The 139,508-nt window shown below is 38.7% G+C and overlaps 15 protein-coding genes and 1 pseudogene across 18 annotated transcripts in view; 7 read left to right on the top strand and 9 right to left on the bottom strand.

The window, feature by feature from the left end:
* Positions 1-8,283: 8,283 nt before the first annotated feature.
* Positions 8,284-11,052, bottom strand: LOC122003032 (transcription termination factor MTEF18, mitochondrial-like). Its single transcript, XM_042558461.1, has one exon. The coding sequence runs from the start codon at positions 10,870-10,872 to the stop codon at positions 8,491-8,493; it is 2,382 nt and encodes a 793-aa protein (XP_042414395.1). The 5' UTR covers positions 10,873-11,052; the 3' UTR covers positions 8,284-8,490.
* A 3,630-nt stretch (positions 11,053-14,682) lies between these two features.
* On the bottom strand, positions 14,683-21,847 carry LOC122003033 (protein SIEL-like). Its single transcript, XM_042558462.1, has 8 exons — positions 20,857-21,847; positions 20,689-20,769; positions 19,485-19,712; positions 19,184-19,375; positions 18,775-18,915; positions 17,106-17,195; positions 16,503-16,960; positions 14,683-16,409 (listed from the first exon to the last, which is right to left on the bottom strand). The coding sequence occupies exons 1-8, from the start codon at positions 21,583-21,585 to the stop codon at positions 15,503-15,505; spliced, it is 2,826 nt and encodes a 941-aa protein (XP_042414396.1). The 5' UTR covers positions 21,586-21,847; the 3' UTR covers positions 14,683-15,502.
* LOC122003034 (elongation factor 1-alpha) lies at positions 14,888-23,729 on the top strand. Its single transcript, XM_042558463.1, is given in 3 exon segments — positions 14,888-14,908; positions 23,405-23,521; positions 23,523-23,729. Coding segments are annotated over 3 exon segments (345 nt in total).
* Positions 23,730-25,286: 1,557 nt separating this feature from the next.
* Positions 25,287-41,213, top strand: LOC122003035 (E3 SUMO-protein ligase SIZ1-like). 4 transcript variants are annotated; one of them, XM_042558465.1, is made up of 16 exons: positions 25,287-25,690; positions 27,771-27,851; positions 28,394-28,436; positions 29,116-29,188; positions 29,263-29,422; positions 31,058-31,188; positions 31,609-31,677; positions 32,842-32,929; positions 35,278-35,353; positions 36,545-36,618; positions 37,244-37,351; positions 37,821-37,982; positions 38,118-38,222; positions 38,300-38,380; positions 38,464-39,637; positions 40,272-40,609. In XM_042558465.1, exons 1-16 carry the CDS (start codon positions 25,658-25,660, stop codon positions 40,328-40,330), a joined length of 2,517 nt encoding a protein of 838 aa, XP_042414399.1. In that variant the 5' UTR covers positions 25,287-25,657; the 3' UTR covers positions 40,331-40,609. The 4 variants fall into 4 exon arrangements, with proteins under 4 accessions (XP_042414399.1, XP_042414400.1, XP_042414398.1 ...); XM_042558466.1 differs by lacking the exon at positions 40,272-40,609 and adding an exon at positions 40,628-41,213 and having other exon boundaries at positions 25,288-25,690; XM_042558464.1 differs by lacking the exon at positions 40,272-40,609 and adding an exon at positions 40,641-41,213 and having other exon boundaries at positions 25,288-25,690.
* A 259-nt stretch (positions 41,214-41,472) lies between these two features.
* Positions 41,473-58,148, top strand: LOC122003036 (CCR4-NOT transcription complex subunit 1-like). Its single transcript, XM_042558468.1, has 32 exons — positions 41,473-41,543; positions 43,308-43,355; positions 43,448-43,576; positions 43,679-43,915; positions 44,006-44,182; positions 44,611-44,696; positions 44,786-44,891; positions 44,973-45,068; positions 45,309-45,461; positions 46,150-46,332; positions 46,416-46,654; positions 46,735-46,855; positions 46,933-47,055; positions 48,819-48,863; positions 48,971-49,048; positions 49,120-49,236; positions 49,753-49,879; positions 50,861-50,964; positions 51,040-51,162; positions 51,278-51,364; positions 52,645-52,791; positions 52,866-52,967; positions 53,093-53,140; positions 53,233-53,376; positions 53,497-53,558; positions 54,298-54,451; positions 54,548-54,739; positions 54,824-54,928; positions 55,103-55,234; positions 56,118-56,357; positions 57,544-57,648; positions 57,761-58,148. Exons 2-32 carry the CDS (start codon positions 43,326-43,328, stop codon positions 57,893-57,895), a joined length of 3,927 nt encoding a protein of 1,308 aa, XP_042414402.1. The 5' UTR covers positions 41,473-41,543; positions 43,308-43,325; the 3' UTR covers positions 57,896-58,148.
* On the bottom strand, positions 58,113-59,290 carry LOC122003040 (acyl-acyl carrier protein thioesterase ATL4, chloroplastic-like). Its single transcript, XM_042558471.1, has 5 exons — positions 58,995-59,290; positions 58,806-58,906; positions 58,598-58,707; positions 58,413-58,508; positions 58,113-58,327 (listed from the first exon to the last, which is right to left on the bottom strand). Exons 1-5 carry the CDS (start codon positions 59,204-59,206, stop codon positions 58,217-58,219), a joined length of 630 nt encoding a protein of 209 aa, XP_042414405.1. The 5' UTR covers positions 59,207-59,290; the 3' UTR covers positions 58,113-58,216.
* A 1,804-nt stretch (positions 59,291-61,094) lies between these two features.
* On the bottom strand, positions 61,095-64,316 carry LOC122003039 (acyl-acyl carrier protein thioesterase ATL3, chloroplastic-like). Its single transcript, XM_042558470.1, has 5 exons — positions 63,899-64,316; positions 62,701-62,801; positions 61,723-61,832; positions 61,492-61,587; positions 61,095-61,407 (listed from the first exon to the last, which is right to left on the bottom strand). Exons 1-5 carry the CDS (start codon positions 64,132-64,134, stop codon positions 61,294-61,296), a joined length of 657 nt encoding a protein of 218 aa, XP_042414404.1. The 5' UTR covers positions 64,135-64,316; the 3' UTR covers positions 61,095-61,293.
* A 297-nt stretch (positions 64,317-64,613) lies between these two features.
* On the bottom strand, positions 64,614-82,747 carry LOC122003038 (carotene epsilon-monooxygenase, chloroplastic-like). Its single transcript, XM_042558469.1, has 10 exons — positions 82,122-82,747; positions 81,229-81,525; positions 79,332-79,529; positions 78,682-78,783; positions 77,658-77,798; positions 77,482-77,589; positions 65,729-65,811; positions 65,427-65,589; positions 65,192-65,250; positions 64,614-64,807 (listed from the first exon to the last, which is right to left on the bottom strand). The coding sequence occupies exons 1-10, from the start codon at positions 82,653-82,655 to the stop codon at positions 64,792-64,794; spliced, it is 1,701 nt and encodes a 566-aa protein (XP_042414403.1). The 5' UTR covers positions 82,656-82,747; the 3' UTR covers positions 64,614-64,791.
* Positions 82,748-84,612: 1,865 nt separating this feature from the next.
* Positions 84,613-91,357, bottom strand: LOC122003041 (arginine biosynthesis bifunctional protein ArgJ, chloroplastic-like). Its single transcript, XM_042558473.1, has 17 exons — positions 91,198-91,357; positions 91,005-91,121; positions 90,209-90,332; positions 89,990-90,063; positions 89,827-89,871; positions 89,664-89,714; positions 89,505-89,573; positions 89,313-89,371; positions 88,573-88,642; positions 88,372-88,452; positions 88,188-88,274; positions 87,907-88,029; positions 86,413-86,475; positions 86,113-86,190; positions 85,872-86,017; positions 85,343-85,413; positions 84,613-85,013 (listed from the first exon to the last, which is right to left on the bottom strand). The coding sequence occupies exons 1-17, from the start codon at positions 91,258-91,260 to the stop codon at positions 84,931-84,933; spliced, it is 1,404 nt and encodes a 467-aa protein (XP_042414407.1). The 5' UTR covers positions 91,261-91,357; the 3' UTR covers positions 84,613-84,930.
* Positions 91,358-91,537: 180 nt separating this feature from the next.
* LOC122003042 (organelle RRM domain-containing protein 2, mitochondrial-like) lies at positions 91,538-92,962 on the top strand. Its single transcript, XM_042558474.1, has 3 exons — positions 91,538-91,786; positions 92,406-92,474; positions 92,550-92,962. Exons 1-3 carry the CDS (start codon positions 91,567-91,569, stop codon positions 92,783-92,785), a joined length of 525 nt encoding a protein of 174 aa, XP_042414408.1. The 5' UTR covers positions 91,538-91,566; the 3' UTR covers positions 92,786-92,962.
* Positions 92,963-94,527: 1,565 nt separating this feature from the next.
* LOC122003043 (actin-depolymerizing factor 7-like) lies at positions 94,528-96,596 on the top strand. Its single transcript, XM_042558475.1, has 3 exons — positions 94,528-94,685; positions 95,862-96,127; positions 96,209-96,596. The coding sequence occupies exons 1-3, from the start codon at positions 94,683-94,685 to the stop codon at positions 96,357-96,359; spliced, it is 420 nt and encodes a 139-aa protein (XP_042414409.1). The 5' UTR covers positions 94,528-94,682; the 3' UTR covers positions 96,360-96,596.
* Positions 96,597-97,463: 867 nt separating this feature from the next.
* On the top strand, positions 97,464-100,274 carry LOC122003045 (THO complex subunit 4B-like). The gene is made up of 5 exons (XM_042558477.1): positions 97,464-97,706; positions 97,789-97,938; positions 98,738-98,806; positions 98,891-99,075; positions 99,902-100,274. Exons 1-5 carry the CDS (start codon positions 97,551-97,553, stop codon positions 100,059-100,061), a joined length of 720 nt encoding a protein of 239 aa, XP_042414411.1. The 5' UTR covers positions 97,464-97,550; the 3' UTR covers positions 100,062-100,274.
* Positions 100,275-101,934: 1,660 nt separating this feature from the next.
* LOC122003044 lies at positions 101,935-105,258 on the bottom strand (annotated as a pseudogene).
* Positions 105,259-119,302: 14,044 nt separating this feature from the next.
* LOC122003049 (uncharacterized protein At5g02240-like) lies at positions 119,303-124,052 on the bottom strand. The gene is made up of 7 exons (XM_042558480.1): positions 123,797-124,052; positions 121,576-121,847; positions 121,463-121,499; positions 121,152-121,249; positions 120,651-120,712; positions 119,725-119,848; positions 119,303-119,561 (listed from the first exon to the last, which is right to left on the bottom strand). Exons 1-7 carry the CDS (start codon positions 124,011-124,013, stop codon positions 119,442-119,444), a joined length of 930 nt encoding a protein of 309 aa, XP_042414414.1. The 5' UTR covers positions 124,014-124,052; the 3' UTR covers positions 119,303-119,441.
* A 4,216-nt stretch (positions 124,053-128,268) lies between these two features.
* LOC122003047 (aspartic proteinase PCS1-like) lies at positions 128,269-130,037 on the bottom strand. The gene has a single exon (XM_042558479.1). It carries the CDS (start codon positions 129,844-129,846, stop codon positions 128,527-128,529), a length of 1,320 nt encoding a protein of 439 aa, XP_042414413.1. The 5' UTR covers positions 129,847-130,037; the 3' UTR covers positions 128,269-128,526.
* Positions 130,038-138,027: 7,990 nt separating this feature from the next.
* LOC122003050 (tropinone reductase homolog At5g06060-like) overlaps positions 138,028-139,508 on the top strand; it is a 4,155-nt gene continuing 2,674 nt past the window's right edge. The window contains exons 1-4 of the mRNA XM_042558481.1: positions 138,028-138,153; positions 138,236-138,443; positions 139,140-139,356; positions 139,469-139,508. The exon at positions 139,469-139,508 is cut by the window's right edge and continues 67 nt beyond it. Of these exons, the coding sequence (XP_042414415.1) occupies positions 138,053-138,153; positions 138,236-138,443; positions 139,140-139,356; positions 139,469-139,508 (566 nt within the window). The 5' untranslated portion in view covers positions 138,028-138,052. The remainder of the gene's footprint in view (positions 138,154-138,235; positions 138,444-139,139; positions 139,357-139,468) is intronic.

Consider the following 139,508-nt stretch of genomic DNA (forward strand, 5'->3'; position numbering starts at 1 on the left):
ATATGCTACCTTGCCCACTCTCTTCGTGATAAGGTATGGTCCCACATATCGGGAGCTAGCTTGCCCTTCTTCCCAAACGCATGACTCCTTCATGGGAGCTACTCGAGGAAAACCGTATCCCCATCGAAAACTCTAGGGTCTCGGCTGCAAGATAGCTCTTCTCACGGCTCTGTGCTGTCTCTATCCTCTGTATAGCTGCTGTGGTATCCGCCACTAGATCTGTCTGAAGCTCTAGTTCCTTCTGTTCACCACTCTCATACCAGCAGATTGGTGATCTGCACCTCCGCCCATAGAGTGCCTCATAAGGAGCCATGCCGATAGTGGCTTGATAACTGTTGTTGTATGCAAATTCTGCTAGACTCAGATATTTGCACCAACTTCCCTTGAAATCTAGGGCACAAGCTCGGAGCATATCTTCGAGTACCTGATTCACTCGCTCCGTCTGACCATCTGTCTGAGGATGGAAGGCTGTGCTGAATTTTAGCTGGGTGCCCATAGCTGACTGCACACACTTCCAGAAGTGTGATGTAAATCTGCTGTCTCTGTCTGATATAATGGTTCGTGGGACTCCATGCAGCCTGACTATCTCCTTGAGATACAACTGAGCTAGTTGCTCCATGGAATAGGATATTCTGATAGCTAAGAAGTGGGCTGATTTAGTCAACCTGTCGACTATTACCCAGATGGCGTCAAAACCATTCGTGGTTCTGGGTAGTCCCACTATGAAATCCATGGAGATATCCTCCCACTTCCATTCTGGAATCTGTATAGGCTGCAGAACTCCTCCTGGTCGCTGATGTTCTGCCTTGACCCTCTGACAGGTGAGGCAGATGCTAACATATCTGGCGATGTCTCGCTTCATCCCGGGCCACCAAAAACGTTTCTTCAGGTCTTGATACATTTTGGTGGAGCCTGGATGCATCGCATAGGGAGTCCTGTGAGCCTCATCTAAAATCTGCCTCCGTAGCTCCTCCCGATCTGGAACACAGAGTCTGTCACCAAAATACAACACCCCTCTGTCGGACACTCTGAATTCTCCACTTTCTGGTTCTGCTAGCCCTTGCTTGATTTTCTGAATTTCAGGGTCCTGATCCTGAGCTGACTGAATATCACCAAGTAAGGTAGACTCTAAGGTCATAGTAGAGAGCTGTCCCACGATGAGCTCGAGACCGAAATCCACGATCTCCTTCTGTAGGGGCGGCGACATGGCGGTAAGAGACAATAAGGTAGCACTGGATTTCCTGCTAAGCGCATCTGCTACCTTATTGGCTTTCCCTGGATGGTAGAGGATGTCTATATCGTAGTCCTTGACCAGCTCAAGCCATCTGCGCTGTCGCATATTCAGATCCTTCGAGTGAAAAGTACTTCAGACTCTGATACACTCTGCACCGAGCTCCATATAAGTAATGTCTCCAAATTTTGAGAGAGAAGACGATCGCAAGCTCAAGGTCATGAGTAGGGTAATTCTTCTCATAATCCTTGAGTTGTTTGGAGGCATAGGCAATCACCTTGCCGTTTTGCAGGATCGCTCCTAGTCCCAACTTAGAGGCATCACTATAGATGTCAAAGTTCTTGGTGTCGTCTGTAGAGCCAAAATAGAGCACCGGTCTCCTTTTTAGCTCACTGTTCTCACCCTCCGTCCACCGGAATTTCTGTTCTTTCCGGTAAGAGCTGGAGGCTACCGGAGAAATCCTCTACAAACTTCCTGTAATATCCTCGCTAATCCCGTAAGCTCCCGATTTCACCGGCGTTCTTGTACCGCTTCAGCGATTTACCGCTTCTATCTTACCGATCCACCATAATGCCATCCTTTGAGATGATGTGCCCTAGAAAGGCTACCTGGTCCAGCCAAAATTCACATTTCGTGAATTTGGCGTACAGCTGGTTCTGTGAAGGATCTGAAACACTGTCTTCATGGTCCTCCTGAGTGCCCGAATAGATAAGAATGTCATCGATGAACACGATGACAAACTTGTCTAAGTATTCTCTGAATACTCTATTCATGAGGTCCATGAATGTAGTTGGGCATTTGTCACGCCGAAGGCATGACTACGAACTCATAATGTCCGTATCTAGTCCGAAAGGTCGTTTTAGGTATATCACCTTCCTTGACTTTAACCGGTGATATCCTGATCTGAGGTCGATTTTAGAGAACACTGTGGCTCCTTTTAGCTGGTCAAACAGTCATCTATCCCGGGAAGAGGGTACCTGTTTAATTGTGACCTGGTTCAAAGCACGGTAGTCTATGCATAGCGCATGCTTCCATCCTTCTTCTTCACGAACAACACAGGTGCTCCCCATGGTGAGTGACTAGGGCGTATGAAACCCTTGTCAAGAAGCTCCTGTAATTGTTCCTTCAGTTCTACTGGAGCCATGCGATACAGTGCCTTGGAAATTGGATTTGTGCGAATGAGCTCTATCTCAAATTCAATCTCCTTGGTGCTAAGCCCGGTAGCTCTTCGTGGAAGACTGGTAGTCGAAACGACTGGACCTCTCGCTAGTTGGTCCCTCGCCCGATCGGTGCCGACCACGTGTGCTAAGAATCCCGTGCATCCCGAATCAACCACTGTGCCTTCATAGCTGAGAGAAACCTCTTGGCCTTTCTCCTTGGCTCCCCGACGAATTCGAACAGTGCTTCGCTTCAGGTTGGAACGTGACTTTCTGTTTACGGCACTCGATAGGATCAGAAAGTCCATTCCGAAGATAACGTCATAGTCGGTCATTTCTAGCACTATCGGATCACCAAAAGCTCCTGTCTGCTATAATGACCCTCTGAGCCAGTGCGTAGATGCCATAATGTCTCCCGAGGGTAGCGTTGTCGAAACCGACTATTGAGTACTTCGAGGTGTTGCTAGTTTCTCGGAATGCCCTGGATACATAAGAGTGGGTTGCCCTATCGAATAAGACAGTTGCATTATGTCGAAAAATACTGATCGACCTGTGACAACTGCCGAGGCATTTGCTACGTCCTCTCGGTCGTGAGAAAATCCGGCATTTGTGGTAGCCGTGGGGCTTTAATGCACTCGATCGATCTGGACCATCTAAGACAAGATACATCCGTGTAGTCCGGCCGAGCTCCATATCGAGGCGGAGGAAGATCGTTTTGTTCGCACCGCTAGCCATGTGCCCTTCCCGCCCACATTCAAAACAACCTCGCATACCCTTGCGGCTCCTGGATGATGTTTCCCACAAGTAGCACACTTGGGATGTCTGGAATGTTTTCCAACCGGTCCTCCTTTTGGGTCACTACTTGCCTTGCGTTTCCCTTCCAGTTGGAGCTATGTCCCTGTTGTTTCTGTTGAGTACCGAGCTAGTTTGTCCCTTGGGCTCTGTGGAAACCTGCTTGGGTGATATTGTGCTGATAGTGCTCGGTGATCGAGCACTACTCACTAGCTCCTCCGTGGTTTGTGGCCTATGAACGCCACCGCCACATTCATTGCGATCTCCGTCCGAGCATCTTCAAGATCAAGCGTACTCGTTCTTTCTCTCGAGTGACTAGTTCGGACACAGACGGTTAACTGTTGAATTTCTTCACGGCCTCCTGAACGATAGGTTGCCCTGACGAAATTCGTAAACTCGTCATAGTGTCGGTTTGTGACTTGCATATGAAAGAATTCCTCAAGAATTCTTTCTCGAAGTTGCCCATGTCATCCGGTTTACTGGCCACTCGATTTAATCCGCTCCCACATGCATGCGTCTCCTGTTAAACTGAATGAGGCACACTTCACCTTTTCGTGCTCGCCGTCTAGAAGTTCCATCGTGCTTTCCAGTGTTTTAAACCATGCCCGAGCATCCCATGGTTCGCCGGTGCCCGAGAAGTTCTCGGGCTTAATTCTCTGCCACCGGATAAGGTAAGCTTCTCTCTTAGCCCCTGCTACTGGGGCCACTGGGACTGGTACTGCAGGCTGAGCCGGTACTACCTCTGTGATTACTGGAGTCGTGAGGTTCGGTACTGGAGTGATGGGGGAGTAGTCTGTTGGTTAGCCTTTAAGGAGGCTATCTCCTGCTGCTGTTCAGCTAACTGCTGCTGTAGCTGAGCTGAGGCTCAGCCGCTGAGGCTTTCTTAGCTGGACGTCCTCGTACCATTTTCTAAATAGCAGAGAACACATATATATAACTAAGCTATCATGTTATAGTTAACTACTGGTAACATGTTAAATACTATCACTGTAAACATAAATTAATTAACTACCAACATGAGAGCAAACATGGAAGCACACATAACTGATATGAAAGCTGAAAACAAACTGAGTGAGAGATGTTCTTACTTGGAAGCTGTAGGCACAATGCTGATGTGTGTGTAGGAAGTAAGGAACCCTGCTCTGATACCACTCTGTAACGACCCGACTCCTGGGTACCAGGCTGTGAGCCGGATCGCTACATTAACTACTGAAGCTACTGTACGGAAAACTGGGTAAAATAAAATTTCACTAACTGACTCGGTTAGTCTGACAACTGATACACCCATGCTGTTATAAGGAAGGATTCAAGACCCTTTCCTGTTGGTGTACACGTGCTAAGGAGAATACTTGATCTCCCATCTGAGCTAGGAACTCAGAATTTACTTCCCAGCTAGCTGCTGATCGATCCACGGATCGATCAAACTTACTACAATTCTGTGCCTTGCTGGATCGGTCTGCGGACCGAACCAACAAAGGCTGGATCGGTCGGTAGACCGATCCAGGTGTGTCTGGATCGGTCTGCAGACCGATCCAGGAACCTGGAAATCTCCTCCGAGGCTACTGTATCGAGCTGGATCGGTCGGCTGACCGATCCAGGAGGATACAGTAGCATACTGTATCTCGCTGGATCGGTCGGCTGACCGATCCAGTGGCACAGCTCAGACCCTGATCGGTCTGGGGACCGATCAGTGGCTGATTTCACTCGAGAGTTCTGATTTCAGCACTTTGGCGTGCCAAAACATCACACAACAGTTCTAAAACAATGGAAACACATATAAGCATATAGGTACTAATGTTCTAAACGTGATAAGCTAAACCAGACATAGTTACTAAGCTAGAACAATTAGTAACAAGACTAAATATGAAACTAGACATGTTAAGTGCTAAAACTGAAATAAAAGCGTATAGATCCCAAGGATCTTTATTCCAGACCCCTTGCACACACACATCATTGTAGCATCGCCTCCAGCCTCCGCTAGTCCACTTTTCTTTTACCTGTATCTGCAGTATAAGAAAAGTAGTACCTGTAAGCTTAAAGCTTAGTAAGAAACCATCTACCTTATTAAATCATGCATACGATGCAATTATGATTTTAAATCATGTTGTTTGAAAAAAACATACTGAACATGCAAGCATGGCATGGCATATCAAACAAAGCATAAACTGAATGAAACATGGCATAACATATAAACCGAGCATGAAACCGAACTAGTCATGCATATGTCTAAATCTGTACATGAACTCAAATCATGTAAATTGAACCTGAATCGAACTGAAAGCTAAATTAGTGTTTTCATCATCGGTTTCAAATTTGAAAACTATACATATAATAGATGAAAATACTAAACATCTTGGGGCCCCGCAACTGTTTATCGCAAGATCCCTACGAGACCCGGATTGCAAGTTCAATCCAGGTTACTAGGTTATCTCAACCTAGGGACGACTGTGGAGTCCAGCCCATGGATATCTGATCCAAGCACGATGCCAACTGAATAAAAGTAAAATCCTGAATACTGTTTATTGCTATTTCTAGGTTATCTGAACCTAGAGCTAGGTTATCTGAACCTAGAGGCTACTGTGGGAGCCCACCCAATGGATATCTGATCCATATAGCTGTAATAACTAATAATAAACTGAATAAAATGTTTCTATTACATTTTATATGCTGTTAGGACGCCTATTGGTACATCCTTCTGAACTGGGCATTCTACCGAATGCTTGGCGTGCACTAAAAGCATGCCCTAAAACTGAAAACTATAAAATTACTGAACTAACGCCAAAACTAACAAGCGAGAGCAATTATACTGCAGGTGAGGGTTTCTTACCTCAATCGTAAGGTTTTCTTACGATTCTATTCGCTAGAAATTCCGGTCCGCTCGACGAACCGCTTACGTCTTCGCGTTCCTCTCGCGGAGAAGAACCCCTTTCGTGTTGGAGTCGTCGCCGGAAGATGATCCTATGGACCCTTGTCTTGGTGTGCCGTGCGTGAGGAAGAGGAGAAGAAGGGAGAGGCGGCGGTGAGGTTTTGGAAGAGAAAGTGTCGTGAGGTGAAGAGGTGCCGAACCAAAATAAACCAAACCCCACTTAAGTTTATTATTTATATTAAGTGGTTTAATGAACCCAACTCTAATATAAATATATTTGGTTCTCCTTTCTTTCAGCACGGCCCTGCTGGGTTCAACTGGTTACTAACATTATCCCTTACACCATAGGTCTCGGGTTCGATTCCCGCCTAAGCTATTTTGCGACCTATTTGTTTTTGCTACTCCCGCTACTCGGAAAATTCCGGAAAAATATCTAATAATTCCAGAAAAATCATAGAATAATTCTAAAATAAATTTGGGAATTTTTCGGGCTTTACAAATAACTAACTTATTCATGTTATAGAAGCAAACAACTAGCTTTTAATATCATTTTAATTTTACTTATTTAATTGATAATCTGCTTAAAATAATATTTCAACTAGCCAAATAGACAATTGAGATTTCATGATACTTATTATATTTTAAATGAATATTATTTTATCATGATCGACTGTGTAAAAACTAGCATTTAGCTTCTACAACGTGCAAAATCTAGTTGCTAACTTCTATAACGTATAGAAGCTAGTTGCTAGCTTATAATGATAACTTTATATCATTTTGATTTTAACCTGATTAAAATAATATTTTAACAAGTAAATCAAAAGACGGTTCATTACATTTCAAATTAACATAATTTATCATTATCGAGCATGTAGCGATTAACATGTAACTTTTACAATATATAACAGCTACCTAATAGTTTCTGCACTCCATGTTATAGAAGCTAGTAAGTAGTTCCTATCTCCCTGGGCGTAGCGCAAATGGTAGATGTATGATATTTTTATCGTAATGATCATTGATTGATTCTTAGGAATTGACGACCTGGAGTTTATCCCACCATACGCCTATGGCCTATATATCTATATTTACTTCTCTCTATATTTATGGGGCTAGTTGATACTAACAAGCTGCTAAGATAACACTTTTTTAATAAGTATTTCTATAACCACGGATATATTGTGTATGATATTTATGACATAATGACTAGGGAAGTTTATTTATTTTTTTTTAAAAAGATATTAGTATAATGTGTCTGTTAATTCAGAACATCCTGTTTTTTTTATTTTCCATAGGATGACTTTTTTACCACGAGTAGTATATTTTTATGATTTATAAATATGGAATTTATGTGACATATCACATGGTAGAGGAAAAACCACCGCTGACGATTGAAGATGGTTTTAGAGTTCAGGTACTAAGAATATTCTTTATTTTTATTATTAAAATGATGTGGAAAAAGACTTCAAATTTAAATAAAACTGCTGATCAAAATTGCCACAGCACAAATCAAAGTTATTCCAGCCTCCAGTGTCGATTGAAACTGCCCCACTATTGTTATAACTGTTTCTTCCAAACTGTTTTAATACTACGTAATACTTTTGATTAACCCTGAGACTACTGTATAACAATTATACTCTCTCGATGATTAATCAGATATCTAAAATGCTCAACCATTAATTACATATCTAAAATGTTAATTATAGCCTCCCGACTGTAGCACAAACGGGTTGATACATGACATCTCTGATATAATAATCAAGGATCGATTCAAAAAATTCAAAAGTTAAATTATAATATTAAGCAAAAATCTCTTTTTAGGTAGACAAGTTAAAGTTTATTCAAGTGACCCCTAAATTGTCTAAGTTTAACATGATCGATCTTACCATGACAGAAGACTTCATCCTGGAAACCCAACCAGGAAACCCAACAATGCAACCAATCTACTGCCATCTTGCTATCTGCAAAACCTTGGATCACAAAAAATTACAAAAACAAAGAATCTCTTTTTGGGTTTTTTATATTCGAGTTTAAGTAACTTCAGTTGGAAATTGTTTATCCACTTTACTTATGGATGACACAATTCTCCAACTCAATCCACCAGAAATTCAGAATCCATAAAACTGAAGTTATATAACATGGAATGTTTTTTGTGGCCTCAGAGATGCTATATCATTATGAAAAACTTTCAGTTGCTACAAGTCAATGAGTTGTCATTGTGGCCCTGGAACACAAACCGATCAAAAAATGGTGCCTACTAATCCAAAAAACTAACTGAATGTGATACAAGGTTTAGGAAGATCTATAATTTAGAGAAGCTGCTACAAGCTCAGAAACCGGCCATTGCTTATGACTATACCACTTTGAAGAACATTGGTGCCAAACAAGCATCATTGAATGTTTGTGAGGATGGAAACTGGTGAAGGGTAGGCAATGTTGCTAAGCTTTTATTTTGATGAGAAGGAATTCTTCAACTTCTCCCATTCATTAGGCCCGTCGGGATGAAGATTGACAATAGATTTCACAAACCTTGTGTTCGAGCATGCAAGAATCGTACTCAAGGCTACATTTGAGTGGACAGTTTTCCTAGGAGTTGTTACCTTTCTTTCTTTGAGCCAAGCATACATAGTAAACCTCAGCTTCATCTTGTCTATATTGTAGCACAAGAATGCTGGAAAGTTAACAAGTGATTCAATCGAATAGCCCATGTGATTCAGAAGAAAGTCAATCTTTTTCTCAATTGTATCTATTGATTGATTAAGAATGGCAGGAACTGCCTTAATCATCTGAGAAACAGTGTTGCAATCTAATCCAGCATTCACTAGGACGTCAAGTGTCTCTTGCCGTTGGTCCCCTCTCCCTCGGAACTTGCCCAGTGCTTTAGCCATTTCATCAGAATTCTCTATAAACCCCAGCTTCAACTTCTCCCATTCATTAGGCCCGTCGGGATGAAGATTGACAACGTATTTCACAAACCTTGTGTCCGAGCATGCAAGAATCGTACTCAAGGCTACATTTGAGTGGACAGCTTTCCTAGGAGTTGTTACCTTTCTTTCTTTGAGCCAAGCATACATAGTAAACCTCAGCTTGATCTTGTCTATATTGTAGCACAAGAATGCTGGAAAGTCAACAAGTGATTCAATCGAATAGCCCATGTGATTCAGAAGAAAGTCAATCTTTTTCTCAATTGAATCTATTGATTGATTAAGAATGGCAGGAACTGCCTTAATCATCTGAGAAACAGTGTTGCAATCTAATCCAGCATTCACTAGGACGTCAAGTCGCTCTTGCAGTTGGTCCCCTCTCCCTCGGAACTTGCCCAGTGCTTTAGCCATTTCATCAGAATTCTCTATAAACCCCAGCTTCAACAAGAAATTGGTCTTTTCTTGAAGAAAATGTCCATCCATGTTACGGAAAATGAGAACATCAACCTTCTTTTTTGAAACTAATGTTCCAAACTGACTGGGATCTTCTTTTATAATCTCACATAATGTTATCTTGGATACATTTAGGTCTGTCAAAACAACATCAGGTTTCTTACAAGAACAAGAACCCAAAACTTGGGCATGGGAAGACAGAATGCTAGCAATATCATCGCTTGACATTCCAATCTCTGCTAAGAAATGCACAGACTGCAACAAGTTTTTCGTGAAGTTCCCAGCCAGGATTTGCGGGTACTGCACAAATAAAACTAATATGTTGGACTTTCTAAGACCCAGCTTTAACAGGATTGCAACTACAATGTATATTTTCTTTCCAGAATCATCAAAAACAAAATTTGGGTTGTTTCTAACCAGAGAAGACAATTCATTCTTATCACAACCAATTCCATCAAGAAAATTCAGCATACCAAGAATCCATTTCCAATTATAAAAACTCTTGTCTGACAAACATCCTCGGATCCAATCCAGCTCAAAACCTAGGCTCTTCAATTTCCCAAGAACCTTATGAAAGTTTGCATTTACACCACCAACTAAAAGTGAAGGACAGCATGTAACAAGATTGATCATGGTAGGTTTGCTGAGCCCAAGTGCTTCATAAGCACAAAGCTTTGAGTGCAAAACACCAAAATCATACCTGAAAATTTCAGTCTCTTCTTTGTACATCTTACCAATCTTTCTTCTGGGAACTCCATAGTTGCAAAGAATATTATAGTTCTCGAGCAAAACATCATCATCCTCGAGAAACATCAGATTTCGAGGAAGGAGGGGCTGAATTTCTGATGGGTTCAGACCCAAACTTTCAAAGAAGGGCTCAAATTCATTGATGGGGTGATAGCGAAGATATCTAGAGAGGGACCTCCCTACATCATCATCATTGTCAATCTTCGCAAGTATGCGCTGGAGGAACTCAGGAGAGTTCTTGCTAATGTGTTCAGCGTCCATGAAAGGCAGGCCTCTGGTAACATGAAGGTAGTCAACGAAAGCATTTTGAGCATCTGTTCGGTCAGAGCGAGTGATTCTCTGTCCAGAAGAAGCATCAGGAAGTGCTTCTGCACACACTGAAGCAGCCAGAGCAACTCGAGTGCTAGAAAAAAACCGATCTTGCTGCCGATTTAGATGGCTCTTGAGAACGAAGGCATTTATAGTGGAAAACAGTAAGGTTCTGTGACAAAGCCACGCACTTGCGTGATCAGCTGGTGAGGTGTTACGCTGATTGGAACCTCTACACGGGAATTTCGCTCTAGGGGACGAGGCAGGAAGAGAAGAACAAGAGGAAAAGTAACGTTTTGGAAAACCAACAGAAACACTAGGAGGAATCAGAGACGCACTCAGTCGGGAGAGAATTTTGGTAGAATGAATGCCCCGAATCAATAAGAGAAGTGTCATGATCGGTTCCTCAAAGCTCGAAGATCGCCGCTGGTTAACAGGAGATGATACTTTTGCAGTGGATGCCGCCGGAAAATTGCAATAGGATCTGCTGCGTACCTCAAATTGCAGGGTGTCAGGCTGTTCTGGCTTCTCCTGAGAAGGAAAGACGAGTTTTTTTGGGGGAAGTGGTGGTTTTTGCTAGAACCCTAGATTGGCTTGTTCTATCAAACGGCTGTGGTGACTCGGAGAGTTCAATCGCAACCGTTAAGTTTCTACGAACGCTCCTATCGAGCGATGCATGCGCTTTTTATCCATACGAACACCAAAATAACGGTCAACGGTCTAGACAAAAAAAATTAAAACAGCCGCTTTGATCGATAACATTAACGATAAAGAGACACTAACACTTAAAATTAATAAAATAATATCTCATTTATAATTTTATTTAAAATATTTTTGACAGAAATCAAGGTTTTTTCTTTTCAAATTCCAACAGATCTCCCACTTTAAAAAAATCATAAGACACCCACCACGAGCTCATCTTATAAAATAGCACAACAACCTTTCATTGCATAGCTCTAATTATTTTCTAAATTTTGAACCATTTGGATAAAACTTAAAAGGATTTTTTTTTCCAACTATTTAAAGAGGCACTTCATTTTGATTTTTATTTTTATTTTCTAAAAAGACACTCTCCATTATTTTCATTATTATCTTTCGTCTATATTTTCATATAAATCCTAAATCGGTCGCCTCGCATGAGTCTAATGGCTAACACATGAAGTATTGTCATCATGAGGTCTGGGGTTCGAATCTCGACAAAACCAAGGTAAATGTCTCCCTTATGTGCTATTCACTATTCCAAAGGCTAGTAACTGCCCCGTGATTTACCTCCTCCGTGTTGACCCTGGGACAGAGTCGCTGGTGACGAACGTATTCACTTTTTGCCACCATATAAATCCTAAACCGAAGATGCATTTAATAAGGTAGTGCATGCAAGATAGTACTGGCACCCAGTATCATCCACCTAGATATTAGTTTGTAAAAATCAATATCATCTTGATACTGATTTCCATGAACGAGTATCAACATACTGGTTTTTTGGAGCTAGTTTTAAAAAATCAACTCCAACGTTGGTGCTGTCAAGTGGTGTTAGTCATTAAACTCCAGCATCTTGGTCTTTTGAAGCTGGTCTTTAAAGATCAACTCCAACGATTGGTGTTGGTCTTTAATGACCAACACCAAGTAGTGTTAATTTGTAAAAACCAGTACTTGATTTGTAAACAAGCACTTAGGATATGTTTGGTTAGGTGTAATGCAATCTAATTTGTAATATAATCAAATTTATAATGTAATGTAATCTTAATTACATTACTATATTTGGTAATGTAATGTAAGTAAACTTTGATTATAAGGGTGATTACATACCTTAGGTGATTACATTCTTTGATTACAAATTCATTTTATAAGGTATGTAATTTGTATTATTATAAAATGACAAAAATATTCTGTGACTTTTATTGGTGGTCGCCGCACCTTTGTCGGAGTTTGCGGCAACCGCCGACCGCCGCTGACAATCACCAGCCATTGCCAATCGCTAGCCGCCGCCACCGTCGACCACCATCGTCGGCAATCGGCGGCCCACTGGCAACTAGAGGCCGGCGGTGAACTAGGGGTATATTCGATATTTAAATTTTGATGAAACGATGACCTCATAATATAATTAGATTACATAATATAAATCAGCATAGAGATGAATGGTGTGAGCACCACCTTAGTATTTAAAGTGGAGCTGATTTGTAAAAATCAATACCATCTTGGTGCTAATTTGTATAAACTAGCACTATCTTATATGTGATCAAAGAAAAAAAAAGAGTTGTTACATGTAGAGATTTAAAAATTAAATTTTAACGTCGGATGTCGTCCATCGCTGCTGTGTGCATATGCTCGACAACATGCGTGGGGTGACGCGCGTCGCCTAGGGGTATAATCGAGTGAACTCTTGAATATTTGAGTTTGACTTATTTATAATCGAACCGAGCTCGACCTTTATTTAACGAATATATTCATGACTCACGAGCTTTATCGAGCTTTTATCGAGTCTAAACGAGTTTAATAAATATAAATTATAAATTTAAATATTCATTAAAAACTAAATTATATATTTTTTAAAAAAATATAATATTCTGGTTAAAATTTATAATTTTATTCTAATAAATAAATTTAATATATTTATCTATACTTTTCATAAATAGAATGTAAATTCAATATCAAAACTATTATTTTTTTATTTAAAAATTAATTCATGAGTTTAATGAACATGTTCACGAGCTAACGAGACGAATATTGTGAAACTTGAGCTTAGTTTGTTTATCTTAACGAGCCTCATTAAACGAGCTCAAACGAGCTTTTATCGAATCGAGCTTCGAATAATTTACGAGAGGCTTAGCTCATTTACATCCCTAGCATCACCCAACATAGTTTTGAGTAAAAATATTATATATTACCTGAAAAGGATCATTCAAGAAAATTTTTAAAAATGAAACATCTTTTTTATATTTTAAAATAGAACGTCCTATTATGATGATTTTTGATGAAGCTTCGATGACAAGCATTTATATAGATTGAAGCAGATATTGGGCTTCGAAGATGACCATCAGCTCATGATGTAGGACTTCTGTTTTTTATATATGTTTAATAAAATAAATAAATAAAAAAATTTGAAGACTATAAATTTTCTTTTTAAAAAGTATAAAAATTTATAATATTAAATTATTTACAATATCTTTAAAATAAAAATAATATAAATTGAACTTAATAAAAAAATTTAATAAATAAATTTAAGCAATTTTTAGATGACTTTTTTTTTAGAGAAAATATAAAAGTTTTAAAAATCAACTAGGCTAGCTTTAGGTAGAGAAAAATATCCAATTACAATTTTAATTTTGCATGCAGTCCCTACTCTCTAATCACAATAAAACTTTGTTTCCATTTCCTCATACAAAGTTTTATTTCCTTAATTTCCTCATACAAATATTATTATCTAATTGACCCTTAGATTTGTTAGGTACAAAAAATCAAAAAATGAGTATTATTCTTTTTAAATCAGCACTTCAAATTAGAATCGAGTATATTTTCTATTAAATTGAGCACGATTTTTTTCTTGCTTTAATATATTCCTTCTAAATTCAGCACAATTTAAATAAAATCTAGTATATTTTTATTCAATTAAGTATCATTTAAAGAAAATCTAATATATTTTACATCTAATTGAGGTGGAAAAAGAATCGTCCTCAATTTGATAGAAAATATACTAAAATAAGTATAATTATTCTTAAAAATACTTTTACTAGAATTAAGTATATTTTCTATTAAAATTGTCTCTGGTACAAATAGTCTAAAAATAAGTATAATTTCTGTTAAATTCAACATTTTAAACTAGAATCGAGTATATTTTTTATTAAATTGAATACGACTTTTTTCCTACTTAATATAATTATCATCATTTAAAAAAAATCTAGTATATTTTCCATCCAATTGAGTACTATTTTAAAAAAATATAATATATTTTCTATTCAATTGAATGGAAAAAAAACCGTTCTTCTAATTTAATGTACTGAATTTAAGAGGAATTATACTTATTTTTAGATTTTTTATACTTAAAATATCAGGGACGATTAGGTAAATATGTTTGATTAGGGGATGAAAATAACTTTTTTTATATAATGGAGACTGCATGCAAAATTTTATTTGTCATTGAGGATTGCATACAAATTTTCCCAAATATAAAATCCAACACGTAACGATAACAATAATAAGAAAACAGCCTTCCTAAACCCATAACCACCTCTAATTAACATATCGTGCCGTATACATACTCTATTTTACAACCCGAAGTTGCAAAAAAAAAAAAAAAAAATCAACGTTTGAAAAAGTACCCTCCATAGGATACACCTGAGCCATTATGATACATTTGAGGATTTAATTGAATCTAAATGGTTAATTAACATAGTAAAGATTACAGCTTGAACCTATGAACCATCTCGGCTCTGGTGTTTCCTATGGAGGGCTCTTCTCTAAAATCTGAGTTCCTCTAAGCGGATGGTAGCTTTGCTGATGATATTCCTTCAACCATGATGAAATGGACCTCTAATAAAAAGCTGAAGCATTGTTGCACGCATGGACATATGAAGGATCTCATACCGAATTTTAGGACTTGCCTCACATCACTCTGCAAGTATATGAGTTGATGTAAATTATTGCAGATCTTGGATAGATGTACTGGTATCAGGTAAATAGAAGTCAGCATGATATTCCTTCAACCATGACGAAATGGGCATCCTCTAATACAAAGCTGAAGCATTGCTTGCACTCATGGACATATGAAAGAATCTCATACCGAGTTTTAGGACTTGCCTCACACCACTGCAAGAATTTGAGTTGATGTAAATTATTGCAGCTCTTGGATAAATGGGAATCCTAGGTTGCAAATGTAGGGAAGATAAACATCCCTTAAGTGGCGTTCTTTGAGTAAAAGAATAAATTCTGCATAATGCCATACCGGGTCGCTGATGGCTGATCACATTTTCTCATCACACTAAACATATGGAGAAATGGAGCAGCAAGTCCAAGCTTAGGCTCCAGTGTGTCATTTGTTACTGGCGTTAACAAAATAAACATTATTTTCGATAGATATTATAGCCAAATTGTTGATTGGCCCGCCCTGACCTCTCTTCTGGTTTGTGGGATCGTCAGGACACTCCATAGCTATATAAACTTTCAACAAAAAGGATGGTGCTTTTGGAGTTCCATAAAATGGAACATTGAGAGTCTGGTTTCTCTTTGCCTCAGATCCTTTGAATTGGCTTAGATCAAGGAAGACATAGTTAATTGACTTGCCCATTTCCATTAAGATCCAGAGCCTGTCATTGTTTAAAACCTCGTATATAGTTATGTGGAAGGGGATGCCAACTGGTAGTCCTGGAATAAAAATCAGAGGGTTTTCTGAATCATTTCCAATAACTCGAACTTCGGCTTTTTTCTGTTTGAATCTTCCAGAATATGTCACCTTTTGAGGATAGAAGAGTTCCACCATCTTTCGGAACACATGTGGATGGAAGTCTGTATCTGTTGTGCATCCATTGCAAACACGCCTGACTTCCTTGGCAAAAGCAGAAAGATTAGATGATCCTTCACAAAGGAACTCCAAGCGCAAAATTATAGATTTCAGCTCTGCGAATATAGGTTCAGGGTGTACCCCAATCTCGGTGAGTCTAAAAGCATAACTAAGTAAGGTCAACTCTAGAACATGACACTCTTCGTCACTCTGCAGATCACAGAAGGCATTCCTCAATCTTTTGAGATTTGAGTCTAACTTTTCCAGTTTGATATCCAGTGCCGGCATACCCATAAAGTGAGATCCAGTTGATAGACACCTCTCCCACACTTCAGCAATCAAATGGATTGCCTCAATGTACAATGATACAAAGTCTAAAAATCCACAAGCAGATTGGTCAACATCCAAAGCAATGGTTTCTAATTCTTCTTTGCAATCCCTATGTGAAATAGAAATCATACAACATAACTTGAAATACATTGAAATGCATTTACTGTAAGAGTGACTGTAACACAAAAAGAACAAAGAGTACCTTAACAAGCTTCGCACTTTATGTAGCTGATGTGACTTGATCAAGGGCCAGGCTTCACCAATAGTTTTCAAATTAAGCTTAATGGAGTGCATTATTTCATCATTCAACAGCTCACTGCTGTCCTGCAGTTGCTCAGGGAATGTTAATATCTCGCTAAAATCCAATGTATTTCCCTTGAAAGCAAAATCAAACATTGTGAAATCAACTGGGCCAGCAGAACTGTATAACTTATTGACTTCTTTGCTTTGAGAGCATAAATAAGCAACAAGGGAATCTTGGCTTATAGCACCTCTAAGAGCTGAGGCAATTCTTCCACAAAGAGGAACTGCATAAGAAAATAGAACCGCAGGTATATCAGTAGTTCGCTGTTCATTGAAGAAAGATGATGAGATGATTAACACTAACTTTGCTGCCACCCCAGGACTATCTAAGATCAGCTCTCCACATGAGAGATCTGTCTGGATAATTGAAAATGAAAGTTAGCATTAGTGTCCCAGTGCATTTAGTTAAGTCAAATCTTAACAATTATAACATGGATTGGAAGTAAATGGATCTTATGAACATGACAACATGCTCCTTTATATCTATAAAAAAATGGCATACCTTTTTCACAAATTCTTTAGCTACCTTAGTCGAGAACTTCTTGTGATTCTTACCAAGAAAGAAAAGAACAAAGAAGATATCTTTTTCTTCCTGCAACAAGAGGTCAATAGATAGTTGATGAGAAAGATGTGGCATACTTGACAAGTCAGTTTGAGGACCAATTAGGAAGATTTTGAAGGAATAGCAAAATAGAATTTGTCAGTTGCTATTTTTCTATCACCAAGTTGGCTTTACCATGAGTTTGATCAGAGGATTCTGAATGCCAAAAAATTTATAAAGAGAGATTATATTTTTATTACAACTAATGTCCGCATGCAGAGATTGAAAGTAATCCAGACACTATTTGAAAGCAATGCTAATCAAGATATCCTCAAATGGAACACAATAGTGGTATGAAGCTTTCATAAATTATTGGATATCTCCAAATTATTTGGAACCGGCTAAATGGATCTTATCCTATCATTGATCTTGTACGACCATATTGTTAGTGGTACCTAAAACACCTAACTTTTTTGCCAATGTTTAGCAATTTTTTTTTGTCTTGATCCAGCCTCACACCCTTGATTTAAACTAATGCAAACTACATAATTATGAATCTTATTATTATAAATATATACTAACTTAATCTAATTTATGTCATCTTTTTTTTATCTGCCTATCAAAGCTACACGTAATTGCTTGCAAGTAGTAAATATTTTTATTTTCTCTTTCAGTAATTTTCTCATGCTGTAGTGTCAAAACTTCAAAAACAGGGGTAAAGAAGAAAATTATTTCAACTAGAAATTAAGAAAAAGAACATAACAGTGGATAATATAAGTTGAAACAGGGAAAAGTTTACCAAAGTAAAGATAAATAAAGCATTTAAAGAAAATGATAGAGGTCATTAACTAGAGAATAAACATAGTTACATTTAAATTAATCTCTTAAAAGAACATGCCAAAAATTTCAAAGCAAAGGGGGAAACATCACAGCCCCTTTTCCATCTTTATGATAAAGAATTATTATTTTTTATACAAAGAACAATTGATCTTCCCAAAAATAACAAAAATATTTGTATATTGTGCAGGTAATTGTATTGAACCCACAATCAAATGAACCCACAATCAACACGTTTTCAGAAACAGTTTCTTCCTTTAAAGATGAAAATAGAAGAATCAGATTTGTTTTGTTCAAACAAGGGGGATCTATTGTTCACCTCGATTTGTTTTTTCAGCCAACAAGAACTTAAACAATCCACTTGAATGGTTGGTTCCATGGGACAAGAGGAATAGAACGAGCTCTGTTGAGTCTATGAACTATGGTGCCATGCCAGAACCAAGTGCATGGATGATATCCTTTACTACCCACAGCAATAAAAACTCAGCATATAATTTACCAATTACAGTACAGAGATCAATTTTGTGATTAATGAAAGTTTAATTTCTTTCAAAGAAATGCATTTTATCATTGTCCGTGTTCCTCCAAAGAAAAGCATTAGTAGTCTTGCGACAAGATCCATAAACAAATTGGAGTTAGCAGTTATAAACAAACAGATATCTAATGGGATTTAATTAAGGGATCAACATAAAGAGTGACTATTGAGGTGCATAAAACAAGAAATGGCAAGAAAAATATACTTCTAGAGAGTGTAACATGGAAATGCACTAAAGCAAATCCTACAAAGTCAAACCTCTGGGAATGTCTCTAAATTGGTGATGAGAGAATCAATTGCTTTAGTGAATGTCACAAGATCAGGCAACTTCACTAGCTGAAGCAGTTTCCTTGCTTTGCATCTTATCGAGGCATTAATATCTGATAACAGCCAAAGAAACTGCAGAGGTTCCCAAACAATTTAGATCACATAAAAACAAGAAGAGTAAAACATAACTGGAATTCAATTCAACCATGGCTAATTTATGCTATTTATTGTGCAAGACTAATCGTGAAGGTTATGAATGATATCACATCTATCTATAATTCACATCATACGCAGTGGCAATAAACAATAAGCATTAGATCATTAGTGAGACATGAATCATGATGCAGCAATAAATCACATTACAATAACAAAGAGAGGAATATAAGATTAGATCACATACCATTTGCGTGTGTTTACTCTGTATTATTAGGCTGTTACAAGTTGCCATATGACACAGTGTTTGCAAAGTTTGTAATTGAACCACCTCTGTATCATCATTTAACATATCCATTAACAAGTTTATGGCCTCATTAGCAAACTGGGCGGAGGAAATACTTAGCTTTCCCAATGATCTACAGGCAGCTTCCCGTACCTAGAAAAGATAACAGTCAACACTTCATCGAAACTACAAAGCAGAAGTACATAATTATAATGTGTCACTGAAAAGATAAGGAAAAACAGAATAATAAGTTGGAAATCACCTTGTAAAACTCATCTTCAATCCCGTGCACAAAAATGCCAGCAGCCGATTGCAATGAAATTTTAGTTCCATTGACAGAACTTTCAACATGAGATCCACTCTTGGCGCGCAATATTTTCTTGGAGAGAGACTGTAACAGGACATTCTCCTGTACTAGTCTGACTCTCCCAAGAGCAATAAAAGCTTCATATCTAACTTCCACACACATATCTCTTGCCATTGAACCAAGCTGAAATATGAATAATGGACTTAGACACAAGTAATGATAGAGATCAGTAATAGAACAAAAAATAATAACTAGCAAATGATTGCTAAAACAATCTCATTCCTATTGTCTAGAACAATATTTTGTTGTGAATATATAGTTTAGATGTACAAAATTAAACTTCAAGATAGTGGTGCAATAAAGTGTGACAAGCTAGACACAAATCATGGTCAATAAAACATCTGCAAACTATAGGAAAGGAGATCGGGGGAGAGGGGGCACTCAAGCAGGTTAAGCTAGATTCTTGAAATTATAGTATTCTGCTAAGCTACCAATGAATAGCACGTGAATATTACAATGCATCCAACATGGTAGCAAATCACTTTGTCTTTTCCCAGTAGACCAAATGTGAGATACTAAAATCTATAGATCAACAAGACATAGCTACGATAAAAGAAACCTACTTCCAGGTAACTTGGCCATTGGAACAACTATTTTAAAGCTTAATTCATTCAAGCAAATGGAGGAATCTCGAATAAGCTGGGATGAAAAGCATATAAATGACAAGTAAAAAAAAAAAGGGCAGCCCGGTGCACGAAACTCCCGCCATGCGGGGTCCCGGGGAAGGATCCATTGTACGCAGCCTTACCCTGTTTTTTTTGCAAGAGGCTGTTTCCAGGATTCGAACCCGTGACCTTTTGGTCACATGGCAACAACGTTACCATTGCGCCAAGGCTCCCCTTCATATAAATGACAAGTAAAGAAGCAAAAAAAGAAAAATGCAAAACAATCAGACAAATTCTCTAAATTCACTATAAAGTTTTATATAAGAGCTACCTGTTTGAAAAAAAAAAAATGATAGGAGATCACCAAAAACTTTTATGAAGAATACTGAATCTAACATGCCACAGATACACAAAAAGAGAAAAACAAGAGATAGAAATAAACTCAGAAAAGATAATAACTCAGGCATCAAGAAACGAAAGAAAAAAGTGCTCACCTGAACAAATATCATAGTCATTTGGTCGCTATGCTCAGCACCCTGTTGGCTGGCAGTAAAAATCTCCCCACATTCGCTGATCTAATCATAACATCTCAAGCATATCAGCTAGTTCAGATCAAACATTTCCAAAAAAAATATGCAAGTTCATGTCAAAACAATCCTTACCAATCGAACAGCAACCAATCTCACTACCTCCGCTTCGTCCTTGAGAAGCTCAACAGCACGATCAAAAAAATGCTCCACGTCCAAACTATCAATGCCACCACCGGCATACCTTAGCAAAGCTATCATGCCATCAACCGCACGTCTCCTAACCAAGGGGTAGAGATCCATCACAAGACTGCGAAAAATTCTGATTACTAGATGACGACTAAACAAATCCCCACGCATTCCCTCCACACTCCTCACCAAGAGATCAAGTATCCCCGACCGAACAGCCGCAATTGGGCTTGAAGCAAGCGATATAAGAATATCGCCGTTTAAGACGGATGCAATAAGAGGAAGCTCTCCTCCCCCTTTATCACCAGCTTCTCTATCAGCACATAGTGCATGTGCCTCCGCGGCGGAAACAAGAGTTGCAAGGGCATCCGCCGCTAGGTTGTCGCAACTATCAAGGAAAGGACGAACAGCAGCGACCACGGCGGAGGCGAATTCTCGGGATAGCATGGCTGCATCACCAAGGATCTTGAGTTTCAAACGGAGGATGGTAGAGTCGTCAGCGCGGTGGCGGAGGGAGCCAATGAGGATGTCAACGATGGAGCGGCGAGTGTTCTCAGTGGAATCGGGGTGCGTAAGGAGAGATCGAGCCAAGGAAAGGGCCCTGAGGCAACGAGGTGAGTCGGCAGAAGAGGAAGAGAGCTGCTTTTGCAGTCGCGCAAGGAGATCAAGGTCCATAGCTTTCAGGTCTTCAGTAATCAAAGATGGTGATGCTATTCCTTCACTCCGTCACGGCATTGTCTGAGCGATTGGCATATTTGTAGGCAAACAATAAGAAACTAGAGAACGAGAACGACGGAAGTGCAGAACGTGTGGGTAGGAAGGGTCACTGAGCTCGAGAACGACGGCCGCGGCGCTGGAGCTCGACGACGGCGAGGGTTTCGGCGAGGGAGAAATCAACAGGGGAATGGGTCGTGAAGGTTTTAATTTGAATAATTTAATTCAGTTGAATTCAATTGTCTCTGAGTAAAGTATAAGGGCCAAAGTGTAAATCTCCAGTCGATCAATTTTATAATGGCCATTGGATTGGTATCGAACGGAGATGAAAGGGAAATCAATTAAGACCGTGGGATGGACAAATCGGACGGTCAAGGAAAAATCCCTGGACGCCATTGTCTAACCCCACCCGGATTGTCTATAAAAACGACTCCTTGCGGTCCCTTCCGAGTAGGACAAGCATTCAGTTAATTTTATCCATAAATTAATCGAATTAATCAAAAATTGATTTAGTGTTGGTTAATCGAATCGAATCAAATCAAAGTTTTATTAAAATTGAATTAATCGAATTAGTTATTTCAATTAACACCGAATTAACTAAATTTGTTTAAAATAACAATAAAAAAAATTTATACAAAATTAATATCAAATTAACCGAATGCTCACTCCTACTTCCGAGGGTCACTCTACTCCACTCTCTTGTATATGCTATTCCTCTTCAAAACTTATGCTCCACCGAGCAGACTGCGAGTCGCAGTTTCCTTGAAACAGATTCGCCCACTTTCGGCTGTGATTCGAGACTTACAAGGGTCGTCTCTCTTGTATATGCTATTCCTCTTCGAAACTTATGCTCCACCGAGCAGACTGCGAGTCGCAGTTTCCTTGAAACAGATTCGCCCACTTTCAGCTGTGATTCGAGGCTTACAAGGGTCGTCTATTTCCCAGGATACAACGGTCGACCGTGAATCCGACCCAGCACAGGTGGTCATGGCACGTCCACTCCGCCGAGCAAGAGATGCACGACAGAGGAGGAGGCTTTGCTTGCTGTGTCTTCTAATGGAGAGCCTTTGCTCCACTTGGTTCAACTTGATTTAGTGCAATCCGAACTCTGGATTTGCACCCCTTGCGCACCCACGTGTGAGAGAAAGTCTCTCCCCATACATTGTTCACACCCTTAATGTATGTGAATCAATATAAATCAACAAAAATGTCTTAAAACTTTGAATATGAGACTAAAATCTCATTCACAATAGAACCTCTTTCCTCTTTCATTTCTTCTCCATTCATTTATTCATCAACTTATTCTTCGATCCTGTGTGGTTTATCTCGAGGTTGGGTTAAATTAACGCTGTTTTTGTTGAAAACATAGTTAATTTGTTAAATTAACTATGTTATTTAAAATATGTGCAGATATATATGGTAGCTTGAGTGCAATGCATAGTTATAAAAAACTGAACGCGAGTTCCTATCCAATCTGGGTATGGAATAGGAGATTAGATGTGCATTTGAGATTAGTCAAATATTCAACGGGTAAATATGACAATTGTTAACTTTTCATACTTAAGATGTATGGTTTATGACTACTCGGTACAAATAACTGTGCATATTTTTTTTTAGTTTGTAAAGTAGGTTTATTTAGGATTGTTGTGATAGTTATGCAATTGAGCTAGCTAATTGGGGGCTGGCCTGTCCAGTGAGTTTATTTAAGTTAGCTCCCAGTTCAATATGCAATTCTACTAATTGACCAACCTGTTGGTTCGATTTGTGATCTTGTGACCAGATTGGCAATGGCTACGCCCCTGTCCTGGACTGCCACACCTCCCACATTGCGGTCAAGTTTGCCGAGATCCTCACCAAGATCGACAGGCGGTCCGGAAAGGAACTCGAGAAGGAGCCTAATTAAGTTCCTCAAGAACGGAGATGCCGGCTTTGTCAAGATGATTCCCACCAAGCCAATGGTGGTTGAGACATTCTCGGAGTAACCTCTGCTCGGCCGTTTCGCCATCCGCGACATGCGTCAGACTGTGGCCGTTGGTGTCATCAAGACCGTAGAGATGAAGGATCCTACTGGTGCCAAGGTCACCAAGGCCGCGGCCAAGAAGTGAGATCTTTATCATTGTTAGGAGGAAACATGGTTTTGTCTTCCTCTTTTTTTCCCCATTCGACGGCTAGTTCGTATCTTATTGATGGGTCAAGTTGACTATTAGCCTTGAGTCCGAACTCTTTATCGTTTGCTTAGTTTCCATGGCAGTTTAGTTCCACTCTATTAGTGCAACTTCAGGAAGTTCTTCAAATGGGATTTTAAGTTTATTCTCTTTTGTAGCAAAGAGAAGTCGGATAAGTACCAACTATTCTTTTAGACTTTTAGTGTTGAAGTTTGATGGAAAAGCATTTGCCATTAGGATTGCGAATGAATTGAAGGATTATGAACAAATTTAGTATTTGATTTGGGAAGAATTTATTTATATGCATTTAATACATATAAAACTAATTAAATGAATAAGTTATTAAATGAGTAAGTTTGAATAATTTGGTAGTTTGAACTGATAAATAACATTTTGTAAATAATATTTATGAATAATGTTTATCAATAAATCTTATAAACATATTAAATAAGTAAAATAAAAATGTTAAAATTAACAAATAAAAGCTTAATAACTAGTAATTGAAAATGTAAATTTCAACTAATAAAAAAATATTGAATTGATAACTAATAATATCTAAATAAATTAATCTTAAATCAAACTTAATCAAGTTCAAATTTATAAAAAATAAATCAAGATAAACTTAAACAATTATTTTAACCGTTTGGTTCATTTTAAATTTGATTTAGATCGCTTTTTTTATTAAATAAGCTTGAACATGACTTGACTTAGACTAAAATGAGCAGGTGTGGTTAAGAAGAGAGCTCTATACAACTCGAGAATGAATTAGAGAAAATAATTTCTAGAAAATGTTTTTTTCCATTGACTATGATTTTATTTAATGTTAATGTTTTTTCATCATCTTGAACACAAAATAAAGTTTTAATATTCTAAAAATTTCATGGCAAAATGGATTTTGATATAACAAAATGAATTAAAATATCCTGTCTATGTATATATTGGAAGTATTTCTCTCTCTGTGTTATTTATATCATTTTTTAAAATTAAAAATAAATTTTAAAAAATTAATTCATTTTATGATATGAACTAAGGATCTATTGTATTCTCTCTCTTTTTTTTTTAACAACCAAACACATTATTAGACTTTTACAATTAACCCCTTGTTGCAATCATGTGATACTTACTACCTGATATTGTGACAATTCTGTAAATTATGGGAGTAAATTAAAAGCCTAAAAGATGTAATTTATTAAGGTCTAAAATGAAATTACACCGGAAGCTTCGCGTCTGACGTGGCGATCCGATCTGGACCGTATGTTTAAGGCCCAATTTTCCACGCTCTGAATAAATAAAATAACTTGACCTATCGAAATATGAATACGTCCCGATTTTCTACCCGAAGCGTAACCGTTGTTATTAATTGGGCTCCATTGCTTTATCTCGTATTAAGCCGCGGGTAGAGAATCGGTAGAATTTGTAGCGTATGTCTTCTGGTGGAGACGTAAGCGAGGAGGTGGACTTGTCCAGCGTAATAAACCCGATTTGAATCCGGAGCATAAGTCCGCCACCATAACAGACCCACTTCCACCTTCCCTTCATCGAATTGACGGAGCTCGCTCAATCCATTCGGTGGACGGCGACTAATCGCCGGCGATCGGGTACAATCGTGCTCGCATGTAGCATCCTGAACCTGTACAGATTGATCGGTTCCCCCCTATCATCGAATTCGGTAGAAGATATTGGGCCGTGATGTCTCGCAGCTATGCTGATGTCTGATGCCTGGGTTTCCACGTTACCGTGAATCGATCATGAGATCCGCGGAGATGGTTATTTTTTGATCGAATTTTGTGTTGTTTCCGGCTTCGGCATCGGGGAGCTTGGTCAATTGCGATAAAATCCGAGGAGTTCCGGGAATTCGCCGTGAAGAGATGGATTTGATGGATTCGGCGTCGAGATGTCGAGTATCTCCCTTTGCCGTCGTGCTTTCTGAAGTTATTTGTTTTGTTTAATTACCTTTAGGCGACAGGTGGGACCGTCGAGTGTTGGTTGTTAGATTGATAATGGGAGCGATGCTTCGTTTGCAGTCGAATTGGAGTGAATTTGGTGTTTTGGCAGAACTTCATTTTTCTAAGGACTGCTAGAGCGACTTCAACTTTATCTTTTTGCTAATTCAATGATAGCGGAGTTTTCTAATGCCAAATTGTGATCATGAAAAATATTAACCACATAAGTCTCTAGAGTTTTTTTTGGTTGTGATGCTAACATTCATTTTCTCTAACGATTATACATTAAATTGCTTATTGTGTTAAATTCTGATGGAGTCCTAACTTTTCTTCCTCTGACTTTGAGCAAGTGGAAGTTGATTAACCTATCCTTAATTCTTGCGTAATCACTAGTGTTGCGACTCATTATTTCTGCATGAAAATTTTACACCTCTTACCGCTTTAAGGACAGAGTGACATCTTGAGATGCTTGCAACTGGTCTTTCTACTAGGAAATCTTAGATTAGTAGCAGTATCTTGGGCCTAGTTTTTTTCTATGACCAACCATCCTTTTGGGTTAAATGACACTGAGCCTTTGGAAATGGTTCCTGGTAATTCAGGTTTAAGTTCTTGTAAATGCTTTATTTTTCATGCGAGCATCAGAACTATTGATCATTAAAAGATTTTTTTATGAAGAATTAAACAGTGATTATTTTTCCAAAATGCTTATTCAATTTCAGTTTTTGAATCTTATTACTTTTCCAGATAGACTATCAAATTACTATTCCATTAACAGGAAGTGTTATTGATGCAGACATTTTCAAAATTTAGACTTTATCACATTTACTATTTTATTTAGAATAATAGATAATGGATTTGTTACACATGTCAATATTTTACAGTGATAACTATAAGGAATTTAGTATGTCATGGATTATGAACTAGGAGACTGTTTGGTACCTGCTTGATATATTCCCATTTTATTCTCCTTTTTTTACTCTCTCCCGTAAGATCGCCAATTGTAGCATGTCTTCGAAGTTGTATCAAACGGTATCATAACCACACTTGCCCTTCTGCATGATGGTGCAGGACAGCAGGAAGGCACAAGATTTGTTAAGAGAACTGTGCCCTAATTGTTAATATTTGTTGGTTGTGGTGGAAGGAGCTCTATTTATCTATCGCATACCCTATACATCATATATTGAATGCCTTATCTCCACATTTTACTTCAATGTGAATGGTGCATACCCTTTCAATATTTAGACTTTCCTAGATTTAATATTTTATGCATGGTAATAAAGATACAATGAGTCTATTAGCTTAGTAACTATTATTTCCCTCATGCATATAGCAAAGTCTTCATAAAGGCCTAATCATAAGTAGTTTAGTATGCCATGATTTATGAATCAAATTATTATGCGGTATCACCTTGTGGTTTTCCCCTTACCCTCTTTTCTGTCAGTTTCCTGGGATAGCATATACACAGCAAACATTTTGTATAACATTTAAGTTTACTCACCTCAGCCACCACGATAAAAAGTATAAACAGAATTGGGTATCAAGATATTTGGGTTTATGAATATGGTTAATGCCGTCACAAGCTTATTTTAAACAGGACCGTCAAACACCCATTTCAAAATATTCACATAATATATGTGAGTCATGCGGCTAATACAAAGAGAGAAAAAACCAAACAGGTTCTCGCTAACATGTGAATTCTCTAATGATGAGGTTAAGTTGTAGAAAATAATAATCAGGAATGCTATTTAGACCAACATAATCTCATCAAAAGAATGTGATGACTTAAAGTCTGATTTCCTTTATTTTATTTGTTGTTCTATTATATTTAACTGAGTTTGTTTGATAAACCTAATACATCATTTTCAATGGCTCTATATGTGCATGCATAACCATGCAAATGGAACAGTAGAAATTTGGGGATGTATGAGTTGAACATACTACATTTTGATCTCTATGTAATGATACACTCTGAGTAGTTTGCAGTAGAATGGATGTTTTCTTGGCAGATTTTAATGCCTTTGTCATTTTATCTCATCAGGATAAGTTAACATACTTCAGAATAAAAGAGCTTAAAGATGTCTTGTCCCAACTTGGTCTGGCTAAGCACGGGAAGAAGCAGGTTAGTCAGTTTTTTCTATTATATGTAGGTTTGCAACAAAGTTATTTCAATCCAAATGAAGAATTGCTGCAATTACAATTTGGTAGGATGTTGAAATAACTACCTCACAAGTCAGTAAGTCACAATAGCAACAAAAGACCTAGTACATGTTTTTGTTGTTCGCCTCTTTTGACATGTTCACTTCTCTTCCTCATTTGACATTCCCTCTCAATCTGTTGATAATTTGTTATTTGAGAATATTTTTTTTATTTATAGATTTCAATTTCAAGCAGAAGAATAAATTTGTATTTGAACTTTGAATGCTCTGTCTGGAATTATGTGATATTTCTCGTTTAAATTGTGTAGCATACGCATATTTGAACATACAATATTCAAATGGTTAGCCTACAAATGGTTATTGGTCTATGATCAGCCATTCTGCAATTACATTGAGTTTTTATCCAGCTTACAGTCTTTTTTATTAGTAGTTTTCACTGGCTGCTCTAGATGGTTTTGCTTGATCTTTGATCTACTTATAATAGTCAAGTTATCATATTATGCAGGAATTAATGGAAAAAATTTTGGCTCTCCTCGGAGATGATCAAGGTATTGGATTGCTCAAAGTTTAATTTGCTATTTCATCCTACTTCATTTTGGAAGCATCATTAGAGTCTCTTCCTATGATTGCACTTTAAGATGTAGACCTTTTTGGATAATAAAAAATGTAACTTGTCACTCTCACCTTACCTATACTTGTCATGTATGCTTTGTTTCACTAAATTCATTTATTTTGTCTAATTAGTTGGCATTGATTATTGATACTTTTTTATTTATTTCCCTGTTTATCATTTCTGTTGGCCAACGAGAGTATAGTTTACTTTATCCTCTCAACATGGATTTTAAATGTTTTTTCTCCACGTCATTATTTTTGTAGAAAAATTTAATGCTAGCATCCTGGCTATTACTTGTACTTGTGTAGTGTTGTATGTTGAGAATTGAGTGTTTTAGTCCAACACCATGAATTTAGAGGCTTGATAAGATCTCATGTATTTGTTCCTTTCAATATTCTAAATGTAAAAATGGCTTAAAATTTTTTTAATGCATTTGTGCTTAACACAATGTGGAATGATGAGACTTCTAATTGGTTTCCTTCATCTTGTGTTAAGGTGTTTTTGCAGCTGAACCACATATTCTTCATTTACCTATGCACTTACTCTTCTCCATTCATTTGCAGTTTCTTTGATATACATCCTGACTAAGAGTGGATTTGATTCTTTCTGTGCAGTTCCCAAACCAGTTTGGCCGAGGAGAAATATAGGGAGAGAAGTAGTAGTTAAAATAATTGATGATACTTATAGGTGATTATTTCTTTCTATTCTTGCCCTTTCACCTCTACATTATAGTGAACTGTATTCTGGCATGCCTTTTGCAGAAAAATGCAAATTCCTGGAGCCATAGACTTAGCATCTAATGTGCAAAATGACTCGGAATTCAGTCATGCAAAATCTAAGGAAGTGTTTGATTCATATAAGCAGGTTACGAAAGTCCGCTGCCCCTGTGGGAAATCATTAATTTCTGAATCAATGATTCAGGTAGTGCTACTGCTCTAATTTTTATATGCTGTAAAACAGTCTCCTAGAACATATATGATAATATAGTTTCTAGTGTTCTTACTAGGAGCATGATAAATGATTTTCATATAACCCTAGTTTACATCAAGGTCCAATCTGAAGTCTGTATCCTTTTTACGGTAGTATTACAAGAGCTCACCGAACTTATTCAACATAAACCTCCTTGGTATAGGATATTTATAGACAAGATTGTGTTAATTGATGAATGCATTAATAAATTAAATTCAAAACTTGAATTGTCGAGAAAAAAATTTAGAAATAACAATTTTAAGTAGAACTGCAATTGGATATATCTAAATTTAGCTTCAGTAACAATAAAAGAATTGAGTGAGTAGTTAAGATTAATAAACTTGAAATTGAAATTATTATAAGAATTTTAGTTATCTTGCATTTATTATTTTATAGGAGAGAGAGACAATGAAGATATCATTAATATGTTAAAAAATGGATTATTTAAATGGAGAGGAGCTATGGAGTAATGTGCGGTCATCATGTGTCTAGAGGTGTAACCGAATTGAGCTGACCAATAAGAGGCTCGAGCTCGTGCTTGGTTCGTTATCCCTAAGCTCAAGTTTGGCTTGAGTTCGATTCAAGTTTTAGTTCTTAAGCTCGAGCTCGGCTCGTAACAAAATTAAATAGCTCGAGCTCGGCTTGAAAAAAGCTCGTTTAAAAATTAAACGAGCTTAGTTCGAGCTCGTTTAAGATAATTAGCTATAATAATTAATAATATATTATTATATTTATTATTTATGTGATATATATATAAACGAGCCTTTTAATGAACATGTTCACGAGCTCACGAACCAAACACTGTTGAGCTTGGCTCGATAATGTTTTCAAGTTTGAAATCAGGCTCGAGCTTGGCTCGTTAACTTAATTGAGTGAATCGAACGAACTTTTTTTTCGAACCGAGATCCAAATATCCCGCAAGCGACTTGACTCGTTTACACCCCTACATGTGTCCCTTTTAGGATAAAACAAAAAGATTTATATGGTCATGGACTCATGGTACACCCCTTTATGAATCAATGCGATGAATTGTAAGGAATAACATATATAAAAAATTAACATTGCAAAGATGAGAATGCATGGGTGTGTAAAGGTACTAGAAAGGATAATTTTATAAAAGAAAAATATTATATCTGAGAGCAATTAGGTGTAGCTTATTCTTCAAAGATGGCCATTAAATTTTATTATTGTAATTAGTAGAATTTAGTTGATTAAAGTGAAGGTGTAAGGTGCTTAAAACCCAAAAAGTTGTTGCGTAAAGAGTAATTTCTTTGATATATAATTTTCATAGTTGGGACACACACGACTTTCTGATGATGTTAATGATTGTGATAATGATGAAGATGATATAGCCTTGCATAGTGCTCATTGGAGGAATAAGATCCGTGTAACCAACCTAAAATGGTTGCCATAACACAACTTTATTATAATGTTGATGATTCTTTGTTTCTGTATCTGATATGTTTTTTTTTTTCCAGTGGTAGCAATCTAATTTTTTTTTGTTAATTGCTTGAATTATTGTTAATATTAGTCACACTTTCTTATTACAGAATGATTTTTTCCTTTTTTTTTTTTTTTTTTTTGCAGTGTGAAGATATGCAATGTCGAGTTTGGCAACATATAAATTGTGTCATTATACCTGAAATTCCTGGGGACTGTACTCCTGCAATTCCATCTCAATTCTATTGTGAAATATGCAGAATAAATCGAGCAGACCCGTATGTCCTATAAACCCTTCTAGTTCTCATAAGCATGTTTTTATTAAAGGTATCTTATTAATTCATAAGGGATGCTCCAAAAATATAGCCCCTGTTCATCTCTAACATTTTAACTTGTAATTATTGACAAACCAGTATTCACCAAATCACAGTTGCATGCTATTTATTTAACATTTTTTTTTTTTATAGATTTTAGATATGTTGGACAATTCAATGATTCTTGTCTAGCTCAGGTTTATTTTATTATTTGGCACATCTGAATTGAAGATTGTTTCTACCTATTTTGAAACTCCTTGTTTTCTTCTCGCACAAAATTAGTTCAGAAAGGCTTCTGTTATAGTTTAATCTTTTTCGGTATATCCATCTTTACCATTATTTCTAGAATAAGTTGATCAGCATAGCAGGTCTTCTGAAATGCAGATTCTGGATAACAGTGAAACATGTTTTGTTCCCAGTGAAGTTGCCTCATTGTGGCCTACCAGATGACAGGTAAGTGACCATCTTGTCTTTGATTTTTTGAAGTGCCATGCCTGCTTCTGACGCTGTGATTCATTGACGGTCTGGCAAAACTGTTTGCTTATAACTCAAAACTTCCTATACCTGTTCTTACTACAAAGTTGGAAGTTAGAATTAGTCTAAATTGAGTGTCTCTACTTACATTACCTAAGTTGAATCTTGAGATCTGGCTAACAATATGGAGGCATGTAGTCTGATCTCAAGTTTTAAATAATGTAATGTCTGGCATGAAGATATATCAACTGCATCTACTATACTAAATTCTTCATAGAATTTTATACAGAGAAAGGTCTTTAAAACTGTATGCAAGCAGTAGTGATCAAACTCCATTGTGAATATCTTTCCGAGGCATATATGCAGACCTTATGTGGTCACTCCTTTGAATTATATTACTTTTGATCTTAAAAATATAATTTAACTGATTGAACTCAAACCAAATTTGCTTATTCATTAAATGATAGTTGCCCTTACCCCATGATGAATAATAATATCATCAAACTTTTAGCACTTAAATTGACAAAAGTTACAAAATATGTAGCACTTGTGCAAATTAACTTTTAAAATTGGTTGAAATTGGATAATCTTCTTTAGTAAGCATAAGTATCTATAAAACGCCTCATAATAATAACATTACTTGCTCTTTTCTTGTGACCACATTGTGGTATATTGATTTTTTTTTATATGAATTATAAGAGAATCTGAATATTCTCGGTTGATAGATCCACATTCTTTACAACCAAACCTGACATCAAGCCTTGTCCGAGTGTATCCCATTTTCCAAATTGCAACAACTTTTTTTTATTATCACATTTTTTTCACTGAGGGATATCTTCCCTTCTCATTTATTGATTTGTTTCATTATGATTAAATTAAAGATAATCTAGATAGTTTGTCTAGTTAACCTAATGACATAATTAGGTATGCATGCACCTATTGAAACTGCATTTTGGATGCAGTGTAGCATTGCATATGTTCCTTTTTAAGTGAGTTGTGGAGTTTCTGAAAGTTCATTGATATATTGGATATTTTGTTCATTGCAGAATCTCTTCTCATTAATAACATGGCTATTTGTTTTGTGCTTCAACATTTCTTTTTCTGCATCCTTAAGATGTGTTGCCTATGCTTCTGTCTTTCCAGCACCATTACAGTGCAGAATGAAGAGAGGACATTTCAGTTGCAAAGATCAGATAAGGATCTGTTACAAAGACATGATCACAGTCTCCAGGTTTATTATGATTCTCTTGTTTTCTTTTTTTTTGAAAAGGATTTTGGATGAACACTTGTTGTTCATCCAGTATTGGATTAACTAAATAAAGAGTTTAATACAAGATGGTATAGCTCAGAGTCCAGTACACAGTCTTCAGAAAAAAAGAGAACTAGATAAAAGGAAGATTCTCTTGTTTGCTTTTACTACAAATTATGGGTAGATGGTTCCATGTGTTTTTTCTCATTCACATCTTTTATAAGGCTACTGGCAACGTATCTTAATTGCCATTTGGCTGTTTTCCTTGATAGCCTATGCATATTATTGCTTGTGTAATGTCATCTCTTAGTAAGGATTGAAATGTCAACTGCTGTTGAAGCTAATGGAATTGTACAAATGATGAATTGGATTGCTATTCCATTTGCATAAAAAATTGTGGTCCATTACCAACATGACCTCTGGTCAGACCCTTGGATCGTACTGTACCAGCATTGCTGCAGTCACTTGTTTCCCATTGACATGGTATAGGAAGGATGCAAGAAGAGTTGTGAGAAGAACATGGACTAAGACAGTCTCAGTATAATGGATTTTAATTAAAAAAATCCATTAATACTCAACAACATTAACAAAGTGTCTTATGAACCAATTGTCTCATTAAAAAATCCTTATCAAGGTCACTCTTTATTATTGTTCGGTGCTGATCGTCGCACAAGCTCCTTTTGAAGGAATAACTTGAGGCTATAGATACCTTAGTTTCTCTGATGAATTGTGTGCAGCACCACTGGTCCGTTTATTCCCTCTGTTTCTTTCTGTGGTTGTCTCTGCCAAAGCACAATGCATATCAATTGGTATGTGGTGTGCCACTCAATACGAGTGACCCACTCAGAACAAGATGGTATATCGTCCAGTATACATAATTTCATACCACTTCAATTAGGAATTAGGCAGTTCACAACCAAACAAGTGAAAAATGGTGGTTCATCTATTGATGTTCTCGAGTGGGTAATTCTTGAACTTACCAAAATAGCACATGATTTTGAACATTGTATCTCTGATACTTGTGATCTTTTGCTTATTCCTTTCATGGTCAGCAAATTCGTATGGATTAAATTGTAACTCTCTCCTATGTATACACTTGTCTTTCTTGGTTCCAATTGTTAATTATTTATGCCCCTTCTGTACAACTGTGTTAGAAATCTTATTGGTCATTCTCTTACTTCCTGGTTGTCTAGATAAAAAATTGAGATGGTAGGAAGAAAGCGGATGAATGGGAGAAGGGAAGACCCTATCCGCTTAGGAGGATGAAGAGTGGATATAAAGGAACTATGGATAAGAGGGAAGGGAGGGAGGGGAGAAGAGAGAGATGATCTTCTGTTTTGTTTACTTGAAAAGAAAGATTGGAATAAATGAAGGAAAGAGATTTGATAAATCCTACCATACAATGCTTGTTGCACTCTTCAGCTTCCTAACTGGACAAATACCACATGCCTTGTTGGCTCATGACATGTGGTATATACAACCATGATGATTCCCAGGGAAACAAGCTCGCCAACTACACTGCTCTCAGCGCACATGCCAATCATGAATAAAGTATGTAATGAGGCCAATTGAGCTGGGAGGCATGGAGCATGGCAAGACTCTGTTGTTCATGACATCATCTTTAATTGTGATGACTGCTCCAGATCTGTAGGCTAGTATAGCATGAAATTGGGAGAGGAATAAAGTTGGCAAAATTTTCTTTTTTTGTTCCACCTAGTAAGCAACAAGAAGGAACATCCCTATTCTCACCTTGGCTTTTCATCCTTCCTCTCTCTTTTTCCCTCCCTCTCTGTCTTTCAGTTAAATAGGACCTTAGGAATGTGAAATGCTAATGCATTGGTTCCTTTTTTTTAGTACATACTAATATACATATACACTATACACACATATATATTGTTTGGTTGCTAATGATGCAGTTGAATAGAAATCTATATTTTTATTATGGTAATCAAAGAAGGATTTTTGTGTAACTACAGCTACAATTATCTTGTCTTAATTTACATGTCAAGAGTTAAAAAGATTATAGATCAGAATAGAACAACGATTAAGCTTACGGTACATTTATGTTGCTGCAAAATTATTGCAGTTATAAATTGTGAAAGTCAATTAACCCCTTTCCTCCTTTTAATATTATTTCTACTTTGAACTCATATTTAGAATAAGTGATTTTATCTTTATTATTTATCTTCCCCATGAATTTTATGCCATGGCATCCTCTACTATTACATATGATATATAGAGCAAGTTTTCATTTGGCAATGTTTTACTATTTTACTGGAGAAAGATGTTAATTACTGGATATCTATCATAACAGCATGCCCTCTATGTAGGTTTGGTGTCTTCTACTCAATGATAAGGTTCTATTTAGAATGCATTGGCCCCAATTTACTGAGTTGCAGGTCAATGGTACGGAACTACAATTCTAGTTGTTTATGATTGACATGTGACATTAACTTTCTCTCCCAGTTTTTATTAATTATGATTATGTCATGTGTTGAATATTTCTTTAGAACTTAAATTTATAAGGCCATAATTAGTGAAACAAAGGCATAGTATTTCAGATTAATAATTGCATGTGACCAAAATTTAAATTTGAAGGTATGTGATAGTTCCAATGGTTTTCCATCACTCAGTTTGTTTAGCTAGCAACTAGTAATTACTTATTCGTTTAACTTGGTTTTCCACTGATTGTTTAAATTTTGAGATGTCTCTTTTTTTTTGTCATTATGCATAGAATATTGATATTTGTAAAACACACTTTGTATGAAGTGATGGGAGGATTCCTATAACATTCCTGAGAAAAGTTGATATAGATGACTTCAGCATATCTTGGACTTTTTTTTCATGAAGCTTCATGTTCTTCTACTTTTTTTTTTTTAGTTTCTGTGTCTGAAAATTTTCTATTTGGCGTAAAGGACACATGAGGATTGAACAACACTTTTTCATTTTAGGCATCTAATCTTTATCCTATTAATGTTACCTTCATCATTATATCCTTTTTTAATAATTGATTCAACATATTTAAAACTTTTATTAATATCCATTTCATGTCCATCCATTTTGACATTCTCTTGATTCTATTTGTATTACTAAAACTACATTTCATTTCATATGTTCACTTTTGCTTCTACTTAACTTAGATCCTTCAGTTTCTTAAGGTTTTCTCCAAAATTCACTAGTCATTCTTATGTTAGTTGTCAAAAAAGGCCAACCCAAACACATCCTAAAAATGATTCGGATACTTTATCAATATGCATAAAACTAAACACTGTGTAACATCTATCTGGTGATCCTTCTTTGTTGGGGGACAGTTTGTTGTGGTTAGTTTAATGAATGCTACAAATTGTTGGCATGGATGCAGGACTGGCATCTTATGTTTAGCAAGTAACCTGAGTATTCTCATGCATAACCACATCCAAAAAGAATGAATCAGCTGATAAACTTCCAGCATTCTAAGATATAATCCACTAAGTTGGAAATTAGCAAATACTATGCAGCAGCTCAATGCAAAGTTATATCATTTTCAGGGAGATTATTAATTAATGTGCAAGAGATTTTGTCAATTATTTATGCATGCTTTATCTTCCTTTGTTACAGGTGTTTCAGTCAGAGTGGTTGCTAGACCAGGCTCACAGTTATTGGGAATAAATGGCCGGGATGATGGTTCAGTGGTTAGTTCCTTGCTTCCCTTACATTGGCATGACTATGCCCACAGAAACAAACCTAGGTTGTTCCACCTTGGTGTTGTGGTCAATGCATTTTACTTGAGTTAAATTTTTTTGACTGAAAAACATTCTTTGTGAAATCATTATTGTGTCACCGCAATCCACTTTGATCATTGATTTACTTTTGCCTAAGTAGTTACTATTAGCAAACATTAAATCATGAAGCTTGTAGAATAGAAGTTTTCCATAGAACCAAAATAAAAAGTATATATATATATATACACACACACACACACACACACATATATACATACACTTACCTTATGGTGCTCACCTTGTGAGCACCATGTGTATTTTTTTTAATTTCTTTAGCTTTAATACTATAACCCAAACCCTAAAGACTAAAGGCTAAACCCTAAATTCTAAACCCTAAGCTCTAAAAAAAAATTAAAAATATATACTTGGTGCTCACCTTGTGAGCACCATAAAGTAGGGTAACATTCTTGTGTGTGTATGTGTGTGTAAAATATTTTTTTTATAAATATCCAAGTTGTGAGGTAATTTTGTTCATTTGGCTATCCTGTTTTTTTTCCCCTTTTTTTGGTTACTATTATGTAATTTATGATTTCAGATCAGCACATTTAGCGTGGAAGGAGTTAACAAAATATTTTTATCAAGGCGTGATGCTCGTGTGTTCTGCTTTGGAATCAGATTTGTCAAGAGGCGGACAGTTCAACAAGTAATGTAACTATGCTTTTATTGAATTAACAACATGGATTTCAACTGGATTCGAATTGTTCATTGATGATAGTGGACCTTTTGTACTACCTGTGGTTAGATGATTCATTGGGCAAAACATAAACCTCAAAATTTAGCTTTTCTTTCATCGTAGTTTCTGTTATCTGGTTCATTCGTTTGGTAGCTACACTGGCATCGAGTCTCATCCAGATTGGTGGGAGCCTTGTGTATGCTTTCCTTGCCCCTTTGATTTATGTTTTGGATTTGTTATATCTCCTAATAATTATCTACCTCCAGATTGCTGTTTGTATAATTTAACATACAGCAAAGCTTTTTGAGTAAGATGTTATGATAGCTAAACCATGAAATATATTTGATGGATACTTCATTAGTTCCTATATTCTTTTGTTTCAACCTTTAGTAGAGAGAAACGAGTGAATATTATTTTAACCAACTTGTTCACCATGTAGGTTCTTAGTCTGGTACCAAAGGAAGCAGATGGTGAGCATTTTCAGGAAGCTCTTGCTCGTGTTCGGCGCTGTGTTGGTGGTGGAGCTGATACTGAAAATGCAGACAGTGATAGTGATATCGAACTAGTAGCTGATTCTGTTACTGTGAATCTCCGTTGCCCAGTAAGTGGAAGTGTACAATTCCATACTAAAATATTGAATCAATCTTGGGTTGATGAATTTAGGTATCATGGTTGTTGACCTCTATTCCTTCATGACCTGGATGCAAACTGAAATATTTTCTTAATATACCTTCAGATGACTGGTTCTCGGATTAAAATAGCAGGCAGGTTCAAGCCTTGTGTTCATCTAAAAGGTTTTGATCTGGAAGCTTTTGTAGAGCTTACTAACAGATCTCGGAAGGTTATGCTATTCTTAGAACCTTTTCCCTTCATCTTTCTTTGTATTTCCTTGTTTCCTCAAAGATTTCTCTCTCACAGTGGCAATGCCCAATATGCCTTAACAACTATGCACTTGAGAACATTATTATTGATCCATATTTCAATCGCATCACTTCCATGGTAGGTCTGTGTGGAGCTTCAGTTTAATGCAATTTTACTTTTTTGTTGATTTTTCATTTCCACTTTCGTTATGGTGCTAGCAGCTTCAAAATTGCGGAGAAGATGTAACTGAGGTCAATTTAAAGCCTGATGGTTCTTGGTGTGTAAAGGGTGAAGTAGAATATCGAGATCTTTCCAAATGGCATTTGCCTGATGGTACCCTCTCAGATATTGTAGACGTACAAGCAAAGTCTGATTTTGGCAGTCTAAGACATGTAAATCAGAAAAGTCCATCAGAGATGGCGTTCACTCAAACTTTAGGAATAAAACTTGAGGCAAATGGAGGACTTGAAGATAATGGGGTCTCATCATCTCGGAGTCCTATTCTCAGGCTTGAAAATCATATCCAGAACATAATAAATATGAGCAGCAGTGCAACTAGTAGCTATAAAGAAGGAGAAGACCAAAGCATAAATCAAGAATTTGAGGGGCCTTTTAATTTGCCATTGAACAATGGCAATGAGTTTGATTCTTTTAATATTCGTTATGGAACATACAATATTGAGGATGGACCTCCTGCACCCTTAGAACCAGATGTGATTTGCTTGAGCGACTCTGATGAAGATAACATTGCATTAATTTCTCATGAGCCTGCAAATGGAGTTCATGCAGATAATGGTAATTTGGTTCCTTTTCCAACTCATCCCAAGATTTCAGAAAGATACTCTGAGAATCCTGTTCCAGAGACAAGTGGAACATCATTTCTCGAATTATTTAACAATCCTGGTGACTTTGGAATGCCCATGGCCATGCCCATGTGGTCAATGCAAACTGGCCCTCCGTCTGCGTCAAACTTTCAACTTTTTGGTACTGAGGTCCTAGATGCCTTGGATGATCCGCATGCTGCTCTTGACTGTCCACCCTTCAATGGCTATGATTTGACACCTAGTAATGGCGAAGAAACTTCTCAAGTCTTAGACTTTTCAAATTTGCATCCCAGTACTGCAATGCAAGAAAGCTTCCTCGATAATCCCCTTGCATTTACAAATGATGATCCCTCTCTACAAATTTTTCTTCCTAACCAGCCAATTAGTGTAGACCTTCAGGATGACATGATTAACCAAACTGATACACCTAACGGGATGAACTCGGATGATTGGGTATCTCTTAGACTCACTGCTGGCGGTGGTCACAGTGAGACTGCCCCTTCAAATGGATCAGTTTCAAGGAAGCCAGAGCCACCAAATGAGACTCAGATGGATCCATTAAGTGATGCTGGTAAGCACCTATAAGCAGAGACGCTAATTCTCATCTCATTCATGATCACCTGTAGCTTATCGTCACATATACAAATACACCACTTTGCTATCTAGATTTTGCAATTAGTAGTCCTATTATATCTTGGAATTAATGCAAATTAAGAATTTAATTTTAGAAGCTTTTGGATTTGTAATAGTTTATTTTTATGAGATTTCCCTTTTAGGAGAATAAGTCTTTAAACAAACTCCCAAGTTGGTAATTGTGTTCTCTAGTATCCTAGAGAAGTTTTGGTAATAGTTTAATTTAATTTGGTATAGGATTATTACTTTTCTTGAATGCTTTTAGTTTATTTTTAATTGTTTTTACGTAGGTCTTCAAATTTTAAAAGGGACACCTATTCCTGAATTATAATCATCTTTTTGCATGACAATATGTCCAGTTCATGAGATTTCGTTCTTTATGTGAGATTGTTCATCCCTTGTGATGCATCAAGCAGTATCAAGCATCAGCTATCTCTGAGTTAGTTTTGCTTCATTTCTGTATTACATTGAAATTTTACTTGCAAATACTCTAGAAGGATGTTTAGCTAAGTGTTTCGATTTCTCACCTGTTTGCATTTTTTATTCACATATGAAATCATTGTTCATATCAGTGCGGAAGACCTTTGCGAGAAAGCAGAACGACTATCTAAAATGGAAGCCGTGGAACTAAGAGTCAGTTCCTCCCCCCAAAAATGGGGAACTCCTAAAAGAGACAAGATATTCAATCAAAATAACATTAGCAATTTATTACTTCATGCCTATGTTCAAAATAACTGTGACTGCAGCTTTATTAGTGTGTTTTGTTAAATATCATCGGATTTCTTCGAATTTGAGTTCTGTGATTTGCATCCCTTCATCGTGTTGACAATACCTTTCTTCTTGCCTTCATTAAGGTGGTCACAGTTCTTGTTCATTCCTGATCATCTTTGGTGTATTTTTGCTTCTCATTTCTGCATTTGATTCTTAGTTTGTGCACACAGCCCCGTTGCTACTAAGCATAAACCACAGCGAAAGCAATAAGCCATCTCCAAGAACTCAACGGCCAGATTCTTCCCCTGGGCAGCAACGGGCAGTAAGGCGTCGGTTGTATCTGTCAATCGACACTGATTCTGATTAGTCTTCAAGTGGCAACTCAATTTGGATTTGGAACGAAGAGGTGGCTCTGTGTACTACTGCGATGCTCCAGCAGAGAAGGCCAGCCAATTTACAAGGATCGCTGGAACTTCCAACTGCCCAAAGGTATTCATACATACTATCACGAGCCAGAGATGAGGTAATCTCGAGTGTTTTCCAGTTTTCTAATATGAGCTGCAGCCAATCTTGTGCCGCGGAAAATTGTACAATTAGATTCTATAGGAAAGAAAGTCGACATGCCTGATTAGATAAGTTAGTAACCATGTACTACAATCGTTTCCTTAGTTAAGTTAATACATGTTAATAGCCTAATACCCGATATCGGTGGCTGTTGAAGGGAGAGTATTTGTCCAGTGGTTACAGTTTGATGATAGCATTGGTTGAGAGAAATTCTATAAATTAACTGCACTTGGTGTTTATGCAGGGATGTTCTTTCGAGTTCAAGCCTTTCTGCTCAAAAATGTTGAAATCAGTATCCTTTCCTGTCTATGGTACCAAAATATCCTCGTCATGTTCTATCAAGCAATTTCACCAAACAGACTGATGGACTATAACATTTGGTGAAATAGCATTATCTTATATCAGAATTTTATGAAAAAAAAAATATATCATTGTTAGTTCTTGAGTTGGCTGAAAGTGCAAACAAAGAAGAAGAATAAAAAAAAGAGTCAAGGCTTGGGAAATTTACCATTGGTAGGAATCAAGCATTGCGTGCAAAAGAAATTGATCCCAAAGCTTTGATTATAGAGGTATTCCCTTTTACAGTTTTAAGTTTGCTATACTATTGGTAATATTAATTTAACTAAATCTATCTTTGGTGGATTTTTAATATTTCAAGAGAGATTAAGATTCTCTTTATTGTGGAAAGAATCTCCTTCCAGATTTCACAGAAAGGCATAGCACCCATGATGGGATTGACCTTTACGTTCATTTTCCTGGGTAGAAACTGAAAGGGGTTAAAACCCCTTCTGGAAATTCTTGTTTGGCTCCAAACGCTCCACCCAAAATTGGGCAAGAATGCATCAATATCCTTCTTCCTTCCTTTCACACCTTCGACGACCTCAGTGAGTGCAGGTGGTGAGAGATTGGGCAAGTGAGTGATGGTGCTGGCAATGTGTGATTGAGTGGGTGAGTTGGTGGTCAAGACCATGAGCAATTGGCCGGTGAGTGATTAAGTGAATGATGGTGCAGGCAGTGAGCAATCGCATGGAGCGATTGGGTGGCAGTGACCTGTGAGTGACAATCCAGGCCATGATCCAAGTCAACTTATCTACATGGACCCTCTCATGAAATTAGTATTGTTGTCACTCTGGAGCAAACTGGTCAGGATAAATCAGTTAAGATAAAAGTATGTTAATTGCTAAATTAATGTAATAAATAGCAAATACTTAGTATGGTCTGGGATAAATGCAAGAAACATAGCAATTATTTCTGTACTACTTTTAATAAAGCTGAGTAGTGCAATTGTCTAAGCTAGCAAAGCTACTACCTCCAACTTTATTATTCTAATTTTAAATTGCCAAGCAAACAGTGGACAAAGTTATTTTTCATATTTTAGTGATCATTGTTGTTGCCTTATCCACAGTTAGTGGTAATAGAAGGCAAGTTTATCATGTTCCATGTAAATGAATGGTCATTGCAGATATGCTATTAGTAGTTTACTGATGATGGCTGTTAATTTTGTCTTGATCAGTCTAGTTGTTGTTATTATACCACTTGCTTGAAGCTATCTTGCCAAGCTGCCCTAAAGTGGCCTTAGCTGGGAGTTTCATATTTATTTCATTTTACTCTGTTGATAGTGAAGTGAATGCTGGTCCGAGTGATGGGTATCGTAAGGCATAATATTGTTCTAGTAGTGGTAGCATTATCTTCTTATTGAAGTGGATTCACCTAGGCTATGCTTGAGTTAGTTTTCTCCATTCATGCTTGTTGGCTTGAGTTAATTTTCTCTCTTCATTCTTGTTTTGGCTTCCTTCTTGTTTGGAGAATTTTTACTAGTTAATGTTTTTTTTTTTATTATTATTATTATTATTATTATTATTATTATTATTTTATTGCTTTTTATTCTTGTACTAGTGTATATGTGACAGGTAAATCGAGAGATTAATTTAGTTTTTAGCTTGTTGTCTCTTGGTATGCTGGGCAAAATTTAATAAACAAATTAAGCATTTGATGTCAAGCTAAAAATTTTGTTTATATTCCTTGAAGTTGTTTGATAGCTCAATATCAATGTATATATGAGTTTAGTCATACTGGGGATTTGTTGTCTTCACCGGGACTTGTCATCTAAAGTTGTTAGAGAGTGTAGACCTGTTATACAATGACCATCACTGAAATCATTATCCATTATGTATTATTTTCATCATTTATTGAAAAAAATTACCAATTGTCTTGTTATTATTTCACTTTAGCAGGCAACATTTTTTTCCCTTTTTTATTTTTTTTAAAAAATTTTATTTTTCCTTGGTTATCTTAATTTCCTCACTGAAAATGAATTATGATTCTTTTGCTAGGCTTATGAGAAAGGTCTGATGATTGCTGTAATCCCATTTACCTCAAAGGTAGTTTACTTTTAGATTTTAGTTGTTTAGCAAATTGCTCTCTCTTTCTCTCTTTTAATTGGGGCATGTAATATATTTGTAATCTATTTTAGATTCTGGAGCCATGCCATTCCAGTTTAGCTTATCAACCTCCCAACCCTTGGACTATGGGGATTCTAAGTTTGCTTACTGAGATCTATAATCTTCCAAACCTCAAAATGAACCTGAAATTTGATATAGAGGTAATAACCACTTTTGTTCCTGCAGTCTAGCGTCACTTGAAGAGCTATATAAGAGTTTTTTAGGCTTATGGAGCTTTTCTCAACTTTGTTCTTGTGTTGCAGGTTTTATTTAAGAATCTTAGTGTAGATATGAAAGAAGTTAAACCAACAACTCTATTGATAGACAAGATTCGTGAAGTAGAGGGTAATCCAGATTTTTCGAATAAGGACATAACTGCAGCTCATCCACCTCTTGTTGAAATTAATTCAGGATTATTGCCTCCATTGAGTCATGTAGAATTGCAAACTGAAGTCAATAGTTCATCTCATCCGGCAGGCCATCCAAATGCAATGGCTCAAGTAATTAAGTCATTTTCTCCTCCCTCATTGATGAATTTTCTATATTTTTCTCCTAACCATGTTTACTTTTGTGCTGTTATTATGGGGCAGTATACTTCTGCACCACATATCACTTCAGGTTCCATTTTGGAAGAAGACAGAATTGGAATTGTAAACGGACCTGAACTAGTTTCATCCGTTCAGGGATTGACTGAAGTTACTCCATCTCCATCACCTTCCCCTTCCCCTTCCCCTTCCCCTTCCCCTTCACCTTTTTCTCTGAATCAGGTTATTATTTTCATTCACTTTTTGCTAAAAACAAAAATTTGAGACACTGATTATTGCAACTGTTAGAAATATGGTTCAGAAATGTTCTTTTGTCAAACTGTAACATTTGTTCTTGATGGTTTGATGTAAGCTATTCAGGACTTGATAGGGTTCTCCATCTAGTATGTTTCATACAAAAGTGAATATTCTTTTTTGAAGTGGGAACAGTAATGCCTAATTAGCAAACCAGTTTACTTGTATAATTATTTGAGGTTGCATGGATAATTAACCTTTTCATTTACATAAAATTTTGTTCATAGTTGATTCTGAAAACAACTGTTTAAATTGATTTAGAAATTTAAGTCCTGAGTTAATAGATTACTTGTGACAAATTGTTATATTACATTTTATGTATCATGTGCTTATATGTAATTTATTTATCTTCACAGCTTTTGACAATAATTCCAAATTCTGAGTCATATATCAATATTAATCCAAAGCTTAGTTCTATGGGTTCAAACATGCAGTTCCACAGGTATTTGCTTCTATTTGTTTAATTATCATTTTAATAAGCCATTCACATTTATGATATTATGCCTTGTAATAATTTTTTTGTTATATCAGAATTATTCAACTGGCAATGGATAAGGCCATAAGAGAAATTGTATCTCCTGTTATTCAACGAAGTGTTACAATTGCTAGTAGGACAACAAAGGAACTTGTTTTGAAGGTTACTCTCTTTCATCAGTAAATTTAATGCGCTAAGCATTTTCTTTCACACTTCTGCAATTCCATGTTCTTTTTCTTCTAGGATTATTCCATGGAAACTGATGATGGTGTCATATCTCGTTCTGCCCATCTAATGGTTGGAACTCTAGCTGGAAGCTTGGCTCATGTGACGTGCAAGGTTCCTATTTTTTTATTGTTAGGTTTATGAATCTTGCATCTTCAGAGCATGTTTTCTACCTAGCTTTCTTTTCTTGATTGAGTTTGTATATTATTTGGAGGATTGATTTTATTTGTAGGATACACTGATAGATTTGTAGTGCTGCTCAGAGTTGTCTGAATGTCTGTTTTCTAGAATTTGATATTGTGTGCCTAATTTTTGGATTTTTAGAATTTTGTTTTATAATTGTTGGATTACCAGGAACCTCTTCGTGTAGCCCTTTCAAGCAATTTAAGAGGTCTTCTTCAAGCTTTGAACGTGGCAAATGATCATGTTGAACAAATAGTTCAGATCCTCACAACTGATCATCTTGATCTTGGTTGCGCTGTAATTGAGAATGTAGCATCAGAGAAGGTACGCAATTACTCTTCTTCCCTTTTTCTCAAATATTATTCTATTTTTTAGATATGCAGAATTTGGGCCTAAACATATTTCAAATTTCTTAGTATATTCTCTCAAAATTAAATAAAGGTGGATGAGCTGCAGCGGAGCCTTCAGTCATCTGAAAATTGTCTAAAGCTCAATACCTGCCCATGCTAGGCTAATTTTGCATGATTATTTAGGTTAAACAAACACTGGTTTTCAGAATAAATTTTGTGATATAGACACAATTTTATGTCTGAATAAATTAGTAGAATACTGAATCAGTTGAGTTAGACTTACAGTTTTTTATCAACTAAAATCTTTGTTTGTGCAAATTTCTTTTGGTTCTCTTATCAGGCGGAGCACCATTTCTTAATATAGTCTTTTCAATTGATATAAATTATGAATAGTGGGATAATGGCATCTTAATCTGCAAATGAATCTTTATATAGCCAGATTTAAGATGTTAAAATATATTAATTGTATTTTTGTTGTGGAAGTATAACTACTAAGGTGAATATTAACCATACTTATTTTGACCTAAATATTTATGAGATGCGTAAAGGTTTTTAGCTATGCTTTCTTGCTGTTGTTTCCTAAATAATCATCGTGTTATTATGTCTTCTTACAAGCTACTTCTATTAGAACATCTTTTTGCTATGGAATTGTCTTTTGTTAGGCTGTTGAATTGATTGATGGAGAGATGGCCCCTGCATTTGCTGCCTCGAGGAAACAGAGGGAAGCATCTGGATCTGCATATTTTGATACCCTTTCTTATGCACAAGGGCCACTTTCACGAATCCCAGAGGCACTTCGTCCAAAACCTGGTCGCCTTTCCATTCCACAACAGCGAGTCTATGATGTAAAAAAAACAAAACCCTTAATGTTTGTGTGGTTAATAATTTTTTTTCTTGGCTTCTAAATTTTTTCCCCATTTCCTCGTAGGATTTTATCAAGAATATTTGGCAAAATCAGTCTGGTCAGAATTCAACTACTTCATCTCATGGCCTTTCTAGTTTAGGCAGTTCTGTGGGTAATTCTTCACTGCCACGTGTGTATGGTGCAAGTTCTGGTAGCATTAGTTCCAATGTCTATGTCACTTCTCAAGTAGCTCCTGTTAGCATGACACAACCCTTCGACCTTACCTTGGAAGAGTCAGATCGTGGTTCGGTACAACTTCCTAGGTATATTAAATAGTGTTTTATTTTACAGTTAGTAAACCAGACCTTCAGATTGTTGTGATAACTCTTTAATTTTCTTGCAGTGTCTCCCCAATTTATGGTGCTGATGATAGTCTCATGCAACATGGGGTTGAAGTTAGTTCTATGGTAGCTTCTGTTACTTCTGCTGATCTACACATGGTTGATCCAGCAGTTGCAACCAAAGTCGGTGTTAAAACCTATGGTAGTTTTTCTCTGAATTTAAATACACTCATTGTATTTTCCTTTTCTTTTTATATCAGGATTCGACAAATGTCTTAGCATCATCTTCTTCACCTGGTATGGACCGTCTTGGAGCTGTTTTACCTGAATCATTGCTGAGCACTGGGGAGGCTTTGGAGAAATACCTGCAAGTTGCTCAAAAGGTTCATTTGATTTTTTCCCATGGTCATATACTAATGCAGTGTTTCTACTGAAAATGATTCCCTCAAAATGTTCATTAATTATGTGCATGTTGAGTGATCTACTAGATTCCATTTAATATTTGATGTAGTATAGCAAATGGACAAGAAAACAAACCTCACAAAGGCAAACTTTTGGACAAATAAAGACATTGAAAGTTGTTATTAGTTCCTAGATTAAAATTATACAACTTTGGACGACTTCCTTTACAGATTCAATTCACAGTAGACATGGAAACAAATATTTTAACAACAATAATGACTAAGCCTTTATCCCACTAAGTGGGATTGGCTTGAAATAAATATTTTAAATAGAGAAAATATGGTAGACTTTGATTGGGATTATAATTGTTTCCTAATTATTAACAAAAGAGAAAAATAAAATTGACTCTAAATTTTCAAATGATTTGTTCTGGAACTCCACTAAAATCTTCCTGAACAGGGGGAAGGTTCTTTTCAAATGACTTCTACAAATTGAGACTAAATGATTCCTACATGGATTCACTAAGCTTTGCTAAGACTTCTTAAAAGAGTAGTTTTCTTGTCAGTAGTTATAGTAACAGAGAGATTGTAAAGCTTGGGTCAACTAAGAATGTCATGTGCCACTAATGGGAAAATCTTCGTGTCCTTATATGAACCCATCCCTATAAGAGTTGAATAACTTTAGGTAGCCGGATTTTTTTTTTGACTCACCTAGATTACTGTGTAGGGGCTTGAATTCAGGCTAGGTTTGGTTTGAATAATAAAAAGGGATTGTATGAAAACTAGGTTCATGTAGCTCTACTTGTTGATCACAATTTTACATGACTTGCTTCCACACTTTGCATATGTGTAGAAATGCTAGTGCATTTTCACATATTACGTGATGTCCTTAGTCTTGTCGTGCTTGTCAAAGAGACTTAATTTCTTCGTCATTACTCAAAGCTGAAAAGTTGGGTACTTCATCCTTATGATTATGGTCTTGCTCAAAATAAACATAGAAATAAATTTTCTAAATAGAAAAAAAGAGTAAACTCTAATTGGGATTTTAATTATTCTCTATTTATTATCAAAAATGAAAATACCATTTGACTCGAAATTTTCAAACAATAAAATTATATTTGAAATTTGTTGCACACAGTCAATCTCAAGTTTTTCTTTAATTTTATTTCTAATCTGCATTAATGTTTCATTGGAAATTTTTCTACAGTGTGGAAGTGTGGAACTGTTTTCCAAGGATTATAATAATGTCACAGTTCACACTTTTAGGATTACCTCTAATAGGATTTCTAATCATGCTTTTTAATGAAATCAATCATTTAGCGCATATGTTTTTTTTTTTCATATTCAAATGGAATGGACAATTGGAAATTTCAATTTTCCAATATAAAACCTTTCTTGTATGCTTGTGCTTTTCTTTGTTATGTTACTGGTGTGAAGACTGATAATCATGGGGTGTTGATTGGCCATTAACCTGTATTAAAGTAAGATGCTAAATAGATAATTACTTCGCAATTTTATATCAACCTTAGTTTCCTTTTTCTTTTGGTAAAGATTTCCTAAACAAATGCCAGCTTAGTTTCTCTTTAATCAGATTTGCCTTTTAGCCTTAAACTTGCTCTAGAATTTTAACACTGTCGACTTATTTATGGTCACCATATTGTTTGAGTTAGAGCTTATTCAAGATTTTTCCAAAGCTTCTATTAATAATTTTTTTCCATTATGATTTTACTCACACATCCATTCAGTTGGAAGCGATGATTACTGCTGATGCCAGAGACATGGAAATTCAGGTTAGTTTTTGGCTCTATTGTTTGTCATCTCCACATATTAATTCTTTTTTTTTCCTTCCTACATAATTTTTCACTAGTTGTGACAACTTATTGCATGATGTATTTAGGAAGCAGTTGCTGAAATTCCAGAAATCATATTGAAATGTGAAAGTAGAGATGAAGCCTCATTAGCTATAGCCCAAAAGGTTCATTTATTGCATGCAAATAGTTTGCAAGAATTTATAGTTTAGTAACATTGTGTATCATGATAATTCAGGTTTTCAAGAGCTTGTATGAAAATGCATCAAACACTCTCCATATTGCTTCACATCTAGCAATTCTAGCAGCCATACGAGATGTTTGCAAACTTGTTGTCAAAGAATTGACAAGCTGGGTATGCGCCTACCGTTCGATCTCTGTTGGAGGATTTAATCATTTATAATTTCAATTTCAATTTGATTCTTAATTAACCTTATCTTATTTTATGTTAGATTTTGAACATGGCAAATTATTATGATATTTCATGATTTCATCTACCATTTACTATTAACGCATTGCTTTTTATGCATAATCAAGGGCACATTTTTTTTGTAAGCTAGAAGGACCTTTTATGCAAAACTTTAATTTCTAAATTTTCTTAATTGCTATGGTGTTGTTTGTGTTGTCATGGATCTTGGGATCTAACAATGTGATTCATATGATTTGATATAATAACAGTATCTTCAAAGATTGTTCTGATATCTGGTTTCTTTCATTAAAATGATGTATCAGTACTGCTGTCAATTTGACAATCTAGTTAAACATTTACTAAGGAGGCTACCATATCTGTTTTATTTTCTCATTTATATTCCATTGGAATCGAAAAATTTGTAGTATTGCACTTACTTTCCTCACTATAATTTTTTTCCAGGTAATTTACTCTGATGAGGAACGGAAATTCAACAAAGACATAACTGTGGGCCTTATTCGTTCTGAGTTACTCAACCTTGCCGAGTACAATGTCCATTTGGCTAAACTTATAGGCGGGGGGAGAAATAGTATGTCAAATAAAATATTAGTATTTCAATTTGATGTTGGATGACTTTTTTGCTACTGCTGAAGCCTATGACTGAGCACTGAATTTTGTTGTGATATGTTCATAATGGATGAGTTTGTTTTATGAAACTTCAAGGAGATTTTTGTTGTCTCATGAATTGGGATCATAAATTGAATCATGCTTCTAATTAAAAAAAATAAAATTTGTAAGTACCTTCTCAAGCACTTGGTGCTTCCAATTCTGTTACTTCATATATATATTGTTATTGCTTTGATCTCTCTCTCTCTCTCTCTCTCTCTCTCCCTCTTGTTTCCCCTATTTCTTTTGCACAAAGTCTTGTCACCATCTACTCTTCTACCATGTCTTCTCTCTCCCCTTATCCCACCTTTATATTTGCTGAGTTTTTTGAACAACCAACTCTGATTTTTTTTCTCATTTCTGTAATTCTTTTTTATACTTTTGTATCCATCCGGAAAGCTTATTGCATGCTATTATAGCCGATACATAGTTTTTTTTCTTTCTCTCATTTCTTTTATTTTAAGTGACGTGCTGGATTCCTTCTTTTGAACATATTCATACAATACGTTGAAATTTGAGTGAAACTAAGTAAGTTTCATAGTGTTTCTGATATACATATTTTTTCTATCAAGTTTATTCTTTTTATAGGAATTCAAATGCAACTTGTCACACTTCTCACAGTTTTAGCACAGCAGATAATGCATGTCTTTGGAATTTTTCAACTTGATTATTAAAGGACCTGCTTAAAAAAGTTTTATGTTTTTAATTTTGCATTTAGTTATCTGGTTGTTTAATATTTATCAGCTTCCTCATTATTAGGAATGAAACAAAAACTTGGTGCTTTGGAAAAAATGTCTTCCTTTCTCGGTCAAGTGCCTAGTTAGTGCCTTTGGCAATTTGATACTGGTTCTGGAAACCTCTTATTACTTTGAATGCTGGGGACTAACTTTGTGTTCATTCACAGAGCCTGCAACTGAGTTTGCCATATCCCTTGTGCAAACTTTGGCTACTCAGGAACCTGGTGTAAGCATGTCAGAGCTATATAATCTCATTGAAGCTTTGTCAAAGGTTTTATTTTTCCTCTGATCATTTTCCTCAACAATTATTTAGGAACTTCTCATTATATTATTTACGTTCTTGCAGTTGGCTATGAAGCCTGGGTCACCAGAGTCATTGCAACAATTAATGGAGATTGCTAAGAGTAATGTAAATTCTCCTTTATCTTTGAACAAAGAAGAGAAGATCAGGCAATTCAAGGATAAGAAGGTATTTCTCCATAAATTAAGACATCAAGTGCTTTGGTTTTGATGCTATCATTTTCGGCAGTGTATTAATTTGCATCATATGCAGCATTCAACATCCTGAGCCTTTGTTTTTGCAGGGTCTTTCTGGAGTTTCCTTGACAAACAGGGAGGAGCTTGATTCTAATGAACCATCACCTGCTGATCCTGCTGGTTTCTATGAGCAGGTATTCAATCATAATCTTGTTTCATTTTTATGCTTACAGTATTGTGTTTTTGTTAGATTGAATCTTTCTGGTAAGCTAGTGAAGATTAAAGTTAAATGCCCCCCAGAGGGCGCTTCTTATGTCCATTGACCTTGCCATTTACCAGTCCACTTGCATGATCACAATAATTACATATGCATTTACCGGTTTCCTTTTCCTCTGTTCCAGTTAAGTTAAAATTGTTTCAGTTGATGCACCTTAAAATTTTTGGATCTGGCAGCACCGTTTTCATTATGTTGCCAGTTAATTTCTAAATATGCTCCTATTTAATTTGTGACTCATTGTTTATTGTCTTGGTGCTTGCATGTTTTTTTTAGTTGGGGACACACTAATTAGATATTTAAATCTCTAGCTGTATCAGGTTTTATACACTGAGATCGTTCTTACACATATTTCTTGGTGGTGATACCTAGATGAGACAGATATAAAACAAGATTAACATTTGGGAAAGAGGTTATTGTATTATTATCCTAAGCACTTATAATTTGCATGCTATTTTAGTTATAGAAATTATGACAAGAACATGAGCATAATCTCATGGTTAAAATTCAATTTTTTTGAAGCTATTTCATGATGAGAAAATTCTCAAGTATTCGTTATTATTCAGTAAAATTAAATATGAAACATTGGTAAGTCAAGACAAAGTAAATATAAGTTTGTTGGCATCAATTACAAACTCAGTTAAGCTAGTATTACCTTTTTTTTTGTAATCTCTATACAAGCTTCAACAACAAATTTAACAGCGATTGACAATGATATTTACTGAATATTTATCAAAAGATTGTAGCAATTTGGTAGGATTGACAATAAATGAAACCATGGAAGTTCAAAATTATGACCTTAGTGAAGCAAATTATTGGGAGATATAATTTTTTTTCGAGAGTTACTGGGTTTGTATGATTAATGATCAAAAGGTTGTGCCTAGAAGGAAATATTAACTAATTACTCCTCAAACCTAAGCCATATGATCAGTTTAGAGCTGACCCATTTTGTGTTCTAATATCAGTCAGCATTGCAGTATAGTTCTGTCATGGGAACAAAATCTGCACCCAAACAGATATTTAAAGTTTTTATATTAATTCTTTGAGAATGCATATGGGCACTTACGTCCAAACTGTACTAACTTTTTATATTATCAATTCTAGGTACTATTTGTTACATGTATCATTAATGTCTCTGGATGCTTCATGCTTCCTTTATATTATCGTGTTGTTGCTGAAATTCTTTTGAATACAATGCAGATTGCTACCTACTTTACTGATTGGTGCCGAATTTGTGAACTTCCCACAACAAATGAATCAACCTACAGTCATTATATTTCCCAGCTGCAGCAGAATGGTTTGTTAAAGGGTGATGATATCACAGACCGTTTTTTTCGCGTGTTCACGGTAGTACAAGTATTTCTATCAGTTTTCTTCTAGCATATGTTGTTTTCCTTGCTAATTGCCACAAGATATTTTAGGAGTTAGCTGTCACTTATTGTAAAGTTGTGCATGAACAACCACAGTTGCTATCTTTTTTCTCAATTGATTCATATGCGAAGTTTGTGGTTCTTGTGTTAAAGGTATGTTCACTTGCCAGTAAATTGTTGTCTCATTTGCTTCTGCTTTAGCATGTCTAATCATGCAATTGCTTTTCTTATACTAGCATATTGTATGGAAAATGATGTTTTTTTTTATATATATTTAGTACTGTTCTATGGATCAGGGATCAACTAAATCTCTTCTGCTTCCGAAGGTTAATTTCAACACTTCAGTTTATCTTGCTCTTTGTTTCCACATTTAACAAGGTGTTTAGGTTAACTACTTTGCCAATACTTTTTTTGACAGATTTTATCTGTTACTGTAAGAACCATCCAAAAGGATGCAGAAGAGAAAAAACTTTCCTTCAACCCAAGACCATATTTCAGATTGTTTATCAATTGGCTTTTGGATCTAATTACCCCCGACACAGTTGATAGTGTCAACTTTCAGGTTCATGCTTTTGTGTTAATGCACCTTTGAACTTTTTATTTTGAGTTTGTCTCCCCACATCTTGGTTTATTTTGAGTTTGTACCCCCGACACAGTTGATCTAATTGAGGTATTACTGCAGGTGTTGACATCTTTTGCAAATGCTTTCCATGCATTGCAGCCCTTAAAAGTTCCTGGTTGGAGGTGTGTTACTTATTATTTCTTATCATTAATCAAATATTTGGAAAATATAATTCTCTGGTTCTTAATACTGTAACATCACAAAACATATATTGGATTCAAGAATCAATGGTGTTATCACCTCAGCTTCATGTTTAATCTAATGGCAATTGCTAGGGAATCTAGACACCCTTGATCTGGCTTGATATAAGCTAGAGATGCTTCTCTTACTAGATTGGTAGAGCATGCGTCTGGATGTAAATGCAAGATTTTGGTGACCGCTTATATTGCATATATAGTATTAAATTTGATACCCATACTCCATTGAATTGCTTTTGGAAATAATGTTGATGCAACAAGTTGCAAAAGACAGATATGCATCAATCTAGACTTATGCATAGTATTTTTTCTGAAATATTCTTATTTTATTACTTTTGAATCCATTTTATCTTAATAGTAAATGGAAATGTTTGAAAGGCTTTTTTCATCCATGTTTGCAATTCCCATGACATAACTTGAGTTGGCCAATTTAATAATTCAATTATTTAATCATTATATTCCTCTGATTGAAGAGGAGCCTTGGCACAACGGTAAAGTTGTTGCTTTGTGACCAAAAGGTCACGGGTTCGAATCCTGGAAATAGTCTCTTGCAAAAAGCAGGGTAAGGCTGTGTATAATGGATCCTTCCTGGGACCCGCATAGCTTGAATTTCGTGCACCGGGCTGCCTTTTTTTTTATATTCCTCTGATTCATACTCTTTTAGCTTTGCATGGCTTGAGTTGGTGAGTCACAGAAGCTTCATGCCAAAACTACTCACGTGCAATGGTGCCAAGGGTTGGCCATTCTTCCAGCGCTTGCTTGTTGATCTACTCAAGTTCATGGAGCCATATTTAAGAAATGTGGAACTTTCGGAACCGGTTTGTTTTTGTTTATTTGTTTTTGTTTATTTTCTTTATTTACGTTTGAAAGCAACTACCTAATTCATATCATTGTGCTGGTGTGTATTATTGCAGGTGCAACTGTTATATAAAGGGACTCTTAGAGTGCTTCTTGTTCTGCTCCATGATTTTCCTGACTTCCTCTGTGATTATCACTTTAGTTTCTGTGATGTGATTCCTTCAAGTTGCATCCAAATGCGAAACGTCATTCTAAGTGCTTTCCCACGAAATATGCGGCTTCCTGATCCATCAACTCCCAACTTAAAGGTGGTTGTTATATGAAATGTTGTATCATTTTGCAAATCGAGGAAATTGCATCTGACCTGCATGCTTTTTGTTTTGTTTCTGCAGATCGATTTGCTTCCAGAAATTAGCCAACCCCCTCGTATTCTTTCTGATGTAGATAGTATTTTAAAAGCAAAACAAATCAAAGCTGATATTGATGAGTACCTTAAGGTAGTGGGTGAACTGGTTTATTCTTCTGCTAATTACTAAATTGTCATCTATGTTCTTCATAACGTCATTATAGTTACTCCTTTTTTGACATACTAATGCTGATATTGATAAGTTGCTTCCATGTGTTAGTAGCGAGTTTAATTGATCTTCCCTCCTATTCATGTAATGCTGCAGACATCTGAAGTATCCTCATTCATAAGCGAACTGATTCCAAAATTACTTCTTTCTCAAAGCGAAGCAAACTTGGCTGGGACTCCTTATAATGTACCATTGATCAACTCACTTGTTCTTTACATAGGGATGCAGGTAACTGTTTCTTTGCATACTTGTAGTTCAATTAATACTTGACGTCTAGGGTATTTGTGCCACTATTTAATTCTTGAAAATATATAATAAATTATCTTTTCCTGCAAATCTGTCTCTTCCATTGGTTGGATTTGTTTTCTATGTTTCCCAAGTATGCGCCCATTTGTGATAATGTTGGAGATAATATTAGTTTAAATAAAACATTATACTTTAAACAACATGTACTCTAGTTAACTATCTTATCTGAGCATTACTGTTATTCACAAAATCGGGGAGTATTAATAAATTTAAGGACTTGTGTCTTAGCTCTTTATCTCTAGTTAACTACCATACATGCAAGTAGTAAAAAACACTTTATCTTAGCTCTTTCCTCGTTAAAAGTTTTTTTTTTAAAATGGATCCTATAAATTACTTTAGCTGTCCTTTCAGTATGCGTTAATAATATATATTAGGAGAATATACATGGTTAAATTACCTAGTTTTTTATCAAGGCTTTTGTACTTGGATCTTAACAAGCTGAATCGAATGTCGCATAATTTTTATTTAAGGCATCTAATAGCAATCCTCTACACATCATATCAGTCTACTAAATGACCCCTTGCCTTCTCATTTTATCAATTTATTTTATTTGCTTAAACTGAACACACACTATGTTAGGCATCTTCATATCTAGTTTTTCCTATAAGTTAATTACTCATCCCATGCGATTCGTATCAAAATTTGGTGTGCAGAAGAAGGATCAGTTTGTACAGAAACTCTTGGTCACGAGTTATTTTTTGTGTTTAATTTGTACTTGCGCTTCTTTTATATTTTGATGGGTCGGACTGTGTCTGTGCGTGTTTTTCTTAATCTTTATGAATATTTTTTTTTATTTGTGGCGCAGGCTACACAATTACTGCAGAACAAGTCTACTGCATCCACCCAACAAGTGAATCACAATGGTCCATTGGATCTTTTCCTAGTTAGCACGCCTAGGGAGATCTTTCATAGTTTAATAAATAACCTGGACTCAGAAGGACGTTACCTCTTACTAAATGCAATCGCTAATCAACTGCGATACCCGAACAACCACACTCATTACTTTTCTTTTGTCCTGCTGTACTTATTCGCTGAGTCCAAACAGGTTAGGCATGGCTATTTCATTTTCTTTTCTTCTTAATAGTTTAATGGCCTTCTATTACTCTTATTGTTTTCATATGCTTATTTGATAAACCATTTCTTTGTTTTTTGTTAACTTCTGATGAAACTAGCATTTCAAAATAGGACTACTAGTAAAGATTAAGAGATTTGATTACTTCATTAAGAGAAAAGGAAGGAGCCTGAAAGAAAATGTAGAAAATCACCTGAAATTTTACTCGCAATATGTTCATTCGGCATCAGACAGATAATAAGCTGATTGCCTGATGGTAGTGACTGATTGAAATCTAGCACCATTTTCTTACTTCCTTTCCATCAAGTAAACAAAGAGGGCAGCATTGCCTTTTTATTATTTTCACCTTTACCCCTCTCACCTCTTATCCTTCCCTCAGTGTAAGCAACCTCTAATGTTGTAAAGCAGATTAAGCTTCTTCAGGTGTACAAAAATATGAGAACTAGAAAAAAAACCATATAGTGACTTCCAAATAACACTTTAAAACTTCATGTTTATTGTCATTATTGATGCCTCAGAAAATTTCAATACTCAACATTTCATGTAAAATTTAGCCAATGATAGCCTTTTCTTACACTTCTACTAGTAAAAAAAGCCTAAGATGGGTGGTTAACAAAATTTTGAGGTGAACGGAGGATAAGAGAATGTGGAAACTACAACAGCATTAACACCACTAGGGACAGTTCAAACAATTCAATGCGACTTGAAAATGAAAATTGTGTTTGAAGTTGTAATTGTGATAAGTACACAAACATGTGGGAAGGGGCATTTTAAATTTACTCTATTTTGTCAGAGATCCATTGTACCTGTCTGACTAATAATTATTTGCTAGTAATTACTTGCTACATTTTAAAAAGTAGCAAATAATTACTAGCAAATACTTAAAGCATCATCAACAACAACCTGTGATTTTTCACGTAGCAAACAAGAAAATACTAGCTATGATAAATCTTAAATGCTAGTAATTATTTTTAAGAATGTTTTAGTTAGATTCCACTATCTTACAGCCTATTACCAGTTCACCACTATCGCACAAGATCAAGCTACATTTTATGGACCAAGTAGCACCTTAATATTCCTTATTGCTGTAATGTTTTTCGAAGCCCTTTTGATAGGTTTTGCCAAGGGATGATAGCTCTTTTTCCCCATATAATTGCAGGACAGCAGCATACAGGAGCAAATAACTCGAGTGCTGTTGGAGCGAATGATTGTTAATCGTCCCCATCCCTGGGGCTTACTCATCACTTTCATCGAACTGATCAGGGTATTTATTATTATTATTATTATTTACAGTTCGATTCTGTTAGGTAACCTCATTGAAATCTCAGCATATATATCTATATTTACTAATTATTGCCTATATGCAATACATTCAGAACCAGCGGTATGACTTTTGGAATTGTTCATTCACGAGATGTTCTCCAGAGATTGAAAAGTTGTTTGAATCCGTGTCGAGGACCTGTGTCGGCCCCAAAGCTATGAGCGACGCAATGGTATCGGGTAGTATTTGAGATGGCAGCGGTCATTGATCTACATGTAAAGTCTTTCATATGAATCAAGATAGCCACGAAGGCTGGAAGAACCATCCTAGAATTATCGCCCACGATATCACTTGAAGGGTTTCTGATTCATTTTGAGATTCATTTGTATAGAATAATAAAACCATAAAATTGTAAATAATATTTATGGTCTACATTTGAATTACTCGTAATAAAACTTGTATTAAGATAAACTTCGAACCATCAGATGAAATTAATTTACTAACTCCCTGGGCTAGAGCACACTGTCGGTCTATTAAGCATACTGATGCTGAAGAACAGTACATGTGCCACTTATTCCATCGAGAAAAACTCTAGTAACTTTGATGAAAACTGGTCCGGCACACGAGTCGGTCTATTTCTTTTGTTGAGGCAAACGGTAATTGTAACTCCTTTCGCTATCAGCTGAAAGACGATCGATCGAACGCAAAAGAATTATCAAAAAACTAGTACAAAAGAGCTTTGGAAACTAAATTGGTTCATCGCTTACCTCAAAATCAGGCAATTTATAGATGGATTGCTCCGACAGCATTCGGGTAGACGATATCCCTATGAGCTTAACTCTCACAACAAATTTATCATGGCTCTGATATTGGTCAGGAAAAATCTTTTATTAATTCGCCTATCGAATAAATTCGTAGCATAATTTGCATGAAAATAGTTATGCACACATACTCTTAATGGAGCGATGTACTGGAGGTCCATCTCGGTGATTGCAAGAGAATTCCCCGTTCGAGCTACCGCATCTGCATTGATTCCGATGGATCCCAGCAACTCGTGTTGAGCTGCCCAAACACATCCATACACATATATATACACGTACGTACACACATACATACATATGCTACTATTAGCTTCGTTAAGTTTTTAAACAAAAATTTACCGTGTTGGCAGTAGTTGGCATACACCGTATTGTTAACGTATCCAAATTGATCGAGTTCATAGTCTCTGACTTTGAGCTCGAGCTCGAAAAATTTCTCCGTCCTATGAATAAATAAATCAAGTTAAACATGAGGACTAATAAGACGTTAAATTATCAACAAGCGCGTAAAGTAGACGCATATCGATCGACCTCAAGTGAGGGATGGAAGCGAATGCCTTGGTGCTCCTCCGAGGGCTTCTCTTCGTCAAGCAAGAAACCATCATAGAAGGCTTGCTTTTAGGTATTGGACATTGCCCGTGCGAAGAAGTAGATGCTCTCGGGGGGAGGCAATTGATCGACGATGAGTAACACGGAACAAAAGAGTGATTGAGGCCGTGGAGTAGGAGCAAGTGTGCCGCCATCGATCAATAGATGGGCTACAAATTCTTAGTTGGTGCTTAAAATTTTGCTTTGCTTTGCTTTATTTGGATGGTTTGTTATTTATATACAAGTTCTCTTATCGTGAGTCATTATAACTTTGCACTAGAAGGCGGAGATCCCTAACATATTTTTATTTATTATTATTATTATTATTATTTCTATTTTTTGTATTGAATGATTTGAGTCGAAGGTCATTAATTATTAATTATGGGGATTGGACAATTGGAGAGCTCAATGTCACATCTAATTTCCAAAATATCTTTTTAAATCAAGAACACACCTAATTTCTAGAATATTTTGTCTGTTTATTTGAGCTTAATAATAGTTAATGTCTTTATTCATGCACAGTTGATACTTACATATTAAGCCAAGCGTACAGTTGATGCTTACATATAATAGTTAATGTCTTTATCCATGCACAATTAATTTCCAAAATATCTTTTTAAATCAAGAACACACCTAATTTTTAGAATATCTTTTCTGTTTATTTGAGCTTAATAATAGTTAATGTCTTTATCCATGAACATGTGATACTTACATATAAAATAAGGCACAGTTGATACTTAATTACATATAATAGTTAATGTCTTTATTCATGCACGATTAATTTCCAAAATATCTTTTTAAATCAAGAACACACATAATTTCTAGAATATCTTTTCTGTTTATTTGAGCCTAATAATAGTTAATGTCTTTGTACAGTTGATACTTACAATAAACGATTTGCACGCGGGCTAAATGTAATGAACCGAGATTAAAGAAATAAATTCATGTGAACTGATGGAACCAGAAAACTAAAATGCCGAAACGATTTTTAAGCATGGAGAAACGATTTTTACATTCATGGAGAAACGATTTTAAGCATGGAGAAACGATTTTTAAGCATCTGAACTGGCGGATCCGGAAATTTAAGTATGGAGAAATGATTTTTACATGAAACAATAGACGATATCCTCTCCGCCCCTGAAAATGAATCCATTCCTCGTCCAGATATAATGTTCAACGTGCTCAAAAAAATTGGCAACATTATTATGTAATTATTTTTCACAGGCACAATTCTCTAGTTCAAAATTCACTGTCAATAATTAGGTGATGTTTTCACATGATATAAATTGTAGGCAAAATTTTAAAATGATTTTTTAAAAGCATTATTTTTTTAAATATTAAAATGAAATCATATTATATATTATTTTTTAAAGAAATTATTTTAACATTATTATAGCTGGACATATATACTTACTGAAATAAATTAGCTCAATTTTTTTTGAGTCTAATTTAATTAAAATTACTATATATATATATCAAAATATTTTTTCTAAATTTAATTAAAATTATTTGAACTTTAACACTTTAATATCTATGGACATAACTATTATAATAGTAAATTGTAGGGTTGAATATAATTAAAATATATTATCGTGATTTTTTAAAAAAATAAAGTTGAAATATTTAATTAATTTTGAAGTAAATTATAAAAAAGTATTTTTGATATAATACTTTTATATATCTTATAATTTTGATAAATTAAGTTATGTTATTTTATTTAATTTTACAGTAGTTAAGACTACAGACCCTACAATAATTTTCCAAATAAGAAAATTGATGAGCAGAATTTAAACTTGACTTGACTTAGTAAGCAATTCAAATTTTGCTTATTGTTTGAAAATTTTAAACTTATTTGATTAATTATTAAATTTGATTATATAAAATTATTTATTTTCACAAACTATTCATCACATATATATATAACTGACTTTGTATGTATTAACAGACAAATAAATTAGAATACCAAATTTTCTCATGATCATTTAGTTCATTTCCAGCTCTAAGTGTACTGGATTCTTTAAAGTTGTAGGAGCTAAACAAACATGCGTTATTCTGAAATCTCTATTATGCGATAAATTGCACAATGTAATGTATTTCACGTTGATGTCGAAGTTCCAATGATAGTGAGGCAAGGTTACAAATTCATAAAGTAGCTCAATTTCAAATACAAGCCATCAATAAACTCAATTTCAAATGTGTTGTGGAGCTCCTCGATCGGTCGGTTTCAGTGCTAGTTCGATTCTTAATTCACTTCGGAGAAAAATTGTAGTAGTTTCGATGACAATTCGCTCGGCACACGAGTAGGGTGATTCTTTTCGTTGAGACAAACAACAGTTGCAGAAGCTTCCATAATAGGCTGAAAAGAAATATACGCGGCGCCAAATAGTTTGTATTTTGTCACACTAGGATGAGACATAGAAACTTTGTATTTGTCACTTACCTCCATATCGGGAAGCTTATAGATGAAATGTTCGATATAGATTCGAGCTGCTGAGATCCCGGCAAGTTTTACCCTCACGACAAATTTGTCTCGACTCTGTCAATACAAGAAATGATGTTGGATATCGATCATGACGATCCATTGTCAAAAGAATATGAAAGTTCTCAACTGATGCTTCTCATGGATGAGTTTCAGAAACACTTGATGAATAATAGAAAGCGAGGAACATACTTGTAGTGGAGAAATGTACTTGAGATGCAGATCAGAAAGAGCAAATGAGTTTCCAGTGCGAGCAACTGCATCAGGACTAACTCCGATAGTCTCAAGTAATTCATGGCGCCCTGGTCATTCAAGAAACCAGAAACTTGTCAGACCAATGGAAGAACGACTTGCGAACAAGAAAAATCTGTCAAGGTCTAACCACGCAGCCTTTCCATTGAGCAAAACAAAAGACCTTATAACATGTAGTTGTCTTTTAAAACATATGAAATGCAGCGTATCAACACTTCTATGTATATTACAGTGACATTTGTTGAGCATTTTCTAAGTTTTCAACTGCTGCTGTCAGTAACTAGAAAAAAAATCACACTGGATAGCAAAATGGATTTACTGTAAAGAGGACAAGGACGGTCATCTTCATCGTAATCTTGGAAACATTTTTCAGTAGAAATAAAGTATTAGGTCACTACCTATACAATAACTCCTAAAGGTGTTCAGCTGTTATTCCAAATTTACTAGATGGTATGAACCACAATAAAAGAAAACAAGGAATTCGTTCGAGTGTAATGAAATTAAGCATCGAATATCAGTCATCAGTTTAGCAAAATGTCTTCCAAAACTGAAACTTTATTGCTCATTTCCATCCAAGCAATACATAGATAAGGTGCATAACAAATGCAACTCGCATAACAACTACTAAATGACCCATAACTAAATGCAGCTACACCATAACTACCAAAATCTGAATGACTTGAAGGGGGTTCATTTGTTTCACACAAATCAAAAACATTTCCAAATTTTCCGATGTTTGATGAGGTGAAAAATACCAGTCAATGGTAAATTATTTTCTTGCTCAACCGAAAATATGACAATCTTTGGTAGGTTGTCAGTTGATTGTTCTCTTTGGAAGATAATCCCACTTGGGCATAGGGTACCAACCTACCGATAGATGCAATATGTTATACAAAAATTTAAGAGAGAAAAGCTTACCGTGCTGACAATATCTTGCATAGACAGCATTGTTGACTACCCCAAACTGATCCAGTTCATAATCTCTAACAGTGAGCACAACTTCAAAAAATTTATCATTCCTGTATAGAAAGTGAGCAGGATGAGAACCAACCGAAAAAAATTAGGAAAAATATATGATCGTATCGTGATGTTTCTACCATGTTTCTCCAGCAAAATACAACTCGGTCACACTTCAAACAAAAATATCTAAAAGAAAGATGCCTTTCAAGTTGGGAAATGCAGTCAACTTAACTAATATAGGCATCACCAAAAATTATATAAGGAACTCATAAGAGCATGCATTGACTCTTTTTTTTCACCATTTAGAAAATACAATAATAAGATGCCCGACTATACGAATCCATCTATATTTTATATGTCAGTGGTCAGAAAATGCATCCAATACTTATAAGCAAAAGAATTATTATGATATGTAGCTACCAAAAGCCTCTGTTCCCACTATAAACACATATCAGATTCATCAGTATAATTGCTTTAGCGAGTTTTCTCATGTAAAAGTGCTTAATATAATTGATGTAAACTGAAAGCTTAATCTCCCTGTCATTGACCCAGCCCATCTCCTGCAAGATCATCGCGGAGAGGACTTGACCACAGTGAAGGAAGGGAATTGGCCTCCACAAGAGGATGCAGCAATCTGCACTTCCAAAGGGAAGACATCCAATCTCCACCGACGAATGCGACAAACATGTACCCAGATAATTCGACAAAAATATCTTAAAACGATTAATTTAGAATCTATTCTTTATAAATGGGCATCATGTGGCACAAATGGGGATCAGCAGGAACAAAGTTATGTGTTTTTTTTCATCGTCTCTAAATCCCTTCATTGCCATCCATTGCCTAAACCCTACCTACCTCTCCCTTCATTGCCAGGAAGTCACGCTGACCTTAGAGAAGCATCAGCCTCCTGCTGCATCAGATGACTGCAGAACGAGGCTACAAGTGCAACTGCTACTTGCCCTCTACGATCATCGTTATCTTCGCCGTCAGTACTATATGACAGAAGAGTTGTTTCTCTCCGCTGACCAGACAGAATCACCACCAAATTTAGAATTTTTCTTACATAGGTTCCATCGATCCGCTAAAATCACGTTAAAGATGCGGCATTTTCCTCAAATTAGAATTAGGCCAAGGAAGGAAAAAAATTTCAAAGAACCTGATTTCACGGTCGGCGGAAAGAGCCTCGGCGCTCCTCGCCGAGAAGTGGCGAATGCTCCGTCCCTCACGGCGGAATAAGATACTGCAACTCCTCTCGCTGCCTCCGCGCAACCCAAGGAGAGCAGGAATCGAGGATCTGGTGGCACGGAGGCTGGCACCGAAGGTCTTGCCGAGCTCGGCGCGGGACGGGGAGAAGGCGAAGGGGACGCGGGCGATCGGTACGAGGAGCAGCATCGTTTCACTGGTTTGGTGAGGCCGCCAAGCGCAGAGGGAATTTATTACATGATCATTTATCTATTTGCCCCCCGAGTTTATCTAATTTTCACTTACCCACTCAAAGTGAAAGTAATTGCTTTTTATCAAGCAAAGTTAGTTACTAGTATTTTACTAGTTTATGATCATGGATGAAAATATATGTTTTTGTTTTTAAAAATCATGTTAAATATAAAATAATAAGTATTATTATATATTTCGAAAGTAATTTATATAATTTATTTTAAAAGAATAATTATGTATCGCATATAATTATTATCTCCTTATTTTATTTTACTTATGTTAAAGAAATATATTTGATAAGATTCGATAAATTAGAGAGAAGAATGTTAATTTCTTATATTGATGAATTGATTTTAATATGAAGGAGAGATGAATGCTAATTTAGCGGAGGATGACTTAATCTAGTCAACTTGTATGAAGTTGAAAGAAAAAACCACTAATAAGCTTGAAAATTGAGATTATGAATGACCCTTCTCTTGTTTAATCTAAAATATAAATTACATTGATCTCACTTCCTCCCTCGCTATGTATGCAGTCGGAAGGGCATGGCACCAAAGACCATTTAGAAATGAATACCTTTGGCTAACTCTTCGCGTAAAACCGATACCGAAGAAATTAACTCGATGATACACTGCAGACGAAGAGAAACGAGTTAGGATATGAAGGTTAATTTTAAACAGCCCAATAATGATTTCATTATCCTAATACCTAAAGAAATGTAGCAATTTTTTCTTCAGTTAAGAGAGTTTTTCCTTTCAACTACCACCGTTTGGTCTTTGACAGAGCCATCATCGAGAATGTCTCCTATATGCAATTCATTACATTTCTTTTGGCCATTTGATTAGGTTTTCGATATGATCACTCAATTTCATCCTGACAGTGCATTTTAGTGTAGTTAATAAGGCCTTAGTTTGGTTTGAACCCGGTCTAAGAGGTCAACAATGTTGAGTGAGTGATCACATCTAACAGAGAAGACGATAACAATGTCGAGCGGGTGAAGAGACATGTCAGTTACCTCAAGGATGGAACAGGATTGTGCTGTGTTTTCCTCCGACTTATCGTCATATACAACCCCTGCGCATGAATAAAGGTCCAAATGTAAGTCAAGCATCAAGGCAACTTATTGTTGAATAAACTTCTACTTGGATAGATCTTGTTTCCTAATGTACATTGTTAACTCAATTTCTACCGGGCGCATGAAATCATATGTACAACAAAGTTCTCGTGATAAATTCATCCTGGTAACTCACATTAGTTGTATGAATGGTTGCTCCAGTTGTCATGCTTATCTTTTGATCTGCGACAAGTTCAAACTTCATGTGCTGCAGGAAGATAGCAAGAGCAACAATTGCTTCGAGCAAAGCAAATTGATCACCAATACACTTTCGAGGTCCTCCACTAAAAGGAATGAATCTAGGAAGCATAAAACAGCATGATGTAAACATCAAATGCCTGAAAAGATTCTTTAAGCAAGAAGCTGGATAAGTGAATATGGCTCAGCAGGGCTATTTAGTAGGATTTGTGGATGACATAACATGAACTAATTGTAAACCTGAAATCTGTATTTGTCTCATTTGGAACAGGCCCTTCTAAGCTGAATCTTTCAGGAAAAAATTCTTCCGCTCTCTCCCAAACCTAGCAGACGAATGTAGTTTAGAAAAAACTGGTAATTACTTCATACCAATTGATTTAAAGAGAAAAGACAGTTTTACTGAGACAACTAAACGCACATAAATTATGATAATGATAAGTGGAAAACAGCACCAAATGAAGCAATTTCTCTAAAAGCTTCTGTTGTACTAAATCTCAAAGGATTCCCTGTCTTCGGAAAGATGCTAACCATTTACTAGAATATTAACTAAACCTAATAATTTGGGTGATCTTAGCACCAAGGATGTCTTAGGGGTTGTTTCCATCTCTAAATCTATCTCTGTGCATGTCTGATTAACCAGAGAGGAGGTGCAGATCTGACTAGAATCAGAACAAAATTCCAGAAAATTAAAATCACAATTAGTTTTCTTTTTTTTGCAATTTAGGACCTAACTTACAGATCCCGCTGTCAACATAACACATGTAATAAGTATGTTAGGGCAGACAGTTTGTTACTTTTGTCGTAATCTTGATTACATGTCGCTTTTGCTAACGTCAAATAAATCAATAAAGTTTTAGTTAAAAAAGCCTAAAATATATTTTGCATGATGTATGATTATCTTTCCTAAAAGGTAAATTTCTAACTGATCCGGTAGTAAGAGCGGGCCCCCCCTTCTCTGGCAAAGTCAACGCCAAGTGGAAGTCACCGGAACAGCCGCCCACCCAGAGGAGAGTGTGGTCCGACCGGACGGACGGCCATAGATGGTCGGTCCGACTGGACTGCCGGCCGGCCGATGGAATCGAGTACCCGGAAGGGTCCGGCCGGTTTGCACTTATAGTTGGTAGGCACCCTGTCAAATCGGGGTTCCGACGCTCAGTTAAAAAGGTCATAGACCGAGCTGACCTTTTGACCGATCACAGTCATAAAGCACCCCTGTTTGTTAGTCTCCACAAAGCACAAGTAAACCACTGCGGATGTCCGGTCGGATGTTTAGGTATCTTTCCGCTCGGACTACAAGTTTGGAGCAAAGGAAAGGGCCAGAGGATTTCTTTCTCTGACAACCTGTAGGTTTCACGTGTGTGTCATGCTCCAAATCTTGTGACAGGGGATTCTGCTGTCCCATCGAGGGCATGCTCTGACTGTAGCGATATGGGTCAGGTAAACTTTCTGACAGCCGCGTACCTAGGAAAGGACAGGTAAGCTTTCTGACAGCCGCATACCTAGGATAGGACAGGGGACACTTATGCACCTTGGTACGCGTGCCCAAACCTTTCACAGCTCTATATAAAGAACCTCAGGTTTCATCGACAGAGGAGGCTGGTATGTACTCTGAGACTTCTGGAGCCACCTTGTTCATCGTGATTTACCTGACTTGAGCGTCGGAGGGTCGTCGCTGGGGCTCGACTTCTGTGCAGGATAGCCGGAGCATCTCGACACTAGTTGGAGACCTACATCAGCGAGCCTTGGAGCGTCACGTGCCCAGCGTCTGCTGACTTCGGTTCGGACAGGATCAAATTGGCGCCGTCTGTGGGAACGCTCCTCAATGGACGAGGCTGGACGACAGCACACGGTGACGCTTTCAAGGGAGGAACTCGACGCTCTGGTCGAGATAAGGGCCGCCAAACTCGTGGAGCAAAAGCAAAAAGCATCCGCCGAGCGGGCGGAGCAACAAGCAACGTCCGCGTCGGGGGGCCGAGCGGAAGCACCTCATTCCACCGGGCCTTATTTCGCACCCCTGGAGCCACGCCAGCCCGAAGAGATATAGGATCTTCCTCGGATGAAATGCCAAGGCGGGATGACGGGAAGGGAAAGCTCCCCGGACGGACTCATCTCCCGAGCGGACCAACCGTCAAGCCATTCTGCGAGATCCTCTGCCCAAGCACTACGTGCCCCCTACGATCGGCGAGTATAATGGAACAACGGACCCGGATGATCATTTGGGTAAGTTTGATAATACCGCCACGCTCCACCAATACACTGATGGAGTGAAGTGCCGAGTCTTCCTTACCACGCTCTCGGGATCGGCTCAGCGGTGGTTCCGTAGACTGCCGGACGGATCTATCACAAGCTTCAAGGACTTCCGAACGGCCTTCCTCCACCACTTCGCCAGCAGTCGGCGTTATCAGAAAACAAGCGTTAGCTTGTTCGCCATCAAGCAAGAACCAAAAGAATCGCTTCGAGCTTACATCCAGCGATTCAACCAAGTGGCGATGGACATCCCAACAGCCACATCGGAAACGATGATGAACGCCTTCACACAAGGCCTTGTTGATGGGGACTTCTTCAGGTCGCTCATCCGAAAGCCGCCCCGAGACTATGATCACATGCTACATCGGGCCAACGAATACATAAACGTGGAAGAAGCGCAAGCCGCTCGGAAAAAAGAAGCTCCAACCGAACGTGCACTTGTTCATGCCGAGCGGAAGCAGCACTCCGCTCAGCAACCACCTAGAGGACCAAGGGCTGAAGCAATTCGATCTCCCCACACCAGATCGCACGTGCAAGAAGTGGCTGCCGCTCGGCCCAAGCCAAAGAAGAGGTGGACCCCAATGTTCTGCAAATTCCACCAAACGGATACGCACAACACGAGGGATTGCCGAAGCCTTCCCTTTGTGTCCAATCCTGATTCCGAACGACGGTCTCCTCCCCTCAACACGAGGCAAAGGACCCGAAGCCGGCCGGGCCCGCATAGAGGCGACATCACCATCGTCCGATCGGCGTAGATCCCAAGGCGGGAAAGTCGCGGGACGTCGAGGCGGTCCCGACCATCCACTCGGGAGGAAGAAAACAGAGCAATACTTCTCGGGGCGATCATATTCTGGTGGGCCGGCCGGAGGAGACTCCAACCGAGCAAGAAAGGCGGGCGTCCGACGCAGTCGGCTGTAGCCAAGAGCGGGCAAGTGGACCGGAAATCACTTTCGGGCCCGGAGACTTGGAAGGAGTAGAAGTACCCCACGACGACGCGCTGCTCATTAAAGCGGTAATAGCAAATTACACCATTCACCGCATATTTGTTGACACAGGGAGCTCGGTCAACATACTATTCAAGAAGGCGTTCGATCAGCTGCAAATTGATCGAGCCGAGCTGCTTCCAATGACGACCCCGCTCTACGGGTTTACGGGCAATGAAGTTCAGCCGGTCGGACAAATCCGGTTGGCCACCTCACTGGGAGAAGAACCGCTCAGGAGGACCAGGACAACAAACTTCGTGGTGGTTGACTCTCCCTCATCCTACAACGTCATTTTGGGACGACCGTTGCTCGGCGAATTCCGAGCGGTTGTCTCAACCTTCCACCAGAAGATAAAATTTCCCGTGGAGGACAAAGTTGGAGAAGTGCGGGGAGATCAACTAGCGGCTCGGCGTTGCTATATAGAGATGATCCGAGCAGAAGCTTCTTCCGCTCGGAAGGTCCCCCGAATCGAGGTACACGCCATAACCGAGAAACCTCCTGCTTTAATTTATGATGAAAAGGAGAAAGTTCAGATCCATCCGACCCGATCGGAGGCCACCACTTTCATCGCCTCAGATCTAGAGGAAAAACAGAAGAAGAAGCTGATCCAATGCCTCCAGCAAAATCATGATGTCTTTGTTTGGTCGACACACGAGTTGCGAATTTCGCCAAGCCTAGCGCAACATGAGTTGCATGTCCGACTGGCTCGGCAAAGCAGAAAAAAAGAGATTTTAGCGCCGAGAATGCCATAATCCGGCGGAAGTAGAAACTTCGGAGGCCGCCACATCGCGAGGTGGTTCAGGTGGCTAACGTGGTATTGGTCTCAAGCCGGCAAGTGGCGGTTGCATTGACTTCGGGACTTAAACAAAGCATGTCCCAAAGATTTTATCCTCTGCCCGGATGATCAGTTGGTGGACTCTACGGCCGGCTGTGAGTTAATTTGCATGCTCGACGCCTACCAGGGCTATATCGCTCGCCCGCGAAGATCAAGAAAAGGTGAGCTTCGTAACGCGTATTGTTACAATGTGATGCCGTTCGGATTGAAGAATCCGGGGCCACCTATCAGCGCTTGATGAACAAGGTATTCAAGGAGCAGATCGGGCGGAACCTGGAAGTTTACGTGGACGACATTCTTATCAAATCCGTCCGAGCGGCCGATCTTTTCAAGGATATGGAAGAAACCTTCCGAACACTGCGCAAATATGGAGTCAAGCTAAATCCCCAGAAATGCCTGTTTGGAGCTAAAGGAGGGCGTTTCTTGGGGTATATAGTGACCGAGCGGGGGATCGAAGCAAATCCCAACAAGGTGAAAGCTCTGCAAGACATGCTTCCTCCCAGAAACACAAGGGAAGTGCAACGGTTGACCGGTCGGATAACTGCTTTGTCCAGATTCATCTCCAAAACTGCCGACCGGAGCCTGCCATTCTTCAAGATCCTACGCAGAGCTACTAAGTTCCAGTGGAACGAAGAGTGTGACCGAGCATTTGAAGAGTTGAAAACATATCTGAATTCCCTGCCTGTACTGGCCAAGCCGATCGGAGGTGAGTCACTGTATATGTATTTGTCGTCAACTGAGCATGCTGTAGGCTCAGCACTTGTGAGGGCGAGCGGCGAAGAGCAGCCGGTGTATTTTCTGAGCCATATTTTGAAAGATGCTGAATCTCGCTACACCGGGCTCGAGAAGTTGGCCTTGGCATTGGTTCTAGCCGCTCGGCGACTTCGACCGTATTTCTTGGCCCACACAATCATTGTCCGGACGAACAGTCCACTCGGAAGAGTCCTGTTGAATCCAGAAGCGTCCGGACGGCTTATCAAGTGGACGACAGAATTAAGCGAGTTCGACATCCAGTACCAGCCCCGCTCGGCGATTAAAGCCCAATCCTTGGCTGATTTTGTGACCGAAGTGCAGAGGCCCGAGCCGGAAGCTCTGTGGAAGATATATGTGGATGGGTCTTCCACTCGACTCGGAGGCGGAATTGGGATATTACTTATCTCACCGCAAGAAGAAAAGATGCACCTATCCGTCCGGCTGGACTACAAGGCCACCAACAATGAGGCAGAGTATGAGGCCCTTATAGCCGGATTACAGGCGGCACGACATGTGGGGGCCGGTCGGGTAACTCTCTATTCGGATTCACAGTTGGCCGCTCAGCAACTTTCCGGCACCTTTGAAATCAACTGTGTTCGGCTTAAACTCTACGCTGAGGCCTTTGAAAAACTCAAAGCTACTTTCCGAGAAGTGCTTATTCGGAAGATGTCCCGAACGGAGAACCAGGCGGCCAATGGCTCAATAACGTCGGTCGCCATTCAGCAGCCAATTGAAAAAACGCTGATGGTGGCGCATGTCGACCGGATGCAAGGCCTCGCGTTTCCAAGTGACTGGAGGACACCTATTATAGAATTCCTCCGTTCGGGCACCACACCATCCGATGAATATGCAGCCCGGCTCCTCAGAAGAAGAGCCGGTCGGTTTACACTCATCGGAGATCAGCTTTACAAGAAAGCTTTCTCGCGTCCTCTGCTAAAATGTGTGAGCTCGGAGGACTCAGCTTACATCCTCCCGGAAGTACATCACGGATCATGTGGGGGTCATCCGGGCGGACGCTCGTTAGCCAAGAAGATCCTCTTGGCCGGATACTTTTGGCCAACTTTACAAGCAGATGCCGCTCGGACGGTATCTACATGCCTTTCATGCCGAAGTATCACAACTTCTCCCACCGACCGGCAGAGGAGATGAAGGCATCAACCATCTCATGTCCGTTCGATCAGTGGGAATGGATATTGTGGGTCCATTTCCGATGGCGGCCAGAGGAAATTTTACTAGTGGCGGTAGATTATTTCTCCAGTGGGTGGAGGCCGAGCAGTGGCAAAGATCACTGAGCGTTAAAAAATTCATCGCGGCACATCATTTGTCGGTTCGGCATCCCTCGCCGATTGGTGTCCGAGGGCGGCGGTTCACGGGGAAGATGTTGGAGGATTGGTGCAAGCTACGGCATCGAGCAACATTTCACGTCCGTGGCCTATCCTCGAGCAACGGTCACCTATGGGAAATTCTTCGCTCGGCTCGACCATTTGGGAGGGAGTTGGCCGGATGAAGTGCCGAGCGTCTTGTGGGCTATCCGAACGACGCCAAAAGAAGGGACGGGAGTCACACCGTTCCATTTGGTATATGGCGGTGAGGCTGTCATACCGGTCGAAGTCGGCGTTGAGTCAGCCAGGATCCAGAGCTATGATGATGACAACACCGAACGAAGAAACATGGAGCTGGACTTGGTAGAAGAGGAGAGGGCAAAGGCGTCCGTTCGGCTGATGGCGTACCGTCAGCGGATGAAGCAAAACTACAACCGGCGCGTAATTCCCAGGTCGTTCCAAGTTGGCGATCTCGTCTGGAAGAAAGTCAAGCCGGTCGGCGACGTCGGCAAGCTTGAAGCGCCATGGGCAGGCCCTTTCAAAATCATCGAAAAGCTCCGCTCGGGCGCGTATTATCTGGAAGATGAGGACGGACGGCAGCTAGATAGGCCGTGGAGCGCGAACCACCTCCAGCCTTACCGGGCGGGGTGAAAGGTGTATCACTGTAAATCACCCTGTGTATATCATTTTTCAACTAAATACTTGAAATGCAGAGATGAAAAGTCAAAGGAGCGAATATAAGGCATTATCATCGTAGCGCGAAGGCCTCCAGGCCGATCGGTCGGGAGGTTTATGTGGTTAGACTCGTAAGCAAATAACCCGTGCCGTTCGGCCGGAATTAAATTGGTCAGCCGAACGCTCGAAGATCGAAGGCCCGTGCCCTTCGGACGGAGGTATATTATCCGAGCCAAAATACTCGATGAAGTAGATCCTGAGCCGTGCGGCCAGGAGGGCATTATCCAAGCTGGGGGAAAGGCGAATAGCAACTCCGAACGGAAGTGTCAAAATTAGCCTTGACGGCCGTCTAGCCCAGACGTTAAACCGTAGAGCCGCGCCGACCGGCTATAAATATCCGCACCGACGAGCACCGTCGTTAAAGATCAAGAGGCGAGCCGGCGTCTATAAACCCTCCGGCGGAAGACCGACGAGCACCGTCGTTAAAGATCGAGGGCCGCGCCTATAAACCCCCGAGCGGAAGACCGACGAGCACCGTCGTTAAAGATCGAGACGAGGCCTATAAACCCTCCGGCGGAAGACCGACGAGCACCGTCGTTAAAGATCGATAGGCGGCGTCTATAAACCCTCGGGCGGAAGACCGACGAGCACCGTCGTTAAAGATCGAGACGAGCCGGCGTCTATAAACCCTCCGGCGGAAGACCGACGAGCACCGTCGTTAAAGATCGAGAGCGGCCTATAAACCCTCCGAGCGGAAGACCGACGAGCACCGTCGTTAAACATCAAGAGACGAGCCGGCGTCTATAAACCCTCCGAGCGGAATACCGACGAGCTCCGTCGTTAAAGATCGAGAGCCGCGCCGACCGGCTATAAATATCCGCGCCGACGAGCTCCGTCGTTAAAGATCGAGAGCCGCGCCGACCGGCTATAAATATCCGCGCCGACGAGCTCCGTCGTTAAAGATCGAGAGCCGCGCCGACCGGCTATAAATATCCGCGCCGACGAGCTCCGTCGTTAAAAATCAAGAGACGAGCCGGCGTCTATAAATAATCCGAGCGGAATATCGTCGACATTGCGATTATCCGTATTCCCCGCCGATTGTCAGACCGAAGCTATTTTCCGATCGGACTCGAGGTATAAAAGGTTCGGATCGGCTTATAGCGAGCGATTCTGGCTAGCAGCCCAGATTGATATGCGGCCGGACGGAAGAGCTGGGGAAAACACTTCATTCTGGAAGAATGCACCTCGAATGCCCGGGGTATGATGTGATAGAAGACGAGCGGACCGTACAAGTGTTAGCCAGGGAACAGTGCAAAAAGATAGAGTACACGAAAGGAAAGCATTTCATTAAAATTAGAACCTTAGGTCGAGTGGCCTAAGTACAAAAAGGTTCATGTTCAGCCGAGCGGCGAAATTACAAAAATTACTCGATGTAGTCGTAGAGGTCCCTCGGAATGTTGCTCAGGAGCTCCACTTGATCGCCGGCTGGAATATTGGTGGACTCCGGAAGAAGGCCCTTCGACTTCAGATAGGTCATAGTGGCCGTAATTGCCAGGTCGAAAGCCGAGTACATCCGCTCGCAAATTTTCTCCGAGAACTCGGGCGATCGGATGTAACTTTGTCGGAGAGCGGCGACTCGGCTCGGCTCGGCATCCTGGTATTCCTTGAAGGTTGCCTGGGAGCTTGTCAGGGCCTCATTCAGACGTTCAATCTTCTCCGCATCGGCCGAGCGGCCTGCCTTCTCCCGATCGAGCTGCTCCGTCAGCTCCTTTATCTCAGGCCCGGGCCTCCACGTTTTCTTCTCCGGATCGGAGATGGCTGTGTTCTTTCGAGTGGTGGCGAGTTATCTTTGTGTCGAGCGACTTGACTGTCGCTCGGACTCGGCTAAGGCGTGGGCCCGATCCTGTTTTCTTCTGCTCGGCCGTTTGAGTTTTCTTGACTCTTTTTGCAGCTCGGAGTAGGAAGGTCCTAGGGAGCCGCTCGGACCACCTGCCGCCCGCAATTGCCTTATCTCCTCGTCCGCCATGGCCAGACGGTTGGAAACTGCTATCTCTTCCACCCACCTCTGAAGCGAGAAGGCGCAGTTGTTAGAAGCCGAGCGGAAATATTTTAGGTAAAACAAAAACAAAAACAACGAAGAACTTACCCGTAGCCCGCGTGTGGTGGCTAAGTTCGGAGAGGATCGATGCTACGCCGGCGTCGGCCCACATCTCGAGGGCCCTTTCAAAGTAACGGTGTGCTCGGGCACGGTCGTCCGGTCAGCAACTCTTGATCGGAAGATGAAGAGTAACCCGTACGGTGCGGCCACGGGATCAGAAGCTGGCGCAGAAGACCGCGAATGGATGGTCGAGCGTTGGATGAACAGCGAGGGGGAGAGTGTCGACCGGAGTGGCCTCGGCCGGAGCAGTCAACTCGTCCCAGTCGGAAGGCGTCCGGTCGGATGAATTGGTCTCAGGCACCGGTGCCTGGTCGGAGGGTTGGACCGCGGAGGTAGCGTAGCGGGGTCTCCACTCGGCGTCTCTTTTGCGTGGTGATCCTCCTCCCGAGCGGACCCTTCCTCGGGGCCGTTGGTTCCCTGGAGGGGTCCACCTGCTGTTGAGAGGCCTGAGCGGCCGATTCGGCCTGGGTGCCGCTCTCTCCTTCGTGAGAACCGGCCGGTGAATACCCGCCATTTCTTTGGTACGACCTCCCGCCTTTCTCTTTAGACGGCCATCAAGTCCATGCGATGTCACCGTGAGAGAAAAGAAATCGATTAGCAATTAAAGCAAGTGCAAAGCAAAGTTCTTACCGGTCGGAGTGGGGTCCAGTATAGGACTCATTAAAATGTACATCACTCCTCGTGAAGAAGCTTGTTGATGTCAAGTCGTAGACCGGCTAGTACATTCGCTGCGTGAAGATAGTCCGGTCGGGTCTTGAATTTCTTGATTCGGGAGGGTGGTGACTTGCCACTGGGTCGGAAAGTTTGGTGATGGGCATGCGGAGGTAGAAATAATAGTCCTTCCAATGTTTATTGGAAGTGGGTAGTTTATTGAAGAAGACCAAACCGGGCCGAGCTTGGAACATAAAGGTGCCGGCTCGGCTTGCTTAGGATAATAGAAATAAAAGAAGACCTCCGGTCGGAGGGGAATGTTGTGAATCTTGAACAAAACGACAACGCCGCAGAGGAGACGGAAGGTGTTTGGTACTAAACTTCCGAGCGACGCCAAAATAATTCGCGTCGCTATAAAAGGATGGACGGGAACCGCATGGGCCGTGATAAATTGGTCGCGAAGACACGAAACCACCGCGGTCTGTGTGGCCGAGCGGGACCAACTAAGGCGAACCGGGGATTTCAAATTGTCAGCCAAAATATCAAAATCCCGTTGTTCGAAACGGGATCGCATGGTAGTATACCATGGGCCTAGGGATTGTTCTTCGAGAGGAGAGGAACTGGCCATGATCCGGACAGGATAAATAAAAAAAGGAAGTTCCAAAGACGAAGGAATGGAATTTCAAAGACTCGAGCTAGGGGAAGAAATACGGATTAGATACCGGAAAGGAAGGAGGATAGATCTAAAACCTTACTGAGGGGAGATGAATCGAGGAAAGGCGCCGGAGAGCGTCAGAAGGCAGCAACAAGATCGCCGGAGCTCCACAGCGCAGAGAGCAACAGTAGAGGGAGAAGGAAATGAAGAATTTATAGGGTGAGGGCCGGTCGGCCTCCACCGTCGGATCCAGGTCACGGGAATCAATGCATACATCTAGCCGTTTATTTCGAATTGCTTCGGTCACATCAAAATAGCATGCAACCGCCTCCGTACTCTGATGGCATTGCTCCACGTGGCAGTCAATCATTCGGAGCATTTAATGAAGGTATGATCGACATTGATGTCGAAGATTGGCGCAGAACGCAAGGAGATCCGGCGAAAGCCATCATTGATTCATTCAAGGATACCTCTGCCGCTGACCGGGCGGAGGAGATTAGCATGGAAGAGCCGTTCGGCTAGACTCACAGTCCAGTCAGTCGGACTATGCGCCTCCTTCGACTAGACTTGAAGGGAAGGCAAGTGATCCGGTAGTAAGAGCGGGCCCCCCCTTCTCTGGCAAAGTCAACGCCAAGTGGAAGTCACCGGAACAACCGCCCACCCAGAGGAGAGTGTGGTCCGACCGGACGGACGGCCGTGGACTGCCGGCCGGCCGGCCGATGGAATCGAGTACCCGGAAGGGTCCGGCCGGTTTGCACTTATAGTTGGTAGGCACCCTGTCAAATCGGGGTTCCGACGCTCAGTTAAAAAGGTCATGGACCGAGCTGACCTTTTGACCGATCACAGTCATAAAGCACCCCTGTTTGTTAGTCTCCACAAAGCACAAGTAAACCACTGCGGATGTCCGGTCGGATGTTTAGGTATCTTTCCGCTCGGACTACAAGTTTGGAGCAAAGGAAAGGGCCAGAGGATTTCTTTCTCTGACAACCTGTAGGTTTCACGTGTGTGTCATGCTCCAAATCTTGTGACAGGGGATTCTGCTGTCCCATCGAGGGCATGCTCTGGTTGACTTCTGGTTCGGACAGGATCAAATTGGCGCCGTCTGTGGGAACGCTCCTGCATCCGAGCAGAGACAATAGACGGGGTCTGCCGGAGCATCTCGACACTAGTTGGAGACCTACATCAGCGAGCCTTGGAGCGTCACGTGCCCAGCGTCTGCTGACTTCTGGTTCGGACAGGATCAAATTGGCGCCGTCTGTGGGAATCCCCTTCCCGGCTCGACTTCTGTGCAGGATAGCCGGAGCATCTCGACACTAGTTGGAGACCTACATCAGCGAGCCTTGGAGCGTCACGTGCCCAGCGTCTGTTGACTTCTGGTTCGGACAGGATCACTAACATAAGAATATTCAAAATTGTTTTCTCTGATTAACATGTTGAATGCATCATCATCATACATGCATTGTAAGTGCCAATTGACTTTACTTGTTTAGGGTTGTCATATTAATATATTATCATTGTTGCTATGTATGATATTGTCATTTCATCATTTGTCAGGTCAAGTGAGGAAGCCATCGTCAACACAATTTTAAAATTACATTCTTGGTAGAATCAAAGATGAACAGGAATGGATGCAGAAGAACAAAACGAAGGAAGCACAAGAGCTTGATGTTACTAAATATCTCAACTAGATAAAGTATCAGAATATCATGCAAACCTTTGGTGACCGATGTATATTATACACAGATATCATTATGTCTTGACCAGCATTAATCTTGTAATCTCCAGGAAGTACATCATCGGATTGAGCACGCCTTATCAATACCTACAAGAGTGATAATTTGGACAAGAGATGACAAAGGCAGAATATGGATCAAAAGAAGATATACATACTGGAGGATGGGGGTAAAGTCTCAAAGATTCATGTATGCATCTCATCAAGTACTTCAACTCTTTGACATCTTCATATCTAGGAGGTCTTCCTTGTAAAACTTCATCAACTTCATGTCTTGCCCTCTTGAGAGATGATGGATCCTTCAATTATTCAAAGCTGAAGAGTCAACATATCTGGAAGAAAAATATAATCAACTTAATTGGACTAGTGGAAATATATAATCTAAACCAAAATAATATTGTTTAAAAAAAAAAAACTAAATTCATGAAGTCCTAGAGTGGTATCTGTGAACCTATCAAATTATATCGCACTGATAAACATGATGTTGCAAGAGAGCTACACAGGCCATTGGAATACAAGCTGCTCACAAAGAAATGCATTGAGCAAATCAAAAGTTGCAAATGCTTAAGCCAACATCCTCCTAATTTTATTTGAATGGATTAGTTGCGTTGCCTGGCTTCCTCATGACACATAACTATCCCTTCGGGAACAAACAAGCATTTAGCTGGAACAATAAGCAACGGCAGAAGAGGCTTGATTCCAGTTCGGCTTGTAACAACAGAACAATCTGAGTTAGGGTCTATAGGACATAAGCCATACAGAATGGTGTATCTCACTGAACTAAGGTCAGTGTCTAAGCATGGGCTTCTATAAAAAGTGCATATTTTTTTTTAATAAGCTCTTGTACATTTTTTGGACATTAACAGATCCACAAGTCTAAACCACTTGGGCAATTATCTTCCTGACGGGCCTAATCATTCTCCAAATTCTTCAGCTTTTGTTTGAGAATATAATTGATTCAAGTAGTATGGAGATTGAAGAGGGAACATATTAGGCATGTAGTGTAAGCTATGTCATGCATGCACTATGCAAACTATGAATGACATGCCAATAATTTGGTTCCATCAATATTATAGACATATATTGAACCACAATGGACGACTTTAGCAACTGGTCACATGAAATTTCAGGTGTACCATGCAGATATTAGTAGCACAGATATGTAAGGAACTTCAAATTTACCTTACTCAAAAGATAGATTGTCCACGTCAAAACTGAACCAGTTGTTTCATGACCAGCAACTAACATGGATAAAAGGTCATCACGAAGTTGTATGCTTGTAACCTGAAATTCAAGGAAATATAACGAGAACAAATGTGAGACTTTTGGTTGTATATAACTAAATTAAGATGGTTACAACATATAAAATAACATCTTAATAGTTGCAAAGCTATAATCGTAATTAGTTTACGAGCATCTCGATGCAAGTCACAGTAAGGGTTAGAATCACATGTTCAAAGCAAAGACCATTAATCACAATGGACAATTCTATTTAGTATCAGCAAACTGCACAGCTAAGCAGAAGATGATCAATTAAAAAAGATTCAAGTCAAAACCTTGTCAAATTCATATTGGGTCAGACCATTTTTCCTAGGAGAAAGTAATCCTGAAATTAAAAAACTTGGAAGTATTTTTTATCTTTATTTTTGTGATCTTGAATCATTCTAATAAATTGTTCAAAAGATACAACACTGGCAGGAGTGAGGTATTGTTTTAAAAATTTCCTCTTTGATTCATTTAGCGAGAGAAAAATTCCAAATTTAAAGACTACAATACCATATGAACGCCAAATTTCATAATAACAGAGAACAAAATCTGCATGAATTGAAAACCTCTTCACGGCTGGCTAGTAGAAAACGCAAGATGCTAGGATCTGTCTCATTGACATACTCTTCCCCTTCAACCTGTTCACATTCAGCTTCTACAATCTCTTTGCATTTGATAATGAGTTCTTCAACAGTGTTGCGTATTATAGAGACTGCTTTCTCTGCTTTTATCTGCCTGGGAATTATCTTGCAGAGAATAGGGAGCTGCAACATCAACCAGATGAAAATTTTTGAAACTTAATATTCCTAATCAAAGAAGAAGATTTTCTACAGAAGTGGATCGTACAGGAGCATGAGAAAGTAACAATGAAAGTCTTGGAATTTCAAATAGGTTAAAGTGGCTCATAAAGGCCTCCTCTGAAACCGACATAAGCACCAAATAGGACCTATGTCTCACAAATAAAAATAAGCTTCTATAAAAATTTAGAAAAAGCTATAATAAACATGTGCAAATTTCTATGTAATTCTATGATACCTATTTCATAAACTACCAACACTTTCATAATCACTACTAATTCCGCATAGCCATTTCAATCCTCCTTACTCTTCATTTAAATCAAACTATAGTTTGTTGCTACTGAGATGCAAGTGAATTTCAAGTTCCTTAGACAAGCAAGTGCATCAGCTCACATATTTTTGTAGCTCAGTTTCATTCCTATTTTAAATCCTCAATTTACTCATTGAAGCTGAATATGCAGCATGGTTCAGCAAATATGCAAACTGCATAAGTGGTTGAGTTCATTAATGAGTCTAAATAGAATGACTAAGTCAAATCTAGTAAAGCAAACGATATTTTCATGAAAAACAATCCCCAATGATAATATAATGATAGAAGAGAGTGACCAGTATGCAGATGAGAATTTAATAATAAGTATAAATATTATATTTGTCAATTAGGTGCTCTCTTAGATAGGATCAGTACTTGAAATTTATTTTGTGTAAATAGTCAAAAAAATGTACATGTTAAACACTTGTAGCTGTAAGCGTTAAACACTCTAGAATTGGATAATCATGTAAAATTTCTTTTATGAATATCTATTACAATCAATTCATTATGTTGTGTGGTAGATGTTAAAGTTCCGTCTATATAGATTGCGTATCTTAATTTGTCTGGTATGAAATGTGGTAAACGTACACTTAGATATCTAAATATAAATATCGTCACATAACGTTATCACAGTGGTTTCAAATATTTTCTATGATGAACTGCAAACAAGCTTATATAATGCATATATGCTGTTGATGTCTTAGCTGCATGTTGTCAGCACGCAATAATGGTTACCCATGTGTTATGAGAATTATGTCACAGATTACAAAATCTTGCAGCGTTATTAAGCTCTCAAATTAGGTCTTTGCAATCATTATGCAAAATACAACCTTCTATACTATTTCTTGCACTTCCCACCTTGAACGCTACTTCAATTTGATGTTTGTCTAACTATGAATTATATCCAACATCTTTGAAAATATTCATGTCATCTAATGACTAATTACAAAGAACATGAAATAAAAATACCAAAGAATATGAATAACTAGCCTTTTACAACATGGTAGGATCTAGGTTAATCTAGGGTATTTCAATTCCTATAAAGTGAACAAAACTTTAAGGGCGCATTCCAATGTTCTATGTTCAGTCAAAGCAATCTGGTTCTGGTTTCACAACTACATCATTCGCAATAAATTAGAAATATAAGAGTAAAACATAGAATCCCATCTTATGTAGGAAAGTGTAATTAATTTAAAACAACCATCAAAAGCAGTTAAGATTTGCTTAACAACAATTAATAAAATACCACAAGAGAAAAGGATTTTGGTTTTCTTAAATTTACTACTTCATTAAGATTCGGATTCCTATTATCTATGATGGAAAAATAGGTTTGTATGGCCTATAAGAATCACTTGCCTTCCAATACGGCAAAATGTCAGTGGAACGAGCCTCAGCTTCTTTGAGTGCTGTATAAACTGCCTCAATAACCGGGCTATCAGATGCAAGTGAGTCGAAATTGTAGTTGAACAAAGACAAGCCTATAACATCTAAGGTTAATTGAGAAAACTTCTCTTCCATGTTCACTGCTGTACCATCCATGGCATGGATTTGAAGCTTCTCCACTAGTCTTTGGGCACACCTACAGAAAACTTTATCAACCATTACAGAGAGATACTTCCTGTGGAGAGACGGGGTAACTGCACGACGTCTCACCTGCAACATTATTTGGTACATATAAACAGCAGAAAAAAGAAAGTCATAAACAAATTGATATTACCAATAGCCCTCATCAACGGACCAATTATAATCAGTTACGGGTACAAATAGCAAAAAGAAAATGAACTTGTTTCAAAGAAATTAAATTTACTGAAAAAAACAGCTCCAAAGATTTGGAACCATTACCAATTCTCTTTGGTTTGAGTCGGGTTAAAACTTAAAAGCAATATGATCAACCCTTAAAAGAATATTAAAAAAAAAGCTAAGGTGTAACACTTCTCTATGGTGTAAGACTTCACTATGTTAACATAACGCCAACTATGAAAATACAAGAACAATCATCATAAAAGCGAGTGATAATAAAAGCAAATCAACATGGAACCAAAACCAAAGAAGAAAGCCAACCGCAGCGGATAAAATCTATGCCGAATGAAATCAAATGCATCACCGCCTTTTCTGGTTCAATGACCATCATTACTTCATTTTTTTTTTTTTTTACACCTTACTCGATTCAAAGATAATCTCTTGTTTCCCTCAGTCTTAATTCATTTACAGGACAGTAATAATCTAAGGAAAGAGCCTAGATTACAAACCGTCCAAAGGGCACCTTCGGCGATGGCAAACCCAGATCCAAAGAGGAACTCAGAAACCTCGGAGACGAGCCCCTTTGCGTACTTGCCATAGTTTCGAAGGACATGCTTGGCGATGGCTGGGTCGCTGACGACCACGAAGTTGCGAGGGCCAGCTGCGAGGCGATAGATGGGCCCGTAGTCTAGCATCCACTTGAATAGGGGGAGGAAAAGGGCGCCTCCGAGGAGGTCTGACACGTCATCCAGCTTGGCGTCGGCATACGGGATCCGGGAGTCGCCGCCGCCGCCGCCGGAAAGGGAGCGGGAGAGGGAAGTCAACCAGTCGGGGCTAACCCAAGACCTGTTACTTCCGGTGCTTCCGCCGGCACCGTTAGGATTGTCCTGGGGAGAGCAGGCGGAGACGAGTAGGGGCTTTCTTCTGACGGGGTGAAGCCGGAGGCGGTGGGGACGGAGCTGGCGGCCTGATCTGCAGAATGTGGGGGCTTGCGGAGGAAGGAGAGATGGGAGTCGAAATGAGGAGGAGGCGGTGGAAGCCATGGAATGGAAGTCTCCGCTTGCCTTCTCAGAGAGGAGAAGAGAGAGAGGACGAGGAGTTGGGATTAGATGATGAGGCAACGATGGATGGCCGGTGTCGCTGGAACGGTTAAAGTTAGGGGAATATTTGCATGCAGCCCCATTGCAAATAAAATTTTACATATAGTCTTTAAACATATTTATCCAATTATTTTTAATATTTTAAATATAAAAAATTTAAAAATGAGTATAATTTCTCTTAAATTCATAAATTAGAATCTATTATATTTTTTATCAAATTAAACTTAATTCTTTTTCCATCTTAATATTGGATGGAAAATATATTAAATTTTTTTTAAATAATATTCAATTAGATGAAAAATATACTAATTTTTTTTAAAATATTACTGAATTTAGGAGAAATTATATTAAGCAAGAAAAAAGTCATGCTCAATTTAATAGAAAATATACTCAATTCTAGTTTAAAGTGCTGAATTTAATAGAAATTATACTCATTTTAGACTATTTGTATATAAAAAATATGAGAGATAATTTTAATAGAAAATATACTCGATTCTAATATAAAGTGATAATTTAAAAGAAATTATATTCATTTTAGTATATATTCTCTATCAAATTAAGCACAATTCTTTTTCCACCTTAATTGGATGAAAAATATATTAGATATTTTTTAAATGGTACTCAATTGAATAGAAAATATACTAGATTTTCTTTAAATGATAATGAATTTAAAAAAAATTATATTAAAGCAGGAAAAAAAGTTATGCTCAATTTAATAGAAAATATAATCAATTCTAGTGTAAAGTGCTAATTTTAAAAAAAAATTATACTAATTTTTAGACCTTTTGTGTCTAAAAAATCTAAGAAGTAATTAGGTAACAATATGTGCATGATAGAGTTAAAGTAAATAAAATTTTACATAGAGAAAGTAGAAATAAAATATTTTATGATTAGAGACTGTACGTAAAATTAAAATTATAATTGATGATTTTTCTCAACTTTACCGTTTATATTTTGTCATGGTATATTATTGGTAAAATACAATAAATGTTTGATTTTTAATTTAAAAAATGTTGATGGATGATGTTCTTTTGATTCAAGAAGATAACAAGAAATCAATCTTTAAGTTTAAATGGCCCCAATTTGGAGTGAAATACTTCTGTTTTTTCTTTCTATTCAAAGGTTTTCTGCTAGATAGATGTTAGATCATAAGCCATTCTTGGGGTGGTTTATCTTTTTCAGGAATAAATCTGGAGAATGTTTTTTCAGAAGGCCCTTCCTTTAGACCTTTTGGGCCTAAAATGTCAAAATGTCTTAAGAGATAATTAAGTAACAATATGTGCATGAAAGAGTTAAAATAAATAAAATTTTACATAGAGGAAGTGGAAATAAAATATTTTATGACTAAAGACTGTACGTAAAATTAAAATTATAATTGAGGATTTTTCTCAACTTTACCGATTATATTTTGTCATGGTATATTATTGGTAAAATACAATAAATGTTTGAATTTTAATTTTAAAAATGTTGATGGATGATGTTCTTTTGATTCAAGAAGATAACAAGAAATCAATCTTTCAAATTTAAATGGGCCCAATTTGGAGTGAAATACTTCTGTTTTTTTTTTCTATTCAAAGGTTTTCTGCTAGATAGATGTTTGATCATAAGCCATTCCATTCTTAGGGTGGTTTATCTTTTGCAGTGATAAATCTGGAGTGTTTTTTCAGAAGGCCCTTCCTTGGATGGATATATAGTTCAAAATGATCGGAAAATATATTAATTAAAAAATATTATTATAATATTTAATTAATATAAATATTTATTATTATTATTATATATATATATATATATATATATATATATATATATATATATATATATATGTATATATATGTATACCCATAATTAATCTAGAACAAACTTTTTGTTGATTAACTACTAATGCTGAGATTTAATTGACTGGATCGGAGGAACTCCTATGAGTAGAAATCATATAGAAAAGAAAAAGAAAAATAACTTCAATTACATTCCCTGACCATCAAAATCCGACCGAATAGTACAAGAACCTTTTTATTCAAACAAACCTACAACAATTCTAGTTCTACCCACTGCAAAAAATTTTACACAAACGTTGGATTCGAGACATGAATGTAGATTGTTAGATAAATACGACGGATTATTGATAATTTTCTTGGAAAGGGAGCTACGAATGGGATGCTACCAAGCGGGCATGCTTCTTCTTGGCGAGCTAGCAATTGGCGTCCCATTGGGATGGACCTCATGTAGTGTACTCCGCATTGATCTTCACATAATCGTAACTCAAGTCACAACCCCAAGCCTTCCCACTTCCCTCGCCATTTCCTGTTCCAAAAGACGACCTCTTTAGGAAGATATAAATATAGAGATGATAATTGATGTAAATGACTCATGGCATACATAAGATATAAAACTTTATCAAATAAAATAAATCAATTGTAGAATTCTAATAGCAAAATTATAAAGGCCAAGACTAATAAATGATATATGAGTTATTAGAAGTTTTTAAAATTAATTTACTTTGTAAAAAGGTCAATTACCAAATCACTTTGCAAGTTTTATCACTATTAACTATATTTTAAGTCAAATTAGATGTAAAATTACACACAAAATATTTTTTGCTCGTACTCGTCCAAAAGAAATTACAAACTTACCAACAGAAACGTAAATATGAACAGTCCCATGCGATTCTCCAGCCACTCTGAGATATTTACTAGCTATGTCCCTGTAAGATTCAATGTTAAACATTGGTACAAGTGTTGCGGTGTGCAAGAAACCGCGGAGTAAATTAAGTGACAGAAAAAATTTCGAATGACACACTTTTCCTCCATTTCTTTGGCAGAGAAAAGCTAAAGAGAAGAAAATAAATGGAAAGGAAAAAAAAAATCTTTTTTCAATTTTCTTCAAAACTGTTTTGTCCAATTTAGGTAGAAAAGCAACATTTGCGTCCAATGGGAACTTGAATTCAAGCCTAAAAAATTTGCCTTTTCTTTTAAATCTATGTCTAATTTATATTAGTCCACAACATACTATGTGAGACACAACTTAGGCCGAAATTCCTCAATTTATGTTATTTGACAATAGCTGAGATCGAGTGTGGTATCTCAAGTAACGGTGTTGAAGTTAGAGGAATATTCACAAAAGCTTCTATTAGAGATACAATCATCGAGATAGCACTTGTACCTGTCAAATGGCAGTGGCTGACCATTCCTCATGAGTGGAATATCTCCAAGTGATATCATAAGATCATTAAGATCAAAATGAACACCGGCGTAACCAACGGCACAAGCGATACGTCCCCAGTTTGGATCTCTTCCATAAATTGCCGCCTGCAAATTTTATCAAAGTAGCTAGATATGTTATAATATCCTCTAATATAATCACGGTGTGGTTTTTTTTTTCTTTTTAACAAATAGTTGCATACCTTAACAAGCGAAGAAGATGCTACTGAATGAGCTATTTTTGCTGCTTCAGTCTCTCCAGTCGCACCAATAACAGAGACCTGAAATCATCAGAAATATTCATGAGTATCACCAGTTGCATACCTAATTTCCTCGTCGTATTACATTTTTGAGATCATACTCGAACAACTGACAAAGCATTGATAGGCTACAAACTAGGCTATTTGATTTAATTGAAGAGTTGATAATAGTCATATCCAAAGTATTGACCAAATGAAAAAAAGAGAGAGAAGGAAAAAAGGAATTTGTCAATAGAATGAAACCTCAATCAAGCATGTCGCCCCCTCACCATCCCATGCTATCGATTTTGCAAGACCTTGCATGACCTGCAAGCATAGAACTTTTACAATTATGTGTCATAAGAGATTCACAAAGTTCATACAAACCACAAAACAACATAATCATGTACACAAAAACTGGTATACACAGACGTAAAAAAAAGTACTAATATACTGGGGGTTAATTGTATGATACCTAGACAGTTTGAAGTTTTACTTTATTATTGTAACATGAATAAGTAGTAATGAGATCATCATATTCATATTTTAAGTTTAAACTTTCATTTAAATTTCTTCAGCATTTCAAAACAGCATGATCATATAATTGTGTTCCTCGGACAATTTTATCTTATTGGAAACATAACCATTGGTCTTCCCCTTGAAGATCTCAAAAACTAAGCTTGCATTTATGTACATTCAGAAGATTTGAGAATTGCATCATCCAGTAAAATTATACCCATAAGATAATTTTACTATAACTTGGGTGTGGTCCTTATTTATAGTAGAAACAGGAAGGTTGAAGGAACCTGTGGTTCAATTCTGCATTTCTATTAAGGCAGCATAAGAAAAGCAAGGTTCAGAATGAAACAATGACAAGTGCAACATGAAAGTGTAATATGTGTCTGGTTTGACCGCCTGTACTATATTTAATGAGTTTAAGATATTTTTTTTAAAAAAAATAGTAACTAAAGTAATCAAAATCTCAATAAGATTAAGATGGATGCTTATAGTCGATGAGGGATTTGAAAACTTAGAAAGATGTAGAATATATAATGCAAACTATAAGGTACAAGTACAAGAAAAAGAAAAGAAAACAGCACGAAACAGAGTTACAAGAACATGTTGTTATTTAATCTGAGGAGCACACAATGAACAGAAAAGACTCCAAGTCTATTTAAATTTAACCACCTTATCTCATCATAACATCTTTATCAATCATTCCTTGTTAAATTATAAATCAGAGACTTCTAAATCTCTTGCTCATGGATTTCTAGTCCATCGAGCTCAATTAGTACATTGATTTATATCTTAATATTGCAAAAATAGCACCTTACGTATTCAGACATAGTTTTACTTCTTTAAAAGCGTTACTTTCAAAATTTTCCCTGCAACTTTAATTTCAAAGTTATACCAACTGAACTCCATTCAACTACCACAAAATCAAATGTGAAATAATATCTCTAAATTGTTTTGTTAAACATGATTAGTAAGGTTATCTAGTAACACAATATAAGAATTCATAGTTAACCCTTAATGCATGCCTACAATCTAGGAGGATGGTGGTTCTAGTAACTGCATTACTCAAATCTTTTTATCAAATAACTCTCCAACTCCTCAAACAGAGCAAATTGAAGGAGAAATTAATATGTACCAACTCATACAGCCCATGGCAGCAAATCCAGTGTGTGTAACAAAACAAAAATAGATTGAAAATCAGAAACTCTTATATAACAAAAGATAATATACTGTATAACTTACAGCATCTAAGCATGCTTGCAGTTGAAGAGCTTCATTGCTTTTAAGTGAGGAAATCAAATTTGATCCAGATAATCCACTAGCCAAAGCAAGAACACAGTCATTTGTGCTAGTATCTCCATCAACCTTCAACAAAAGTAAAATAAAGCAATTCAAATAAGTTAAATGAATATTGAATTTCCAATAGATGAAACAAAAAGATGTAGATAAATTACCTATTAATTGTGATATTACTTGTTCACTTCATTTCAAGGGGGAAAAAAACTAAGGTGTCATCAACTTACTGTGATTTGGTTAAAGCTTCTATCAACTGACATGCGCACCATACTTTTCCAAACGTCACTAGAAATTCCAGCATCAGTTGTTACAACCTGAAATGTCAGAAGACAAACAACAAGAAGAAAAGGCCCTGTGAAATCTGATTGTAAGGAGTTTCTACAAGTATACAAGTGAGGAAATTTTACATACACCAAGCATTGTAGCCATGTTTGGATTGATCATTCCAGAACCTTTTGCCATTCCACCAACTCTCACAGGAACACCTCCAACCTTACCCATTCAAACAAAAAAAAAATCATAAAAAAATAAAGATGAATAACTAATCTAATCATCAAAGTAATTTCCCAATAGTGAAAAAAAAAGCCAAAATGAAAAATATAAAGTCCTAACCTCTGTTTCAACAGCTACAGATTTGCTTACAAGGTCAGTTGTAGTAATGGCAATAGCTGCAGAGTCGGCCCTAAAAAATCAAAGAATGGAAGAAGCACGTATGGTAAACACCAGGAATTTCTGATGACAAATAAGTAACGACCTGGAACAGTTTTACCACATGGAAAAAGAAATTGATTCATAGGATTGTTGTCCTACATGCATTCTTGAAATATTAACATGTCTGATAATAAAGAGGAACATACATATAATTTACATTTACCACAATGTCTATTTACAAGAAAATTGATTCATACTTGTATTTACTAATACTAACAGTATAACTGAATCCTTTTGTACTATCTGTATGATTTTGTATGCACTTTTACAACATTCAAATGAATTAGCACAGAAATTCAATTATATAAAAGGATCTTTTTTCCTAAAAACCCTGGTCATGAGATAGGATCTGATTTCTGTTTGTTTATCTTAACTGCTGAAGCAATAAGCTTTACACAAAGATGTTATCAAGTGGCATTGTGGTTCAAACAGTCCATCAAAGTTTGTTGAACACAATTCTTTTAACTCTATGATTTTTTGAGCCTGTAAGAAAGTGCATGTAAATACATCTTCCAAGGGAAAATATGAGAAAGAAGGAATCAATGAGACAGGAAAACAAAGAGTACAAAGAGAGAAAAATAAAATCAATTAAATTGATAAAAGAAATATCATTATTCAAAAAAGTATTTCTAAAAAAATACCCATCAACAGTCGATGATAATGAAGCAACAAGTCTTGGAAGTGAACTAAGAAGGGCATCCTGAATAGAAGTAAAGAAACATCAACTGAGATGGATAAAAGTTGCAGAATATAATTAGAAGATATGAAATATAAAAAATCTTCATTAGTTATTCTAAACATCATCTTGACGTGAAATTGCAGGTTATGCTTGCCTTCTTTATCCGCTGGCCAATTACACCGGTTGACTGAAGCAGTACATCCTCTGGCCTCATATTAAGGAGCTAAAATTGGTAAATAAAAATTAAAAAATAATATAAATATTCAAATAGTTAAGATAAAATATCCAGCTAAGTTATGAAAAAAAAGAAAACCTCAGCAAGAGCATTTGCACATTCTACAGCATCCTGGTAGCCTAAGTCGCCCTAAAATGTACCAAAATGAATCACCAAAATCAAATTCCAATTTTACTCTAACAATCCAATAACTATATTTTATTTTGAAACAGTTACTAGTTAACAAAGAAAGTAAACTCACTGTAGCAGCATTTGCTTGACCAGCATTAATTAATATTGCACGTGCCTAAACACAAAAAAATTGCATGTTAAAGTAACTACTTAAACTACTAGGTTGACAAACTTAACAAAGAAATATATAATTCATTTAAAGGTATGACACTACGAATAAAATATTTTCATACAGTAGTTGAAGCGTCTAGGACATTTTTGCAATAGATAACAGGGGCAGCTGTGACAATATTGGTGGTAAAAGATCCTGGACAGGGGAAAAGATCAAATTTCTTATCTTAACTAAGAGTATACCACTTGTTTAGGTACATAGGATCATGCAGAACACAATAAGAGGGTAACGAGTAAAATATAGTGGTCTGAAATCTCAGGTAAAAAACATATGCATTCACCAGCAACAGCTGCATCAACTTCACATGTCACCAAAGACAAATCAGGTTTATTTCCTTTTGCCCTCAGACCTCCATATATGCCTGCAGCTTTGAACCCTTTTGGTGCTGTCACACCACCTGGTATCTGTAAGAGAGTGTCACTGGCAGTAAGAAAATGCTTATGATAGTGTATCAAAAACATAGCTTGCATGGTATTGTTCCAGTAACCAAGCTTAATAGAATAACTAATAAAGCAACAGCAACCCCTGTAGCTGCCATCAAGTAGTGTTTTTGATGAAAAAAAATTGACGTTCACTTGCTAGGCAGGTTCAACATGTTACCTGCAAATGTGTAAGTGGCAGACAGTGGATTGCTATTTATTGAGCATTAATATCAGCAAGATTGAGCAATTCACAGTCCGCAACAGTTTGATTATTTCCATGAAAAAATAAAAAGAAAAAAAAATAAAATCACATTTCACTATTTGAAAGTCCGCTTAATCTGAACAGCAAAAAATCAAATCCCATCATTGATCAGTAAATTGATCCGAAGAACTTCAGAGAACTAGCATTTGTAAACCCTCATTCTTAATCTATTTCAAACCACAAGAATTCTAGCTTCTGTTGCCTTTTTACTTGTGCTCAGTATTGACTTGTAGTTAGATCAACCTTATCATACATATACATTACGGTATGATGATTGAATGGGAACACATTGTTTATCAGCTACATGACTCGCACAAACATCACCAGACATCTATAGAAGAATCAGAGCTTATCAATCAATGCAATTCAATAGCGCAAAAATGAAACGGTACCTCCGTCCACGGTCCTTCGGGTAGCAGAATCGGAGCGGCGGGGATGTAGGTCGACGCCACGGCCATGGGAATCGAAACTCGAGCTCGACGCGTACGAATTCCGCCGAATTCCGAAACCTGGGAGATAAAAGAACGGAAATAAGAGGTCGGCATTAGGAGGGTTGGTGGAGGAATTAAGAGAGATGGGGGCGACCCTGATGCGGTGGACGAGAGCAGCCGGCGACGAAAGGAGGTGGTTTAGCGGAACAAGAGCCATGACGGCCTCAAGTTTGACGTCGCTCTCTTCGGCCTCGATCGCCGGGAGACTGACGAGACACAGAAGTTGACGGCTAAAACCCTAAAAATGCCAGAAAGCATATGAAATAAGAGGTGAAATTAAGGCCCAAAACTTTTCTTATATTTGTAAAGAGACCCTGCACATCGAACTATTAGTTCAAAGCGCCAGAAAGCATATGAAATAAGAAGTAGATTCAGGGGGCAAACTAAAATTATTCCTTCGTTTTATAATGACCCTGGATCGGCCGACTCTCATTTTTAGGGTTTTAGCAATTTCTCCGAACGAATGGCTCTCTCTACCTTGCTTGCTTTCCGCCGCCTGCTCAGGGCTGCTGCTTCTCCCTCCTCTTCCTCCTCCTCCTCGCTGCCTCGGCGGAGCTTGTCGCCGTTCGCTGCCTACTGCTCTTCGTCGTCTTCCTCCTCCTCCCCCACTCCGCCCATCTTTCCCTTCGATGACACCCCCGCCGACCTTCCTCCCCTCACCACGTCTAATCTGTTTGTCAGCGGTAAGTACTCTGAACATCCCTTGTTTTATGTTCGTATCTACCATGCTTTTTAATCAAATGGAGTCAAGTTAGAAACTTTTTGACACTTAATCTTATATTGGACAGTCTTCTCATCTTGTTATTAGATTTGGCACCGTTTTTTAGTGATAATGATGAAAAAGTGTATTTTGAGGATTATGTTTAGGAACATTATCACAGAGTAGTCGTTTGATTGTTTGTTCAACTAAATTGATTTATTCTTCGCATACAGTTGATGCCTAGTTTGTACGAGGTATACCTTTAACATGCCCTAGGAAGACACATAAGAGGTTCTCCCTTCTTTAGGAATGTCCGGTGAAATTGTTTGGAATAGAACTAGGGTATTTTTGAGGATACGCTTGAATATTAGAACATTTGGATTCGAAGAATCGAAGACTCAGAGTGGTGGTTGTAATATATTGGTGGCTAAATAGCAATACATATATTGATGTTATGTATCTAAGAATTCTTCCAATATCGATGTGAAGATTAGAATTCAACTATTTCAAAGCAATCAACATATTTATGGTTGGTATTGCTTGTATTCTATACTCTAATATTACCCTCGATTCAAGTTTTCTTTGTCATCGATGTGCTCCAGGACTTTCAAGGTTAACCACTAATGACAAGCTTCAAGAAGCATTCTCTCCCTTTGGCCAGCTGCTTGAAGGTACTCTAACATCTTTTGAAAAAAAGAAAAAAAGAAAGATCTCAGGATACTGAACCCCAATTTCCAAATATGCAGCGAAAGTCATTACCGATAGAATCTCAGGAAGGTCCAAGGGGTTTGGTTTCGTTAAATACGCAACCATAGAAGAGGCAGAGAAGGCGCGCGCCGGGATGAACGCGAAGTTTCTCGATGGATGGGTTATCTTCGTGGATCCTGCAAAACCAAGAGAGCCAAGATCATACAACCCTCCACAGTCTCAAACTTCTGAAGATGGTATCAGAACTAACAAAACTATTGGTTGGTGTGGTTGATCATTTATACACCCCATTCGTCATACCCTTTATTTCAACGATTGAAATAATTTGAACGATACAATCTGTGAGGGAGTCATTCTCATTGCCTGTTAACAATCACAACGATATTGAATTAAGACTTCTATATCGAACCGTGCATTTCAATGTGCCATCTATTTCTTTCTCGAGTTTTAAGATCCCAAGTTAGCTCAGTTCTTACAAAAAAAAACACACACTGTATGCTACACTTGCTGTTGTAGTTCATATATTTATCGATGGTAAATGATGCGGGTGCTTTGTTGAATCTGTTCTTGTTAGTTGCTTCAACTGTCACTATGCCGCGTTCATTATCTCGATGTGAACTTGATATCTTTATTTTTAAAGAGAATATTGTTTATTTTATATCAAGGAGAAGACGAGAGACCGGCTTGAAGGAGAATTAAAGGACATAGGGGACAAAATAGATATTTCCTCCATCACATACATATTTACGAACACAAATCGTCGTTTGGGAAATTTTGCATGCAGTCCTAAATAAATCTTTGCATGTGGTTCCCATTCATAAAAATTTTTAGAATTTAGTATATTTTTTATCAAATTGAGTATGATTTTTTTTTTTTTACCTTAATTGGATGGAAAATATATTAGATTTTTTTTAAAATAATACTTAATTAAATGAAAAATATATTAGATTTCCTGTAAATAGTAATTGATATTAAATTTATAAGAAATTATATTAAGCAGATTTTTAAATCGTGTTCAATTTAATAAAAAATATATTCAATTCTAGTTTAATGTGCTGAATTTAATAAGAATTATATTCATTTTTAAACTATTTGTACCGAAAAATATGAGAATTAATTTTGATAGAAAATATACTCGATTCTAGCATAAAGTAATTTAAGAAGTAATATTTGCATGAGAGAGTTGAAATAAGAGAGTGTTTGGCTAAACTTATTAAAAAGCTCGTACAACTTATAAGTTATTTTATGAGTTTATAAGTTGTTATGTCTTATTTTAAAAATAAGTTAAAGTGTTTGGTGAACTTATTACAATCAACTTAAAGATATTGATGTGTTTGGTATTATAAGATCTTTTGATTAATAAAATTACCAAAAATGGTATAATATTATTAATAGAGGGTTTTGAGATTTTTATTAATAGAGGATTTTGGGTGAAGGAGAGAAAATTAGAAAGAGACGTTCGCGGAGAAGATGACACAACGTTGGAAGAAAAATCGGCGGAGATAAAAAAATATTAGACTTTATGGAGGATAAGATGAGGATTTATAAATTATATAAGGATATTTTAAAGAAATAAATTATTAAAATAAGATTTTTTTTTAAAAAAAAGTAGGGTTTCCTTATTTTAAAAACAGCTTATAAGTTCCAAAACAACTTATTTTGACAGCTTATAAGCGGTTTGAAAAAAAATTTATCAAACAAATTTGAATAACTTATAAGCTCCAAAACAATTTATAAACTATTTTAGAGAGCTTATAAGTTCAACTAAACACCCTCTAAATATAAAATTATGATTATAATTAAGAATTTTTCTCTACAGTTGTTTTTTAATAATTAGTTATATATTGTTATATTTGTATTATATTATTTATATACGTGATCGGGTCTCAGCGTGGAAACTAAGCAGGTTTTCCAATTGGCCTGACGGCGCTTGTTTAGATAACACGTGGCGCCTTTCTATTGGCCTTACTTGACGGTCTTCAGACGAAAAGGCAGTCGTAAATATTATCATCGCCTCCACCTCGCCGCTTTCCTTCCCTTCTTTATATATCCTTCTCATCGCCCATCTTTGATCTCCGATCTTAAATTTCCTTCGCCTCGATCCCGAAACTCGCCCCTCCGATCCTCGTCTCGTCGTCGCCGCCACAGCCGCCGCCGCTGCTGCCAGCAAAATGGTACGTGTTCAATTTTTTTCTTTCGGATTTGCTCCGTTTCCAGGGATCTTTTCTACGTTTTATCGTCTGCGCATTTCGGTTTTCTGGTTCCATGCGTCCCCTGAAATTTGTGGAGTGGAATCCAATTTGGAGGTTGGCTAGGGTTTGGATCCGAAGCATGCTACAGTGTGATGCTTGGGTTCCGATCTCTGATCGTTGGTACTCGGATGTGGATTGTTGTTCTGTTGGTGGAATTATAGTGTCGATCCGTCGCCGCTCATTCCGCAGTTGCTTGGGTTGAATATTGTTAGCGTGGAATCCCGTTGGAGGATCAGCTAGTGTGAGTTCATTTGGCTAGGGTTTGGATCCGAAGCATGCTGTGTTACTGTGAATATTTTGATGGTTGATGTCTGGCCTCTTCTGATCGTTGGCAGTTGCATGTAGATTGTTCTGTTGGAATTGTAGCATCGATCCCGCATGGCTCTCTCTGCTGTAGCTAGAGTTGATTAGATTTAAACGTGAAATCCCTTTCGGAGGGTGAGCTAGTGCGTGATTTTGTTTGGGTAGGGTTGGAGTATGATCTCTGGGCATTGGTATCTGTATGTAGATTGCTCGTTGAATTGTAGTATTGATCCCTTGCCACTCTTTCTGAAGTAGCTTGGGTTGGTTAGATTGCTGATGGCGAGTCCCATTTGGAGAATCAGCTAGTGGCTGTGGGTTCATTTGCCCATGGTTTTGGATCACAAGCATGCTGCAAGTTGATGCGGTTGCTCACTCCACAATTGCTTGTATTGATTAGTTTGTTTAAGCTCTGATCGCTTCTATTTCTTATACATCTTTCAACCAAACAATTTAAGCCTATTTAATTGGACTCATAGATAAATTAGATTCCCTGTTGTGACAATTTTGTATGATCTTAGATTCCATAAAGTGAAATTTTTTATCAGATCTAGTTGATCTAATGAATAAAATGGTAGGATGTACTAAACTGGAACTCCTGTTTGCAATGGCAGTGCCTTTTATTTAAGGAGATTACAATAGTTTGGTTAATCTCTAGATACTAAGCTGCACTGATCTGTGTGTATTGTATTCAATCGGCCAATGTATGTTGTTCCTTGTTGGTGCCTGAGGACTATATATGCTTCTTGACAAGTCAACAAAGTTGTGATCACAAGTTGTTGCATTGTTATATGGCAGGCCAACGCAGTTTCAGGAATGGCAGTGAATGACGACTGCAAGCTGAAGTTCTTGGAATTGAAGGCAAAACGCACCTACCGCTTCATAATCTATAGGATTGATGAGAAGCTGAAGCAGATCCTTGTGGAGAAGCTTGGTGAACCCAACCTAACATATGATGATTTTACTGCCAGCCTCCCTGCAAATGAATGCCGATATGCAATATATGATTTTGACTTTGTGACTGAAGAGAACTGTCAGAAGAGCAAGATCTTTTTTATCGCATGGTAAACTTTATATTTTGTTTCTAATTGACTTTATTTAACTGAGGCATTAACTTCCCCTTGTCGTCTTTGTTTGAAACAAAGGTCCCCTGACACATCAAGGGTGAGAAGCAAGATGCTTTATGCGAGCTCGAAAGAGAGGTTCAAGAGAGAGCTGGACGGCATCCAGGTGGAGCTGCAAGCAACTGATCCTACCGAGATGGATCTTGATGTCATAAGAAGCCGTGCAAATTGAGTATGTGGCTTATGCCTCTTATTCGTGCCGCTAAACTTGTTCTATTATTCGTGTGCTTCTGATGGAATCTTCATAATTCCAAAGGGAAGGTTGGTTCCCTTAGATATCATTTGGGCTTGTGGTTGGGATTACTTAATAGTAACTTTTTTTGAATTATCCTCCATTTTAACTTGGTGATGTATTTCAAATTTGCTACTTGTGGGCATTAGTATCTAATTGTTCTCTTCTTTATCGATATTTGACCTAAATGCTTCCTCTGTTTTTATTTCAATTTTCCTTCTCACTTTAAGTATATGTATATTCTTACCAATGTTTAAAAGTCCAACCAGATGGGAGTCTGATTTGAGTGTGAGGCTCCCTCGCTTCGCGTCACTCACACTTTTTTACAACTTCCAAATCATCTCTTTTTATGTGTGTCATCAAAATTACTCTTATCTCATGCCTAGCGCACTACTGTGGATTACATTTTCAAGTTTTGTAGACTATCTTCAGACACATCCATTTGCACAAGCTATTCTCAGTGATGTATGTGCATTGGCAGCCAGTTAGTGTCGCTGAGGTATATTTATGCATGCACACGTTTATGTATGTTTTATGCTTGCATTCTCTGTACGCGCGTTGCCAAATATATAGGTCACTGAGCCTCACAGGGTCCCTGAGTTCCCCAATCGATATGAATTAGTTTATTTACCAGTCCTATGGATATAGAGGAAGATATTTTTGGTGTTATTTAAATCACTATAATTAGTTGTTATAAAAGTTATTGTAGCACTTAATATAATATTGTTACAGTAGGGTAAGATAATAATTTTTATAACTATTTTAAAATAATTTTAATAAAGTTTAAATAATTTTAATGAAGTTGATAAAAAATTTCTTGATATTTTAATGTTTAGAGTTTAAATTTTAAAATTCAAGATTTAGTTATAGACGTATAGCAGCTATCGTTAGCCATTTTAGTTTAATCAAATTAAACCTTAAACTTTAAATAAAATTTCCTAATTTATCTCCTGGGGCTGCCTTCGAGAATTATGGGCAGTTTAGAAATAACCAATACATTTTAGGGTGAAAAGGGAAATTGCCGTGCTATATGTTCACGATTGTGGATCGTTGACCGCCCCTTTCCGCGAGAACCCTATCCGCGTCCCTTCTCTTCGTCGCTCGATTCCTCTTCTCAGATCTGCATCGCAGATGTCGGGCGCCCTCGACATGTCCCTCGACGACATAATCAAATCCAGCAAGAAGACTGCCGGCGGAGGACGCGGGCGGGGCCGTGAGGGCGGCGGGCCGTCCCGTCGCGCGCCCAACCGAACGGCTAACCGATCCGCCCCTTACTCCGCCGGGAAGGTACGCGCTTTGGGGATTTCCTGCGGCTGCCGGATCCGGGCTTCCTCCCGACCACCCGATCTGATTTGATCTGCGATCCCAGGCTCCCGACTCGGTGTGGCAGCACGGCATGTACTCGACGGCGCAGGCGGGCGGTTTTCCTGCTCCGACGGCGAGGGCTTCCTCCATAGAGACTGGCACCAAGCTGTATATCTCGAATTTGGAATTCGGAGTGTCGAACGAGGACATCAAGGTGCTCTTTTTCACTTTTTAGCATTCGATTTGTAGCGGCTTCACCTGGAAATTTCGCATCTGTTGATCTTGTGCAAAGTATTAGTTTTTTTGGCTATCTTGAGCCTTCTTTTCTTTCAACAGGTTTGATGCTGTATCTCCACTTTCTATCTTACATAGATGGGGATATATTACAGAGATTATGCTTTTATATTTTGCTCGTTTTGGAATTCAACTACTTTTTCTAAAATTTTGGGATGTAAACTTGATAGACAGGTGTTACAATCAAAATGAGTAGTTGCTTTTAAAGTTGATGATAAATACCTTGTTTTTTCATTGTCATTTAACCATTTTGGGAAATTCTTATAAATTAATTTTGATTTCTTTTACAATGAACTTGTGATGTGCTGCTCATATTTGCACCAACAACTGATTTCTTTTTTGCCTCGTGATCCTCATATGATCATATTTCATCTTGTTTCGATTTTAGATAAATATTTGTTATCTAAATTTGGAAACAGATTCATGTGCCAATGTAATAACCATAATATTGATAGTTTCTATTCTTTAAAAATGATTTATAATCCATCCTAACTGAATGTATTTTTTTTATTTACGAATACATTTTGGGTAGTTTTTATTGTGTTTTCCTGTGTTTTTCTATGATCCTGATTGGTTGGAAAAAATAATTGGATATGTTTATGAAATAGTATTTTAATATCTCCGTATCTCAATTTGATTGTTTTCTTTTGTTGGCTTTGGGGTACCTGCCTTTTGTTTGTTTGTTTTATTATTATTGATGATATTATTGTTTGCTGCAGGAACTGTTTTCAGAGGTTGGGGATCTCAAGCGTTATTCTATAAATTACGATAGAAGCGGAAGGTCTAAGGTAGTTACTTAGCTGGAGTGTTGTTATTTGATGCCAGTCTCATACTTTAGCTTCTTGCCTTATTTTATTAAAAAAAAATCAAAGGGATCGGCTGAAGTGGTCTTTGCAAGGAGAACTGATGCTATAGCAGCTGTGAAGAGGTACAATAATGTCCTACTCGATGGAAAACCCATGAAAATAGAAATTATCGGCACAAATATTTCAACACCAGCTGTTGTACCTCAAGCTACAGATGGTGCCTTTGGAAAGCCTAATGGCACTTCAAAAAGGTTTATTTTACTCTCTTCTGAAAATTCATGATAATGACTGTTTAATTATTGAATTCTACTTTTTGCATGAGTTGAATCTTTTTTTTCTAATGTGTGTGGAGCGTGGTAATGAAGGAGTTCAGTTCATATTTTGTTGCCGTAAAGTGTGTTGTTGTACTATTTGTAGTTTCTTACATTTCATATATCCGAGCATCTAACTTATACTTCTACAGGATGGTATAAACATGAAGCTGTCAGATTCCATTTACTACTTAGTATCTGTTTTAGATTTGTTTCATTTGTTATCTATCTTGTTATGATCCATTAACAGTAGTTATTTCTGATTAGCTTCTGGTTGTCAGTTGCCTGGTGTGATTATATAATTTCTTCTCTTCCCTTTTCTTAGGTGTAATTAATAATATATTTTCCACTTAAATGATTCATAGAGCGAATTGGTAGGTTTCAGGAGTACACTGAATAATCGAATATCATGGATGTTGAAGCTGATTGTAATTAAGGTGTACCTTTTTATGTAAATAATCCCTTGATTTTGTGTCGACACGTCAATTATCATGTTTATTCTAGTAAATATCCATATGTCAGACACTGTCAGCTCCCTGGTAAAGTGTAAACTAATAGTTGAAATATTCTTGTGCCCATTATGAAATGGATATTGTGCATATTGGTTTTGCAATATAAATATTGATCTATATATGTTCTGTCCCAATTTAATGTCTATCCACTCCATTGAACTCTTATTGAATAACACAAACCTAAACCATGTTTCGTTACCTTATTTTCCATTTAAAGTAGCTAAGATTTTCTTGTACTTGCTTTGGTATGGCAGCACGGGACCAGCAAGAGTTTCTCCAGGATGGCCACGAGCTGGTGGCCGTGGAAGAGGGCGGAGCCGTGGTAGAGGTAAAGGACGTAGTGAACCTGTTTCTGCTGAAGCACTTGATGCAGATTTGGACAAGTATCATACAGAAGCGATGCAAACCAACTGAATGGTCTCATTTGTCTCTTTCACCCTATTACCATTGCTTGCCTGATGCCGCTCCATATTTGTATTTTGTTTTGCAAACATGCATAATCTAGCTAATGTATCATCACCATACTGTGTGGGGTTCTGGGGTTTTCATTTTCGCTTGTTGTTTTCCTTCGGTTTGAATTTCCTACTGTGGTTAAAGTGAAAACCTGGTGTCTGGCCTTAGTCGTCATTTCATTCGGTTGATCAACCCCATTTCTATTTCCTTATTGTTGCGGCTAAGATGCTTGTATGGTTGGGACTCGTTTGTGAGAGCATCACAAGTGCATACTGGCATCGGACTAAGGTATGCATTAAATTATATGTCCAGCTTTTATTGTCATTATAAGGTTAACGCAAACAATTATCTTTTGATTTCTGCACAGGTTGGCTTATGTGTTTTCGGTTTCTAATCTCGGAGTTCATTTAAGCTATACCGCCATTTCCTACCTGAGATTCCTGCCTATTATTGTCGGTATGATGTTTCACGGAGCTCTTTAGGAGATATCACTCTCAAAAATCATGCTGCTGCCTGAAATAAGCATATTAGGTTGCCAGGGCAAATCATGTTGATGGCAGATAATGGTGTTCTTTCATTGGCACTTTTTGTCTCGGAAATGTGATTGCAAGTGGTTAAGTGATGCAAAGTGGTTAAGTGTGTGTTGTTGCTTATGGATTTTTTTTTGTCTATCTTAACACTCAGAACATCTGTATGCCCAAAAGAAAAGCTGCAAGGTTTGTTCACAGGGGTTATCAAACATGGCCAGCTAATTGCCTATATGTGCAGTGGTGTCGATGTGGTTCGACCAACTACAATGTCCATATGTCAGTATGTCGTGCATGACATTTCATCCTCGAACTGCACCTATTGGAATCGATAAGAGTATAAGCTATGGACTTGAGTTTCAGCCAGTTAGACAGTGGTGGATGTCTATATGTTTCATTCAATTAGTTTGCATATTAGCCTCTGGAAAAGCACATTCGAACTCCTTGTTGAGGTTAACAGGTACTTGTTTCCTTCCTAAGCTATTAGTTTATTAGGAATTTCCTTTTTAAAAATAAAAAAATCTTTAGTTTCTTCTGTTTTTTAATTTTTGCCATCTAAACTTATATTATTCATCAGATTGCGATCTTGTAAAATTAAATCCATTAGAATTATTATCGTTTGCATTGATTGATTGGTTTATTGACTTGTGCAATCTTATATCTTTTTGGAGCAATGCATATACTTATATTGAAAAATGTTAATAATTTATAATTATGCATATTCAATTATATATTTATATTTGTAATTTTGAAAACTGAATAAAGATGGCTAAATAAAATTTAATATTTGTATATGTAGCGTTGAATAAACGAGGAAAAAACATTGAGCTCTATATTTTAACAATTATATGCTGTTAATTTTAGAGCGTTTGTGCCATTAGGAAAGAAGTCACATACCACTTGACTTATCGATATGAAATTACAATGAATATGTGTATTAATTAAAAAAGAAATAAGTCTTAGTTGATAAAATAAAATTTATTTAAATATAAATAATATATAGATTTGAGTGTTATTATTGTTGTAGAAATTTTATGGGGGATCAAAGAAATTATCTATTAATAAAAGTGTGTTGTAGTTTAAATATTTGATTTTCATTTATGAAGAATATATTAAATTTAACAAACATTTATATTATTATTATTGTCGTTATTATATATTAGGGGTGAAAGCAGGACAGTGTATGTCTATTTTGATGATTTTAAAATTTTGAAGGGGCATTTAAAAAGCTAACTTTGAGGGGGCAAAAGGTAAGCTTTGGAAATCAATCAATCTAAGCTTAAGAAACCTTATTGGATGAGATGAGATAGAAGGAAGAAATAATGACATATTGTTATAAAATGTGATAATCCTTAAGTCTTCTATACTGCTTAATGACAACTAGATAAATCCTGGATATCGAATCATTTCTGCTTGTAAATAGTGAGCATTGATGATCTTCCATCAGCATTTATCTCAATAAACAAACCAATCGAACTCTTGTAAGTTGTAATTTACATGGATCGAAGAATTAACTAATCATTAGGCAGTTAGAATCAATTGGTCGAGTAATGTATGTTCTTCTGTTTGAGCTTGAGCCTCCTTTTTCTGTCTCAGTAGCCAGTTCAACCGTTGGAGCAACTGTGCAGCTTTCCATCGGCCTCAGTTTGTTCCATTCTCGGTCATTTCTTGCAACAGACTAATCAGTCCTTTCTCTTGTGCCTTGGCAAGATACTGGGGCCGCTGATCTCCGCCGAAGAGGTGCACTAAAGTAGCAGATCAATTCTCCTTCGTCCTAGGAGAACGACTCTCGATCACGTCAATTAGCACAGGGAACACCTCCGTAGCTTTGATCGCTTCCTTTCCTTCAGGGTGGCTAGACAGCACTGACACTATGGCAAGGGTCTCATCCAGCACGATGGATTTAGGATCCATCAGCAGGCCAACTAGAATTGGAACCAGTCCAGCCCTTGCGGCTTTTACCTTGTTGCCCTGGTAAATGCAGAGGTTACGGAGGAGAGAAACGAGTGGAGGGATTGCCCCTGAGTTTCCAATTTGAACCTTGCAATCATCCACCACCGACAGGCTGAATAGCGTGGCCGCAGCATTTTCTCAAGCTTCCATGCTACCCCTCCTGAGCACATTGAGTATCGCAGGCACTGCTCCTGTGGCTACGATATTTTCCTTCTTTTCTTCAAGAATGGAGAGGTTTAGAACAGCTGTGAATGCATTCACCTGCCTCAGCAATGCAGCAACGGTTTTCAGCATTGAGCTGGGCAAGGAGACGGAGCTCGACAGCAGTAGACCTTTTGTCCTCAATGCTCCGGGAAGACAGCTTGCAGACAAGTTCTATAACTTTAGCATGTTGAGGTGAAGAACAGGCTGGCTTAGTCTGGTTAAGTTGTGCAGAGTGTCTGGGCGATCGTTACCATTGGCCTAACACCATTGTGCTATGACTGTGTAAAACATAGTTCGGGGTCAAGGATTTGTTGGATAACTTTTGTTGAGTCTTTGGGCGTGTGTCGTGTCCCTCCTCAAGCCATTGCTCAATTGACTCCCGATCATTAGTCTGCGTGGTTAGAAACAGATGGAAAAAAACCCCACAAATTCTAAGATAAAAGATCAAAATTAGTTGAAACCTAAAACTGGAAAAATAAAGACCTGTCTAGTAGACACTATCGCTGGGTCTTTCATCAGCTCCAGCGATACATGACATCTGAAATCATCTGGGAGGATGGGAGGCTTAGACCTCTCATTAGAGGGGATTTTATATGTAGGTTTGCCCATTTGGAGATGCTGAGTTAGCATGAAGAAGTCTTTTATCTTCTTTAGTAACGATGGCATCTTCTCGGTGATCTCTTCAGGATCACCATCGCTTGCGACTACCATCTGGTGCAGTGCAAGTGATTCTTGTTTGAGATCAGATATGGTCAGTAGCTGCAACTTTTTAGCCAATCTTTGTAGCATCGCCGGGTCTATGTTGGAGTTGGGGCTCGATTTGTAAGCAGTTAAAAGATCTCTGTGCAGATCGACATCAGCCATGTCGACCACTTGAGTTGGAAATGAACAAGATCGACCTTGGATTCAATGCTACAGTCCATAAGATTTTGCATTGTGAAATAAAGAATAAAGTTGACATACAGCAAATAGTTTACCTGTTCTCTAACCTCATCGGAGAGACTAAGAACATCGAATGGAATTTCACCTAAGGCCTTCTCCAATTGAATGGTGACCTCTTGGAATATGTTTGTGATTTTATCACTTTCCAGCACCTAAACCACATGACAATTTGAATAAAAAGTAGGCATTTGAAAACAAAGGAAGAAACTAGGGCAGCTTAGACATCTCTCAGAACTCTCTTGCAAGGCAATAAGTACCTTTAGTATCATATTGGAGAAATTAACCATACAAATGTAACCTCACACTTGTAAATTAAGATTGTAGAATGTGTTGATACGATTGTGAATTACATTTTTGGATCATGAGGAACAAAAGTATAGAAAAGGTCTTAGGATGACCATTCGAGATTTCCATCTCCATCTTTTCAATGAGATAAAGAAGATCAACATAACATTAGTGAAAGGTAAGGTTAAAGTAACAAGCTCCTCCAAGGTATCATGGTTGCCCAAAGGCCCTATTTTAGAGTTTTTTTTAGATAGTTTCTCATCGTCAAAGCAATTCCATAGTCTTCTCTTCTTAGAAAGAGTTTTTTGATATCCTAGGTGCACTTGAGGTGAGATTTTTTTTTTTTTAACTTTTCTCTATAGAAAGGAATCTAAAAAGGATTGAGAAGTGATATCGATTTGTTCTTATCCTACTTCTACTCTCACACTATATAGACTTGGATTCTAGGCTTATATCGAACCACATAAATAGTTTTTGCCTTTATTTGTATGTGTTTGCATTGTTCTACAAAGGAAGATGAAGATTGACTTTGTGAACTTGGAGAGGTTGTTAATTCTAGCCAAATTTGGATCTACAAAGTGTGCAGCTTGAGACGCTATATTCTATCAAATGGTGTTATGATCCCAACAATCAACTTTGGGTTTGGGATTTAAATTAATCTCTAAGCCACAAGATTGTAAACAATAATCTTTGCAAAAAGGGAATCGCATCACATGAAACCTAGATCGAGAAAAAAAACTCTACTGTTTGTCGAAGAAATGGATTTAATAGGTAGGCTAGAGGAAGAAGAAGCAACATTTCGGAAAGGGGGAAAGTGTCGGATCAATAGACGTACCAGGAAAATCTTGCTTCCCTCGTTCCCCAGACGAAGAAGTTCCTTGGCGGAATCAACGGCCCGCTGGAGCAGGGCAAGGGGCGGCGCCGCGCGATCGGTGACCGGGTCGTCGCTCTCCCTGATCTCCTCGAACATTGCGGCTAGAAGCTTTTATCCGCCCGCAGAACGTTCCGGTAGTCGGAGATGGCGGTGATCTGGTCCTCCGCCTCCGCCATTCTCTCCACCAGCTTCCTTCCCACCTCCATGGCGGCCTCGCCTACCTTCATGGACCTCCTCCTATTCGCGGAATCCTCGACCGATCCGCAGATGAGCAGGCTCCCCACCGACTCATCTGCTGAAGGATCGGAAAGTCTACTCACAGAAGCTTGAAGACAGCTGCTCGCGTAACAGTGGGCCGTACCTTCTATTTTGCTTCTGTATTTATTTCCATATTTATTTACTTATTTATCGAATAAGGAATTCATCTATCGAATAAATTAAAAATATAATTTATATATTTATGACCTCTAAAATATTTATCTAAGAAAAATAAATACATGAAAATTTTATATTTAGAAATTATAATTAGAGTTGGCTATCTTTGACATTGACTCGGGTTCTCACATTTTGACTCAGAGGTGAGGCAGGGTCGGTGTCAAGAGTATGACATTTTAATTTGATTAAATTAAAATAAATCAACATGATGTTTTTACTTATTTATTTTTCCCACAGGATTAATACAAAGTCGAGCGTGGCTCAAGGCATAATGGTCTATGCGTAGGCCCTATTATATTGGGTCCATCATATTTTATATATATCTAGATTAATTTAAAAACATATATGTTGTATATTAAATATTTAAAATTATGATTAAAATAAATTTAGTCGAGATTTATTTTTACTGGTAAATTTAATTTTTTACTAGTCAAATTATATTAATAATTTTAAATTGTTTAATTTAATCAATAATTAATAATTTTTAATTTTTAATTTTTAATAGATTAAAGTCTAGATGTTTTTTATTTTTTTTACTCTTGTTAAATTTAATTTCTTACAATTAAAATAAGATTTGGTTAATAATTTATTAATAATTTATTTTTATTTTTTTTATTAAAATTTAATTAGTAATTTTTAACTTTTTACTAGGAAAAATTTAATTTACTAATCAAAATTAAGTTTTGTTAATAAATTAAAAATATTTATGAGTTATATTTAATTGATATTTTTTATAAAAATTTAATATTACACTATTAATTTTTCCTAAATTTTATTTTTTTCTATCTACTCCTTGCTTCTATTTTTTAAAAAAATTTATTTTTCTTTCAATTTTTTAATAATTCATTGTTGATGTTTATTTGTTAACTATTTTTGATTAAATAAATGTTCTTAATAATTTAATTATTAAAGTTAAAATTGATAAAAAAATAATTTATTTTATGAAGCTTCTTCCAATATAAGATTTCAAGAAAGAATTTATTTTACGTAATGACTATATCTAATACTCAAACTTATGTCTCTATGTTACATACAATAATTTTATTGTTATGTCAAAATTTTCTTTTCAAAAAGTTAAAATTGATTGATATTTTTTTAAATAACAATTCAAATGCATATTAATAATTTATTACTCGTTTCCAAATTAGTTAACATAAATAATTTTATTTTTTAAATTTTTCTAATAAAGAAGTAAAATGTGACGCAAGATAAAGTTATTGATACGTGATATAGTTTGTCACTTCTTCTAATTGTAAAAATTATTATTGACAGTATATAAAATTGTTCTTTTAAAAGTACTAATAAAATTAAATGTTACCCCGGGATATGGTTGAGTTGGCTAATGCACAATGGGCAAGGGGTTGAATCTTGGTGATCCTGTCCGATCCAAGAGTCAGTGGACGTTGGGCACATGGCGCTCTCTGCTGGATCCTCGAGTGCTCCGGCGAACCTGCAACAAAACCGAGCCGGGAGGGGTGTCCCGGCGACGGTCCTCCGACGCTCAAGTCAGGCGGGGAATGACAAAAAGGTAGCCTCAATATGAAGACGTGCATACCTCCGGTGAAGAAATGGAGGCCTTATATAGACCCCTCGAAGAAGCCTGGGCGCGCCAATCAAAGCAGCCACCTGCATTTGACCATGCCCAGGCATGGGTCTGTCAGAAGGGCCATGCCCAGATATGGACCCGTCAGAAAAGGCTTCCATGAGGGCATACTGCTACTGTATCAACCTTTCCATGATGTGACGGCAAGATCCTCCATCGTGCGATCTTATGTACGGCCTAATCATCAGACATGCTTCTGCCGATATTCCATATCCCGAGCCGAGCGCATAGGCCGCTCGGCCACCTTTTTCTCCCCTCGCCCTTATTTTGTCCGGGCGGGTTGCCCGCTCGGCTCTTTGGCCCCTGCCGTTCGGGCTCCCGGTCGGCCCTTCGATCCTCCTGCCTTGGCGTCGGAAACCCAAACCCATGGATGGGTTATCTAACTCCGCTCGGACATACCCGGATGATCGGCTCGGCCATTAACCGCTTAGTCAGCCCTTCATCGGTTCTCAAGCTGAGACCCTTCAGGAAGTGGGTTCCCCATTCTTACTGCCGGATCACTTGCCTTCCCTTCAAGTCTAGTCGAAGAAGGCCGTGAGTCCGACTGACTGGACTATATGTGTCCGAGCGGGCGGTCATCGCCTTACCGTCGCCTATAATATTCTTTGAGCCGTTCGGCCCTTATGGCGGATTCAGCCGCTCGGCTCTTCGTTTTGAATGCCTTGTCGTTCAATGTGGATGTTTGCTTGTCTAAATCTTCTCGAAAATTGCGCAAATCCTTCCCATTAAGTCGCAGCACGCGCGGTATGACGCGCATTAATTGCGCCTGGTGGCAAGGCGCCACGTGGCTCTTCCCACGTGGCGGCGATGCTTAGTACGATGGGACGCGATTGCTTTGAAATGGACGGACGGATGTTGGCCTCGCCTTTCGTGACCTGCATCCGACGGCGGCCTTGAAATCTCCTTCTCCTCCCTTCGCCGCATGCTTGCTTGCGCGTTGCCTTCTGCTTCGTTCTGTTGCTGCGGCCTCCGGCGATCTAGCGTCTGTTTTTAGGCGGCGATCACCTCATCGGTGATTCTTTCCACCCGTTTCCTTCCCAGTGAGTCTTCTTCCTTCACTTACTAGGTCTTCTCTGCTCATTTCGCCCCTTTCGTTTCCCTGCCTTCGATTTCTTGCTATTCTCTTGCCTCTCCGAGATGGCAAGTTCCTCTGGACCCGTCACTCACGTTCACGGTCCCTGGTATATGACCATGGAGAGTCGGTTTGATGAGGAGGGTGCCCGGCGCCTCGTTCGGACGTATGGGATCCCTGATGACCACGAAATAATTATAGCCAGCCCGTCCGATCGGCCCCATAACCCGCCGATCGGCACCATTTGCTTTTTTCTAGACCAATTCCAGGGCGGCCTTAGATTTCCTACCCATCCATTCATTTTGAAGGTTTGTAATTATTTTCGCATCCCGCTCGGCCAGCTTGTGCCGAACTCCTTTAGGTTGCTGAGCGGGGTGGTTGTCCTCTTTAAGCTGCATAGTATCCCACTTGACCCCAAAATATTCCACTTCTTCTTCTACCCCAAACAATCCGAGTTGGGCACTATTTTCCAGTAGAATAGGCTTTAAATTTTTTGATAATATGTCGACCTCCAACAAACACTTGGAAGGAATTTTTCTTCTACATCCGACTTCCGGTAGGCATTTGAACCAAATGGCGGACCATTGTCAAACTCAGTAGGAGCTCGGCAAGTTCGAACAATCGGCCTATCTTCATGCAATGAATTGGTTGTCAGTGATACAAGATCGACCAGTTGTTGCTCAAGGGGGTGTTATATCCCGTTCGGGCCAATCTTCCATACCGTATGGGTAAGAGACTCTTTACACCTTTTCCCTTTTTTATCTAATTGATTTTAATTTCTCCTCTTGCCGTTGAAGTCATGTGGCGCTACAAAGCTACCGATCATCTGAACCTGAAGGCCGTGGAGATCGAGGCGGCCACCAAAGGAGCTCGCCGAGCGGGTCTGCGGATGCGGGGGGGCAGTCCGCCCCTAAACAGAAGCTGCCCCATCCGCTTCAGCGGAGGTTGAGGCGGATCATGTTCCTCGGCTCCCGCCGGCTGGAATTCCCGTCAGGGATCCACCGCTAGAACTTGGAAGCGTCGAAGAGACTCGATCCTCCGCCACCCCAGCAGGGGAACCACCGAGCCGATCGGGCGTTATTCGTCCGTCGCCGCGTCGCAGATCGGGACTCTGTGACATCGCCTGCCCACCGACTCTCCTCCCGGACTCGTCGCTTACATCGGTTGGTGAAACTTCCACCATAGGGAGTCCTCGCGCCAGCGGCCGCGGTGAAGAAGCGCCGGCCGGCCACCCAACCATCAAGACCACCTCCGATTCCCATCGGAGGAATATTTACTGTCCGCCGATCGGCCCTCAAGCCCCGTTCACGAAATAACCTTGACGGGCCCGCTTGCCAAGCTTTTTGAGGACGCGCAGATTCAAGCGGCCCTCATGACGCCCAAGCAGCTCGGCGACAACAACATGCAGCAGGCCACTCAGGTATTCATTTTTCTTCCTGTTCCATGCCACTATTTGATTCCTGATTTCATTATTTCCTTTACAGCGCTGGGCTGAGCAAATCGCCACTAGCCGTTGGCTAGCCGAGCTGGAGGGTCTCCTGGAAAAACTTCAATTGTCGGGGGGTCCGTCGGCCGAGCGGGAGAAACAAACCCTCGAGGCCGAACAGAAGAAGGCTGCCGATCTGGCTGCGGAGGTGGCCCGACTCGAAGACTTGGTGAAGAAGCGGGACGGGGACGTGAAGCGCGCCAGTGGCCGGAAGAGGCGAGCGATTGCTGATCTGGATAAAATGAAAGTCGAAGTCCGGGCCCTAGATCAGCAGTCTAAGAAGCTAGAGGCCGAGCTGAATGCCGAGCGAGAGATCCGTTCGGCGGAGCGCACAAAGGCCGAGGTGGACTTGAAGGCTGTTCAAGACACCTTAACCGCTTCCCGAGCGGCACTCAGAAAATATAAAGAGGGAGAGCCGAGTCACCTAGCTGCAGCGCGCCAAGAATACCTCCACTCGGAGAGGTTCGGCGTAAAATTCGGTGGCAACGTCTCTTCCACCTTCGCCGAAGCGGTCAAAGTCACGATGACATACTTGAAGAAAGGGGGCCACCTTCCCGAGGGAATGCATATTCCCGCCTCCGACCTGGCGGCGATGATTGATGATATTCCGGACGCCTTCTTCAACTTTGAAGATCCTGAGTGAGGCGGGTTATTTCAAGTACCTTCTGTATTTCATCCGCTCGGCGGATGTAAAATTTTTGTACCTGCCGTTCGGCGCAATTCTTCTAATGAAACGCTGCTCCCTTGCTTGTTTTCCTACTCATCGTCCCTGATGTTCTTTGGTTTGCTTATCATTGATACTTATAGTCAGTCCTGCTCGTAAGAGTTCTTCTTCACGCGTCCGATCGGCCTGGCATATTGCATAGAGCTAGAGTGAGGTGGACTACTCTCTTTGCATGTATCCTGCCTTTGTGAAGTCCACAAACGCCGAGTATCGAAGGACTAACTCCCAATCGGGCCTGAACGTTTTAATATTTGTAGTTTCCACGATTTCTTACTCTGGAATTCGTTATTCCGCTCGGTTTTTATAGTCGGTCGGCGCGGCTCTCGATTTTTAACGACGGGGCTCGTCGATCTTTCCGCTCGGTTTTTATAGCCGGTCGGCGCGGCTATCGATTTTTAACGACGGGGCACGTCGATCTTTCCGCTCGGTTTTTATAGTCGGTCGGCGCGGCTATCGATTTTTAACGACGGGGCACGTCGATCTTTCCGCTCGGTTTTTATAGCCGGTCGGCGCGGCTCTCGATCTTTAACGACGGTGCTCGTCGGCGCGGATATTTATAGCCGGTCGGCGCGGCTCTCGATCTTTAACGACGGTGCTCGTCGGTCTTTCGCTCGGAGGATTTATAGACGCCGGCTCATCTCTTGATCTTTAACGACGGAGCTCGTCAGCGCGGATATTTATAGCCGGTCGGCACGACTCTCGATCTTTAACGACGGAGCTCGTCGGCGCGGATATTTATAGCCGGTCGGCGCGGCTCTCGATCTTTAACGACGGTGCTCGTCGATCTTTCCGCTCGGTTTTTATAGCCGGTCGGCGCGGCTCTCGATCTTTAACGACGGTGCTCGTCGGCGCGGATATTTATAGCCGGTCGGCGCGGCTCTCGATCTTTAACGACGGTGCTCGTCGGTCTTTCGCTCGGAGGGTTTATAGACACCGGCTCGTCTCTTGATCTTTAACGACGGAGCTCGTCGGCGCGGATATTTATAGCCGGTCGGCGCGGCTCTCGATCTTTAACGACGGTGCTCGTCGATCTTTCCGCTCGGTTTTTATAGCCGGTCGGCGCGGCTCTCGATCTTTAACGACGGTGCTCGTCGGCGCGGATATTTATAGCCGGTCGGCGCGGCTCTCGATCTTTAACGACGGTGCTCGTCGGTCTTTCGCTCGGAGGGTTTATAGACGCCGGCTCGTCTCTTGATCTTTAACGACGGAGCTCGTCGGCGCGGATATTTATAGCCGGTCGGCGCGGCTCTACGGTTTAACGTCTGGGCTAGACGGCCGTTAAAGGCTAATTTTGACACTTCCGTTCGGCGTAGCCCTTTGCCTTTCACCCAGCTTGGATAATGCCCTCCTGGCCGAACGGCTCAGGGTCTACTTCGCCGAGCATTTTGGCTCGGATAATATACCTCCGTCCGAATGGTACGGGGCCTTCGATCCTCGAGCGCTTGGCTCGACCCATTTACCTCCGGCCGAATGGCGCGGGGCCTTCGTTCCTCGAGCGCTTGGCTTGACCAATTTACCTCTGGCCGAACGGCACGGGTTATTTGCTTACAAGTCTTAACCATATAAACCTCCCGGCCGATCGGCTCGGGGGCCTTCGCGTTGCGATGATAATGCCTTGTATTCGCTCCTTTGACTTTTCATCTCTGCATTTCAAGTATTTAGTCGAAAAATGAAATACACGGTGATTTACAGTGATACACCTTTCACCCCGCCCGGTAAGGCTGGAGGTGGTTCGCGCTCCACGGCCTATCTAGCCGCCGTCCATCCTCGTCCTCCAGATAATACGCGGAGCCTTTCGATGATTTTGAAAGGGCCTGCCCATGGCGCTTGCCGCCGTCGCCGACCGGCTTGACTTTCTTCGGACAAGATCGCCGACTTGGAACGATCTGGGAATTACGCGCCGGTTGTAGTTCTTCATCCACTGACGGTATGCCATCAGCCGAGCGGACGCCTTTGCCCTCTCCTCTTCTACCAAGTCCACTCCATGTTTCTTCGTTCGGTGTTGTCATCATCATAGCTCTGGATCTGGCTGACTCAACGCCGACTTGACCGGTATGACGACCTCACCGCCATATACCAAATGGAACGGTGTGACTCCTGTCCCTTCTTTTGGCGTCGTTCGGATAGCCCATAAGGCGCTCGGCACTTCATCCGCCAACTCCCCAAATGGTCGAGCGCGAATCTGAAGAATTTCCGGTTGGCGACTTGACACCGTTGCTCGAGGATAGGCCACGGACGTGAAATGTTGCTCAATCCGTAGCTTTTGCACCAATCCTCTAACATCTTCCATGTGAACTGCCGCCGGACACTAGTCGGCGAATATCGAACCGACAAATGATGTGTTGCCGGATGAATTTTTTAACCATCTGTTCAGTGATCTTTGCCAGCGGCTCGGCCTCCACCCACTTGGAGAAATAATCTACCGCCACTAGTAAAAATTTCCTCTGCCCGGTCGCCATCGGAAATGGACCCACAATATCCATTCCCCATTGATCGAACGGACATGAGATGGTTGATGCCTTCATCTCCTCTGCCGGTCGGTGGGAGAAGTTGTGATACTTCTGGCATGAAAGGCATGTAGATACTGTCCGAGCGGCATCTGTTTGTAAAGTTGGCCAAAAGTATCCGGCCAAGAGGATCTTCTTGGCCAATGAGCGTCCGCCCGGATGACCCCCGCATGATCCTTGATGTACTTCCTGGAGGATGTAAGCTGAGTCCTCCGAGCTTACACATTTCAGCAAAGGGCGCGAGAAGGCTTTCTTGTAAAGCCGGCTCTTCTTTTGAGGAGCCGGGCTGCATATTCATCGGATGGTGTGGTGCCCGAACGGAGGAATTCTATAATAGGTGTCCTCCAGTCACTTGGAAATGTGAGGCCTTGCATCCGGTGGACATGCGCCACCAGTAGCGTTTTTTCAATTGGTTGCTGAACGGCGACCGGCGTTATTGAGCTCGCTAGTTTGGCTAACTCATCGGCTGCCTGGTTCTCCGTTCGGGGGATCTTCTAAATAAGCACCTCTTGGAAAGTAGATTTGAGTTTTTCAAAGGCCTCAGCGTAGAGTTTGAGCCGATCACAGTTGATTTCAAAAGTGCCGGAAAGTTGCTGAGTGGCCAACTGTGAATCGGAATAGAGTGTCACCCGACCGGCTCCCACATGCCGTGCTGCCTGCAATCCGGCTATGAGGGTCTCATACTCTGCTTCATTGTTAGTAGCTTTGTAATCTAGCCGGACGGATAGATGCATCTTTTCTTCCTGAGGTGAGAGTAGTAATATTCCGATCCCACTTCCAAGCCGAGTGGAGGATCCATCCACATATATTCTCCACATAGCTTCCGGCCTTTGCACTTGGTCACAAAATCAGCCAAGGATTGGGCTTTAATCGCCGGCGGGCTGATATTGGATGTCAAATTCACTCAATTATGTCGTCCACTTGATAAGCCGTCAGGACGCTTCCGGATTCAATAACACTCTTCCAAGTGGGCTGTTCGTCCGGACAATAATGGTATGAGCCAAGAAATACGGTCCGAGCGGCTAGAACTAAAGCAAAGGCCAACTTCTCGAGCCCGGTGTAACGAGATTGACATCTTTTAAAATGTGGCTTAGAAAATACACGGTTGTTCTTAGCCGTTCGCCCTCACAAGTGCTGAGCCTACTGCATGCTCGATGACAGATACATATAAAGTGACTCACCTCCGAGGCTTGGCTAACACTGGTAGAGAATTAAGATATGTCTTCAACTCTTCAAATGCTCGGTCACATTCTTCATCCCATGGAATTTATTAGCCTTGCGAGATCTTGAAGAATGGCGAGCTCGGTCGTGATTACGGAGATGGATCTCGATAGGCGGTTATCGCAGTCAACCTTTGCACTTCTCTTGTATTTCTTGGGGCGGCATGTCTTGCGGTCTTTAATCTTGCTGGGATTTGCTTCAATTCCCCTCGGTCACTATATATCGACGCCCTCCTTTGGCTCGAGCAGGCACTTTTGGGGTTTAGTTTGACTCCATATTTGCGTTCGGAAGGTTTCTTCCATATCCTTGAAAAGATCGGCCGCTCGGACGGTTTGATAAGAATGTCGTCCACATAAACTCCCAGATTCCGCCCGATCTGCTCCTTGAAAACCTTGTTCATCAAGCGTTGATAGGTGGCTCCGGCATTCTTCAATCCGAACGGCATCACATTGTAACAATATGTGCCATCAGCCATTACGAAGCTTACTTATTCTTGATCTTCCGAGCGGTGCTTGATGATATCCTTGGTAGCGTCAAGCATGCAAATTAGTTCGCGGCCGTGGAGTCCACCGGTGATCTATCCAAGGCGGAGGATAAAAATCCTTGGGCATGCCTTGTTTAAATCTCGAAAGTCGATGCGGACCCTCCACTTGCCGCCGGCTTGGAGACCAAGACTACGTTGGCCACTCGGAACTGCACCTCGCGTATGTGGCGGCCTTCGAAGTTTTTCTACCTCCGCCGGATGATGGCATTCCGCTCGGCGCTGAAGTCCCTTTACCGGCCGGGCGTCCGGTCGGACATGCAATTCATGTTGCGCTAGGCTCGGCGAAATCCCGGGTAACTCATGTGGACCAGGCGAAGATATCATGATTTCGTTGGAGGCATTGGATCAGCTTCTCCTTCATTCTCCGCCGGATCGATGCGATAAAAGTCGTGGCCTCCGTCGGGTCGGATGGATCTGGACTTCCTCCTTTTCATCATAAATTAAAGCAGGAGGTTTCTCGGTTATAGCATGTACCTCGATTCGGCGCCTTCCGAACAAGCTTTCGCTCGGATCATCTCTATATAGCACCGAGCTGCTAGCTGATCTCCCGCACTTCTCCTACTTTGTCCTCCACGGGAACTTTATCTTGGTGGAAGGTTGAGACAAGCTGCTCGGAATTCGCGGTCAAATCCCAAAATGACATTGTAGGATGAGGAGAGTCGACCACCACGAAGTTTGTTGTCTGGTCCTCTGGCTCTTCTCAGTGAGGTGGCGGATTTGTCCGGTGAACCGTTGCCGTAAACCCGTGGGCGGGGTCGTCATAGGCGACATCTCGGCTCGATCAATTTGCGGTGATCGAACGCCTTCTTGAATATGATGTTGGCCGAGCTTCAACAAATATCTGTGAATGGTGTAATTTGCTATTACCGCTTTAATGAGCAGAGCATCGTCGTGGGGTACTTCAACTCCTTCTAAGTCCCGGGTCGAAAGTGATTTCCGGCCCTTGCCGCTCTTGGCTGCGGTACCGCGTGGATCTGCGGTGACGGACGCCCGCCTTTGGCTCGGTTGGAATCTCCTCGGTCGGCCCACCAGCAACCCCCGGGAAGTATTGCTCCTATTTTCCTCCTCCGGCGGACGGTCGTGACCGTTCTCTGGACGCCCGGCGATTCTCCTGCCTCGGATCGGTGCCGATCGGGTGTCTGCTGATGTCGCCTTCGGTGCGGGTTCGGTCGACTTCATGAGTCCTAAGTCTCCTGTCGATGGGAGGAGACCGTCGCTCGGCTTTCACAGGAGCAGATTGGACACAAAGGGAAGGCTTGCAATCCCTCGTGTTATGCGTATCCGTCTGGTGGTAGGAGCAGAACATAGGGTCCACCTCTTCTTTGGCTTGGGAGTGGCGACCACCTCTTGTCGTGAGATCGGCGTGGGGATCGGATTGCTTGACCTCGGTCCTCTAGGTGGGCTGGCGGTGTCTTGTTTCCGCTCGGGCCCATTGGAGTTTCCTTTTTCCGGCGGCTTGCGCTTCTTCCACATTTATGTATTCGTTGGCCCGATGTGATCATAATCTCGGCGGCTTTCGGATGAGCGATCGGAAGAAGTCCCCATCCACAAGGCCTTGCGTGAAGGCATTCATCATTGTCTCCAATGTGGCCGTTGGGATATCCATCGCCACTTGGTTGAACTGCTGAATGTAAGCTCGAAGCGATTCTCTCGGCTCTTGCTTGATGGCAAACAAGCTGACACTTGTCTTCTGGTAACGCCGACTGCTGGCGAAGTGATGGAGGAAGGCCGTTCGGAAGTCCTTGAAGCTAGTGATGGATCCGTCCGGCAACCTCCGGAACCACCGTTGAGCCGATCCCGAGAGGGTGGTAAGGAAAACTCTACACTTTACTCCATCTATGTACTGATGGAGCGTGGCTGTATTATCGAACTTACCCAGATGATCATCCGGGTCTGTTGTTCCATTGTATTCGCCGATCGTCGGAGGCACGTAGTGCTTGGGCAGAGGGTCTCGTAGGATAACCTCCGAAAATTGACGATTGATCTGCTCGGGGGAGGAGTCCGCTCGGGGAGCTTTCCCCTTCCTGTCATCCCGCCTTGGCATTTCATCTGAGGAAGATCCTCTATCTCTTCGGGCTGGTATGGCTTCAGGGGTGCGAAACAAAGCCCGATGGAATGCGACGGTGGTTGGAGGTGCTTCCGCTCGGCCATGAGACGCAGATGTTGCTTGCTGCTCCGCCCGCTCGGCGGATGCTTTTTGTTTTTGCTCCATGAGTTTTGCGGCCCTTATCTCGACCAGAGCATCGAGTTCTTCTGTTGAAAGCGTCACCGTGTGTTGTCGTCCAGCCTCGTCCATTGTCTCCGATCGGATGCAGGAGCGTTCCCACAGACGGCGCCAATTTGATCCTGTCCGATCGTCTTGGACCTCAAGGCCCGTGAACCCGTCTGGGGGGTGCTCCGGCGAACTGCAACAAAACCGAGCCGGGAGGGTGTCCGGCGGCGGTCCTCCGACGCTTCAAGTCAAGCGGGAATGACAAAAGGTGGCCTCAATATGAAGACGTGCATACCTCCGGTGAAGAAATGGAGGCCTTATATAGACCTCGAAGAAGCCTAGGCGCGCCAATCAAAGCGACCACCTGCATTTGACCATGCCGAGCATGGGTCTGTCGAAGGGCCATGCCCGAATATGGACCCGTCGGAAAAGGCGTCCATGAGGCCATACTGCTCTGTATCAACCTTTCCATGATGTGACGGCAAGATCCTCCATCGTGCGATCTTATGTACGGCCTAATCATCGGACATGCTTCTGCCGATATTCCATATCCCGAGCCGAGCGCATAGGCCGCTCGGCCACCTTTTCTCCCTCGCCCTTATTTTGTCCGGGCGGGTTGCCCGTTCCAGCCGATCGGGCTCCCGGTCGGCCCTTCGATCCTCCTGCCTTGGCGTCGGAAACCCAAACCCATGGATGGGTTATCTAACTCCGCTCGGACATACCCGGATGATCGGCTCGGCCATTAACCGCTCAGTCAGCCCTTCATCGGTTCTCAAGCTGAGACCCTTCAGGAAGTGGGTCCCCCATTCTCACTGCCGGATCACTTGGTAAAACCGAGAAAAATGTTTTCCCACAGTAGTCAACTACAGTTTCTTGATTTACCTCCTCATCGATGATCGTAAGATTAACCGTGTTAAATTATTAGGGTGGCAACTTCTACTTTTTACTATAACTAATAAAATTAAACATCTCTAATAATATTTATTTTAAAAAAATATTAAAATCTTATTTTTTTTCTATCTAGGACCTCAAAAAGGTTGAGATAACCCTGTTTAGTTGTAAGACGAGAATGTTCATTAATGCAATCATGATTTGAATGGAGACATGGAGAATGGAAAACATGAGGGAGAGAAAATAAAAATAAAAAAGAATAGTCGAATTCTTGATTTAGTCAAGGGGAAAATAAAAAACAAATGCTAGCTAAATAGTGACAAATGAACCGCCACAATGATGGCAATCATGATGATTAGACTAAAACTCAAAGAATCGTAAGGGACGATTGAGATGAGATGAGTATAATTATCTTTGACTATATTGATTAGATTAAAATTTGAAGAAAAAAATATGATAAAATAAAATTTAAAAATCTCTTTTAATTTAACTATATGATTAGAAAAAAAAACTAAGAGAGTGCGAGTGGTAAGAAATAGGAGTGACTAGTAATTTTTATTGATTTGTTTGATGGACAAGTATTCAATTTATTTTAGCCATTTAACTAAAGGACTGTTGAGATTAAAAAAATTTATATATTTCCATAATAATATGATATTATTAACTTTGATTCTAAACTTTCATCATTTTATTTTTGAGCTATATCAAAAAAATCTCATACCAAAAGAGATATTTTCATCCCTTTTTAAATTCATAATTTTTTCTATGTTAAACTTTAATTGTATTTCCAATAGAACGCACATTTGCATAATTTCCACAAGACACACCTAATTTTCAAATTTCCTAAATAACACATTTATTTTTCATTTTACTCTTTCCACCGACCACAACACTACTATGATGCTGCATTTTAAGAATCAACATTATTGTAATATTTTTAAAAATCAATACCGTTATAGTGTTGATTTTCAAAATACAACAGTACAACACCACTTTCCCACTGCATAAATCTTAAAATCAGCCCTACTGTAATGTTGTATTTTGAAATGCAGTATTATAGTGGTGTGATTGGTGGTGTGATTGGCGGGAGAGATAACATGGAAAACAAATACATCATTACGCGTGCCTTCTAATAATTCCACAATTTTAAATGAGCCCTTTGGCCAATTACTGATTTATTTTCTATCCCTTGAGATAAACCCATCTTAACAATGCATTTGATAAAATACAAAAACAATATCAGCAATGATAATAACAAATCATTGATGACATTATTTGGAAAGTAGGGCAGTTTTATTGGATGTATTCAATGTTGTTGTAGAACATCATGGAGCAACAAGTGGCGCCAACAATAGGTAGGAAGAACAGGTCAGAGGCCAAATAGATTGCCATATATTGCTAGATTCTTGTGATTTATCAGAATTGGTAAGCAAGTACTTTGTCCACTAAATATCCACATAAATTTTAAAAGTCCACGTTCTTTTCACATGTTTAGCTGAACAAATACCAGATGAGTACCAAAAAAACATCATAACCGTATTAGTCAGCAACTAACAATGCTTAAGAATATCCATAAGCTAAAAATTTAGCACAATTGTAGGTCAACATATTAGGTTAGTGCCAAACAATGGGATGATGGTGGAGCTTAACAAATACTATGGTCACACAGTACTACAAAAAAAAAAAATATTCATGAAGATAGCGAATGCGATGATCACAACATGAAGAAAGCGAATTTAGCAGCACTTATGCAAATTAGATGGCCACATAACAACACGGAAAGTAAATGGTATCGTCAAGCTATTGTCAATGTGAACTCAAGCAAAACAAAAAAATTTAGCAACTTGCCCTAGATGTGACATCAGAAACGAGATGTAATTTGCGAGAATAGTGCCTTGAAATCAGTAGTGGGCGAACCTGTGCCCTCTGGTTTTGATGCCAGATCAAGTGCCTTAAACTTGGACTCCTCAAACTGAAGAGCCTGTGCATGAAAAAGGAAATCTTCAGGTTTACATTTTATAAGTGTCTGTTAAACTACTTTGTGAATATGTAATCAGGTTAGATTGTATAAATATTTGTAAATATGCATCATGGCAAACACATTACACATCTATATTTTCCTTCATGATTTCAGTTATACATACCTGGATGCAAACCTCTGCTACATCAGCTCTTGCGATTGTCCTAGTTTCTGTCTTGAGAAGCTCATCATCCTTTCCGACGAGCAGTTCTCTCAGGCCCCCGTCTTTGTCCTGTAAACCTCCAGCCCTGTTTCAGATTAAGATATTATTTGGAAGAAATACACTAGTATACTTTGAGATCTTGCTGAATGCTCTTGGAAAGATCTTTAAGTGAAAGATCTTGCTTGTAAAACTTATCACAGAATGCTCTTGGAATCACAGAATATAGATCCTATTTAGGAATGGTACAAGTCAATCCATATAAGCCTCTCTACATGGTTTGATTGGGTCGGATTTATGATCCCATCAATCTGGATAAGCATGAGTTACCCTGATCACTCATTCCATCCGAGGTTATCTTTCATAATAGAAAAGGAAAAAAGAAGGGGAAAAAAACTAGTGAAGAAAAGAAGAGGAAAACTAAACTTTTGTCATTTCTCCCTAAGCAATCCAGCAAAATTAACCAGAAAACAACCTTGTTTATACACTGATACATGGACTCCTGATTTGCCGACACTCGAACACTAACACTCCGAATAGACATTTGATGTTTTATAGATGGTGTAAAGAATTTTAGAAATGGTTTCCAAGTCTGAGTAGCATAGTGCACATTAATGACCCCCTAACACAATGGAGCATTCTTCATTTTCTATCTTATTTTATATCGCTCTAACAAAACACAGACTCAATGATCTAAATAGCTACAGATGTACTGAACCCTAAGGTCATTCAATCCTATAGCGTAGCCTAGAATGTGATTCTAAAAGAGAGTGCTAATTATTGAGCATATTGATGAGGTTCGACCATCCGAGCATGACAAAGATATTCTTTTATGCTAGAAAAAATACAACACACGTATATTTTTTTTGCTGCAGATTCAAAGATCATACCTTATAATTGTATATGGTATCCCGGAATCTGCTAAATATTGTTCAGCTTTCCGCTTCCATACCTGGAAGGTTAAAAGTGAAAATTGATTAAAAAAATGTTTTTCCTGTAAAGTGGCAAGAAATTGTAACAAGTCAATATGGAATGAGGCAATATAGGAGTCTGCTAAAAAGAGGATCAATTTTAATGAGAACAATATTTCAAGTGTTTATAAATCATAATTTAAGTAGCATTGGAGCAATAGGAACAACCTGATAACAGTTTCTATCCTTGGATCTAAAACTATAGATTGGCAGTATATTAGCCAGATAGATAAAACATCACTAATTATCCACTAGATCAATCCTTTACTTTCATATGAGATCTATTATATCTGCTTTTTCTAGTCCAGAAGTGAGATGATTTATAAAGTCACCAAATAAAATTCCTTCTAGAATAATCTTACATGGTCAATGCTGAGGAACTATAGAAAAGAACAACTGCCACCGGATAGAACTGCTTACAAGTATGTTTCCATTCCCAATGTTGTTCAGTGGATTATTGATGTCTGCTCCACCCATGGAACCAACCAAAACTATTTGCTTAACACCGACAGCTTTAGCTGCAGAATTACAAGGTTTAGATAATCAAGACAAAATGGGATAGCAACAAATGAGCAACATTCAGAAACCAAGTCATCCTCTATTCAGCAAAATGTCCTTAATAAAGAATGGTGTAGCTCAAGGAAGAGGAGCATGATCAAAATGACCAAGAGTACTGCACACAGGACAAATACATGTGAGTATTGAGAGAGGAGAGGAACACAGTGATTTACCAGCATCAATTTGATTCTTTTGACCAATCCAATCAACCTAAATAGCGATATACATCATTAGGTAAGGAAAGCAAAGATGAAATTGGAAATATATGTTACGACTTAATTGCTACCTGCTCAGGATTTAATCCGTCTTCGAAATAAAACTCAGGTGGTTCACCTTTGGTTGGGTCAAATCCTGGTTTCATCTTTGGCACAGCACTCGTGAGAATGATGAGTGCATCTATACCTTCAACAGCAGGAAGGATGCTATCTACATTCCTTATATCACCTATAAAAACATCATCAGCACCGCCTATTTTCTCTTTGCTCTCTGCTGTCCTAACTAAGCCTCTAGCAACAAACTGTTCTGGTCTTTCCTTCAGCTTCTTGTAAACAATTTGGCCTAAGTTTTTCAATAAACAAAAAACAAAATATGTGGTGTTAGAATAGGTTTATAATACTTAATGTTGCAATATAAAAGACGCCAGTATGTCTGCATACTCATATATGATGCACTAGCAAAAATTCCTATCTTACGTAACATATTTACATCCAACCAACGCATGGACACTCTTGTTAGTTCCAGTTCATTGAACTTTGCAAAGCGAGTTGTATGGTAAGTAGTTGATGGAGTAAAAGAAGGAGAACGACAAGTTGTGCAACAAGCTTATGATATGGATCATGCTCAACCCACTCTAGATATTAATGATGATTCATTATGCATCAATGGAGGCCCAATTACAAGGGCTAAGGCTAAAAAGAGGAAGGAAGCACTTAATGTGCTAATTGAAGATGTGAAGGCCAAAGTTACCATTGAAGAAGGTTTGACCAAGAGCAAGTCATCCGGCTTAGTCAACTTAATTCAAGCCTTAGATGAGCTGAATTAGCATTTAAGTCTCATATCTATGCAGTATGGATATGTAGACTCAATTTGGACTCAATTTCTACCTTTATTTGGGTTGTAATAATGTCATAAATTTAAAATGGCTAAGTAGTCTATATAGGCCTTTACTAAATGGGTTTTCTTTTAACCTTTTAAGGTTTTTTGGTCACCCTATAGATATAAATAAGGGGGGTGATGGTCACACATGTATCTTTGACATATTTTTCAATCTAAAGCACGGTGAGGCTTTCGCTTGTTGGTTCTTCATTGAACTAGAACTTATCAAGGCATCTCCTTGTGGCGTTCAAAGACTTATCAACCTCAATCCCAAGGTTGTGGTGTCTTCCATCTTCTATACCAAGGTTCGTGCTTTCCTAAGCATTGGGTCGAGGTTTCTTTTCATCCATCTTATCATCTTAGATCTTCCTTTTTTCTGTCTTCAATTCGTTGTGGGTTCTTGAGATATCTTTCTCGTTGGGTTCACATCAGTAGTGCAAGACATGAGTTGAGGCCAAAGTGAAGGGTTACCAAAAAATTTTGAGGAACAAGACCATATGAGTAAACTAAAGCTATTTTGGGTAATTAGATATCCTAGAAAAGCTATTATCAAGTAATTTTGAGTTCCACTGTTCATCCTTGAATGATCAGGGGCTGCTTCTATCTTATGTATTCAACAACGCACAGAGAGCCATAGTAAACATTTGGTATATAAGTCGATATTCAATCCTGAAAATTGGTGTCACGGAGGAATATGTAAGATTGTAAAACAAATAAGAGATGTGACCACATACTAACTGCTTTAGGTAGTATAACGGGACCTATAATATACGTGCAGAGCAACCAGTGGAAGGCATAGAGAGCTTCCCAGAAAGACCATTTGTCACTGAATCACTAGCTAGAATAATAACGGGGAAAGAAAAGAGAAACAATTCAGCACCAATGGAATCGGCACTTTAAAACCCACCAATTGAAGTTGTATAGCACCTAAAACAGATTGTAATATTAAATTCCCTTTTTACAAACTCGTATACTTGGGAAACTCCATTAGCCACTCGTTCAATCCCTTGTTGACTGACACAAGTCAAGCGCTAATTGCATTGCCAGTCTCAATCCATGTCCTCCCCTAATTACTATCTGCGGTGCCAATAACAAATATAAGGCTTCAGATGGGTCAATTTCGTTTAATACTTCTTCCCAGATCCAGTGTACGTGTCCAACCCAGCTACATTCCCGTCTTCTCTCGTATGCACACCTAGCAAGCAAGACAGTTCCTTACGAAAGCCACTGACAAGTCTGATCCAATAGTGACGCCCATCATTACTCTCTAACCAAGGTCCCCAAACCCTAGTGATAGATCAGTCGTATTCCCGCCTTCATTACGATCGATTGAAACACGACGGAGCAAAATTAAGGTGAAATCGGAGCTCAAGTAGGGTGGCGCGAGTGGACTAAGTGATTTTTCGAGGCACCTGTTCTTCCACCGGCGCCGGTGACGAGGACGGAGAGGATGGACCCGTCGGCCACTGCCACGATCCTGGTTCGCCTCCTCGCGGTCGAAGCTCTGGGGAAGCGGGAGAGCGAGAAGGAAGCTGGATCTTGAGAGATCTTGGCAAAGGCGGAAGAAGCGCTGGCAGGGAAGGAGACGCGCATCGGCATCGGCATCGCCATCGCCATCGCCATCGCCATGAGAGAGCGGCCGCAACCCCACCGTATCTGCTTGTACTGCGACAGGCGCGAAATGAGTCCTAATTTATACACGATTTTTTTTATAAACAAAATCACAATTGAATTTAGTGCGATTTTTTAAAAGGTTTTAAAATGATTATTAATTTTATTTTTTGTCTTCGACTTTATACACATTTTTATTTAAAAAAGAATAATCATTAATAGGAGGTTCCGTCCAATTGGTTTTTTCCTAAGGCTCGAGTTCAATTCCAGTTTGAATTCTTATGTACGAGCTTTTTTCTAATCAAATTAAATAATAAAACAGCTCAAACTTGATTTGGAAATTGGAAATAACTCATTTAAAAATAAAATACTGTCCACCAATACAAGGAAGATTTCATATAGTAATATATTATATTTTAACCATCGCATCGCCTTGAAAGATATCGGATGTAGTACCAAATATGATCGGTCATAGTCAGTCTCAAGCTCGGATAAAAGAGGAGGGTTACATTAAGTTGTCAGCCAACGTCAAAACTATGGCAAATATTCAATGAATGGATCCATTAAACTATTGTGTTAATATTAAGTTGTTCCCCAGAAAGAACGCGTTGCAGGGTCTGACTGTAACGTCTCGACAAAGACTGCTACATCTCCAAAACTCGGGTGTAGTGGTAAATATGCAAGAGTTCACGTTACAGGGTCCGACTGTAACGTCTCAGCAAGGACCGCTACATCTCCATGAGAACTTAGGTGTAGTGTTAAATAGGCAAAAATTCTCACACCATAGGTTGAATAAGAACAAATATGATAAGAAAACTAATAATCTAAGATTTGGAACATGGAACATAGGAATTCTCACGAGTAAATCAATGGAGGTAGTAAATATGATGATTAGGAGAAGAATTAATATTTTGTATGTACAAGAGACGAAATGGACAGGCGAGAAGGCAAAGATGATAGAGAACTCGGGTTTTAAGTTATGGTATACTGAAAAGAGTAAAACAAGAAATTGAGTGGGTATTATTGTAGATAATTTGTTAAAGGATGAAATTGTAGGACTAGTTAGAAAAGGGGATAGAATTATAGCCCTTAAGATAATAGTGCGAAAAAACTATGAACATAATTAGCGTATATGCACCACAAGTAGGATTAGATGAAGCTACCAAAATAAGATTTTGGGAGGACTTAGATAAAATATTATAAAATATTTCACCAAATGAAATTATTTTAATAGGAGGTGATCTAAAGTGACATGTCAGAGTGAAAAATAAAGAATATGAGAGAGTATATAGTAGTTATGAGTTTGGAACGAGGAATGAAAAAGAAAAAACTATATTAGATTTTGCGATAGCATATGACCTTATATTAACTAATACGTTTTTTAAAAAAAGAGAAGAACATTTTCTCACATTCAAAAGTGGGAATAATAAATCGCAAATTGACTTTCATATAGTTAGGAAGAAAGATAGAAAGATTTGTAAAGATTACAAAGTCATCCTTGGAGAAAGCTTAACTACCTAACATAGGGTAGTAGTGTTGGACATATGTCTCAAACATAGTATCAATAGAAAGAAAATATATACAATTCCTAAAGTTAAGTTGTGGAAGTTAAATGATGGAAAGCAACATATATTTAAGGAGAAAGTAGAAGTACAAGCATTAGGTGAAATATACGATGACTCTAATACAACATGGGATAAGATGGCATCAAAGTTGAAAATAGTAGATGAGAGTGTACTCGATGAGTCAAAGAGACTTGTACCACTAAGTAAAGAATAATAGTAGATGAGAGTGTACTCAATGAGTCAAAGGGACTTGTATCACTAAGTAAAGAATCTTGATGGTGGAATGAGAAAGTACAAGAGAAAGTGAAAGAAAAACGAATAACTTATAAAGAATTATATATTTGTAAGAACAAGGAAAACTTAGAAAAAATATATAATTGCTAAGAAAGTAGTGAGTGAAAAAAAAATAAAATTTTTGAACGATTATATAAAAAATTGGATACAAAAAAAGGGAAAAGAGACATTTATATAATAGCTAAAGTGGTAGAAAGAAAAACAAGAGACCTTAGCCAAATAAAATGTATTAAAGATGAATGTAATAGGATATTAGTAAACGATGGAGAAATAAAAAAGCGGTGGAAGAGACATTTTCATCAACTTTTTAATGAAGGTTTAAGCGATCAACTTAACTTAGGTAATTTAAGTAGATCAAGTGAGCATAGAAATTTTAATTTTTATTGTAGAATTCAAACTTCAGAAGTAAAACAAACTTTGAATGAGATGCACAATAGAAAAGTCATTGAACCAGACGATATTTCGATAGAAGTATAGAAGTGCTTAGGGAGACAAGGTATTGAATGACTTACAAAATTATTTAACATGATATTGAAAACGAAAAAAATGTCTAATCAATGAAGGATAAGTACTCTAGTTCCCTTATATAAGAACAAGGGAGACGTACAAATTTGTGCAAACTATAAGGGTATTAAACTAATGAGTCATACTATGAAACTTTAGGAAAAAAGTAATAGAAAAAAGATTAAGGAAGAAAAACCACAGTGACAGAAAATCAATTTGGGTTCATGCTTGGAAAGTCAACAATATAAGCTATACATCTTCTTAGACAATTAATAGAAAAATATCAGGAGCAAAAACAAGATCTACACATGATATTCAATAACTTAGAAAAAGCTTATAATATAGTCCCAAGAGAAATTATATGGAGAATTTTAGAAAAGAGAGGTGTTAGCATAACATATATTGAACTAATTAAGGATATGTATGAGGATGTAACGACCAGAGTAAAGACTTTAGGCGGAGTAACTGAAACATTTCCAATAAAGATAGGGTTATATCAAGGATCAACTCTAAGTCCCTATTTTTTTACACTAATTATGGACAAACTCACTGCGCACATTCAAGATACAGTATCGTGGTACATGTTATTTGCAAATGATATTATTTTGGTAGATGAAACACGTGAAGAAGTAATGCTAAATTAGAATCTTTGAAGAAAACACTAGAAGGAAAAGGTTTTAAGCTTAGCAGATTAAAGATAGAATATATGAAATTTAAGTTTAGTAATATTAAAAGTAATGAAACTATTGTTAAGATACGAGAGGACGAGTTGTCCGGAACCGAGAGATTTAAATATTTAGGATCATTTTTGCAAAATGATGGAGGAATTGAGAGAGATGTCTTACATAGAATACAAGCAAGATGGGTGAAATGGAGGGGAGCGCCGAGTGTTTTATGTGACCGTAAAGTACCTCTTAAACTTAAATGTAAACTCTATAAAATCGTAGATAAACTTACTATGTTATATGAAACTGAATGTTGGCTATGACTCGAGCACATGAGCAGAAGATGAGAGTTACAGAGATGAAGATGTTAAGATGGATGTGTGGACATACGAAGATGGACAAAATAAGAAATGAGAGCATTAGAGAGAAAGTCGGAATTGTATCAATTGAAGAAAAACTCCGAGAGACACGTTTAAGATGGTACAGACATATACTTAGATGATCAATAAATGCTCAAGTCAGACTATGTGAAACTATGATAAACGTGCATATCAAACGAAGAAGAGGAAAATAAAAAAAACTTGGTTAGTAACAATAAAACAAGATAAAATTTATTTAAATATAAATGATGATATAATAGGATATAGAGATAAATGACGTAAAAAGATTCATACAACCGATCTCATCTAGTGAGAAAAAACTTGATTGTTATTGTTGTTGTTGCATTATCCTGAAAAATATCGAGAAAGGATCTAATTTTTCCTTAAGCAATACTTGAGTTATCTATTGCTCTACAATTGAGATTTATCTATTACTTTAAATTGTTTAAACAATATAAATTTTCAAATATATATATATATTATGCACGTAGAGGTGACATGAATCGGGATGGTCCATGACAATTGAGGTTGGTGAGGGGATGGACCCGAACTTGGCCAAACTTTTTTTTAATCAAATAATATAAATAAATAAAAAATATTTTAAAATTTATATTATTGTATTGTCAAATTCTATCATCGTGATATTGCAACCAATTTAAATTTTTATTTAAAGGTGCCGATGTTGATCCAAATCCGAATGAAAACAAAATTGAGGTTCACAGACTTTGTAAAATTGTTCAATGAATAATCTATAGTATTTAACGTAATAAAATTTGATTATTATTATTATTATTATTATTATTATTATTGAAATAGGTCTAATCTCACAAAAATTATCCATTGTTCCTGAGGATAAATCTGAAAGTGAGATTAATCCATTCTAAACTAAATATAAGTATCATTTGAGCATAACATATAATGATTCATACGATATTGCTTGTGACAAAACATAGAACCTATTTTAACATCCGTTTGGTCCTTGGGTTTTGATCGACCTATACAAAACGATAAGTCCACTTTGACCTGTACACTATTGACAACATCGAGAAGGAGGTTGGGACATCGAGTCAATTCGACTACGGTCTCATCAAATTGATTCGAATCCAACAGACTGAATTGCTCATCAGACGCCGAGGATTCGGCTCGCCTGGTCGCACTGGGCGGGCGCGAACCCGACCCGGCGGTTCTCCAGGTCGTACTCGACCCAAACGTTCTGTTGATGGTGGTGCCCGATGACGTAGGCGGACATCGGCACCAGGTCGGAGTTGCCGAACGAGAGGCACCAGACGGCGTCGCCGCCGCGTGTCTCCCCCTCAGCGCGGTACAACACCCGTTCCCCTTCCACCGTCACCTCCGCCCCGCCCTGCAGCAGCAGCGCCACGCCTGGAAGCCCTCGTGGCGGCGGCGCCATCGACTTCAGCCGGAAGCACGTGTCCATCGCCCCTTGAAACACGAAGTCCGGCTCACCGAGCGGCGTCAGCCTCCCCTGCGTCTGCCGCAAGAACTCCACCTTCAGCGCCTCGTAGGCCGGGGCGAGCAGGAACGTGAACTGGCTGCCCGAGTCCACCACCGTCTGCCCGGCGCCGGTGTGGTCCGGCACCAGGACCGATTTGGGGATCGGGAGCAGCGCGCCGCCGACGCGGATGCCGTCGAGTTGAACGGAGTAGGCGACGCGGTCAAAGTACGGCAGGGGGAGGGAGATTTGGACCAGGGGAGTGTAGTTGAGCTGCGGGAGGAAGAAGGGAGGCGGCGCCGCCGCGCCGAGAAGGAGCACGCCGGCGGTTTCGCGGTCGGGGATGCAGTAGGAGAACCGGCGAATCGCGCTCTGGGTCACGAAGGAGAGGGATCCCCTGTTCATGCCGAGGATCCCGGCGGCGTCCGAATCGCCGGCGGCCGCGGAGGAGTAAGCGGAGCTTACGCAACCGAACACGGTGGGCGTCGGGCCGGAGCGGCCCACCCGGAAGACGTCGGTGGCGAGCGCGCCCTCGGCGGTGGACGCATCGGCATAAGAGAGGTAAACGCGGCAGGCGCCGGCGTCGCACACGGGCGGCATCGGGAGGTCGCGCCCGCGGTCGCGGCAAGTGGAGGACTCGCAGCGAACGGCGGAGTACGAGGAAGAGCGGCGGGGCTCGAACCTCGCCCCCTCGCTGGCGTTGCAGAGAATCCACGAGAGCTCGCTGCCGGTGTCGAGCACCATGGTCACGTTCTGCGATGGCGTCCCGACGGCAAGCGCCACCGTGAGGCTGACGTTGTGGCGGAACAAGAGTTTGTTCGCCGACGATAAAGGCAGCGCCTTTTGGGCTCTAAGCGGCAGCGCGAGCGAAAAAGGCGCCGCCTTTCCGCCATTAACGGAAGCTCCCCCGACAGAGAAGCCATCAAGAAGAAGAAGCAGCAGCGGCAGTAATAGAACAGAAAGAGGGGAGCTCGAAACAGAGGCGTCCATGGCGCTTGCTTAAATTCGGATCAAAAACTTCGGATTGTGACGGAATCGGAAGAAGAAGAAGGAGGAGGAGGAGGTCGAAGTTGGTGGAGAGTAAGAGGGCGAGGACGAAGAAGCAGTTGTGAAGTTTCCGTGTGATGATCAGAGACAGTGGCGATGTGATTGGCTTTCCATCGTTTGTGGAATTATTGCGTTCTGGTTTCTGTGGCGATAAATATGATCTTTCCACCGCAAAAATTAATGGTCCATTTTGCTTCCATAAAAAAAAATAATAATAATTACAGGAGTAAATCGAGAGTTTAGCGTTGTGTTGTGTTGCTCTTCAGTTCTTACAATTTTTGAGGAAAAAAAAATAAATAGATTTTTGATGAAAAATAAGGGCGAAAATTCAATATCGGGCCCCTATCAAGTCCGATTAGAAATGAGTTTTGATTTATTGAAAACGATCCGAGTACTTTCCCGTTATACTATGAAATGAATTCTGCATTTTTTTCAATAAGATATAGGTGCGAAATAAATGATCACTATTATAAAAATTGATATGGGATAGTATTACAAAAGAACCATAAAATATAAATTTTCCTTTTAACTGTTTTTAATTATCGTTGTTACAAATAACATGAACCTTTAACTATAAATGTCTGGGATGTTAGAATGATAATTATCCTTCTTAATTTATGTGGACGATGGAAAATTTTTATAAAGTTAGACAGGTACCTCAAGATTAATCGACTTAAGTTAAGTTAGAATATCTGATGTCAATTAAAAAAAATATCATTTATTCATTATAGACTCACAAGCAAATGGAGAGGTTTATTCATGGGATAAATTAGGGGTGTAAATGAATCAAACCGTTCGCGAGCGACTCGATCAAAGCTCGACTCGAGCTCGAAGTTGACGGAGCTCGAGCCGAGCTTGATCCGGCTCGTTTAATATTCAAGCTGATCTCGAGCCTGTTTAATACTAGCTCGAAGGCTCGTAGAGCCAATTTGAGCTCGACTAATTTATATTTAATATTTTAAATAATTACTACTTTAGAGTTAAATAATAAGATAAGATGTTTGTGGTTATAATGTTTGATAAGGTTGTTAAATGTTGAAGTGTCAAATCCCAATTTGTGTTTACTTGTTTTTTATATTTAAATTCACTTACTTTCAGCACAAGCTCAAATTCAGAAACTCATTCGAGCCGAGTCTCTTTAATTTTCTTGAGTTCGAATCGACCCAAGCTCGAGCTCGGCTCGATTTATTTGCAACTCTAGGATGGATCGAGGGACTACACCTCGCTCGTTCAACTGTCCTCACGGCCTGACTCAGGCTAGCATGACCCAATTTGTGTTCACTTATTTTTTATATTTAAATTCACTACTTTTAAATCGAATTCGAGCTCAAATTCAGAAACTCGTTCGAGCTGAACTTTTTAATTTTCTTAAGCTCGAGCTGACCGAAGCTCGAGCTCGGCTCGATTCATTTACAGTCCTAGAATGAATCGAGGGACTACACCTCGCTCGTACAACTGTCCTCACGGCCTGACTCAGGCTAGCATGGCCACCAGTGTGGATCCTCTTCGGCTGTAAGTGAAGGTATAGTTTTCTAGACATTTATAAAAATTACTTTGTTTTTATCTTCCTCTTTTATTTGAACTCCCTTTCTCTTTTTATATCTTAGCTTGATCGAGGGTAACACCAGCCCCGATTAACATTCATTGATCTTTAGATCTTGTTTCAATGAGGATGTCTTGTAACCATAAAAAAATAAAATAAAATAAAAAAAACAGAGACCATTACTCATTATAATTATAAAATAATAATAACAAAATATGATTTACCTACTAACCCGGTAAAATATACGTGAAAGTAGGATACTCAATAATTTCATACATTCTGGTAGAACTGTAAATAAGTCGAACCAAGTTGAATTTTAGGGTGTTCAAATTTATTTGATAAGATAATCGAGCCGAGCTTAAAATGAACTAAGTTTTTGAAATGAGTATTCAAGTTTGGTTTGGTTTATTTTTTTATGGGTTTGAGCTTGTTTGAAACTTGGTTTGAGCTATGTTTGTTTAGATGTTATCAAACTCTCAATTCAAGTTTGGCTTGAGCTTGGTTTGTTTAGATGTTATCAAACTCTCAATTCAAGTTTGGCTTAAGCTTGGTTTGTTTAGATGTTATCAAACTCTTAATTTAAGCTTGTTTGATTGTTTGATTGGTTATTAAAATTGATAATTTAAATTTATTTATTTTATTTTATTTTATCTTATCTTATCGTTTATTTATCATATTGAAAAGAATTTTATTAATAAATATGATTCATGAACATTGTTCATAAATATTATTCACGAACGTTAACGAGCTGAACACATATGTGTTCAAACTTGTTTATTTAGCTTAACGAGCTGTTTAAGGTTGTTTGTTTAATTAATCTAATATATATTGAACGAACATAAATAAACTCTTACCAAGTTAAATATTAAATTTATTCACGAACGTTTGATTCATTTACCGTCCTATGTTCTGGAGAGAAACAAATGTGAGCATCAGTCAAATAAAAAAAAAAGACATTTTGAGAAAGGAAAAGCAAAGAAAAATATGTCAAACATAAAGGAAAAGGACTTAAAGTTGAAGAGGATAATACAATAGATAAAAATTGCTTGTGAATAAAAGATTTGCGAATGAAGGAGATACTTTAGAAATTGTTGGGCGATAAAAGAAAACTATTTACTATGGTTTTTTCACGTGCTAAATATTTTTTAAAAATTGTATATCTATTTTTTGAGAGACAAAATAAATTCTTATTTTATTATTAATATTATCATTTCGATAGAATCAGATTCTGTGTTAGGTCAGGGAGCATGAAGAGTATATTCTAATAATAGCTGGTGTCCAAATTAGACTTCATTGCGTTGAAAACCTGTAGTTTGTATTTTATACAAATTTTTGTATTTATTATATTTTTAATTCAGATTTAAATATTATAAAAAATATTTTTTAAAAAATCACCCCTTAATTATTATATAGTTAAATAGGCATTATTCTTGAAAAAAATATAAAAACAACATTCTGATCATAATTTAATTTAACTAAAGTTATACCACTTTAGAATAGATTGGACTAAATTATACTATTTTACACTATCCTAAAATAATTTTGATCAAAATTGTTTTACCTCAAACAATAGTGGAGCCGGGAATTATAATCTAATCAGGAATGTCATAAAATTTGGTTTGAAGAGTTTAGGAGGGATCGAACAATGATAGAAATTACACATGAAAAAAGATTTTGAGCTGATCGGAATTTGATTTGGCGATTTAGAATTGATCAGATGAAACTCTAAACAATTACATATAAAAATAAAATAAAATAAAATAAAAAAAAATCTTCGACTAAAGTCTAGTTAAGATAACACTATCCTTTCCGCAATTAATCTTGAAAGTATATACGGTCTTCTCCCAATTCATCTACCGGGCAGAACTTAACTATTTTAGTATTTTTTTAAAAAAATGCTAATTTTCTGTTTTAAAATTTGATAATTGAATTTGGATAAGTTTTGAATTGTTATATATTAGGTAATCACGTGTATCCACGTATTTTATTTATTTAAATTTGAAATTTTTGTCTACGGATACGGTGTATAAATTATAATACTGGGGTTTGATAAAGTCGGACAGTCAAAACTCAAGGGGACGTGACAGTCAGAAGTCAATAGAACATGATAATCAGAAGTCAAGGGGACGTAATAGTCAGAAGTTAAGGGACGTGACAGTCAGAAGTCAGTGTGACGTGACAGTCGATAGGGAAAGAAGCGGTAGAACCGTCTAACGGCATAAGCGACATGATTCTCGGTCAGATTCTCACAGACCAGGACCTTAGATCTGAGACACCCAGGTCTGAGACATGGTGGGCAGTCGGGGGGATGCCTGACCTGCTCCGGCTGGTTGGGTTTCCACAACTCGGTTATATTCAGGTCTGGACCTCCCAGTAGGCCAACTCCCGACCATCTCGAGCTTCCCCTATTCATACCCGATCAAGACAGAAGGTGCTAAAAATAGAAAGTTCAAAACAATTGGGACTTTTTCGGAGATTGGATGCAGTTACTAATTCATGATCTGGCATGTACAGAATGAAAACTTCATTCTCGATTCTACGAGAATTTTTATGAAACGTTTCATTTGCTTCTCTTCCATGGAAGTTTCATTTTCCCAGAATGTATCCTAATTTTTGGTCTAATTCTTCTTCTGATGATCGATTCAACCTCTGATCAAAAGGATAGACCTTAGTTCTATTTCATCTCTTCAACAAGTTTAGTAATAAGCATAACAACCCTATTGTTCCGAGACAATAAGATCAGGGAATCATAACAGCCTATTAGAGAATAACTATTATATGTCAACGAATATTCCAACGGTCTGTGGTCATCTGCGAATAGAACCTTTTTCCAGCCTACAAAAGGTTGTCACATGTCCTCCATCACCAGACAGGTCCTGACACTCGGTATTCCCTGCACCAGTCAGACTCCAAAGGTATACACTGCCATATAAAAAGTGAGGTCCTCTCCCTTGCGTAAGTACACTCTCTCGCACATTCGCATTTGTCTTCTACTTTTATTTCTTCTTCGTACATTATTTTTCTGGAAAAAAATACCCAACTTAAGCGTCGGAAGGCTTGCTTCGGGGACTTTTTTCTTAGTTGCTAGCCTCTAACGTTCTGTGTTTGTTTGAATATGCGTAGAACTCAGATACCACCAGTTTAATCATCGTCGTCCGTCAGTACCATGTGGGGGTTCGTTCTTGTAGATGCATACGTGAAAGATATCCTAATCGCCTCTTCATTAATACCAACAATAATTCATCCGGTCTTCATCTGACTCATATATTTCAGACAGGATCATCTACTTTAAAGTCAATTTATTGTATACAATAAAGAATAAAAATTAGAAGAGAATATTCAATCGTGTTCAAATAGTAATCATTTAATAGAATTTAAATCATCATGTAACATCATAGTATGAACATAGAGACCCGTATTTGAATATGGCACCTATTAATTTATTTATTGTGCCCAAATTAATTGAAAATTTAATGTTCAAATTTTGAGTTAGGAACATCATTAGTTGCCCCTTAGCTATGACTTTCGATAAAGGATATTTTTGTTGGATTAGGTCGACCTTTAATTCGTAATTTAATCGGTTTAATCGATTTGAACTAGTCAAATCGAGTGCAGTCCAGCACTAAAGAACAACAAGAAGAGTAACTGTGCCTTTGTCTTTAATGGATTTCGAGGAGTGAAACAGTAGCATGACTCATGCTAAACCCTAGTTGGGTCCACATGCAATCTTTGAGTATGTTAAATTATCATCATCGACATCTTGTGAAGAAAGAAAGGCCACCTTATGACAATTGAAGTCGATTCGAGATTCCTCTACTATCTCACCTTATGTTTGATTTTTATCTACACCTTAGCTCAACTTTGTTTTTGAAAACTCTTAAGATTTTGTTTATTTCAGATGATAGATCATTGGATGGCCGAAAAGATTCGGAACAAACATCGAAATCGGGCCTCTAGTAACGAAAGAATGCGCCTTCCCTCTCGTTTCCTCTCCGCGTATCGTTCGGTGTTTACTCACCCTACATTCCTCATTTAAAACAGTAGAATGGAAGCTCTCTAAATTGAGAGATAGATACACCAAATGTATTGCAGCTGTCTCTTTGTGGAAACATCCAATTAAATGGGGATTAAGACCACAAGGAAAACGCCAAGTGATGTCAATTATTACACCTTTCTTTCTATTCGAAAGTGAGATTAACTACACTAATCATTCTCAATAATACTATACTTAGATATACTGAAAATTTTAATCTTACTAAAGTAATTATATGCGGGGAGATTTTATATATATTTATTAATGTGAAAATTTAATAGTAAGATAATTATTAAGATAGAAGATGATAAATTATCTATAATTAAAAGGATAATTATATAAAAGGATGAAAGCGTTGGTAAAGATATTTTATATAGGATATAAGTAAGATGGTTAAAATGGATTTGAATGTTAAATATTTAAAAAAATTTATGTAAATGTAAATGAGAGAATATATAAGTTAGTTTGATGGAGTCGGTTTGACTTTCGATGTTTAGGTCAAGCGATTGGATCGAACGGTCAGTAGGTGAAGAGGCAAGTCATTTCGGTGGACATGTGTGCGCATTGCATCCACATAGAGAAACATACAAATCATTCAAGCTTTTGAAGTGAAAGGACAAGAACTTTATCCAAACTTTAGACTTTGCTTCTTCTTCCTATTAAATCATGTTTTTAAAAATTAAATAAACATAATTTTATTCGATACAATTCTAGTAAATGTGTAAAGTGAAAAGTTTCAATGATGTAATTTTTATTTTTAAATAATTTAAATTAAAATAAAAGTTGCCCTAAACTTAAAAGAGTGCCCGTGACAAAGTGATGACAAAGTTAGAGTATTCCTTTACATGTGACATTGTACTATCTCCCAAGGTGATTTATATTATATATATTTTTAATTTTTTTATCTTTTTTTGTAAATAGTAATTTATCTTGTGAATTAATTATTTTTAGTCAAATTGTATCGTATTATGGGATTGTCATGGTGTTGATACTCAGCAAGATGATTAATTTAGGTGTCGTTTCATAATAATCGTGTTAAATGATCCGATAATAAAGACGGAGAATTCTCATTGGCGGAAGGTCAACGACACGTGGAGGTCAAAGGTCAAGAGATTCAACCCTGAGATCGGCCGACCGACTGTCCGGATGAAGCGGACTGACCGACCGGGCGATACAGACTGACCGGCCACGAATCTCCCGAACCGAAGGAAGACAACCCGACTGGGGGTCGGGTTTCCGATGCTCAAGGTAAAAAGGTTCAAGTCCCAAGCGGGATGTCCGTTCAACCGGTACACAAGGCAACACAGACGGGAGCAGTATCATCCGAGCACACGACCGATACAGAAGTTATATATCTGTCGAGCGGCCGACCCGCTCGGCCCTGGAACAGACAGGGAAAGTAAAAGGACAAAGGAGACAGGGGATAATATCATCCTCGAGACGTCTGCCGCCGACAAGCAGCAGAGTTGGCGGCCGAGCCGTACACAGGATCATACGGCTGAAACTTCCACCGTCACATCCGGGATATGCTTGGATGGTTGCGGAATGACGCCAGAGGTACTTTTCTAACAAAGGCTTGTTAAGGTATGTTTGGGGAAGTGTGCACGTATAGAGAAGCGTGCCCGCGCCTCCCCCTGGTCCTATATAAGGACCCCCAGACGTTGACGAAGGTATACGCATATTTCTACTGTAGCCTCATTACGCTGCCTCTCTCGTTGCCTGACTTGAGCGTCGGAGGGCCGTCGTCGGGAAACCCCTCCTGGCTCGACTTCTTTGCAGGTTCGTCAGAGAGCTACACCACCAGTCGGAGACAGTGAAGTGTGCCACGTCCAAGCGTCCGTCAACTCAATGTTCGGACAGGATCATGTTTGTTGATATGTTCAAGTATATCGTTCCTAAATCATGATTCATGAATGATATGATGGGTAGGCTGTTGGTGGTTGGACTCGTAAACGAAGTGGAGAGGAAGCTTATTTTTAGGAGTCGCGTAGTGGGTTGTTTGTTTTTCCTAGTGATAGCTTTGCAACTTTCATGATCAAAATTATTGAGTGTAGTAGAAGAGTAGCTTCTCATGAAACTTTTTCATTTGCTCCTTAAAAATATCATAATTCTAAGGAAATATTTATTCCGCCCCCTAAATCTTAAACAATGTAGTAGTTTGAGTCGAGCTAGGAATGACCTATTAAAATTTAGGTCGTGTTGAGTTAACCTAGCTCATGGGCTGAGTTGAACAAGAGTGATTCGATATGTGGGTTGAGCTAGGCATCACTCTTTCCCTAGGGCATGATGTTAAGTTTACTATGGTCCAACCTAAAAATATATATTTTTGTTTATACAATTGATTATATTTTTTATTTTCCTATTTTTGTGATTTTTTAAACATTTTAAATATATTTTTATATTTAAAAATAAAGCCCGCCTGAACTTGGGCTGAACCGGACCCGGTCCAGTCTGTCTCGTCATGATACGAAAACGGGCCGACAGGGTGGTGGCTGTTACCGGCACGGCGGTCGGCCCGTTCGCTACAGAAGCGAAAGCAGAGAGCCACATGGCCCACATCCGTCGACCTAGCGATGGGAGAAGTCACGGGCGGCGCCGGCGCTAGCCTTGCGGCGGCGAGATGGACTCTCCAAGGCACCACAGCTCTCGTCACCGGAGGAACCAGAGGCATCGGGTGCGTCTCCTCCTCTCCTTCTTCTCTTCCTAGTCGCATACCTCCCTCTTTTCCACTTCCTGACTCACGCTCGGTCCAAAAGGCACTCCGTGGTGGAGGAATTAGCGAGATTGGGGGCGTCGGTGTACACTTGCTCCCGCAAGGAGGACGAGCTCGCCCAGTGCTTGAGCAAATGGGCGGCCCTAGGGTTCCGCGTCACTGGTTCCGTCTGCGATCTCTCCGTCAGGGAGCAGAGAGAGCGTTTGATCCGGGACGTCTCTGCTGCCTTCGACGGAAAGCTCAACATCCTTGTAAGTGCCTGTAACGTCCCAATTGCTAGTGCATTCCTAAATGGGAAATTAGGGTTGATCAGTAACACACGAATAATATCTATTTCATTGCCAACAAAATTAGGATGAAACCCCATTCACCACACATTTGGTGAAAGAATAGAGATTTTGTATAAAACTGTAGTATCTAGGGAGACATGATACTTGATTACACTAAACCGTAACAGCTGATAATACATTTAATACTGAAGTACATTGTAAAACACTAAACAACAAAGTGTGGCATTGGTAATGCTGAATCATGAATCATCACACTCGGTTATATAAAACTTTGGCATTTGGTCACTCTTATCAAAACACCAATCAGTAAATCATGACACCTATAACATTGAACTGTATAACCTATTTACATGAAACCGTAGTACTAGTCATTGTCGGTAAAGTACTAAACAAAAAATCGTTACATATTAACAATTTTGACACTTTGTCGCACTAAACTGTAGCACCACACCATATTAAACTGTGATACATGCTTGCTATTGGGAAAATAACTACTGAAACATACCATGTCACTTGATAATACTGAGATGTGATATCCGAAATATAAAACAGGAGTATTCTTGATAATTTGGATGTGTCAGGCTTCATCCTAGTTTTGTTATACTCTTACTGCTTTCTCTAAACCGGAAATTTAGAGCTTGATTTTTAAATATAAAGGTAAACAATGCTGGAACAAATGTAAGGAATCCAACGGTTGACTATAGTGCAGAGGAATTCTCATTGATCATGGCTACAAACCTTGACTCAGCTTACCATCTTTGCCAAATTGCACATCCTCTTCTTAAAGCATCTGGAGTAGGAAGTATAGTGTTCATTTCCTCTGTTGGTGGGGTGGTAGCGATAAATACTGGCTCCATTTATGCAGCAACCAAAGGTAACAATGGTGGATACTTCTATGGATCCATTATTCCCATCTGTGACAGAACAAAGTTTATTTTTATATCTTAGAGGATTTTTGTATCACTATGTTTCTATGTTTCTGTTAGGTGCAATAAATCAAATTACAAAAAACTTGGCCTGTGAGTG

This window comes from Zingiber officinale, chromosome 7A (assembly GCF_018446385.1).
Source record: "Zingiber officinale cultivar Zhangliang chromosome 7A, Zo_v1.1, whole genome shotgun sequence".
Taxonomy (NCBI): domain Eukaryota; kingdom Viridiplantae; phylum Streptophyta; class Magnoliopsida; order Zingiberales; family Zingiberaceae; genus Zingiber; species Zingiber officinale.

Excerpts from the sequence above, each read along its gene's own strand:
- LOC122003032 (XM_042558461.1), bottom strand. The coding sequence starts at position 10,872 with ATGACACTTCTCTTATTGATTCGGGGCATTCATTCTACCAAAATTCTC.
- LOC122003033 (XM_042558462.1), bottom strand. The coding sequence starts at position 21,585 with ATGGACCTTGATCTCCTTGCGCGACTGCAAAAGCAGCTCTCTTCCTCT. Across the intron at positions 19,713-20,688 it reads TGACTATGATATTTGTTCAG|CTTGGTTCAATGGCAAGAGA; the intron begins GTGAGCACTTTT and ends TTCATATTTCAG. Across the intron at positions 16,961-17,105 it reads CTAAAGAATTTGTGAAAAAG|ACAGATCTCTCATGTGGAGA; the intron begins GTATGCCATTTT and ends TCAATTATCCAG.
- LOC122003035 (XM_042558464.1), top strand. The coding sequence starts at position 25,658 with ATGGATTTGATGGATTCGGCGTCGAGATGTCGA. Across the intron at positions 37,352-37,820 it reads AGAGGCGGACAGTTCAACAA|GTTCTTAGTCTGGTACCAAA; the intron begins GTAATGTAACTA and ends TTCACCATGTAG. Across the intron at positions 38,223-38,299 it reads TTACTAACAGATCTCGGAAG|TGGCAATGCCCAATATGCCT; the intron begins GTTATGCTATTC and ends TCTCTCTCACAG.
- LOC122003036 (XM_042558468.1), top strand. The coding sequence starts at position 43,326 with ATGATTGCTGTAATCCCATTTACCTCAAAG. Across the intron at positions 44,183-44,610 it reads CACCTTTTTCTCTGAATCAG|CTTTTGACAATAATTCCAAA; the intron begins GTTATTATTTTC and ends TTATCTTCACAG. Across the intron at positions 50,965-51,039 it reads TCATTGAAGCTTTGTCAAAG|TTGGCTATGAAGCCTGGGTC; the intron begins GTTTTATTTTTC and ends ACGTTCTTGCAG.
- LOC122003040 (XM_042558471.1), bottom strand. The coding sequence starts at position 59,206 with ATGGCGGCACACTTGCTCCTACTCCACGGCCTCAATCACTCTTTTGTT. Across the intron at positions 58,907-58,994 it reads GCTTCCATCCCTCACTTGAG|GACGGAGAAATTTTTCGAGC; the intron begins GTCGATCGATAT and ends ATTTATTCATAG. Across the intron at positions 58,509-58,597 it reads AGTACATCGCTCCATTAAGA|AGCCATGATAAATTTGTTGT; the intron begins GTATGTGTGCAT and ends GACCAATATCAG.
- LOC122003039 (XM_042558470.1), bottom strand. The coding sequence starts at position 64,134 with ATGCTGCTCCTCGTACCGATCGCCCGCGTCCCCTTCGCCTTCTCCCCG. Across the intron at positions 61,833-62,700 it reads TGCAAGATATTGTCAGCACG|GGCGCCATGAATTACTTGAG; the intron begins GTAAGCTTTTCT and ends TTGAATGACCAG. Across the intron at positions 61,408-61,491 it reads ATAAGCTTCCCGATATGGAG|CCTATTATGGAAGCTTCTGC; the intron begins GTAAGTGACAAA and ends ATTTCTTTTCAG.
- LOC122003038 (XM_042558469.1), bottom strand. The coding sequence starts at position 82,655 with ATGGCTTCCACCGCCTCCTCCTCATTTCGACTCCCATCTCTCCTTCCT. Across the intron at positions 81,526-82,121 it reads CCGAAGGTGCCCTTTGGACG|GTGAGACGTCGTGCAGTTAC; the intron begins GTTTGTAATCTA and ends ATAATGTTGCAG. Across the intron at positions 77,799-78,681 it reads CAATCTATCTTTTGAGTAAG|GATCCATCATCTCTCAAGAG; the intron begins GTAAATTTGAAG and ends GAATAATTGAAG.
- LOC122003041 (XM_042558473.1), bottom strand. The coding sequence starts at position 91,260 with ATGGCTCTTGTTCCGCTAAACCACCTCCTTTCGTCGCCGGCTGCTCTC. Across the intron at positions 88,643-89,312 it reads TTATCATCGACTGTTGATGG|GGCCGACTCTGCAGCTATTG; the intron begins GTATTTTTTTAG and ends TTGATTTTTTAG. Across the intron at positions 86,476-87,906 it reads TGCAAGCATGCTTAGATGCT|GTCATGCAAGGTCTTGCAAA; the intron begins GTAAGTTATACA and ends CTATGCTTGCAG.
- LOC122003042 (XM_042558474.1), top strand. The coding sequence starts at position 91,567 with ATGGCTCTCTCTACCTTGCTTGCTTTCCGCCGCCTGCTCAGGGCTGCT. Across the intron at positions 91,787-92,405 it reads GTCTAATCTGTTTGTCAGCG|GACTTTCAAGGTTAACCACT; the intron begins GTAAGTACTCTG and ends GATGTGCTCCAG. Across the intron at positions 92,475-92,549 it reads CTTTGGCCAGCTGCTTGAAG|CGAAAGTCATTACCGATAGA; the intron begins GTACTCTAACAT and ends CCAAATATGCAG.
- LOC122003043 (XM_042558475.1), top strand. Across the intron at positions 96,128-96,208 it reads AAGATCTTTTTTATCGCATG|GTCCCCTGACACATCAAGGG; the intron begins GTAAACTTTATA and ends TTTGAAACAAAG.
- LOC122003045 (XM_042558477.1), top strand. The coding sequence starts at position 97,551 with ATGTCGGGCGCCCTCGACATGTCCCTCGACGACATAATCAAATCCAGC. Across the intron at positions 97,707-97,788 it reads CCCCTTACTCCGCCGGGAAG|GCTCCCGACTCGGTGTGGCA; the intron begins GTACGCGCTTTG and ends CTGCGATCCCAG. Across the intron at positions 99,076-99,901 it reads CCTAATGGCACTTCAAAAAG|CACGGGACCAGCAAGAGTTT; the intron begins GTTTATTTTACT and ends TTGGTATGGCAG.
- LOC122003049 (XM_042558480.1), bottom strand. The coding sequence starts at position 124,013 with ATGGCGATGGCGATGGCGATGGCGATGCCGATGCCGATGCGCGTCTCC. Across the intron at positions 121,848-123,796 it reads CGGCGCCGGTGGAAGAACAG|GCCAAATTGTTTACAAGAAG; the intron begins GTGCCTCGAAAA and ends TGAAAAACTTAG. Across the intron at positions 121,500-121,575 it reads ACGGATTAAATCCTGAGCAG|GTTGATTGGATTGGTCAAAA; the intron begins GTAGCAATTAAG and ends ATCGCTATTTAG.
- LOC122003047 (XM_042558479.1), bottom strand. The coding sequence starts at position 129,846 with ATGGACGCCTCTGTTTCGAGCTCCCCTCTTTCTGTTCTATTACTGCCG.